Source organism: Asterias amurensis, chromosome 14 (assembly GCF_032118995.1).
Source record: "Asterias amurensis chromosome 14, ASM3211899v1".
In the NCBI taxonomy this organism is placed as follows: domain Eukaryota; kingdom Metazoa; phylum Echinodermata; class Asteroidea; order Forcipulatida; family Asteriidae; genus Asterias; species Asterias amurensis.
The window spans coordinates 4,674,698-4,818,876 of record NC_092661.1 but is presented as its reverse complement, the minus strand read 5'-3'; the positions used below and the strand labels follow the sequence as shown (position 1 = coordinate 4,818,876).

At 39.1% G+C, this 144,179-nt stretch overlaps 5 protein-coding genes, 1 long non-coding RNA gene and 1 pseudogene across 7 annotated transcripts; 2 read left to right on the top strand and 5 right to left on the bottom strand.

Annotated features, from left to right (window-relative positions):
• Positions 1-7,679: 7,679 nt before the first annotated feature.
• Positions 7,680-9,483, bottom strand: LOC139947275 (uncharacterized). The gene is made up of 3 exons (XR_011787341.1): positions 9,301-9,483; positions 8,488-8,708; positions 7,680-7,894 (listed from the first exon to the last, which is right to left on the bottom strand). It is a non-coding gene; the product is annotated as an uncharacterized lncRNA (long non-coding RNA).
• A 2,413-nt stretch (positions 9,484-11,896) lies between these two features.
• Positions 11,897-20,805, bottom strand: LOC139947261 (DNA-directed RNA polymerase I subunit RPA12-like; annotated as a pseudogene).
• Positions 20,806-22,951: 2,146 nt separating this feature from the next.
• On the bottom strand, positions 22,952-29,635 carry LOC139947524 (uncharacterized). The gene is made up of 5 exons (XM_071945459.1): positions 29,530-29,635; positions 25,147-25,266; positions 24,281-24,370; positions 23,674-23,934; positions 22,952-23,223 (listed from the first exon to the last, which is right to left on the bottom strand). The coding sequence occupies exons 1-5, from the start codon at positions 29,633-29,635 to the stop codon at positions 22,952-22,954; spliced, it is 849 nt and encodes a 282-aa protein (XP_071801560.1).
• Positions 29,636-34,961: 5,326 nt separating this feature from the next.
• On the bottom strand, positions 34,962-42,373 carry LOC139947445 (uncharacterized). The gene is made up of 5 exons (XM_071945353.1): positions 42,268-42,373; positions 40,467-40,589; positions 37,522-37,605; positions 35,668-35,922; positions 34,962-35,256 (listed from the first exon to the last, which is right to left on the bottom strand). The coding sequence occupies exons 1-5, from the start codon at positions 42,371-42,373 to the stop codon at positions 34,988-34,990; spliced, it is 837 nt and encodes a 278-aa protein (XP_071801454.1). The 3' UTR covers positions 34,962-34,987.
• A 7,951-nt stretch (positions 42,374-50,324) lies between these two features.
• Positions 50,325-93,009, top strand: LOC139947605 (uncharacterized). Of its 2 annotated transcripts, XM_071945552.1 has the most exons (24): positions 50,326-50,671; positions 54,696-54,888; positions 61,434-61,648; positions 62,033-62,192; positions 63,731-63,888; positions 65,887-66,010; positions 67,097-67,237; positions 68,131-68,237; positions 69,154-69,357; positions 70,517-70,667; positions 71,822-72,027; positions 72,504-72,649; positions 74,169-74,266; positions 75,603-75,719; positions 78,461-78,726; positions 79,543-79,701; positions 80,150-80,330; positions 81,457-81,956; positions 82,851-83,033; positions 83,682-83,755; positions 84,939-85,057; positions 86,080-86,325; positions 86,923-87,019; positions 87,155-93,009. In XM_071945552.1, the coding sequence occupies exons 1-24, from the start codon at positions 50,567-50,569 to the stop codon at positions 90,309-90,311; spliced, it is 7,107 nt and encodes a 2,368-aa protein (XP_071801653.1). In that variant the 5' UTR covers positions 50,326-50,566; the 3' UTR covers positions 90,312-93,009. The 2 variants fall into 2 exon arrangements, with proteins under 2 accessions (XP_071801654.1, XP_071801653.1); XM_071945553.1 differs by lacking the exon at positions 75,603-75,719 and having other exon boundaries at positions 50,325-50,671.
• Positions 91,028-99,189, bottom strand: LOC139947606 (SH3 domain-containing protein Dlish-like). Its single transcript, XM_071945554.1, has 3 exons — positions 99,012-99,189; positions 97,823-98,445; positions 91,028-97,371 (listed from the first exon to the last, which is right to left on the bottom strand). The coding sequence occupies exons 1-3, from the start codon at positions 99,058-99,060 to the stop codon at positions 97,213-97,215; spliced, it is 831 nt and encodes a 276-aa protein (XP_071801655.1). The 5' UTR covers positions 99,061-99,189; the 3' UTR covers positions 91,028-97,212.
• Positions 99,190-102,982: 3,793 nt separating this feature from the next.
• On the top strand, positions 102,983-142,948 carry LOC139947364 (neuromedin-B receptor-like). Its single transcript, XM_071945260.1, has 2 exons — positions 102,983-103,788; positions 142,630-142,948. The coding sequence occupies exons 1-2, from the start codon at positions 102,983-102,985 to the stop codon at positions 142,946-142,948; spliced, it is 1,125 nt and encodes a 374-aa protein (XP_071801361.1).
• Positions 142,949-144,179: the final 1,231 nt, after the last annotated feature.

The window sequence follows — 144,179 nt, the reverse complement described above, 5'->3', positions numbered from 1 at the left end:
TTTATTTATTGTTTAACTCAATACAGTTTTTACATCAAGTGGACATTTAGATGAATGTTTACTTGCATGCTTACCAAAATTGAAGGTAATGCATGTTCACTAAATTCCCGCATTAAACTTATAAGTTCAATTCACAATAGCTCAACTACCAATGTTGTATCTTCTGAAAAGGCCGCATCTTATAGCTTGTTCTGTGACTTTATAATCTCAATCTTGGAAAGTTTTTGAAGTCCACAAAGGGACACAGCGAGTCAAAAATTACTAAGTGTTTTTGTCAAAAAATGACTAAGTCCAAAAAAAGACTAAGTACAAACATTGACTATGAGTTTCTGCTCAAAAAATTACTAAGTACAAACAATGGCTAGTGTTTTGGTCAAAAAAATGACTAAGTCCACAATAGGACACAAAAAGTCAATAATTACTAAGTGTTTTTGTCAAAAAAATGACTAAGTACAAACATTGACTATGAGTTTCTGCTCAAAAAATTACTAAGTACAAACAATGTCCACAATAGGACTCCATTTTATTATTCTTTAAAGTCACAACAAGCTATAAGACGATACCTTTAATAAGGGGCTGTATTCCATTTTGATGTACCTAGCTATATAATCTAATGGTAGTTTGAATTTGACGCCTTGTATAAGAGTCATGTGCAAATTTCTAGTTGATTATATTGTTGGTGTACATTGCTTTGGGATACAGTCTCTTCTGCACCCCTATAGGGGGTGCACTTGGTTGATCAATATTTTAATAATAGGGGGGGTAGGGCCAAACTTTTTACGGAGTTAATTTCGAACCGTACAACGGCACGAGAAATTTTTTTGGCTGACTTAGTCTATATAAAAAAGGCATTTTTTTAGGGATTTTTTTGATTTTTTTAAGCACCACTGAACTGTAGAAGCAGCAGAGTTGCGCAAACGTGTGTGCCGGTCGGTGTGGCCAACTACTATTAAGAAAGTGAAGCGACTAAATGATCTAAGTATTAATGGAAGGAAAGCATTTTATTAAGTTAAATCAAGTTAATGTTTCATTGATAGTCTGTTTTACCAAAGTCCTGCTTTACATGATTGACAAACTAAAAAGATTTTTTTAAAAGTCCGAAGCCGAAAACAAACTAAAGATTTTTTTTTCAAAGTGTAAAACAAAAGTCGGAAAGGATTCTGTTGCCCGTTAAAATGTTTGATGAATCTGTATCAAGTGTACCATCGGACGTCTCCCCCTGTTCGGGCAAACACGTCGCTAAGTTCTTGGAGTAAAGTTTCAAGTTTGAATTTTGGTTGAAGTGTAAAAGGATGCTTCCACTCCGTCACCGATTGAGTCCTGTACCATCAGAATAACGAAAACTTCAACCCAGATGATGATGCGCTGATCAGAGAAACAAGATTCCAACATGGCGGCTGAACTTGAACAATTTTGTGAATTTTTGTGACAAGCACAAAAAAACAGAACTAAAATACGCATGTTCTTTTCAATATTAACAGCATACTCAGGAGTATATTGGTTTCACTTGCATTAGAAGTACTACACTTCTTCGTCAATTCGTTTCAAATCGATCATAAGTTTTGGATTTGTTAAAACATCGCAACATTTTAACAGTGTGTGTGATTACACGTTCAAACGAAGTCAAATTTCAAAGTCAAAAGTGAGGTGGTACACAAACATCAGATTTGCATCTTCATTGCATTGAGTATCATTACAGAAGATATTGTAGATGACATTGAGTTTATGGAGGATAACTAGACTGAGAAAAAAAACCCTTGAAAAAACCTAACCTATCTCTAAACAAATTCTAAACTCCTAAGTACAACAAAGTTTCAATTCCTACGGAACTACAAATTGCTAATGAAGTCCCAATAAAGTATTGAACATCTAGGATCAACAACTATTCCTACTGATTAACTACATGTAAATCTGCAAACCAACAGCTGCATGCTAATGATTTTCGCACCAATTTTAAATTTCAATGTTTTTGGTTAAAAATGAGTCCAACGTTGATGTCGGAAAATTAAGGTTTTATCAGTGACGATAAGATCCTAAGTACAACAAAGTTTCAAATCCTACTGAACTACAAATTGCTGATTAAATCCCAATAAAGTATTGAACATCAAGGATCAACAACTACTCCTACTGATTAACTTCTTGTAAATCTGCAAACCAACCACTGCATACTAATGATTTCGTACCAATTATAAACTACAATGTTTTTGCACAAAACTGAGTCTGACGTCGATGTCGGAAAATTAAGGTTTTATCAGTGACTATAAGACTGCTGATAACTTGGTGTATTTTCCATCTAGAAAGACACCTGTGATTCCGAGTACCTAATCCTGCTGTGTCTTTGTGGCATATTCATAACAAAATCAATCTAACAAGCGAATTGAGAATTAACTAATTTAGTTATTTATTTAATAATTCTACACTAATACTGGACTAGTGTTTATGCTTCCTATAACTACCTAGCCATGTGACAAATTGCTATGTTTGTTCTGAGGTTTAACTGAATAAGTCTACACTAATACTGCTAATACGCTAATAAACACCTAGTTTGATCCATTGTACACTTCGCTGTTGTAAATGTTGAGACATTCTCATGTTTACCATAAAATAATTTGTTTGTTTCAAAGAGATCTTAACAAAAAAAAACTAGTAGGTTGCATTTGTTCCCAAGAGCTCTACGGGTTTAATATCTTAAACTTGCCTACTCTTTTTAGAACCTGTCAAAATATTAATGACCGAGTGTCTTTGTCACTTTAACAGCCTAAATAACTAAGACTTCAACCCAGATGATGATGTGCTGATCAGAGAAACAAGATTCCAACATTGCGGCTGAACAAATTTTGTGAGTTTTTGTAAACCGCCCGAGTGTTGTCACCATGTTCAGCTGGAAAAAGGTTAACCAGTTGTAAAAACTGTTCACAATTATCAATAATTAATACCCTGAAGGATTGAAAACACTGCAGCTAAATTACTACGTTTATGAAAATGTATACAAATCATGCACACCACAGTGGCAGTATTTGTTAAAAAAGCAATGTCTATTGATCAACATCATTTGTAAATCATTTCCTCAACTGATTGTCGTTAATATACCTACTGTAGAATCTGTTAACGTGATAGACTGAATATTGTCGACCAGTTCAACAGGAGTTTACCTAAATCTAAAATCTAAACACTATTCTACCTGACGAAGAAGTGTACATACAACCTACTGTGGCTTAGAATTGAACCGGTCACAATTACCTAATGCACAACGGCATCTATCTAAGCGACGATGTTTCTTCTATAAAGAACCCTGTTAACTTCCTACACAATCCCAATGTCATCTTTGATATCTCCTTTTGATACAGTCAAAACTTCTTAACACAAGTGAAACCAATGTAAAAGCCTGAGTAGCTGATTGAAATGTGAATAGCCATGTTCAGAATCTCGTTTCTCCGACCCTCGCACCAACATCTGGGTAGAAGTCTCCGTCATCCGTCAAGTTCAGAGGCTCCCTCAGATCAGAAGAGGATGTCCAGTGTAGAGAAGTTGCTCAAAAAGTAGACCCATTTACACAGGAACAGTATAGAGAGACGGGTACCAACTTAGGATAACAAAATGATCAGGTAAAAAATGTGCAAAAAAGTGCAATGGTCCTCAGTCCTTGACACTTTTGATACAGGCCCCCAAAGACTTCAACAGGCAACCAAATCCTTTCTCTCTTAGGTTTCGTTTTTTTGTCAGAGATCGAGAAAGTTGAAATAGTTTGTCAATCATGTAAGGTAGGACACGGGTAAAACAGACTACCAGCGCCACATTAACAAGATTTCACTTAATAAAATGCTTACCCAACCATTAACTCTTGGATCATTAGGTCGTCACACTTTCCAGATAGTAGTTGGCCACACCGACCGGCACACACGTTTGCACGACTCTGCTGCTTCTACAGTTCAGTGGTGCTTTCTATAGCATTTAATGAATGTTAACCAATTAATTTAAGACATAATTTTTCAAATTATAAAAACAGCCAAGTACAACATTTACTATCCTTGAGTTGAAATAGAAGTTAATACCTCTGAAATTAGATTTTTTTTGTATCAGCTGATGCAAAAAAAAAATAAATAAAATTTAGAACTGTTAATTATTACTGTCGCAACAATGCAAAGAAGAAAAAAAAACATGTTCAAATGAAGTTTGTGACTGTTTCGTAAAAAATATTGTACTTTTTAATCAATTTTATTTTGAGTTTGGACAATTTTATTTTGAGTTTGCATCACACTTATCCAAACACGTCATGCCTAAAATGAATAAATTTTGTTAAATTGATGACGTACTCGTATTTCATTTTGAGTTTGGACAGGTGTGCAACTGTGCATCACACTTATCCAAACATGTTGTGCCAAAAAGGAATAAATTTAGTTAAAATGATGAGGTACTTGTATGTCATGAAGATTGATCCCAAGAATACAACTTTAGGATGTGTTCCGCTTGCATTAATTGTCTTGAGTGCATGTTGTACTTGGCTTCACAATCATCAAAGTATCAATATAGAACCAGAGGCACTCCCACAATTTGAGTCACAAGCAAATTTTACAGAAATTTTTGTTTTCCAAAACCGATTTAAGATATTCCAACTTGGGAAAATCTAGAAAAGAAGAGTTTTTAAAACGAGCAAAGTTTTAAAAGTAGTAGGGAAAAAAAAATTGGCAAGAGAGTTTTGTTAAAAAAAAGAAAAAATTAAAATTCCGTAGTTTGGAAAGTAAAGTCAAACGTTCTATATAAAAAATAAATGCATTTTGTACGAAGTATTGTGAACTCGTTTGTGGGAATGTCTTGATAAAATGTATTAAAGACACTGGCCACTATTGGTAATTGTCAAAGACTAGTCTTCACAGTTGATGTTTTTCAACATATGCATAAAATAACAAACCTGTGAAAATTTGAGCTCAATCGATCATCAAAATCCTTGTCGCACCATGGTCACACAAAGTTGTGTGCTCTCAGATGCTTGATTTCGAGACCTCAAATTCTAAATCTGAGGTCTCAAAATAAAATTTGTGTGAAATTACTTCTTTCTCGAAAACTAAGTCACTTCAGAGAGAGAGCCGCTCTCAAAATGTTTTATACTATCAACCTCTCCCCATAACTCGTTACCAAGAAAGGTTTTATGATAATAATTATTTTGAGTAATTACCAATAGTGTCCACTGCCTCTAAGACAATTTATGTAAAATACACAAATATTATGCCTCGTTCGCTCTTAAAATCAATTAACCCACCCCAGGGGTAAGGGGAGGATCGATCAATAACAATTCATGAAGGTAAAAAATGAAATTTTAGATACTCTTTTTTGAAACTAAATTTTAGATGCTCGTTTAATACAAATAATGAATGTTTATGAGTGCAATGGTGCGAATATGTTCATGAGTTGAAAAATGGAATGTTCTATTCAACGAAGCATAGCTGAGTTGAATGGAACATTCTATCTTTCAATGAATGAACATATTTGCACCCTTGCACGAATGAAAAAACACTAATTATTTGTTTTAAATAACATTCAAGTAGATCTTATTTTGATTGCAAGATACAATTTTCATAACAAACAAAGCGTAGGCCTACAATTTCTAGTTGTGAAATTACACCCAATTCTTTTGGGTCCGCCTGTTTGACAATGTGCGTTCTGTACAGACACGCAGAAGCCGAATGCTAGTAATGTGCCTTGCAGTAACACTGCTGCGTTACCAAAGACACATGCACGCGGAGATGTTTTTTGCTGAGCGTGCAATAGTACTATTTGGATGCAACGAAAAATGCACGCCGAGTGACTTTAGCATGCAATAGAAATTTTATTTGCCAACACACGACGGACAATCCTCAAATCAATGGCAAGGATCTGCTTGGGTGTTATATAACACAAACTAATGTAAGCAACACTGACAGTTTAAAAACACCTTTACCACAGTTCGGCCATTTTGTCTGGTTCCTGTGAACCGATCGAGACCCGCTCGAAACTCTCAAAGTTTGAAAAAAAGAACCAGACTAAATTTTGATGTCATTTTGTTTCTAGAGACAATCTTGATGGCACTGTCATTGATAAAGGATTCTTATCTTATTTAAGTACCCATACTGGGATGGTAAGACATCTCTCTGGCATCAGGTCGTCGTCGTTGTCGGTGGTGATTTCATCTCCTTGTTCCAGTGAGCTCTAGCCTTGAGTTCCTCTCAGTGTAGACAGATCCAAAGATGTTGATTCTCTTCAGGAGTACTCAATCTCTTGATGCCTGTAAATCAAAAAACAAAAAACAAAAAGAAATAATTTTACATAAAAAATGAACCTTTGAACCTAACCAACCTGGGGTCGATTTCACAAAGAGTTTGAAAGATGAAATAAAATGGTGAAAGTTTCAGCAAAGTAGGTTAATTGGTTCTACTTGCTGAGAAAACAGAAAGAAGCAAACCCTGTCACAGTAGCGATTAATCCATCAGAGGTAAAGATTTTGATACATCAACAAATTATGTTTGCTTTTTTTCCCAAACATGTATAAAAAAAATGGGCCAGGTGTTTCCTTACGGACGTGAACCCTTTGTCACTGATCCTTGCTCCTCTGTTTTTACAGGTAAAATATAAAACCTCTGAAATAAAACGAACCTATTTGTATATCAAAATATTTGGAGGGGTTTGTTATTTTTCAAAATTTACCAAATTTGAACTTTCAATTTTAAGTGGCGAGGTTTTCAATCAAACACGGTTAAAAAATTTGGCCACGGGTTTCCTTACGGGTGGCAAACCCTTTGTCACTGAATTTTTGCTCTTCTGTTTTCAGAGTTAAAAATATTACACCAAATATTTGGGGGCTTGTTTTTCAAAACTTATAAATCACCTTATATTTAGTGGCGCATTTTTCAATGAATAAACACAGTCAAAATATCGGCCTCCTCATCAGTTAGACATCTCTCTGGCATCGGGTTGTCGTCGTCGTTGTCGTCATCGTCGGTGGTGATTTCATCTCCTTGTTCCAGTGAGCTCTTGCCTTGAGTTCCTCTCAGTGTAGACAGATCCGAAGATGTTGATTCTCTTCAGGAGTACTCAATTTTTTGATGCCTGTAAATCCCAAAGAAAATAACAACAAAATTACTTTTACATAAAAAATGAACCTTTGAACCTTACCATCTTGGGGTCGATTTCACAAATGGTTAGAAAGATGAAATAAAACAGTGAAAGTTTCAGCAAAATAGGTCAACTTGTTCTACTTGCTTAGAAAACAGAAAGAAGCAAACCCTGTCACAGTAGCGATGAATCCATCCGAGATAAAGATTCCGATACATCAACAAACTATGTTTGCTTTTTCCCAAACAATTAAAAAAAAATTGACCAGGGGTTTCTCTACGGACCGAACCCTTGTCACTGATTTTTGCTCCTCCGTTTTCACAGGTAAATTATAAAACCTCTGAAATAAAACGAAACTTTTTGTATATCAAAATATTTGGAGGGGTTTGTTATTTTTCAAAATTTACCAAATGTCAAATTTCAATTTGAAGTGGAGCAACTTTCAATCAATCACGGTTAAAAAATCGGCCAGGGGTTTCCTTACGGGTGGCGAACCCTTTGTCACTGAATTTGTGCTCTTCTGTTTTCAGATTAAAAAATAAATAAAAAAATATTGGGGGGCTTGTTTTTCAAAACTTATAAATCACCTTATATTTAGTGGCGCATTTTTCAATGAATAAACACAGTCAAAATATCGGCCTCCTCATCAGTTAGACATCTCTCTGGCATCGGGTTGTCGTCGTCGTTGTCCTCTTCGTTGGTGGTGATTTCATCTCCTTGTTCCAGTGAGCTCTTGCCTTGAGTTCCTCTCAGTGTAGACAGATCCGAAGATGTTGATTCTCTTCAGGAGTACTCAATCTTTTGATGCCTGTAAATCCCAAAAAAAATAACAACAAAATTACTTTTACATAAAAAATGAACCTTTGAACCTTACCATCTTGGGGTCGATTTCACAAATGGTTAGAAAGATGAAATAAAACAGTGAAAGTTTCAGCAAAATAGGTCAACTTGTTCTACTTGCTTAGAAAACAGAAAGAAGCAAACCCTGTCACAGTAGCGATGAATCCATCCGAGATAAAGATTCCGATACATCAACAAACTATGTTTGCTTTTTCCCAAACAATTAAAAAAAAATTGACCAGGGGTTTCTCTACGGACCGAACCCTTGTCACTGATTTTTGCTCCTCCGTTTTCACAGGTAAATTATAAAACCTCTGAAATAAAACGAAACTTTTTGTATATCAAAATATTTGGAGGGGTTTGTTATTTTTCAAAATTTACCAAATGTCAAATTTCAATTTGAAGTGGAGCAACTTTCAATCAATCACGGTTAAAAAATCGGCCAGGGGTTTCCTTACGGGTGGCGAACCCTTTGTCACTGAATTTGTGCTCTTCTGTTTTCAGATTAAAAAATAAATAAAAAAATATTGGGGGGCTTGTTTTTCAAAACTTATAAATCACCTTATATTTAGTGGCGCATTTTTCAATGAATAAACACAGTCAAAATATCGGCCTCCTCATCAGTTAGACATCTCTCTGGCATCGGGTTGTCGTCGTCGTTGTCCTCTTCGTTGGTGGTGATTTCATCTCCTTGTTCCAGTGAGCTCTTGCCTTGAGTTCCTCTCAGTGTAGACAGATCCGAAGATGTTGATTCTCTTCAGGAGTACTCAATCTTTTGATGCCTGTAAACCCCCAAAAAAATAACAACAAAATTACTTTTACATAAAAAATGAACCTTTGAACCTCACCATCTTGGGGTCGATTTCACAAATGGTTAGAAAGATGAAATAAAACAGTGAAAGTTTCAGCAAAATAGGTCAACTTGTTCTACTTGCTTAGAAAACAGAAAGAAGCAAACCCTGTCACAGTAGCGATGAATCCATCCGAGATAAAGATTCCGATACATCAACAAACTATGTTTGCTTTTTCCCAAACAATTAAAAAAAAATTGACCAGGGGTTTCTCTCAGACCGAACCCTTGTCACTGATTTTTGCTCCTCTGTTTTCACAGGTAAAATATAAAACCTCTGAAATAAAACGAAACTTTTTGTATATCAAAATATTTGGAGGGGTTTGTTATTTTTCAAAATTTACCAAATGTCAAATTTCAATTTGAAGTGGAGCAACTTTCAATCAATCACGGTTAAAAAATCGGCCAGGGGTTTCCTTACGGGTGGCGAACCCTTTGTCACTGAATTTGTGCTCTTCTGTTTTCAGATTAAAAAATAAATAAAAAAATATTGGGGGGCTTGTTTTTCAAAACTTATAAATCACCTTATATTTAGTGGCGCATTTTTCAATGAATAAACACAGTCAAAATATCGGCCTCCTCATCAGTTAGACATCTCTCTGGCATCGGGTTGTCGTCGTCGTTGTCCTCTTCGTTGGTGGTGATTTCATCTCCTTGTTCCAGTGAGCTCTTGCCTTGAGTTCCTCTCAGTGTAGACAGATCCGAAGATGTTGATTCTCTTCAGGAGTACTCAATCTTTTGATGCCTGTAAATCCCCAAAAAAATAACAACAAAATTACTTTTACATAAAAAATGAACCTTTGAACCTTACCATCTTGGGGTCGATTTCACAAATGGTTAGAAAGATGAAATAAAACAGTGAAAGTTTCAGCAAAATAGGTCAACTTGTTCTACTTGCTTAGAAAACAGAAAGAAGCAAACCCTGTCACAGTAGCGATGAATCCATCCGAGATAAAGATTCCGATACATCAACAAACTATGTTTGCTTTTTCCCAAACAATTAAAAAAAAATTGACCAGGGGTTTCTCTACGGACCGAACCCTTGTCACTGATTTTTGCTCCTCTGTTTTCACAGGTAAAATATAAAACCTCTGAAATAAAACGAAACTTTTTGTATATCAAAATATTTGGAGGGGTTTGTTATTTTTCAAAATTTACCAAATGTCAAATTTCAATTTGAAGTGGAGCAACTTTCAATCAATCACGGTTAAAAAATCGGCCAGGGGTTTCCTTACGGGTGGCGAACCCTTTGTCACTGAATTTTTGCTCTTCTGTTTTCAGAGTTAAAAATATTACATCAAATATTTGGGGGCTTGTTTTTCAAAACTTATAAATCACCTTATATTTAGTGGCGCATTTTTCAATGAATAAACACAGTCAAAATATTGGCCTCCTCATCAGTTAGACATCTCTCTGGCATCGGGTTGTCGTCGTCGTTGTCCTCTTCGTTGGTGGTGATTTCATCTCCTTGTTCCAGTGAGCTCTTGCCTTGAGTTCCTCTCAGTGTAGACAGATCCGAAGATGTTGATTCTCTTCAGGAGTACTCAATCTTTTGATGCCTGTAAATCCCCCAAAAAAATAACAACAAAATTACTTTTACATAAAAAATGAACCTTTGAACCTTACCATCCTGGGGTCGATTTCACAAATGGTTAGAAAGATGAAATAAAACAGTGAAAGTTTCAGCAAAATAGGTCAACTTGTTCTACTTGCTTAGAAAACAGAAAGAAGCAAACCCTGTCACAGTAGCGATGAATCCATCCGAGATAAAGATTCCGATACATCAACAAACAATGTTTGCTTTTTCCCAAACAATTAAAAAAAAATTGACCAGGGGTTTCTCTACGGACCGAACCCTTGTCACTGATTTTTGCTCCTCCGTTTTTACAGGTAAAATATAAAACCTCTGAAATAAAACGAACCTATTTGTATATCAAAATATTTGGAGGGGTTTGTTATTTTTCAAAATTTACCAAATGTCAACTTTCAATTTGAAGTGGCGAAACTCTCAATCAAACACGGTTAAAAAATCGGCCAGGGGTTTCCTTACGGGTGGCGAACCCTTTGTCACTGAATTTTTGCTCTTCTGTTTTCAGAGTTAAAAATATTACACCAAATATTTGGGGGCTTGTTTTTCAAAACTTATAAATCACCTTATATTTAGTGGCGCATTTTTCAATGAATAAACACAGTCAAAAAATCGGCCTCCTAATCAGTAAGACATCTCTCTGGCATCAGGTCGTCGTCGTTGTCGTCGTCGTCGGTGGTGATTTCATCTCCTTGTTCCAGGGAGCTCTTGCCTTGAGTTCCTCTCAGTGAAGACCGATCTGAAGCTGTTGATTCTCCTCAGGAATACTCAATCTCTTGATGCCTGTAAATAAAAAAATAAATAAACCAAAAATTACTTTAACATATTAAATGAATCTTTGACCCTTACCGTCCTGGGGTCGATTTCACAAATGGTTAGAAAGATGAAATAAAACAGTGAAAGTTTCAGCAAAATAGGTCAACTTGTTCTACTTGCTGAGAAAACGGGAAGAAGCAAACCCTGTCACAGTAGCGATGAATCCATCCGAGATAAAGATTCCGATATAATAAACTATATTTGCTTTTTCCCAAACATTAAAAAAATAAATTGGCCAGGGGTTTCTCTACGGACCGAACCCTTGTCACTGATTTTTGCTCGTTTTCACAGGTAAAATAAATATAAAACCTCTGAAATAAAACGAACCTATCTGTATATCAAAATATTTGGAGGGGTTTATGTTATTTTTCAAAATTTACCAAATGTAAACTTCCAATTTGAAGTGGCGCAACTTTCAATCAATCACGGTAAAAAATCGGCCAGGGGTTTCCTTACGGGTGGCGAACCCTTTGTCACTGAATTTTTGCTCTTCGGTTTTCAGAGTTAAAAAAATAAAACCAAATATTTGGGGGCTTGTTTTTCAAAACTTATAAATCACCTTATATTAAATAGCGCATTTTTTTCAATGAATACACACAGTCAAAAAATCGGCCTCCTCATCAGTAAGACATCTCTCTGGCATCAGGTCGTCGTCGTCGTCGTCATCGTCGGTGGTGATTTCATCTCCTTGTTCCAGTGAGCTCTTGCCTTGAGTTCCTCTCAGTGTAGATCTACCAATCCAAAGATGTTGATTCTCTTTAGGAGTACTCAATCTCTTGATGCCTGTATACAAAAAATTACTTTTACATCAAAAAATGAACCTTTGACCCTAAAAATCATGGGGTCGATTTCACAAAGAGTTAGAAAGATTAAATAAAAAGTGAAAGTTTTAGCAAAATGTCTACTGGTTCTACTTGCTGAAAAAATAGAGAGAAGCAAAACCCTGTCACAGTAGCGATGAATCCATCCGAGGTAAAGATCTCGATACATCAACAAATAAGATTTGCTTTTTTCCCAAACCTTAAAAAAAAAAATTGGCCACGGGTTTCCTTACGGACGCGAACCCTTCGTCACTAATTTTTGCTCCTCTGTTATCACAGGTAAAATATAAAACCTCTGAAATAAAACGAACCTTTTTGTATATCAAAATATTTGGAGGGGTTTGTTATTTTTCAAAATTTACCAAATGTCAACTTTCAATTTGAAATGGCGCAACTTTCAATCAAACACGGTAAAAAATCGGCCAGGGGTTTCCTTACGGGTGGCAAACCCTTTGTCACTGAATTTGTGCTCGTTTTCAAACTAAAAAAAAAAACCCAAAAAACATTGGGGGGCTTGTTTTTCAAAACTTATAAATCACCTTATATTTAGTGGCGAATTTTTCAATGAATAAACACAGTCAAAAAATCGGCCTCCTCATCAGTAAGACATCTCTCTGGCATCAGGTCGTCGTCGTTGTCGTCGTCGTCGGTGGTGATTTCATCTCCTTGTTCCAGTGAGCTCTTGCCTGGAGTTTCTCTCAGTGTAGATCTACCAATCCAAAGATGTTGATTCTCTTTAGGAGTACTCAATCTCTTGATGCCTGTATACAAAAAATTACTTTTACATCAAAAAATGAACCTTTGACCCTAAAAATCATGGGGTTGATTTCACAAAGAGTTAGGACAGGTCCTATATTCGGAGATATTTAAAGGAGATATTTAAAACTTAAGGCTAATCCCAAGTTAGATGAGTAACTTGTCCTAACTAGAGATAAGACTAGTCTTAACTCTTTGTGAAATCCACCGCAGATCCTTAAAGATCCAATTGCATGTTTTGTTTGTTTCTGTTTTGCTGATTGCTGCACTTGTAACCATATTGTGCTTTACACACATGTCATGTAAAAACTGAATTTCTGCTTGTACTAATCCTCATATAGCACTGAAATCCGTAATTCAGTGACAGTCGTTGCTCTTCAACAATGTTACCCCTAGTCACTAGGCCATTTATTTCATTCATCAAACCAACTCAGCTCCCTTGGGAATAAACTGCCTGTGCAGCCAAATATGTAGTGACCAAGCTAAATAAATCACAAGAACCATCTCTGCCCTCACAGGTACCTACTAACCCCTGTGCAATCTATGGAAACTGTATGATAGACCTAAAAGGGTCTACAAGCCTAAAGCCAGGTTCATACTTCCAGCGTATGCGAAGCAAAGTTCGTTGTCATGAACTTGCAATGAATAACTTGCAACAGTTGAACTGTGTTCAACCCCTTCGAAACATTTGCTAACTAAACAGGACTGTGTCGCCAAAATTCACTTTGCATTTGCAGGAAGTATGAACCAGGCTTCAGTAGTGATTGACTTACTTGCATGATGGGCAGAAATAGAAGACGGTTTGTCCTTCATCAGCTGATCGTGTTTGTCTGGTGTGGAAATGAAGTCCATCGTGACCGCACTTGGCACATGCCCTGTCAATCTGCAACCAGACCAGATACAAAAATGAAATTAAGAAGTGATGAAAAATAACCAAGCATTGAAAAAACAAATTTGTGATTACACGCCTAAAAGGTAGGGCCTAAGTTTGTTTTTTTGTCAATGATTAATGTACAAAATATAGAAAGATGAAATAAAACTGTGAAAGTTTCAGCAAAATAGGTCTACCGGTTCTACTTGCTAAGAAAACAGAAAGAAACAAAACCCCGTCACAGTAGCGATGAATCCATCCGAGGTAAAGATTTCGATACATCAACAAATTACATTTGGTTTTTTCCCCAAACATTTGATTTCAAAAAAATTGGCCAGGGGTTTCCTTACGGGTGGCGAACCCCTTTGTCACTGATTTTTGCTCCTCTGTTTTCACATGTAAAATATAAAACCCCTGAAATGAAACAAACCTATTTGTATTTAACAAAATATTTGGGGGGGCTCAAGTTATTTTTCAAAATTTACCAAATGTCAACCTTCAATTTGAAGTGGCGTAATTTTCGATCAAACACAGTTAAAAAATTGGCCAGAGGTTTCCTTACGGGTGGCAAACCCTTTGTCACTGAATTTTTACTTTCCTGTTTTCGGAGTTAAAAATATAAAACCAATGATTTGGGGGCTTGTTTTTAAAAACTTACCAAAATGATAAATCACCCAATATGAAGTGGCAAGTTTTCCAATTAATAAACACAGTAAAAAAATTGGCCAGAGGTTTCCCTACGGGTGGCGAACCCATATCACTGAAGTTTGCTCTTTATAAGAGTTAAATATGAAACCTCTGAAATAAAACTATTTCTAACCAAATATTTTTTTGGGGAGGGTAATTTTCAAAAACTACCAACTACCAAATTATAAAAAAAAATCGCCTTTTAAAATGAAGTTGTACATTTTTCAATTAAACACAGTTAAAAAATTGGCCAGAGGTTTCCCTACGGTTGGCGAACCTTTATCACTGACTTTTGCTGTTTTCAGAGGGATAAAACCTCTGAAATAAAATTAACAAGTACAAACAAAGAACTTTGGGGTTGCTTTTTTTCAAAATTTACCAAAATGATGAACCACCTTTTAGTCAAAACAAAATTGTGAATTCATCTTTCAAACAATTTCATAATTGACCAGAGGTTCCCCTACAGGTGGCAAACCCTTTACACTGATTTGTTTTTGTTTCATTCCTAAAATAAAATAAAATGGTGAACCTAAATAATTTGGGGGTAATATTCTTCAAAAGAAACCATAGGAAATAAATCACCTAATAAATTTCATGTTTTGTGCATTTTGTTTCTTCATAAACAAATTTTTAAAATGGCTGGAGGTTTCCCTGTGAGTGGTGAACCCTTTTCACAGATTTTAATTGTACATCTGTTTTATTAATTCAGAGTTAAATATAAATGATGAAACCTCTGAAAAAATAAATAAAAACAAAATGTTTTGGAGGTGAGGCTGAGTAAAAAAAAAAAGAAACATGTTTAGTGTCCGGGAATCTCAAAAATAGGAAGGAGGATGGGCTTTATTTTATTTATTTTTCAAGATGGCTGCCACTCTTTTTCAAATGTCAAATATCCATTGTTTATACTGCTCAAACACACAATACATAAATGAAACATTTTGGTCAAGACATTCAGACAAGACATTCAGATTGTTTTAGCTGAGATCGTTTAAAATAACCCTTTAAAAAAAAAAAATAATAATAATAATAATAAAAATAAAAATGTGCATAATCTTTTTTTAATAAAAAATAAAATAAAAAAGGAGGCGGCCTGTAAAAAGGAAGCGGGCGAGGATGCTAATATGTTTATTTTTTTACTTGGTCTGAACAGCAAGATATAACCTAAACAATTTGGATATTTCCTAAGATAAAACTCCAGTGTTTCACTCACCAGTGGTCCTTGGTCTTTCTTGTCGACGACCTCGTGACGACCTTCAACAGTCTTGCGAGAGTTGAGATGCAGGTATGAATGATAGACCACACCATGTAATGCAGCTGTAATGAGAAGGAAGGCAATAAGTGACTTTTCATTCATTCAAAAATATGCTGTCTGTGCTAATGATAGTTGTTGTCTTTACAAAAAGTTTTGATTGATTTACCTTTAAAGTTGGTTCTAAGCTAGCCCAGGTTGGACTCCTCCGTGGCGTACCATTGCAAAAAAAATTCAAAAATCTGTTAAAAATATTTCTACCTAACTTGGGAATCTGAACTTTTTTACTCACATGTTCCTTGTAGTTGGAACTCAACGTTCGCATTATTTAAAATTGTTGAATTTTCTCCTTTGGTGTTAATATTTTGTGAAAAGAAAATTGAAATTAGCGTGTTCCGATCCCACGTCGTGCACTAACTTTCGTGTAAACACTTTCTTGCACTGATCACTGGCGGCCTACTATTTGCAGCCAAATCGCTGTCAACCTGCGTTAACCAAACACTAGACAGATGGATAATAGTCAGTGAGCAATTTACACAAAGCGCAGAACTATGCGATACCGAGAATGGACGTCTTGTGCCAAGACTCCATGAGCCGGAAGCGTATTTTTTCCCTAGGAAAAATGAGGCCACTTTTTACCATAAATTAGCGCATGCTAAAACGTCCCAAGAAAAAAAATATACGCACGCAGAAAAGCGCCCTTTGTTGTCCGCACATGTACAAGAAGCACTGTGAAAAAGCAAGACGGCGGCAGACCGCTTTGCTGCGCGCTTTTTTTTTTTTTACAAGAAAACAAACTTGATATTGTAACCGAAATTCAACCTGAAATTTATAAATATTCTATTTGAGCTGGAATATTTTATGCCTCCTGGATTTTAAAATGTATATTGGAGGAGTTAAAGGCGAGTTGACGGCACCTACCCTGTGTTGACGGCGAATAGAGGCAAAATAATGCACTGTACTCAAAGCCATGCGCACTTGGGCTCACACTATCAATTGGTACACGATGATCACATCGCCAGTGCAGAACTTTGACATATTTTCGGATATAATTTCTTCCATGGATATATTTGTTAGCTGTGAACTCGTTTAGAATACAGTGAGGGACACTATGAATATATGAACGGAATTTCAGCTTCTCAAATCAGGTAAAAAATAAAGAAAATTGTAGTCAAACTTGTGTTCACATTTTAAAGAACCTTTATACCCAGGACGTCAGTGCAGTGGCACTGACTGCATCCTACCAGGGCTAGTTCTCAGCCTAGTTTTCATTGTTTTGCACCCCAAAATGTTAGAGTATTGATAACATTTCCTTTGTTAGGGTAAAACAAGTAGTTTTATTGTGTTCTCTGATAAGTTTGTTTCGATTTGATTAAAAACCTAGCTTGCAGGAAAGGAAACATAAATTAATATAAACAAATATAACAAATCAATAAAAAAAAGTTTAAAAATTAAAAATAACAAATTTGCGGTCACCACTGATACAAAGAACAAAATTCACTGATAATAATAATATAAACACCACTTTACACAAGTGTTACAGTTTGTGGAAAATCTGTGAAACGAATGTAATTTCAAAAAACGTGTTGGTGATCAATTTTGTAGTCATGAGTGCCCGGCAACAGCGCAGCAGGTTGCAAAGCGCAGCACAAACAATGCCTCATCAAGATTGAAAATCTGAAACATTCATTTCCAAAAAAGACAAGTCAGACAGTCAATGGGGATAACTTTCCGTATGGCACCATCACTTTTTTACTCATTTTTACAAAGGGATATAGGGTCATTCCGTGTCAAATCACCCAATGGGTTAAACCCTACCCTCTTCAAATTTGCTCAAATTTTTTTTATGGGGTAATAATGGCTCAACAAGCTCAAATTTCAATTTTCAGCTCTATCCGATAAACGGTTTTCGCGCTACGACATGCTCTTTCTCGTTGATTTCGGTCAAAATGCGCCTGACCTCTGACATTCAAACAACCATAAATCGGAAACCATTGGGTCAAATTTGTTGAAATTTGTGTCTTTTGAAAGGAAATTGCATAAGCTTTCCAAATCTGCCATTACTTTTTTTGAAGGAACATGTTTAGGCTTAGTAACCTTTTGACCTTTACTTTGACCTTGGGTTTGACCTTGTGGATCACGTGATCTGGAGATGAACTTCGGTGAAAATTTACCCCCATATGTTTTCTCCACAATATCAAACAATTTGAGTTATAACATTTTTGGCTTGCCTTCAAGCTCCATTCAAAGTTGCCCTACTGGCCTATTTGAGCAAATTTAAAGAGGGTAGGGTTTAAAATTGTCTTTTTTTTGGGGTGATTTGACACGGAATGACCCTATATTCTCATTGAGGTAAATTAGATACTATATTATTTCATATCGAATCAAAAAGTGGTTGTGTCAAGGGGCTTGAGTCAAGGGTATTTCTTTTAGTTTATTTTACCACAACTAAAAAAAAAGATTTTGATTTTTTTTTATAAATCTTTTTTAAAATAAATTATATTAATAACATGACCGGATAACTTTCCGTATATGGCGCCACCACTTTTTCACCCTTTTTTGACAAAAAGGGATTAGATACGATATTATTCATATCAAATGAAAAAGTGGTGGCGCCATATTATGGAAACTTTTCCACATGACCAAACAGCGAATGATCCATCAATGCAATCATTACAAAGGATGATATAAAAGGCAATCATTAACCCTACAGACAGGCCTAGTAGTAGTAGCGAGTCCACCGATCCGCCCCTTTTGGGTATTTGTATCTGTCACACGTAAAAAAGGGCAAACTTCATCGATGAAAAAGTGCTACATATACGGCGCTTTAGTTGCTCCAAATTACCTTCTGTTGTTCAGGATCATGAGTTGTGATCATTTATTGTTTTGTTTTTCAACTTACGTGCACTTAAGATGAGAAAATTTGCGATTAACTTTCACCTTTCAGACAACCACCGCTAACGTGGGCGCATCCATTTTGTACTTTTTTCACGTGACGATGTGTTCTCGTTTTCGCCTTAATATCTCGTGAGAGGATGGTGACACAATATTTATATTTCACACAAATGTTGTAGAGAAATAAGCGTTCCCTATCGTGAGAAAGTTGTAAACATTTAGGCTTTCAAAAGGTAAGAAAATTTGCCTCAAACTTTGTATTGTTTGTAAAATTTGTTCCAGATTGGTGTCAGGTTCATTTCATTTCGTTGATTACTGAAAATCTAAAACCAAATAAAGTCCAATAGGGGTATCATCATATGTGTTAGGGTCACCGCTACAAAATGAATCCATAAGTTTTGTTGTAAACGCTGGCGCATTTTAGCGCATGCCCATCTTTTGGAGGCAGGTCCAGACTCCATTTTTATCATTTTGAGTTTTCCATATTCTGTTCTACTATTTGTCGTCAAGCCGCCGTCAACACAACCACTACGCAGATGGCAGTATTTGATTAGTCTTGGCAGAAGACGTCAGTGAGCAAATTACAGGAAGCGATGTACATAAGTGTCGGTTTATAGTCGGTCGCGCGATGGAAATCTTGACGCGCAATCATAACAAGACACAGTTTTTAGGCCTCAGTCTTAGGATCGCGCGCAAGATTTCCCTCGCGCGACCATCGCGCAACCGACTATATGATTAACACAACCTCGTCCCCGGGATGTGTCGAGCGGTTGCTAAAAGGGTGCTTGTCAAGATGGTTTAAAAAGTAAACTATGAGGACGAAGTTGATATTCACGGTAACGATCATTAACGTCTTGAGCTAAGACTATTCCATGTGCAGGAAAGCGCCCTCTGTTGTCCATCCTGTGCAAGTTAAGTGAAAAGCAAGATGTCGGTCGACGGCTTTGCTGATTGAGATTTTTCGCGAGGGAAAAACTCAATTATAGAACTGAAATGTAACAAATATTTTCAGTTCTCTGCCTCTTCTGTGGATTTTAAATTTATATTGGAGGAGTAAACGGCAAGTTGACAGTAAGAGCTTAGTTGACAGCACCAAGCGAATTGACGGCAGGTTGACGGCAAGTATTACAGCCCCTCCATTTTGAACTGCGTGTTAGCGATTACGCCATGGTTACGTGGTTAAACTTTAAAATTAAATTTGGTTGCTGGTCCCACAGAACATCCTCAATGGAGAAACAGTAATTAAACTTGAAGCACATCGTCAATTATTATTTTTTAATTTTTTTTATAGTGTTTTATCATGGTTTTATTATCAAGGGAACAACAAAGGACACAAAACAAACAAAATTACTCAAAAGTGACATCAGATTAACACTCATGACTCATGTTTAAAATTTATTTATTTATTTATTTTGAAACTTATCGTGCAGGAATGGATCGACCAATTTTGTTGTCAAGTGCTTTGTCCCTGGTTTTAACAAATGTTGAAATTAATAAATTTGAATTACATGAAGACCCCCCCCCCCCAAAAAAAAAAAAAAAAAACTTTAAACGAGCATTACTTTGTGAATAATGAACCTATGGCAGTATTTTTTTTTACTATCAACTTACAAATAGGACAAGCTTTCCTTTGATACCAATTGTGTGTATGTGCGCTAAAAAAAAATTGATTCAAATATATGACAGACACCCTCCCCCCAAAAAGCAATGTTTAAACGAGCATAACTTTGTGAATAATGAACCTATGGCAATAATTTTTTTACTATCACATTACTCATGGGACAAGCTTTCCATTGATATCAATAATTTTGTGTAGGTGCTCTGGAAAAACCTCAAAAGTGCCGGACTCCCTAGTAGTAGTAGGCCGATATAATGTAAATTACAAAATAAATAATATTGAAAACTTAGTCTAATCTAAACATTTTATTTATAAGTATTTTTTTATACTAAAAAAAAAACCATTTTTAATATATATTTTTTTACCTATAAAAGACTCAAGTCATTGAGCTGAATTTGCATGAATGTATTTAAAATTCGAAGTCTGAGAGTCGCGATCATGCATCAGCCTCCTCTCCCACCACCTCCTTGGCCACGTCCCGACCCCGCCTACCCCTTTTACAAATAACGCACACAAGTTCAAGTCAAGGGGCTATCAGTATCACACACAATTTTACAAGCTCCGGTTTCCACAAGAAATATATAATATTCAAAACTTACTTTTTGCATTTACTTTGTGTAGACATGTCTTGCATATCATAACTACCGTTCCTCTTTCAGGAAACGGTAAAATGGAGCCAAATGCGGGCAAAATTCTCTCGAAGAAGCAAATGACTCCTCTCCGTCCATGTTTTTGAGAAATTCTAATCCCGCATGCGTTTCTGAATGGGACACACGTGATTTATCAAGCTTGACTTCATCTATACGTTCAGCGTTGAATTTGGTTTAGGGTATCTGACTAGGTATTTAAATAGGAATCGCGCCCTCTGTCGGCAGATTGTAGAGTCTCCCGCGTAAAGTTAATGAGTTGTATTAATGAATGCACCTGGTGATTTGGATTACTTCTGGTTAAAAATACCAAGCGCAACAGGATAAACAATGAAATTCAACAAACATTATCCCCCATATTTTGCAGCTGATTGGCTTACGGTCCCATGGTTTCACGCGCGCGCCCAGCCACAGTGCGGTAATCTTCAAATTTTCTGAAGCAGCACTTTAAAGGATGAAGAAGAACCACACCACATCCCTCACCCCTACTAAATAAAAATCGCTTTAAATTTGTTTAAAATAATCCCTAGAACATTACAAAAGTTGTCACTCACAAAGATGCCAAAAAACAAAGAAATAATAATATTACATGATTTTGTTTAACCATGATAATGCTGGGAAAAAAATCCTACCCGTACCAGGTGGACATGACTTTTACTGCTTGCACCAGTAATGGATTGGGGATGGGGTCCGTCATGCTGGTCATATCTATCCCCAAATTAGGTGTGGATGATTTACTGTGTGGGAGAGTAAAGGAGGGACCGGGACGGCAAGTCCCTGAAGGGTTCTAAGGTTGATCACCACGCTGGTTTCGGCAAGACTTTGATTCCCCTGAAAGCCTGGTCGTCACTCTGACTAAATCTTTGCACAAATTTACTTAAACTTTGTTTAACTTTAATAAAAAATACCAAAATATTATAACCAATTTGAGCCACTAACTGAAAACAAAATTTGACAGGTAGGCCTACACCGAAGGCCTTGTAAACTTTTTCAAGCAAAATGATTTGACAAGTTCAAAAGGCAGTAGATTTTTTAAGCAAAATTCGACAAGTGTAGACTTTTTCAAGCAAAATTTGAAAGTTCATCAAGTTTAGCCTTGTAAAATTTTTTCAAGCAAAATTTTACAAGTTCACAAGGCTATTATTATTATAGCCTTATAGATTTTTTCAAGCAAAATTTGACAAGCTCACAAGTTGTAGACTTTTTAAAGCAAAATTTGATAAGTTCACAAGGCTATTATTATTATAGCCTTACAGATTTTTTCAAGCAAAATTTGACAAGTTCACAAGTTGTAGACTTTTTCAAGCAAAATTTGATAAGTTCACAAGTTGAAGATTTTTTTCAAGCAAAATTTGACAAGTTCACTTTTCAAGCAGAATTTGACAAGTTCACAAGGCTCCGTTCTGCCAATCTGGTTGGAGGATTAGTGCGTACTTGAAGATAATATTTCATATTAAATCAAAAAGTGGTTGTGCCAAGGGTATTTCTTTTAGTTTTTTTACCACAACTAAAAAAAAGATTTTGAATTTATTTATAAATCTTTTTTTTGTGTGTGTTAATTATATAACATGACCAAACAACAGCGGATGATCCACCAAGATGCAATCATAACAAAGGATGATATAAAAGGCAATCACAATCCTACAGACAGGCCTAGTAGTAGTAGGCCGATATAATGTAAATTACAAAACTAATATTGAAAACTTAGTTTACTCTTTTACTAAAAGTTTTATTAATAATTTTTTTTTTTAATATAATTGACTTCGCGCTTGATGCTGTATTACAAATTATATTCATTTAAAGGCAGTGGACACTATTGGTAATTACTCAAAATAATTATTGGCATAAAACCTTACTTGGTGATGAGTAATGGGGAGAGGTTGATGGTATAAAACATTGTGAGAAACGGCTCCCTCTGAAGTGCCATTAGTTTTAGAGAAAGAAGTATTCCACCAATTTGATTTCGAGACCTCAGATTTAGAACTTGAGGTCTCGAAATCAACCATCTAAACGCACACAACTTCGTGTGACAAGGGTAGGGTGTTTTTCTTTCATTATTATCTCGCAAGTTCGATGACCGATTGAGCTCAAATTTTCACAGGTTTGTTATTTTATGCTTATGTTGAGATACACCAACTGTGAAGGCTAGTCTTTGACAATTACCAATAGTGTCCACTGCCTTTAACAACAAATAACGCGTATAATGCAATATTATTGCATTACTGGCCTAGCCACGGACTACTGCATACACCAAGCAGCGAGGCTGATCATCTGCCTTCAAGTCTCCAGCCTTTACGTCGTAGAGCCTGCACTGACCAGAAGTCATGACGTAGTCGATAGACCAACACTCGTTTTCCATCCTCAAACACCGCTGGAAACAGCGCAACATCGACTTCATGTCAAGGACCGACAGAGGGCGTGCGTTGGTGATTTGTTTGTCCACAAACATCAATGTGAACATGCAGGAGATGGAGAACGACGGGTCCACGATCATTGCAGCTGTAGACATATCTGTTTCAGTTAGAGTAGCTGTCGAATAAAATTAGAAAACAAAGTAGTAGAAAGCGAGAACATGCTTTGGTTGTTCGCAAAAATAAAAGCCCTTCTCCGAGATCTTTGCATCTTTGACGGAAGTAGTAACAATAGACGCCAAATCCCTTAACAAATAAGACCGCCGAAAAATTAAGCAACCGACATACAGCACATAATAAAGCTGTAATTCAAACAAACAGCTGACAAATACCCTAACGCAATTACGCAATGTTACATTCCAAGAACCAATTCTGGCAAATAATGTCACAGAGTGAGTTTACCATTATTAAGACGATGTCACTGAATAAAGAAAAATATTTGTTGTAGATTTCCTCAATTTATGAGAATGGTTAACTACAAGAAGATCAGAAAACCGTGCTTTGTCATTATTCATTTTCTTGTTATAAATGTTCTTACTTGTTGATTGAGGGCAGTGTCCCGTGGGGTACTCTTCAACCATCACTTCGCAAAGTGTTAGGAAGTTGTTATCTGGTCCGCTCACATGAAAACCGTCGTCCACACTGACGAACCGGGAAATCACGGGCGGGTCACATACAAACTGTAAGTGTGCCCCAGGGATCGACGCTTGGTCTTGTGTCACTGGTAACCCACACGCGGCGTTGTTGAAAATGTCGCCCTGAATGCCTGCCCTAACCACGGCGGCATTCAGTCGTTCGTCTGCCAATGGAAATTTAACTCTTGATTAAATTTACTTCAACTGATGATTATTTATTGTTTAATATAAGCCTCGTTTTACATGATAATCTGTACAAATAATATTTGCCAACTAATTTTAATGGCTTCCGTTAACTACATTAATTTTGTGCATAACAGTAGTACCCTCGTTTATATTTTGTCATTGTTTACGATAAGATCTACTGGTCAGAGTTATCTTTAGTACCGTACAAAAATAATGCTAAAACACCGGCTCGAGTGATACGGTTATAATTATTCTAGCTGGTTACCACATATACTTCTTCCTTGATATCTTCAAATTCTAAAGTTTTAACGTTTTAGAACTTACAATCAGAATCTCCTCTGTTGACAAGGGTGATACGACCGAGGCAGTGGTTTGCTCCCAGGTCCACCTTCCACCACGGATGGGCATTGTAATCTGCAACATGAATAATTATAATAGGGGGATTAAGGCATGAATCACATAAACCGAGGACAATATTGTCTGAAACCCAAAGGTATCGATGGTGCAGAATCACATTTAAAAACACCGCGGGTGTGACTAGCTATAATAAGTGTTTCCACGAAGTTAGACCCTTTCAGGTACCGCCCTCTCGTGAATCTTCTTCCTCTTTACTATGTAATTTCCTATTAGGGGAACAGAATCTCTTAATACAGCCATACTGAAAATCATAAGTTTCACTTTAACTGCTATTTGCTCTAAACGGGGACTTTTTTGCTAGGCCCTCGTCAGTTCCTGGTGCAACCATGGAGGAAGGAAGAAAAGGAGTATGAACGGCCCGCCAAACCGCAGAGCAAAAGAAAACCCGGACAATGCCCCTGTCTGACCAGTGGAAAAAGATAGGAGACCTCCTGCATGACGGCCGATTAGTGACCACGATTAGATCTCTTTGTACATAAGGCGACGGTGGTACCGCTACTCAGCACTGTTGCCTTCGTGTAAAGTTTAATCATTGGAGACAAGAATTGTGAATAATTATACATTTTTTCATTCACCGTTTGTGGTGTTTACATGGAAATATCATAGCATTGTTACTAACTTTCACATTTTTTGCGACTTTCCGGTCAATAGCGGTGGCTCAAAATTTGGGTATTAGCACACAAGGGTGGTTGGTATTCAATTGTGTATTTCGTTTTGGTGGCCACGAGTGGACACAAATTTTATCAGGTCTCCAAAAACTTGTTTACACCTACCCGTAGAGGAGCAAGACCAATCAAAGAAGTTTGTGCTTTGGTTTCCGTCAATTGCTCGATCGGCTGAATTATTTTGGTAGGACGAGATCTGGCTGGCTTGCATCCCACTGAGGTCCAACGCTGAAATGAACATGACTAATTATTTATAAAATCCATTTGTTGGATGGAGACACAATCATTTTCAATTAAATTCAAGAATACATTTATTTCCTTACTCTCACAAAAGAATAACGACAGTTACATGTATTGCGGAGTAAAGCAAAACATAATCAGTAAACATAAATAAATGAATAGAGTACACTGTAAAAAAATTCCCGTAAAATTTACGGGAATCGGTTGTGCAGCGAGATGCCAACCGATTCCCGTAATTTTTACGTTGCAAACCGTACACGAAGTTACGGTGTGCCGTGATTTTCACGGTGAGAAAGCTGTCAGTTTACGGTGTAAACCGTACACGAAGTTACGGTGTGCCGTGATTTTCACGGTGAGAAAGCTGTCAATATACGGTGCGAAGCGTACATGAAGTTACGGTGTGGCGTGATTTTTACGGTGATAAGGCTGTCAATACGGTGTAAAACCGTACACGAGGTTACAGAGTGCCGTGATTTGTACGGTGTATTACACGAAAATAACCATTATGTTAAAGGTACGATACAGCTTTGCTAATTATCAAAATAATTTGGCAAGAAATATAATTCTAAATAATTTTCATCATAAAACTGCAAATGAGATAATAATCTCCCTTCAAAATAGTTCCATCTTAAATGCTGATATTCAAGAAAAGTTCTGAACACCATCAAAAGGCAACAACTGCTTTCGATTTGCACTGTTCGAATTCAGACGCTGCATTTAGTGGTCTTCATAACACAATATAAACTTCCACATAGAATAACTGATGAAATAGAAACCTTAACAGGTTACCAATGATGGGTGTTTTGAAAACTAGACGACTGGAATTGGAATGAACTCATTGTTTTCAGAACCAAAACCAATGATGTATCATACCTTTAAGTAATAACCCATGAGCACGGGATTGTACAATAGAGTACAAAAAAGTGGGTAAATCTAGTTATTCTAGTCGCCCCGCCTGAACTTCCTCATAAGCATTGCGCGTGCGCGATGATCCCTAAAGTTCTTTTGGTGTGCCCAGATACGGATTTTGGCCGTAAAAGGCTGGCGAGCAAAAGCGATAATGGTAATTCACCGTCAAAATATAGACATTTAGACAATCCCATGGTGCATGGCGAGCCGGTATTAACGGGGTTACACCGTACAGTCAAGGAAATGGTTTTATATATAAAATACACCGTAGATGTTTGCGTACTTTTCACCGTAAAAATTACGGTGATTTTGTTTAACAATCCCATGGTGCATTGCGAGCCATTATTTACGGGTTCCACCGTACTTTTCACCGTAAAAATTTCGGTAATAATTTTTTAAACAATCCCATGGTGCATTGCGAGCCGGTATTTACGGGGTTGCACCGTAAAGTCATTGAAAAATGTCGTTATCACCGTAAAAATTACGGTAATTTTTTTAAACAATCCCATGGTGCATTGCGAGCCGGTATTTACGGGGTTGCACCGTAAAGTCATGGAAAAATCTCGTTACGGTAAAACACTGTAGCTATTTACGTACTTTTCACCGTAAAATTACGGTAATTTTTTTACAGTGTACGGGGCCGTTTTGGTAAGCATGAAATTGAATGGCCGAATTCCGAATTTGAAACGCAGTGACAACTGGAGAGGCAAAACAGCTTTAATTCGAAAGCATGAAAATTAAATTGGCTGCTCATTTTCTGAATTTGACCGAGAAGACCTATAAAAGACAGACAGGAAAACAAGACAACCAGACAGACAAACGAACAGACAAAATTACAGATGAACATAATACTCGACACAACGAGTTTGAAATAAAAGCGACAAGATGGCAGAACAGTTTAAGCTGAAAACAAATAAGACAAGTATAATGATTGTCTTATTAGCCGTAGTGTGCTTTTTATGAGCTTGGTCTGGGCTGGGAGAGCACATCTTTTTGACTTTTGCACTTCCCTGGACGGTGCTTGTTCAATTGTTTAGTCCGAAAAAATAAAAATATAACTCAGCATTCAAGGGTCAAAAAGAGTTATTCAATTTCAAAAGTTAAAGTCACCTGGAAGTGGTATTTTTTCAAAATAAAGCTTTTGCCACTAATATATGTGTTTTGATGAGTGGAATTTGAATAAACAGTTAACTAAGGTTTTAAAAAATCAGTTCTTATGTTATTTACAAATTTAAGAGTAGACCCCGACCCGAGAGGGCGCTGTTCGTGACGTCAATCGAGGCAGACTTTGCCTGTAATGCGTAGAGTAAACACAATTGCAAAGCACATGTACGGACCAAGTCATAAGTTTGTACGTTTCAAAAAAAGATATTTTTTTGTTTTTTTCCGGCAATGCCGACCAGGTGTATTGCTGCTGAATGCAGAAAAACACTTTTTGAAATGTACCAACTCACGACTTGGACGTACATGTACTTTGCACGTATGTTTACTATACGCATTGCAGGCAAAGTCTGCCTCGATTGACGTCACAAAAGGGGTAGGCGGAGTCAGTCCCCCAAACAACTTTGTATATTTTTTAAACGTATAAATCGTGACAAACAATTACTGAAAAAAATTGTTTTATTGTTCGTAAGCATAAACTCTTATGTTTGAAAGAAAAAGAAATCTATTTCCAGGTGACTTTAAGCATTCACTGGTCAAATAAAATCATTCAATTTCATCAGGCCGCAAGACTCATTCAATTTCGGTAAAGCCAGCAGCAAGAGCTGGTCAACCATTCAATTTCATTAGTGGGCAACAGTTTTTCCAAATGTTTGCATTCAAATTCATATGTTATGTGCCTATAATAAAGGCAGATGTTTTCAGTGAAAACTCATTTCTACACTGGTTTGACTTTAAAGCCCAACGGTTTTGAATAAAAAATGACTGCCCGTGGTCGGTATACAGAGCAAGACAACATTGAGATTAATTTGTTTTTTAAATTTTTCAACGACCCCTTATAATTTTAAGCTTTTTGTTTCGTTAAAAAACTTGTTAACTTCTAATTTTACGTGTTCTGACATTAGCAGAAACAAAGACAACAACATAAATACCAGTGCAACAAAATCTCAAGGCTAAAGTAAAAGATTTAGTTTTCTTTTCAAAGTTATCTCGTACAGGCTTTAACTTTAAGGGTAACAAAGCAAAAGGAACAATTAAATCAATTAGAAAAACAAATGATATAAAATGTAAAGTACATGGAAACACCTCTTACAAAATGTATTTGTGAGCTCGTAAAGGAACTTTAATTTCTAGTTTACTCATTAAGCCATGCATAACTCATCTTTAATTTGGATGCAAAGAAGTTGAAATTCGTTGCACATAAATGAAAAAGAAAACTCAGCAAAATCATGTTCGCTTCGGTGAGTCCTTATTTGAATGCATCAATTGTAAATAGGTAGTAGAAATTCAACTTAAAGCCAGTGTACACTATTGGTAAATGTCAAGACCAGTCTTCTCACTTGTTGTACCCCAACATGTGCATAAAATAACAAACCTGTGAAAATTTGAGCTCGAGTGGTCATCGGAGTTGCGAGATAACTATGAAAGAAAAAACACCCTTGTCACACGAAGTTGTGTGCGTTTAGATGGTTGATTTCGAGACCTCAAATTCTAAACTTCAGGTCTCGAAATCAAATTCGTGGAAAATTACTTCTTTCTCGAAAACTACTCCACTTCAGAGGGAGCCGTTTCTCACAATGTTTTATATCATCAACCTCTCCCAATTACTCGCTACCAAGTAAGGTTTTATGCTAATAATTATTTTGAGTAATAACCAATAGTGTCCACTGCCTTTAAGAATGGTAGAAATTCAACTTAAGAATGGTCAAAGTGTAGTCTTGAATACCTATAAATGAAATAGAAAGACTGAAGCGAATCTGAACGAGAAAAATGCAATCGTGTGTGCACGAAAACGAAATTGAGTACATTAAGAGCTAAAAAGAAACCCTATAGTTTGAGAGTATTAGGGGAAAATGCGTGAATTTGAATGCATGGTAATGAAATTGAATGATTTATTGCTGAAATTGGCCGGGAAAACCTATCTTAAAAAGATAGAGGTTTTTATGTCACATAATTTGAATCAGAGATTAACGCTTCTAGTGTATCCTAAAGTTTACTCTTCGATCCTGCGTGGACATAAAATCTTTCCGAAGTTTCGGCGACATCTCAAAAACGCGACGTTTTAAATGATTTTTTTGCCTTATTACATTTTAAAACATTATGGGACGATTCCGAAAATTGAAGGCATACTTTGCCTTTGTTGCGTTCCCAAAACTATTTTCCCGTCAATTAAACACTCACCTGTGAGATCGAGGCACCAGCAGGATAGCGGGTAAAACCACACGAGGATTCCAAAGAGAAATATCAACAGGTTTTTCTCCTGCAACATTCCTTCGCAGTGAGCCATTATGGCACCTCACCACTCGTTCGCTGGTATCACATATACTTACAGAATAAGGCAGCTAAGTGTCACACGCAAACTGAGTTGTGCAGACTAATCGCAATATAATTGGACTAGCTGATGAGGGGTTAATTTGCGTCAGTCAACCGATAAACTCCCTTGCATATTATGACGTCAGAAGCCATAAACAGCGCCCTCAAAGAGGTCAATGAAGACATGTTATTGGCTGAGGGCCATGTGCAGCGCGTACACCCGTGCAGGTTTTCATTGCTTTGGCTCCCATACGCCTCTCTTAATATTTATGCATGACGTCATAATTCTTACCCAAAATGGGGCTATGGGCGCAAGTCCCCCATCACTTGCAGTGGCTGCGCTCATCGCCTCGTTTTGGGTTAGCATTGTGACGTATCTCATGCATAAATATTAAGAGAGGCGTATATAAATTGCTCCATAATAGATATATAATAGAATATTTTAATTCTCTATCTATGTTTGGCACATACGCCTCTCTTAATATTTATGCATGAGGTACGTCACAATGCTAACTCAAAACGAGGCAATGGGCGCAGCCACTGCAAGTGATGGGGGACGTGCGCACATAGCCTCATTTTGGGAACGAATTATGACGTCATGCATACATATTTAGAGAGGCGTATAGATATAATACTACTACTAATAATAATAATAATTACAACATTTATAGAGCACTAAAAACGGAAGTTTCTAAGCGCTATGAGCAGATTGACAAAACAGATGGGTTTTAAGTTGAGATTTAAAAGTGTCCAATGAAGGAGCTGCTTGAATGTGGGTGGGTAGCTTGCTCCGAAGTGTTGGAGCTATGACTAGACCTAAAATAAATATATCTATGCTTGGACTCAACGATGGCGGTCAAGGTTAGGATTCTGAACGCGATTATAAATTACCTGAGGTGGGCGTGACTCTTAAAAGGGCCACGTCGTTAAATGCGTTTCCTTTGTTGTGTACACATTTAACGATGTGGCCCTTTTAAAAGTCGCGCCCACCTCAGGTAATTTATCACACGTAGGCGAATTAAACACTTGGCCTATTTTCATCTAGCACGACTCCATTTTTCTCGAAAGCCTCTACATTATTTATCCGTAAGATTGAGGCACCAGCAGGAGAGCAGGCAAAAACACACTAGGATTCCAATGAGAAATATCATCAGGTTTTCCTTCTGCAACATTCCCTCGCAGTGAGCCATCATGATAGCAACTCACCACTCGTTCGCTGATATCAAAAATACCGTTGAGGAAAAAGTGTTACACGCGAACTGAGTTTTCCTTTGTAAGCGCTTGAGAAAAATAAAGTTTCACTTTATGGGTTTACAATTTACAAGTGCCAAATACCCTTATATGCCGTGTTTATGTTCGTAGGTCATGTCACTAACACATACAAAACAAGTATTGTTTCTCTGTAAGGGACAAAAATATAGACCGTATTGAATATGACGTCACCGTTCAAATCTCTGCCCTACAACATGGCGATTGTGCGCGTATGCGTGGGTGTGTGCGTGCATGTGCCGTACGCCATAGAAATCAAACCGGGAATGCTGCGTGATGCGTGCTTCGTTGAAGTACGCGTTTGGACGCGCATACCGTTTGATTTACAAGATGGCGACTTTCATAGCAAAAATGGGTTATTAAAGACGGTCTAAATACTAGTCCTTATACCCTCCGTGTGACCATCAGAATATACAAACAAACTTACATATTAATAAAATCATTCATTATTATTTACTAGTATTGTTTTACTTTATTTATTGATGGATTGAATGATTTATTTTATTGATACAATTTGTATTATTCCTTTCAAAGTAGGTCTCTGAAGCATCAAATAAGACTCTAAATAAAACCAACCCGTGTCGAATTAAGAATGTTTATTTTAGCCAGGGGATATTAACAAAAATGCAAAAAAAAATTTGTTCACAATCTCAGTAAGAATATTCTTAGTCGCCGTTCATTTACCTGGCATTTACCTTTATTTTGACATCTTCCATGCTATTTGGCTTTAGTTCTCAACAGGGAGGCAGGAATTTCTGAGACGTTTTAAAGTATCCCTTTTGGCGGTGACAATAAGATTGTTTGTACACACGGCCTGTTCACACTAGTTCAATTGATATTTTAGTAATTGAACTGGATTTAAAGCCATTGGAAACTTTCGGTAAACAGTATTGTCCAAAGGCCCACACTTCGTGTATCACAACTGATATAAAAAATAACAAACCTGTGAAAATTATAGGCTCAATCGGTCGTCGGATTCGGGAGAAAATAACGGGGAAAACCCACCTTTGTTTCCGCACGTTTCGCCGTGTCATGACATGTGTTTAAAATAAATCCGCAATTCTCGATAACGAGAATTGATAATTGTTGTAATGTTTTCTCGAAAAGTAAAGCGTTTCATGGAATAATATTTCAAGAGAAGTCTTTCACCATTACCTTCTGTAAACCCTGTAAGTTGTTTGTAAATCTGTGGACTTTTTTTTTCTGTGCCGAAAGTGTATAATGGCTTTAAGTGTTCATAATATTTTTGGTGGGCGATTTAGTCAAATCCCAGGAGTCTTCTTGTTGGTGTAGCTACACGAAGTGTTTATGCTGCCATGTATCCATGACAACGAAACTACAAATACGTGTTGTTAATACATTGTCGAAACAGAAGTCCTACTCTGCAATGCCCTTGGTGAGAAGCAGTCCGTTCTAAACAAAACAAAATCGTGTATATATGCAATGCGTTGCTAAAGATTCAACAGTTATAGCCGAATCTGTAGTCACCAATTCAGATAATAGTCAGGAAAACAATCAAGAAAATTAAAGGAACACGTTGCCTTGGATCGGTCGAGTTGGTCTTTGAAAAGCGTTTGTTAAAACATGCATATGGTAGAAAGATGCTGTAAAAGTAGAATACAATGATCCACACAAACATGCCTCGAATTTGCACGGTTTTCCTTTTACCTCGTCGACTAACACGGTCGGCCATTTATGGGAGTCAAATTTTTGACTCCCATAAATGGCCGACCGTGTTAGTTCGCACAGTAAAAGGAAAACCACGCAATTTCTAGGCAAACTTGTGTGGATCATTGTATTCTACTTTTATATTATCTTTCCAACCATATGCATTTTATAATAAACGGTTGCAAACGCTTTTTTATAGACCAACTCGTCCGATCCAAGGCAACGTGTTCCTTTAAAACCACAAACATAATGTTTAACGTTTTCATGAATAGGACTTGTGGGGTAAAAAAAATGTTCGTTTTGATGTCATGATATCATGGCATCCATAATCATAGGACTTATGACGTTATTATGACATCATAACATGATGTCCCAAGATATGATGCCATCCTAATAAAACCTAGAATCCCAGATGATGGGAGTAATATTCCATATAATATAGGCCTTTACTATCCAGCACCAAACAATTTGCGCTGCGTATATACATCATGTGAATATTTGTATTATGGTTAAAGGCAGTGGACACTATTGGTAATTGTCAAAGACTAGCCTTCACAGTTTGTGTATCTCAACATCTGCATAAAATAACTAACCTGTGAAAATTTGAGCTCAATTGGTCATCGAGTTGCGAGATAATAATGAAAGAAACAAAACACCCTTGTCACACAAAGTTGTGTGCGTTTAGATGGTTGATTTCGAGACCTCAAGTTCTAAATCTGAGGTCACGAAATCAAATTGGTGGAAAATTACTTCTTTCTCAAAAACTAAGGCACTTCAGGGGGAGCCGTTTCTCACAATGTTTTATACCATCAACCTCTCCCCATTACTCGTCACCAAGAAAGTATTTTATGCTAATAGTTGTTTTGAGTAATTACCAATAGTGTCCACTGCCTTTAAGCAATAAATTGTTTTTAATATTGATTCATTCAAATGGAATGTTACCAAATCAACCTCTCATTTTCTTACTTTGAACCCCCAAAAAAAAGAATTTTGAAAAAATAAAGATTTGAGGTTTTATATTTACAATGATATTGATTTCCGTTTAAGTTAAGACTGTGCCATAATGAAGTATTTAGAATTAACAACATCAATTTAACTTATTAACTAAATACACAATTACAAATCAACATTTTAAGTAGCCTAAAAGCATACATTTTCAACAACTGTCAGAGTTTAAAACGAACAAATCGTCATCACGACACCCTATTAATTTTGTTTTGCCGTCATGAAAGCAATGACATCATGATATGAAGGCCACGACGTCATGATATCTGTGACATTTATGACACTATGACATAATGATGTCCCATGAAATTATGAAATCCTTAGAAACATATGAATCTAGATAGTGGTATAACTAATCCATAAACTATCCAACATCAAACAATCTGCGTTGCTTACATCTTGTGAGCAATCATGACATAATTTTGTTTTAAATCGTGGCTCATTAAAATGTCTTATTATGCCACAATCAACACATCACTTTCTAGCTTTGAAGAATAAAAACTGGACCTGGTCCGGTACAAGTTAAGACATTTTGTACTGCTCAATTTTGAAATAACTATTTAAGAACTAGATTTCCATTTGATTTCCTCCATCCGTACATTTCAACAGTTTAAATATAAACACCCATTTTCAACAACAGCCATTCTTAAACCAGATCTGCATAAACAGTCACATGACATGAATCACCCAAACTAACCCAACGAACATGAAGGATCCCATAAATCTCTATCAACCATAAGCAATATGACACTCAAGCATACAGCACAACATTTCACTCCTAAAGTTCATAGCCTGTAAGTCCAACATCATAATGCCATATCGGCTTATCTAAAAACTTTTCTCTTTTATATTTATGTGTACATTAAATTTTCATATCAATGCCCAAAAGAACCCAGAACAATTCCACTTGTCTGGGAAATTTCGTTCGGTATGTTTGGCAGTTTCAAAGCTTCTCCAAATGCCTTTGTTAATTTTGTTTTTATATTGTGGAATGGTCCGTAAGAGGAACCAATACGATGACGATAAAAAAAAGCTGCCTCCGCAGATTGATTAATTTTGTTTAAAGTCTACAGCGTACCTTTAAATTTAGTAGACTTGGTTTGCACATCTGTGATCGTAGTATATTGTTTGCATGAGAGCCAAGAAAAATTGTTTGTTTTGGGTATGCATTAGCAAGAAACAAGTGTTGAATTGACTTGAAATCGACTATGTTACTTTGTGTTATGTGATTATCCTGAACAATTTTTTCTCAAGAGAGCACAACCCGGTATTAGATAGCACGAAATAAAGCATTCAAACTATTTCTAAATAACTTGAGTTATGAATTGTCATGTATCAGGTACATTGATTTGGTTTGAAACAAGACTTTGTTCGCAATACTGGTCTAGCCACGGACTACTTCATACACCAAGCAGCCTGGCTGATCATCTGCCTTCAAGTCTCCAGCCTTTACATCGTAGAGCCTGCACTGACCAGAAGTCATGACGTAGTCGAAAGACCAACACTCGTTATTTATCTTGCAATACATGAAGCATTGCATGGGTGACTTCTTGTTATCGACCGACAGAGGGCGTGCGTTGGTTATTTGTTTGTCCACAAACATCAATGTGGACATGCAGGTGATGGAGAACGACGGATCTATGTTCATTGCAGCTATAGAAAATAAAGTAGTAAAAACGATGAAACAAAAAGCGCTTTTCGAAATTTGTGCGTCTTTGTCGAATAGATTACAACATGATTAGTAGGCGGTAAGTAAGTTGATAAGAACACTGAAAAGTCAAGCATGCAAACTATGAGTGCCAATCAAAAGGACAGTGAGAAAACAACCTAATGGAGTTGAAGACTCCTAGATTTGACGCAATTACTCAATAACGCAACGATTTTAACATTCCAAGGACCAATATTTATGGCAAGTACAATGATATAGTTAGTTGACCATTCAAGATGATGTGTATTGATTGTTCCTTGTTTTCCCCATTCAACAAGAACGGTTCACGAAAAGAAAAATCAATCATTGTTTTCATTCCTTGTCAATGATTCCTTTCGCCCTAATAGTATTCTTACTTGTTGATTGAGGGCAGTCTGCCATGGGGTACTCTTCAACCATCACTTCACACAGTGTTAGTGCATTGGAGTTTGAAGCTGGAACATCGTCGTCCACACTGACGTACCGGGCAATCACGGGCGGGTCGCACACAATCGGTATGTGTCCCACAGTGTTCAATGATTGGTCTGATGTCACTGGTAGTCCACACGCGGCATTATTGAAAATGTTGCTCTGTGTACCCGCCCTCACGGTGGCGCCATTCATTCTTTTGACTGTCAATGAAAATTAAACTGGTCACTGACTCACATAAATTCAGTATAGGCTCACGTATTGTTGGGTTGAAGCAATTGTCTCGAAATAAATCAAGTGCTATGTCAGTTTTATTGTGATAATTAGGACAACCACTGTTACGGTTTTGGTAGTTAATTACATACGATGTTGCTTCAGTTACTTGCCGTTTTGATAGCGCCCTCGTTGGTCAAGTTTTAACAAGTGTCGTAGTTCAAAAATAAGAACCATCGTTAAAATGCTAAAACACAATACACTCGCTGCTGGTTATTAGGTGCCAGCTACCCTTGCAGTGTTCTGAAAGTATCAACGTTTTGAACTTACAACCGCAATCTTCTTTGTAAAAAAGTGTGGTAAACATTATTGTTGTGCCGTGTTCAAATTAAAGGCTTCGGCTTCAGATCTCTGAAAGCGCCCCTGATCCTCTGCTACGTTGTCGCTAGACTCGATTCGAGTCTTAGATCGCGGTTATTCTTCTGCATCTCAGCCACGAAAAAGCGCCTCCACATTAATTAGCTACCATTGGATACAATGATATTGGATAAACGTGCACCCAATATGCCCAAACAGTACACTGCTCTCAAATCCGCAATAGAATTTGACTGCGTATGTGAAATTAATGAGGTCAAATGTTAAACAACACGCCAGTTCTTGATGCCGGTCTCTGCTGGCGTTATTCACGAGCCTCGAAGTGTGACGTCAGATGTTCAGGCTATCACGCGCCCTCTTCTTCTTTCGTCCATTAGGGCGTCAGCTGGCCATGAAGATCCGAGAAGTGAATTCCTTCCACGCGTCCCTGTCCAGTGCGGTCTTCCTCAGGCCACAGTTTCCCCCCATTATAAGTGCACGAATGTTATCTGTCCACCACGCCGTTGGTCTTCCTCTGCTGGCGCGACCAGCAACACGTCCGTCCATACATTGCTTCTCCAGGTTATCCCCATCTCTTCTTGCAATGTGCCCGAAATACATAAGAATGTGCCCGAAAGACATAAATACACGCGCCCTCAAGTAAGCTGAATGAGGAAGGTTGATCACAAGAGGGCGCTGTTTGTAGCGGCTATCAGGACGACTAAAAAGCCACGATCAACGACTTGGGACCAAGTCTACGTTGTCGCTAACATCAGCCAACAGCCGTAGCAGTAGCCGAAATCGTTTGATTCGGATACGGCCTTAATAATTATCTTCCCGATTTGAGAATATCTGACGTCACACTTCGAGGCTCGTAAATAATGCCTGAGACCGGCTTCCCGCAAAACCGGCGTGTAGATTCACCTTTGACCTCAGTCATTTCACATTGAGATACACAGACAAATTTTATTGCGGACGTGACAGCAGTGTTCTGTTTGGGCAGCTAGCTCATGTCATTGCAGCACTTTATCATGATCATATTGTATCCAATGGAATCACTGGATCTAGCGGCGGGGACCTTAAAGGCAGGGACCCAGTCTAGATTTGATATAACATTACATAAACAGCGCCCTCGTTGGTCAAGTATGAATAATTACCGTAGGTCTAAAACAATTAACCAGCACAACTTTCCACTAATCCCATTTATTGTGAAATATTAACGTTTTAGAACTTACAACAACAATCTCCTCTGTGGACAAGGGTGACACGACCGATGCAGTGGTTTGCTCCCAGGTCCACCTTCCACCAGGGATGAGAATCTTCAGGGTCTACAAAAGGAATATAATTACGAGGGGCATGGACAACATAAAATGTGGACAATTATTGGTTGAGACCCAAAGGTATTGATGGTGTAGAATTACAGGTTAAAAAACCACGCGGGTGTTCTTTCTTTGTTTTCACGAAGTGACATAATAATATTATTGTGGCGAAAAGTGCCTTTTCCCCACGGATCTTTGCTAAAAATAGAGCTGTCAAATAAAATGGTGTCCGAGAGTTTATCGAATTATTATTGTGCTTGAAACTTGCACATTTTTAGTAGTATTCACGGTACAATCTTTGACAATATTTACTTGTAGTGCCAACGAACGTTTAATTACTTTAATCTTTAGGGTTTACAGGAACAGTTGTTAAGAATGTATGAGAGAATGTTCTAGAATTATCCAGCTGAGATTTCGTTGAGATAATTAAGTATTCACAAGTTTCCGATGTATGTTGTTTAACGTTAAATTGTCTTTACACACGTATATAAATTGCGTACGTAAAACAGCCTAAATAAATGTACATGTAAATAGTACACACAGAGAGTTCGTGAAATGAACATTATTTTGTATGTGCACTTTGACCTTGTCATAGGAAAACTACATGTAAACTTTATTACCCATGGTTTAGCGTTAAGTATAAGCCACGCCTGCAAAGCATGTTTAGCCAATCGCGTTAGGTCGCAGGTCGCAAGCGCTAATTAACATATCTGGTCGCAACCACTTACTTTTGGTCGCAAGCGCTAATTTGCATTACAGTAACCAATTACTTTAGGTCGCGAGCTCATGCGTACTTATTAATTGCGACCTACCTAAATCTATAAAAGGCGAGCGTTTTCGGCTGCCGTTTGTTGTTATTATGATTTGAAATGATTTGATATTATGATTTGAAATGTAAATGTTGTTTATTTGGACCTCAAGTCCCTACCATCCACAAAGTATAAGAAAAATATTCTTTTTTTTTTACCGTGGACACGTATGTCGATATTATGTGAAAAGACCCTTAAAAAGGCATTTTTCACGTTTTGGGGAAAAAAGTCTAGTTTTGAGGCAGTACTGTCACAACAGGATACAATTGCCCAAGTTTTTGACACCAGATATGAAAAGACCAATGTTGGCCCTAATCACAGCCGAAAGGAAAATTTTCTGAGACCCCTGCAAGTTGACATTTTGTGGTCCAAAAATAGGGTAAAAATGTCGATTTTGCAAGTTCTAAAAACATACTGTAAGTCATGATGCAAAAATAGCACAAGAATGATATTTAAAGCAATACATTTTTTTTCTCAAGGAAGGCCAGGGATGATACTTTGTAGTGATATAAAAGGTTTTTTGAAATAATGTTGCATTTTGGTGGGGTGGAGTTGTAAATATGAGCTAAAAACCAGTTTTTCAGACCACAAAATCGGCCTAAAATGGCCAAAAAACAAAATGAGCTGTAACCATGGCAACGGGCTATACATAGAATTGAAAATGCAAAAGGCCATTCCACCCACAAATTATTTAAAAAATTCATTTTTTGATCGTGAGCAACTATGTCAATTATTTACCTGAACTGACTCTTAACCTTTTTAGTTGTGCACTTTCACGAAGCGACGTGTGTTTTGGCGTGTACACATCGCTGCATCCACTTTTTTCGACGTAAATTAATAACTCGTATATGAACCACACACGGAAGTTACTTATTTTAAAGGCAGTGGACACATTACTCAAAATAATGATTCGCATGAAACCTCACTTGGTAACTATAGGGAGAGGTTGATAGTATAAAACATTGTGAGAAAAGGCTCCCTCTGGAGTAATGTAGTTTTCGAAAATGAAAACAAAATCAAGAATTTGATTTCGATACCTCAGAACTAGATTTTGAAGTCTCGAAGTCAAGCATCTGAAAGCACACAACTTCGTGTGACAAGGGTGTTTTTTCTTTCATTATTATCTCGCAACTTCGTCGACGTTTGTTCACATGTTTGTTAATTTATGCATCAGAGATACACCAAGCGAGAAGACTTGTTTTTGACAATAACCAATAGTGTCCAGTGTTTTTAACTAATCAAAACAGTTGCAAGATTGAAAATACATTGGCAGTTCTGCATTAAACGAGGAAGTCAGTTTTAATTTTGTACTCAAATGTTTTGCTAACAATTTGCAGCAGCTCCTAAACAGCAGGTTCAAAAATCATGAGTTAATAATAATAATAATAATACAAGGTATTTATAAAGCGCTCTAACTAACAGGGGAAAGTACCACAGCGCTGTACACACAAAATAAACAAAGAGCAAAGAATAAATAAAAGCTAGCAAATCAGGTTCAACTTCAACTGCGATTTTCTCTAGACACGAAATGTTACAAGGCCCTCGTCAGTTCTTGGTGCAAGCGACGATACGATACGTACGGAAATACACTTCCGTAGTTCCGTAGTAATGCGGATGTCTGTAACAGTTGGTATGTGTTAATATTCGTTTTGGTAATCCGCCCGGGCGCAAAAGTAATCCGCCCTGGCGGATTAAGCCCGTTCATACTTCCTGCGAATGCGAATGCGAAGCGAGTGTTGACGTCACAAAAATCGCAACGAATATTCGCAGCAGTTCAGCTCCGTTCAACTCACTTGCGAATATCGCTGCGAAAGGATAGTTGTGACGTCAAATTCACGTCAAATTCGCTTCGCATACGCATTCGCATTCGCATGAAGTATGAACCGGGCTTTAGTAGTCCGCCCGGGCGGTTCGTTATGTCTTAAAGTACACTTCCGTAGATACGAGTGTGTGAAGATTATAAAGTAAAAACAAAACTCTCTTTACACTCTCTTTTAATCACCAATGTAATTTGCATCTTGTAAAAAAAATGTATTTAAATTTCACACTAACCGGTGTGAGAGCAAGACCCACCACCACTGACGTTTGTGTTTGAGTTGCCGTCAATTGCAAGATCTGCTGAATAATTCCTCCAGTCCGAGATCTGGCTTGCTTGCATTCCCTGAAGATCCAACGCTGAAATGAATATTACAACACAGTCTTCTCACTTGGTGTATCTCAACATAAATTATGCATAAAATAACAAACCTGTAAAAATTTGAGCTAATAATTGGTCGTTGAAGTTGCGAGATAACCATGAAAGAAAAAACACCCTTGTCACACGAAGTTGCGGTGTGCTTGCAGAAGCTCGATTTCGAAACCTCAAAATCTAAGTCTGAGGTCTCGAGATCAAATTCGTGGAAAATTTACTTCTTCTCGAAAACTACGTCACTTCAGAGGGAGCCGTTAACAATGTTTTATATTATATTACTGACATACAGATCCTTGTCATTTGATTGGTGGAACTTACTTCTCGTGACATTCACTATTACTCCCATCCGCACCGGCGATCAAAAAGACATACCTTCGCCCATGGGAAATAGCATTTCCCATTCAACAGTTTACAGGATCATCCTTGTTCCCAATGTTTTTGAGCAGTACAGCGCCACTGCGCCGCTGCTAAAACAAAGGAGCACTGCCTGTGCAAATGGTTGTGATCCGATTTGTGCAATGTTGCCGCTACGCGGCGCTGTATGATTTTTGGTTTTCAGTAAAACAAATTGGTGATTTTTCATAATGTTATACTTTTAAAATAACACAAAATTAATGACAAGGATCTATATGATAGTTTTATAAAAAACTATTGAGTGGCTTTAATTCGTGGAATGGAAGGAATTATAATATCGCTCGGTAAAATTTGGATTTAACCATTTCACTCGGCTTCCCCCCGTGAAATGGAACAGTCCAAATATTCCTCCCTGCGATTATATTATTCCTCCCATACCACTCTAAGCCACTCAATATTTGTATACTATCAACCTCTCCCCATTACTCGTTACCAAGTAGGTTTGAATATAACCACTATTTTGAGTTATAACCAATAGTGCCCACTGTCAGTAAGATAATTGAAAATAAAAAGTTTCGAAAAACACTAATTCACTTCGAAGTAATATTTTATGTTTTTTTTTTTTCAGTAAAACTATTTTGCCCTAAAATTGGAATCTCGGATAACGCCGACATTTCTTTTACTCATGAGATTCCTACTGAGTGAACATCAATCTCTCCTGAATTACGACAATACCTTAAAATGCGACTTTTTAAATCAAATTTTCACAGTCATGTTAGTCTTATGTAAAGCAATTGAACGGTTACGAAAAACCGAACGATGCCATAAAGTCACCTGGAAATAGTATTAAATACGTTTATGAACAATAATACATTTTTGAGTATTTGTTTGTAACGATTTCTATGTCTAAACAAATTGATAAAGTTAGTTGGGGGATGACTCTGCTTACCCATTTTGTGACGTCAATCGAGGCAGACTTTGTCTCGATCGAATTTTGAACATACACACGTACGTGGTACGTGCAAGTCCTAGTCGTGAGTTTGATAAACGTTTCTAAAAAGTTGTTCATTGCATTTTCCGGCAATGTCTCTCGACCAGGTGTATTGCTGCTGGATGCAGCAATACATTATTGATTCTTCCTGGTATGTGATAACACCATGCTTGGTGGTATTTATTCCAATTACTCTATTTTGGGGGGAAATTAATACCGTGTTGGTGTTGTCACGTACAAAACGAATGAATTTAACACCCTAGTTTTGCAGTTTATAAGTGCTCCCCAACTAGTTTCACCGTTAATTCAATACTTACCAGTGAGATTGAGGCACCAGCAGGATAGCGGGTAAAACCACACGAGGATTCCAAAGAGAATTATCAACAGGTTTTTCTCCAGCAACATTCCCTCGCAATGAGCCATCATTGGCACCGCACTGCACTAATACTGGTGTCTGATCAAATCTATAATCCAGAAGATATTGAGAACGTCGTTACGTGTTTCACACAAGCTGCCAAAATGCCAGCCCAGATGTTTGCGCAGGTAGAATGCATATAGTAACGTGGAGTACGCACGCGCACAAGTCAAACATTCCCCGCTAAGCATAAATACTTTTCACACGTCAGCGCAAAAACCTCTGCTTCAGTAAGCGCCGATTCTTTGCTTACAGTAAGCCTAGCCATGAAACTGGGACCTGGGCCCTATTTCATCGCGCTGCTTAACAGTAAGCAAATTTTCGTGCTTACTGTCGCAGACAAATTTGCTATGGTGCAAGCGTATTTTAACAAGTTATACGAAAAATTGGGGGTCATATTGTGCGTTTGCAATGGATTTGCATTATGATGTCATTTATTTTCGTGCAGTAAGCACTAGAAGGTTAGCATGCCTTTTCGTGTGCTTACGGTTAGCAGCGATATGACATGGAACTCGCACAATAAGCACAAAATTGGCAGCTAAGCAGCGCTATGAAATTTGGCCCTGATGTTCAAAGATTGGTTAAATACATGCATAATTTGACAATAACCGAAGGTTTACTTTAATAAGGGTACGGGGTAACATAATTTGTTACTTATTGGGATTTACTTATGTTAAAGGAACACGTTGCCGTGGATCGGTCGAGTTTGTCTTTTGAAGCTGTTTGTTATGAAATGCAAATCGTTATTAGATAATTTAAAAGTAGAATATTATTCCGCACAAACATGCCTCGAAATTGCACGAGTTTCCTTACATAATTGACGAAACACGGTCGGCCATGTGCATGGGGTCAAAATGGCCGTCCGTGTATTAGTTCGTGACGTAAAAGAAAAACTTTGCAATTTCGAGTGATACTTTTGGATCATTGTATACTCTACTTTCAAATTATCTTCCTAACCATATGCATTTCATACCAAACGGTTACAAACGCTTTTCAAATACCAACTCGTCCGATCCAAGGCAACGCGGTCCTTTAAATTGTTCATTCTTGCTGGGTGTTATTAACCTGACGGTCGAGTATTTAACTTGAACCGGCATGGTAACTGACCTTACTCTCTGCTCTAATCGATCAAGTCGGTTTTGTTGATGACGGTAAGCATCTTCACGAGTGTTACCCTAGGCAACCTGGCTAACAAATTAAGTGTCTCCAACCGCCCATAGCAACAATTCTACGTGATGGTTTCGGTGACACTCAAGAATCTTGAACGTGCTCGGATGTGGCGCTTGATTATAAGCATGTTTTTAAAAACAAAATAATGTTCATGGAGGGTGCTTATACAAATAAACCTATTCTAATTTCAGGTGCATCCGTACGGGGTTTCCAATTGACCCCTTTTTCGCAAAATACCCTTTGCGCAATCGCTAACTGTTGAATGAGGGGGCATGCTGGTCTAGCTAGCGATCAAACTTTGTTGCTAGCTAGACCAGCAAGTACCTCAGTCCCACACCTATAACTCGCTTACCTAGTACCATTTCGCGATAGGGTCTATTTGGAACGTTCGGTTATAACTTTCCTTGTGTGACAGGAATTACACAATTAATATTATGTGGACGTAGTGTCACTGCGGTCTGGTCCCCTGACCAAAGATTCCTTGACGTCTCTTGTTAAAAATCTTAGGTAAGGTATCCTTTTTGGTCACGTGATTCTGGGTGATACCGGACCCTAAATTCGACAGAGCCTTAAGAGTCAGTTCAGGTAAATAGTTGACATACTTGCTCACGGTCAAAAAATGAATTTTTTTTATACTTTGTGGGTGGAAGGGCCTTGGGGTGCAAGTAAACAAAATTGCATTTTCAATTCTATTTATAGCCCGTTGCCATGGTTACAGCTCATTTTGTTTTTTGGCCATTTTAGGCCGATTTTGGGGTCTGAAAAACTGTTTTTTAGCTCATATTTACAACTCCACTCAACCAAAATGCAACATTATTTCAAAAAACCTTTTATATCACTACAAAGTATCATCCTTGGCCTTCCTTGAGATAAAAAATTATTGCTTTAAATAACACCCTTGTGCTATTTTTGCATTATGCATTACAGTATGTTTTTAGAACTTGCAAAATCAACATTTTTACCCTATTTTTGGACCCCAAAATGTCAACTTGCCAGGGGTCTCAGAAAATTTCCCTTTCGGCTGTGATTAGGGCCAACAGTGGTCTTTCCATATCTGGTGTCAAAAACTTGGGCAATTGTATCCTGTTGTGACAGTACTGCCTCAAAACTAGACTTTTTTTTTAGACATGAAAAATGCCTTTTTAAGGGTCTTTTCACATAATATCGAAATACGTGTCAACGGTAAAAAGAAAAGAATATTTTTCATTTTTTTGTGGATGGTAGGATGGTAGGGACTTGGGGTCCAAATAAACAACATTTACATTTCAAATCATAATATAACACGTTGCCATGGTAACAGTTCATGTGTGTTTAGGCCACTTTAGGCTGATCTTGGGGAATGAAAAACTGTTTTTTTGGTTAATATTTACAACTCCACCCCACCAAAAAACAAAATTATTTCATGAAACCTTTTACATCACTACAAATTATCATCCTTGGCTTTACTTGAGACAAAAAAATATTGCGATAAATTTCCCCCTTGTGCTATTTTTAGAACGTGCATTAGAGTATGTTTTTAGAACTTGCAAAATCAACATTTTTACCATATTTTTTACCCTCAAAATTTTTTTCAGGGGTCTCAGAATATTTTCCTTTCGGTTTTGATCAGGGCCAAAATTTGTCTTTTTTATTTCTGTTAAGTATAGTAATTTTTCCAAAAACAATGCATGCTCGTTAAAAATCTGGCACTGTTTCCATGCCCTTTGAGTAATGAATACAAAGTTTTTATTTAAACATAATGGTATCCAATCAAACCATAACCAATGCTTTGCCACTGAGAGTTCTTGATTTGGCTACTTTACCTATTGTACAGGTATGATTCCCATTGCAAGTAGAGTGCGATGAGCATTCTTTACAAGTTGTCTTTAATACAGGGCCTACTCTCCTTGGTCCCTGCCTGCTACCAAATGTAAAACTTTTCTTAGAGATAGAGATCATAAACAATGTAGTTTCTGTGCTTGCGGCAGATGGTTTGGAGCATTCAATCATATCCAACACAAACGTGGGAAATTAAAAAGCCCGCTTAAAAGTGTTGGAAAAGTTTGCCAAGATCTTATTAAAAACAATGATACTAACGATTTGCAAGATGAGCGTAAGAGATTATTTAAAAGGAACACGTTGCCTGGGATCGGTTAAGTTGGTCTTTGAAATGCGTTTGTAACGGTTTGTTTTAAAATGCATGGTTAGAAAGATGTTTGTGAGTGATACTTGTATGGATCATTATATTCTACTTTTAAAATATCTTTCTAATCATATGCATTTTTTAATAAACGTTTACAAACGCTTTTCAAATACCAACTCGACCGATCCAAGGCAACGTGTTCCTTTAATGAAACAACATTGAAAGAAGTTGTAAAAACTTGCACCTGCTGAACATAAATAAGTAAGATGCATTTGCAGTGACAAAAGTCTATTCTGGCTAGTTTGATTATTTTTTCCATTCACTATCTTACTAATTCATAATTATTATATATGTCTCTGAGAACGATCAACAAAAAACATTGAATTGTTCATCACGTTAAATAAACCAACTCTTTTATTGTTTGCAACAGTACAATGGGAAACTTTACACTATCTGCCATTCACCAAGAGAGGGCGCTCTTCACCAGGTAATGTCAACAACTTATGAATAGGAGAAGCATGAGTGACGGTCACTGACAGCAAATACCATGTGTTTTGCGTGTTTTTGATTTTGTATTTAGATTTAGCCAAACTGTATTTTGTTTTTCATAACACAATGCCAACATAAACCGCACTGTTCTAGAACAGGACGTACTGGACACGAGTTCCCCTATGATAACAAGTGGTGTGCATGAGGTTTTGGGAGTGTTTCTTCTAGGGTAGTTAGCAAAAATTCCAAAATGCTGACCTACAAAAAAATTGAGAAGAAATCTGAAGTTTAGTGTATGACAATGTATCTGATTTAGTTTTCAAGAGGTTGAGAGACTTCTAAATATTTTTTGAGTGTTTTTGAATTTGTAGCATTTACCTTTGTTTGGTATAGGAGTTGTGCACCCTTACCTGGTAGGTCTGCTGCCCTCTAGTGGCAGAGCTTTCGAAAAGTCTCCCATTGAAAGGAACCCCACCATAGATGGGGGAACTGCTTACAGAAGGCCAAAGCAGGTGAATGGCCATTTAGCCCTTTAGTCCCTGCACCGCCCGAGTTTGCTGAAATCCAATTTCTCAAGAGTCTTGCAGTAAATTACTGGAATCATATATCAAATTTTAAAAGATAGCCATGGCTTAATATGTATGCACAATTTTTTACCCTTTCGGTAATATTTGTATAAAAGTTCTCATGGGAACAATAAATGCCTCTCGTTAAACGGCTACGGTAATTTTTATGGCGAATATTTTTGTGCACGGATAAAATGAACACAATAGCTTTTCAAGGCTTTTTTCTGGCTCAATGCTCATACTGATTAAATGCGAAGGCGTTAATTTTTGACAATATCATAAATAATGAACAGTTTCCTGTTTACAAATGAGCGTTTTATTTTTCGTAAGAGCTAAATTATTTCAGATTCATCATTAGCTTCGACAAGTCAACTGTGAAGGGAGAATTAATAACGATCTATAACAACTAGATATATTAACAAATGCGTAGACCTACTAATGACTATCGAGTTTTCTTTTGATGTTCCTTTTTTTCTACAAACACAAGCTAGCGAGGTTTCCTCGTACCGCATACAGTGTATCGCTATAATGCGGCTGGGCGGTACGGCGGCTAAATGGTTAGATACTTTGGATACAGTACTTGCTCACTTTTAGAGCCTCTTTGTTCTGATTAGGATGATAATGTTTAGTTTGGTAGCGGGCAGGGGACCAAGAAGACTGTTATAAGGCCATGTAAAGACAAGAACAGTAAAGATTGCTCATCGCACTACTTCTCTTCTTGCAATGTGAATCATACCTGTACAACTAGGTAAAGTAGTTATGACAAAACAAGAACTCAGTGGCTTAAAGAGAATGGAAACAGTGCCATATTCTTTTAACAAGCATGCTCGTTTTTGTTTTTTATCAATTCAAACTAAGGGATAACTTCAAAATGCATTTTTACTGTTTTTGGAAAAATTACCATTTTTGAGGCAGAAGTGTCAAAACAGGATACAATAAACCAAAGTGTTTCTCCCCAGTAGACGTGCAAACCATAATGATAGCCCATCAAAACAAAAGGGGAAATATTCCGAGAACCAATAAAACATTAAAGACAGTACAAATTTTCTTGATGTGCAAGGGGAATTAAAAAATGTGACTTTCAAAAAAGAGGCGCTGTTCACAAAACTGTTATTTTATTTTATGCAATGTCAAGAAATATGATTGGGCCAGGGCCGGGGTGGGGCAAATTATAAGATCCTGATCAATGTTTGGTAATGCACTAAACCTACAAAGTGCTTATAAAAAGCTGCCAGATTGATGGAATTATAGCTAACTTCTTCATGTTATAAATTCAAAATGAAGCAAATATTTCAAAATGCATTTCTCTATGTTTTCGGGGAAAAGGGTCTATTTTTGAGACAGTTCTGTTACATCAAGATACAATTGCCCGAGTTTTTCTTACCAGAAATAAAAAGACAAATTTTGGCCCTGATCAAAACCGAAAGGAAAATATTCTGAGACCCCTGAAAAAATGGAATTTTGAGGGCAAAAAATATGGTAAAAATGTTGATTTTGCAAGTTCTAAAAACATACTGTAATGCACGTTCTTAAAATAGCACAAGGGTGAAATTTATAGCAATATTTTTTTGTCTCAAGTAAAGCCAAGGATGATACTTTGTAGTTATGTAAAAGGTTTTATGAAATAATTTTGTTTTTGGGTGGGGAGGAGTTGTAAATATTAACTTAAAAAAACAGTTTTTCATTCCCCCAATATCAGCCCAAAGTGGCCTAAACACAAATGAACTGTTACCATGGCAACGTGTTATATTATGATTTGAAATGTTAATGTTGTTTATTTGCACCCCAAGTCCCTACCATCCACAAAGTATAGGAAATATATTCCTTTTCTTTTACCATGGACACGTATGTCGATACTATGTGAAAAGACCCTTAAAAAGGCATTTTTCATGTTGTTGGGAAAAAAGTCTAGTTTTGAGGCAGTACTGTCACAACAGGATACAATTGCCCAAGTTTTTGACACCAGATATGGAAAGACCACTGTTAAACCCTACTCACAGCCGAAAGGGAAATTTTCTGAGACCCCTGGCAAGTTGACATTTTGGGGTCCAAAAATAGGGTAAAAATGTTGATTTTGCAAGTTCTAAAAACATACTGTAATGCATAATGCAAAAATAGCACAAGGGTGTTATTTAAAGCAATAATTTTTTATCTCAAGGAAGGCCAAGGATGATACTTTGTAGTGATATAAAAGGTTTTTTGAAATAATGTTGCATTTTGGTTGGGTGGAGTTGTAAATATGAGCTAAAAACCAGTTTTTCAGACCCCAAAATCGGCCTAAAATGGCCAAAAAACAAAATGAGCTGTAACCATGGCAACGGGCTATATATAGAATGGAAAATGCAATTTTGTTTACTTGCACCCCAAGGCCCTTCCACCCACAAAGTATAAAAAAAATTCATTTTTTGACCGTGAGCAACTATGTCAACTATTTACCTGAACTGACTCTTAAGGCCCGGTCACACAGGCCCCGATAACGACAACGAAAACGATAACGATACAAATGCACGCTCGCGATTGGTTTAATTGCTCCACGCAGAATACGCCCACGCTCATTCAACCAATCGAGGGAGTGCATTTTTATCGTTATCGTTTTCGTTATCGGGGCCTGTGTGACCGGGCCTGCAGTCGGAGATTTTTGGGTCCGGGAACCAGACTAAGTGTCACTGAAACGAAAAAAGACTGTACAAGTCGCACGCGAATCGAAAGAGTTTAACACTTCTAACTCTAAGCTTTTTATTCATGTTGCCATGGGAATTATTTTACATTTCTAAAGTGGGTCTAAAGGGCCTTTATGATCGAGCAAATAATTAAAAAAAAAAAAAACATGGCGCGGCGAGCTAGAAAAACACCGCTGGGAACGATGTCGTTTGTTAACGTATGCCACTTTGAATTTGCGCGAGATACGCAGCTCTAAAATTAATAGTTCCCAATGTATACTCCCACGATTTAATTAGGTCTACCCAGAAGTCGCTCCTATTCTTTTTGGTTCGTTGCAACTCTGGACCGCCTTTGAACCGGGTGGTACATAATTGGTTACAGCGCCCTCTCTTGACTTGAACCGTGAGCAGCAACTACAACATTATCGGTCTTGGGTCTAAATTCTGGAATATTACACTAGATCCTTCACCGCCCGCCCCCTGAACGTTTTTTGTATCTTTCTAAATGCTCATCCTCATTCAAATCAGGTAAATTAGGCTACATCTCGGAGGAATTGTATAACTTTATTATGTGGAACAATTTAACAAGTAACGGTGGCTGGGGGGACACGCCCTCCCCGGTCCTTGAAGGTTTCAGTCCGAGCTGAGAAGGGTTGGGCTGTTTCTTTGGTTGTAATTGTAAGTTGATATTAAAAAAAGAAGATTTCAATACTATAGATACGACGACAAGTGTGAAGTTCACCCGTGAACACTCATCATCGTGTATGTTTCTCAACGCCACGGCCGGTGACATGGGTGACCATGAGATTCGTCACCCACTGCGGAATGTTTGTGATTCAGTCACAAGTGTTTAGTGATGCTTGGCGTACCCCCATAACACAACCCTCACACCTATTGTCAAACACCCAACCGCCATCGTGTGGGAAAGCAACATCCCCACAACGGCACAATCCGGGTTTACGGTACGGTACCAGACTACAAAACAATGCATTCCATTCAAATGATTGTTCAACGCATGCGTAGTTGACACAGGTTAGAACTCTGTCTATTCCGTATGTTTTCGACACTACGCATTTCACACACAAGTGCTACGTAGAATTTGACTAATTTAAAACATTTGAGTCACTGACATCTACCCTTATGGACATTTAGTACCCTTGTTGGAAAACATAGAAGCTCTCCGACAACAAGAAGATGTTTCAACGGGGTCGACAAGACGAAAGGCTCCGTTTAAAACGAGTAATTGAATTATGGAATGCCAGTCGATTGGATCTGTTTGAGATCACCGAACCAGATGAGGTATGTTTAGCATCAAACCACTGCTGGCTGGCTAGGCTCGGCGGTTACAATTTACAAACAAACTTTTTTAGCCGAGCCAGAATTTCACGCATGACTCTTTTTACGAAACGTTTTCAGTGAGGCACATTTACTTGTATGAGATTGTATGACATGTTTATGAAGGCCTGTCTTCAAAAACATGAATGAATTTTTGAAAATATGTTGATGGATACTGTTGGTCAGTCATGGCATATTAATTATTATAATCACTAACTTGTGATTGTATTTTAATTTTTATGAACGTCATGTCACTTGACATGTTGACTTGCCCAATTCAAGTCAATCAGGGGCTTTTAAATTGACAAATTCCTGCCTTTTGTTTGTACAGTAACTCAATATGATTTCAGGAAAGATTTCCATGTTCTGCCTCAAACTTTTCACTCATTTTAAAGAAGCTCATAGTTGAACGCACCACTTTTTGTGTTTAAAAAAAAACAATTTCTTTTTAATTTCATTGCTTTGGATTGGGCTGTCACAGTGTCAGTCATTTGTTGACCTAGACCCAGTTACATGGCTGGTGCGCTGTACTCCCTTTTTTGGTAAATTTGTCTTTATTGATTGGTCTCTTTCTCTAACTCTATGATCGATCGTACTTAATTTGACAAATTTTGTGAAAAATGACAAATTTTGAAGAAAAGAAAGGAGTACAGCGCCCCGTAACTGGGTCTAGTTGACGGCCTATTTTATTAGTAAGAAAAATGAAAGAAAAATAAATAAGATTGTTGATGATGGATGCAATTGGTTGATCCGCGCCATACATGTAGTGCATTTGTTGCTTGACTTATTTTATTTACCTTTTTAAAAAACACCATCCAGACTTGTGAATAAAGAAAGGATACATTCAATTAACTGGTGGCAGTGTTATCCTATTGATTGTCCAAATTTCAATTTAACAAGAGACATGGCCAGCAATGACCAACGAACGGCATGTATCTATTGACTTCAAGTCGTCATCTTATTCTTACTTAAAAATAAAAACCATGATGAATTATGGAAAATGCGTAGACTTGAACGAAGCACAGGGTTGGCCAATGTAAAACCTTGGGTTTTTTTTTTAAACGTGGGCACCCGACTCATGTGCGTTAAAGGTTTCGTTGCCAAGCCGTGAAGTATTCTTAAAAAGCAATGTCTAAGGCTTTCTTTTCTGCTCTGGGGATATAAATAAAGTAGGTCGAAGAAAGACAAATTTACAGACCAGATCCAACACTGACCTGAGCTAACTACATCACATGTAGTCATATGGACAATACAACATACTGTACAGTACCAGCATCGTAAACAACTGAGATACATGTATCTGGCCTTCTAGATAAATTAACTTGCCCCACAAAAGTACTGTGATTATATAAAAACCTCATGCTTAGAAAAAAAACCCACAGATTTACTTAAAAACATTACAGTACATTTTAAATGCAGGCCATCAATCGTTGTTATGTACATGTACTTGTTACTGCCGTTGCATGATCGCTATACAGGAAATAATTAACAATCATAAAGGAAGTACTCAGTTCTTGAACAATTTCCTGAATAACAGCCTATTCTTGAAACGTCAAACCAGCCCTGACATCCAGGATTTACCCTTTTTATTTAGTGACTGGCCAGTGAGCGGGAACAGTTTAATTTCAAATAAAATAGGAAATAACTTTCTACCATTAGTAGGACCATAGAATTAGTGCTGGGCGAATAGTGAAATTTTGTTATTCGGATACCGCTGGCCAACTATCCGAAATTAACCGGATATTCGAATGTTTTTTTTCGCCGCTAGAGGGCGCTATTTAAATAAAAAAATTATTTTTTTTGCCGCTAGAGGGCGCTGTTCGTTTGTGAATGGGATGTTATGGGTGGATTGATATTAGTTTTAGACCAGTGTCACTCGGTTCGTTCATAAAAATGACCGGATCTAATTTTAAGATGGCAACTTGCTTTTTCTTTTGATCGTGATTGACTCTACGTGAAGGAAAACTTTTGTAATCTTTGAACAAATTACGTCAGAAATGTCATCGTTTTAACTCTTCAAGGAGGTGAGCATAGTTAAATACTTAATATATGCTTTTTTATGCTGGTTTAATAGAAGTTTCATACGGATTCCGACAAAACAATTCATGTCAGTTGTCGACCGACGTCCGCGGATATTCGGATATTAAAGAATATCCGGTTTCTCGGTTGTAATTACAGAATTATCCGGTTTGTAAATAGGTATTCGCGCCCTATGCGGATATCCGGTTAAGAAAAAAAAGGCATTCGCGGTTACGGATAGGAAAACCTATTCGCCATTAACCGGATATTCGAATTATTCGCCCAGGCCTACATAGAATGTTATTCTTGTCCTATGTTGTTTTAAATGGCATTTGGCCAGCGGACCGTAAAGAGAATTCTGCGTTTATGTACTGAGCACTACATGTAAAGTGTGTGATGCATGTTTACTGACAACTAACTACTACAAGTACACAGTTTAGTGTAGACATTTTAAGCAGTATTGTGCAGTCAGTGAAATACCTCTGCTCAGGCAATGATCTCATCCAGGGATTTTGCAAAATAAAATCACAATAGTATTACTAGATATTGCCATTTGCACTGCACAGGATGTAAAATGAGTACAGAACAGTTTGTAGTTGTAATGTTAGGTTGTACTTGTTTTTCAAATACATGTTACATGCAGTGAGTTACAAATTTTGTTTATGTAAACATGTGGTATGTGCCAAATGTAGTGTACTCGTACAATTGGAAGTAAACTCAACATAATTCAAACTGTACTTACAGCCTTTATGTGCATAAGTGATAATTATAATACAAAACTGTATTATGAATACACACACGTTTTTACAATGGAGGCCCTACAGTTATGTGCATCATTATTAGTACATGTTGCAGGCATTGCACTGTTGGCTTCAAACGGTTTAGATTATTACATCCCCACACCAATTTTGTGTATTGCATGCAGGCATTTCACTAATTGTTGATGAATAGGGAAACCCACCAGTTATGAGTAATTACTTTGTGGTATTTGTAGAATGCATGATATGGGGGCGTGGACAAATTTTCTCACAGGAAGTAGGTGGAACCAGTGATGCAATGACAGTAATAACCAGTCCATACAATTGTGTGCATGATGAGTTCGTACATGTACAGTACATTGTGGATTTGGAAGCTTACTGTCCAGTATTGTCCCATTACACCAACCTTTAAATTTGTGTTCAATATACAAAGGTTGACCTTGTGTAACAGTTTATTAAATTTAGTTGGTGTAGATGATTTACTACATGTTACAAAGGTTACGAAACTTGAGTGCATTGTTGAGGTTAGGCAACCTTCACCATACACACAGTCTGCTGCTTGCCAACTTGTAGTTTAAAAAACAAACCGCAAGTTAAGAACAATTTACCAGTACGTGTAATGCGTATACTGTAAAGTCACTTTTGTAATGTAGATTTTTGAAATCTGTGAGTGACAATTTCATTGCCTTGCATTATGTACGTTTGTCTATGCTTTAAAATTCCTATTCAGAAGGCCCAGCTGAACTTAAAATAAACATCCACATGTTTATAAATATTCCAGGGGGAGTTTGATAAAACTAATAAGTGTCAAGTACATTTTGATGTCGATGTAGACTAATGTACATGTAGATGAATTACCATTATCTGTGGTTGGTATGGCATGTTTATCTTATCAGGTTCTTCGGATTCCCTGGACGTATAAATACAAAATTGTTTGGATTATTGGACCCAAGAGACCTACATGTACTGTACAATGAATATGTATGCACAATGACACAGAGTCCTGCATGGGGTCAATGATGGCACTATTTTGCCTGCCATCATTGACCCCATGGCATTATTTGAATACTTTGTATTTTTTAGAATTTAAGCTTATTTTAAAGGATAAAATTACCTCACAAACCAAATTTGAGCAAATTTTAAAAATCCATTTGTTTTGTTTTGATTATTTGACCTGGAATGACCCAATTATTTGTCTTGTTGTATTTCAGCATCTGGAATTCTTCGGTGTGATGCGCTTTTTCTTCCAGGAGGAAGGCGATAAAGTGACGTCCAAATGCATCCGTGTTTCTAGCTCAGCCAACACCCTGGATGTCACCAACATACTGATTGAGAAGTTTCATCCAGATTTGCGTATGCTCTCCATCCCGGACTATGTATTGGTGGAAGTACACGCAAACGGCGGTAAGAAATCCAGCGTGTTGAAAATTTTATGCTCTGCACTAGGCCTGTAATTTCATGTTGTGAAAGGGGGCAAGGCCATATCATTTTGCAAAGGGCACTTTCATTGGAAATGCGAAAGTCTATGGGACACTTTGAAGGGACACTAAGGCGGCAACTGCATGTAAGGCAAAAAAAGTACATTTGTGATTCCATGTAGGGGCCTTACATTGTTTAAAGGCATTGGACACTATTGTTTTGGTAATTACTCAAAATAATTATTATCAAAATAATTATTAGTACAAAACCTTACTTGGTAACAAGTATTGGGGAGCTGTTGATAGTATTAAACATTGTGATAAACGGCTCCTTCTGGAGTAACAAAGTTTTCTAGAATGGAGTCATTTTCCACGAATTTGATTTTGATACCTCAGATTTAGAAGTTGAGCTTTGCAAAGGACATAAATCCATGGAATTTAAAGCGCAGAGGGCAATGGTACATGTAGGCAGAGCCGTCTCAAGTTGGGCCAAAGTGAATGGGGATAAGATGTCAAACCAGACATTTATAATCAATCAATCAGTTAATCAATCACTCATTCACAAGTCATGTACAATTCATTGTAAACATCAGCAAAATCAATAGTTTGCTCTCAGGTGCAATGCACAATATGAATGGTAGTCAATCCTGCTTGAACAGTGTAAGGTCTGAGGATTTTCTTGGATGTGTTCCAAGATGAACTTAGCATCTCTGATTGCACAATATCAATGACAATCACGAGTAATGGTACCAACTTCCATCGGATAAGAATATTGTAAATTTTGTTATTGCAACAATCTCAATGCCGCGATAACATTAGTATCATGCCCGATGGCTAGATCTACATTTATTTATAAAACAAATTGCTGTGAATTTGTCTACATGTTGTAGGAGAAATATTTGAAAAGACTCTTTATAGACGATGTGACCTCTGACGTCACTCGTAAACCATAACATGATTCGCGCGCATACCGCCGGGCAAAACCTTTGTGTTTTGGCAGCCAGCTGGAAAGTGTTTGCAATCTTACCATGACTACGTGTCTTTTTGCCCGGCGAAACATGACGTATACAGTGTTTTGTCATCAGAGGGCGGTTTGAATGTAAACATAGGTCACATCGTCTATTGTGATCAGAGAATTAAAAGATCGTACTTCCTCTGGTTTACAGTTTATAGCCATACGGTACATCAAGGGTTAATTTTTATGACATTTTAAAATAGTTTCTTTGGAAAAATGCTTGCACCAGTTTTAAGTCTAGCTGCCTAGTGTCTTTTCGAAAGTATGATCAAAATGAGGTGCTGTTCAGTAACTTTGTGGTCCTGGCTTGAAGACATTTACCAGTCTCATCTGTCTTTGTTCCTGGCTTGTTGTCAGAATGCATCACCTTTTAAAAACAGTCAACAAACAAAATAGAATTGTTGTTAAAGTAATTGTGGTATGCAGTAGCCTACGTGTACACCAGATTAACCAAAAGTGAACTTCACAAAGAACTTCTTTTTGAAATAAGCAAAATTTACAGTTTATCAGATTTTCAAAGTCCGGCTATGAGTTTCATCTTTGCCAGAACTTGGAAACCACAGTAAGGAGGAGAAGACCACAGTCATGACAGACAGAAGAATGCTGTTATAAATAAATTAATATTATAATTTTAAATCAACATTTATTAAGCCCCACTGAAGACCTTGATGTTTGCAATTTACTGCTGGTATTTATTTGCATGACATTATGTACAGTACAACCTGTACATGTATACTTTAACTGAACAGCCTTCAAATGATTTGAGCATTTTGACAAAATGTTCTTCATTCAAGGTTTACGTCCCTTTAAAGGCACTGGACTCCTTTGGTAATTGTCAAAGACCAGTCTTCTCAATTGATGTACAGCACCAGCTACAAGTAATTCCAAGCCCCTGAGGGTAACCCGCGAGGGGCAACGAGTACGTGGCAGGGACCCCCGCAAAATACCCGCGGGGGTGAGGGGGCCCACGAGAAAATTAACGGGGACCACGCAAGAGATTTGTGGGGCCTCGCAAATGGCAACGGGGGCCTTTGTTTGGCAATCACTGATGCAATAATACTGCGATATTCGCAAGTGAGTTGAGCAGAGTTGAACTGCTGCGAATTATTCAATGCGAAATTGTGACGTCAACATTCACTTCGCATTCGTATTCGCAAGAAGTATGAACCAGGCTTAACTACCAAAAGTTTCCTGTGCCTTTAAGGTGACCTAATTTGATTATTAGTTGACCCTTCAAGGCGTGCAATCCAATACACAACCAGTTACCTCAGGACTGTCCGCCTCAAAAAGTAACACCAGGTGCAAAGGACAAAGAAGAGGTCTGCACTGTTTGGACATGCTCCTTTCGTGCGCTGTCATAGCAATTTATACTTGTGTCAGGTGGTTTATTATTCTTCGGGTACACACTTTACTTTTGGGAAACCATCGGCCTTGCTAAAGGCGGCTGCGTTGCCATGGCAATGGCTTCAAACACTTGTAACCTTTAACCTTTACATGGCAAAGTTTATGTCGTTACACAAATTGAACAAGGCGTTGGGATTTTGTTTGAAGAGAGAAGATGTCGGTTGAAAAAATATTATGTCAATGTGATGATGATTTTTCTTTCAATCAGAGAAATAGTTTGGGTGCATGCTTTTTAAAACCACACAACTGTACACAACTTGTATATGGTAGGGCCTACTGTCCCAACTTCTGCTACCTTAAAATCAAATTGCCAAAATGAAGGATGTAGTGTCAGGTCTGTACAGTATGATTCGTTATTGAAAGGGCAAGGTCACCAAAGCATTTTGTTCAGATTGGTAAAGGGCACACTATGAGGAAATTACAAATTTCTACCTGGATAGCATTTTAAGGGCACCAAGGGAGATCAGGGGGCATGGAGGCAATCACCTGCAAATGTACAGTACATGTACATACTACATAACAGTAGGCCTACGTACATGTACAATGTACATGTTGCCTCTGTGAAAGACATTGTCCATGGTTCTAACGACTGTGCTGGTAGTGTTAAAGACAGTGGACACTATTGGTAATTGTCAAAGACCAGTCTTCTCACTTGGTGTATCTAAACAAACTGACAAACCTGTGGAAATTTGAGCTCAATTAGTCGTCGAAGTTGTGAGACAATAATGAAAGAACAAACACCCTTGTCCCATGAAGTTGTGTGCGTTTAGATAGTTGATTTCGAGACCTCAAGTTCTAAATCTGAGGTCTCAAAATCAAATTCATGGAAATCTACAGACTTTCTCGAAAACTAGTAGTTCCACTTCAGAGGGAGCCTTTTCTCACAATGTTTTATACCATCAACCTCGCCCCATTACTTGTTACAAAGTAAGGTTTTATGCTAATAATTATTTTGAGTAATTACCAATAGTGTCAACTGCCTTTAAGGTCAAACAGGGCTCAGCGTTCTCCCTTACTCAGCACAACAGTGGTTTCTTGCCAATGCCAGTTACATGCAAAACACCTGAGGACCATTCAAAATTCTCTTCATTGAAGTGGTTTAGTAGGCTACTCAGTGTTGAATAGCATCGCTGTGTAATAAATGCATTCCCAAGAACAGGTGCCAGAAGCTGACAGACCAGTGAAATGAAAAGCTAATATTAACTGGTACTGCTGGCTACGTAGGCACTAAACGAGTCTGAAGGGCAGGGCAAATCCTGAACAGTGAATCTCAGTAAGTGCTAATCACATGTGTCACAAGTGAAATGAAAAGCTGCATGTAATATTAACTTGTTCTGCTGGCTGTAATTTTATGTAAAAAGGCACTGAAAAGGTCTAAAGATAAACCCTGATCCAAGTGCTATCACAAGGTCAAGCATTCCAAATCTTAATACAGCCTACATTGTATTATTTATTTCCTTGTTTATTGAAACAATTTGGCATTACAATTATTATAATGCAGGATCGACTGGGATGGGAGAACTTTGGCACATTTTCACCATACATGTACAGTAGATTGTGTTACTGCTTACAATACAATACGTACATGATGTGCACAACATTGTACAAAAGTGTTTTGTGTTATGTGCAATTACAGTATTCAGAAAACGTAATGTTTTGCGTATTGAAACTGTCATATCTGTCAACATTTATTCAAAGAAAAATCCGGCCATGCAATTCTAAAGTGCAGAATTTTTGGGGACCTTGACATTGGTAATCCCCAGTCCCAGCAAGTCCTGGCCCCAGTGCTCCTTTGATTTGATCAAGCGTTGAGGTTCAATTGGACCGGTGGTGTTTCTTAATTACCGACGCCACAAGTGTGGAGCGCTCATGCTGTGGCAGAAAAATTAAAGACGAACTGTACACTGCATGCACTGTTAGAATTTTCACCAACTGTAAAGCATTTTGAATTTACACCTACACTGTAACACCACTGTGGTTTTTCACAGCTTGGTACTACACATGCATAGAGCTCTGTCCATGGAGGAAGCCTCCATGCTCTGTCCTACTAGCTCTATGCATCATGGTATTACTGATGTACTACAAATGTATAATACAGGCCTGGGGTGGATTTCACAAAGGTAGTCCTAACTTAGGACTAGTCCTAGGCAATGCTAAGAGATATGACGAGGAGTGGATTTCACAAAGAGTTAGGACTAGTCTTATCTCGAGTTAGGACCAGTTACTCGTCCTAACTTAGGACTATCCATGCAATTTGTATATCTCCTTGTGAAATTGACATTGTCAAAGAAAAGACCAGTCTTTTCACTTGGTGTACATGTATCTCAACATATTCATACATAAAATAACCAACCTGTGAAAATTTGAGCTCAATCGGTCGTCGAAGTTGTGAGATAATAATGAAAGAAAAAAACACCCTTGTCACTCGAAGTTGTGTGCTTTCAGATGCTTGATTTCGAGACCTCAAATTCTAAACCTGAGGTCCCGAAATCAAATTCGTAGCAAATTATCTCTTTCTCGAAAACAATCTTTAGAGGGAGCCGTTTCTCACAATGTTTTATACCATCAACCTCTCCCCGTTATTCGTTACCAAGTAAGGTTTTATGCTAATTAATTATTTTGAGTAATTACCAATCATGTCAACTGCCTTATGGGGGGGGGGGGGGGTGGGGGAAGTAAAAATTGAAGGCCCTCAGTGTTGTCAAAATCATGGCTACATGTATGCCATCAATAGTAGTCAATATTTCCATATATTACAGTCTTCAAATACTGTGTATGATACAGTAGTACAGTAAACATTATAATTGGGAGTGACACTGACTTTTGTAAGCGATTGGGTTGATCTGGTCCAATTCCCAGTGGCAATGCAGGCATGTCTGTCAGTGTATGCTTGGAATGCACAGACTTCATAAAGTATCATTAAAATCAGCCACTGCTGGGTTCAGACTGGAGCTCCTTCAAGGTCAAACTCACTGACACAGAAAATACTCCACTTTGAATGATAAAGGAGCTGGCAAATGGACATAATTCAGTGTCATGCAAGCACAATATATGTAGTGATTGTCTGTTAGCTGTGCTACTGAAGCTGGTGTTTTTCCATATCATGCAGTATCAATTCCCTTTGGGTTTTAGTAAGGCTGTGGGCCAAATCCAACATTGTACGAGAATGTGCCTAGGTACATGTAATACTCACAACCTGTGTGCAGTCTGAGACAAGTGGTTGATTGTAACATGAATAATAAATGTTTATAAACAAAATGTGGGGTGTGTAGGCCTAGTACATTTACATGTACTGTATTACATGTAGGCCTACTACCACCATGCTGTAATGGATAGTTGGGCTCTCTGTATGTAATTTATTTATTTATTTATTTATTTATTTTTTTTTGGGGGGGGGATTGGAGGCTGGTGCAGTTTACCACCGAGTGAAACATTTCCCCTAAAGCAGTCGTCTAAAATTATTATAGTAAACAAATATCGCGTTTGCAAAGATCTCGGCACACAGGCAAGTACACATGCACTGTAGCTGCCAACCTTCAGCAGAAATGCCAACTTGTGAAACATCAAAGACTACAATATGACCACACTGCTTTGTAAACCAGTAACCAATTTCAAAATCGGGATCGTCAAAAGAGGACCAAAAACTTTTGCCTTTTTGTCCATGATGCATGATGCGCTTGTAATAGGTCTCTTCTGGACTGATAGAACAGACAATGTACATGTACAACAACATGTACATGATGTACAGTGGTTTCAAATTTCAATTGGGACTCTGATTTCAATTTTCAAGACAAAGTAACATACGTACACTGTGCATTGTAAGTGTCATGTACACCGACAATGTTGATTTTGACTTGACAACTCAGTATGCCTACATGTATGCACGTACATGTAGGTCTACTTAAGGCTGGATTCGCCTCTTTCTTGGCCTCGGATGCCCCTTTAAAGAATTTCCATTAAGACATAAGGATTTGATTATAGTTGTGCTCTTTGCAAAATCATAATAACCTTGACCATGTTTCAGTAAAAGATGAAAACAAATCCCGTAGCTGATCGCTGTCACCCTGAATTATAGATAGCATAATCAATGGATTCTTGTTTTTATTTCACAGAGGAGCGTTTCTTGAAGAAAGATGAACATCCTCTCAAAGTACAGCTCAACTGGAGCGAGGATCTCAGGGAAGGTCGGTTTCTTCTCAAGATGGCCACCGACAACACCAAGGTGAACCTGTACATCAACGAGCCGGAACCGCCGGCGATGAAAAGAAAGTTATCTCGTAGAGAGAAGAAAGAGCAGAAGAAGAAGGATAAAGAAGCCAAACTCAAGGTGGGAATAAGGTTATCACTAAAACTAGGTCCCCCCCTCCCCCACCTCGAGAAAAAGCACAAAACAAATCACCCCCCCCCCCAAAAAAAAAGAAAAAAAAAAAAAAACAACAACAACAAACAAACAAAAACAAGAAATGCCAAGTGCCTAATATTTCTACATTGAGAGAATGAGGCCATCTTCATTTTGAAAAAGGGTTTATGGGGGATAAAGACCCTTTGAAAATGCGTTTAAAGGGGCACCAAGGCCAAGACGAGGGGGAGAGGCAATGCCTCCAAGTTAGTCAGGGAAAGCCACTAAACATAGCGTTGTTTTGGTTTGTTGAAATAATTTATTGTGATTTTTAGTTTTACTGGTGTTTTCTTATTTCATCTTCTAATTCAGAGTAAGACAGAGAAAGAAGAAAACAAGACGGACAAACTCTATCAGGACCTGTCCAAGTCGCGCTTCACTCGTACCATCTCTAACCCCGAGATGGTGATGAAACGACAACGTCAGAAGAAGCTAGAGCAGATGGAACGCTTCAAGAACCGCCCGCATTCAGGTAAATGGAATCTGCTTAGCACAGTTAAATCTTGCTTAGCAAGAGCCAGTCACCAGATTGACTGCTGAGTAATGCCAATTATTTGTGACGATGTTCCTTGTTTACTTAAGTTGCACAAAAAAGAACTTACCAACAGCAAGGGTTTAGAGAAAAATTATGGGTGTGATGTCAGTTTCTTGTTCATTAAGTTGCACAACAAAGAACTTATCAGCAGCAAGGGTTTAGAGAAAAATTATGGGTCTGATGTCAGTTTCTTATTCACCTAAGTTGCACATAGTATACAAACTTATCAGCAGTAAGGGTTTAGAGAAAAACTATGGGTCTGATGTCAATTTCTTGTTCGTCACTTAAAGGGTCTATGTAACTTTTGTCGGACAAAAAACACAATGTCCACAGATTTACACTAAACTTACACAGTTTGAAGCTAATGATAGTAGAAAGCTCCCCTGAAAATACTACGTGCTGAGGTGCTGTACAGTGTAGTTTTTGGGGAATGAGTAAAACAATGTCATGAAAACAATTTTCGTCTCATGAGACGAAAATTATTTGTGGGATGCGTTGCCTTGGATTGAGCGGGTTGGTCTTGGGAGGGCGTGTGAGACCCTTTTTTTATGGACTGCTTTGCGGTTTGCAGTTGAATGGATGGTTTGGGAGTGGGTTATGGTGGTCCGTGCAGGCATGCTTCGGGGTTGTATGGTTTTTCTTTATGTGTCGTGAGCTGGCATGGTCTGCCATTTTGTGGAGTCAAAATTTTGACTTAACGGAGTGGCCGACCGTGTTTGTTCGCGACGTGGGGGAAGACCGTGCAGTTTCGGGGGTGTTTGTGTGGATTATTCTGCTCTACTCTCGAATTGTCTATCCGGCCGCATGCAGTTTAAAGTGGGGGACGATCTCGCGCGTTTTTTGGTGATCAACTCGACCGATTTGGGGCAACATGTCTCTTTAATGTGTTTCTGTCACAAATTTGTTGCCTGTATGTTTATACATTAATATTTATTTTTTTTTATTATTATTTTTTTTACTATATAATAGTTATGTTTTTCAATGTTCTTTTTGTAAACTGTGCATTTCGGCTTTTTAGCCGCTGTATTGCAGTGTTTTAATAAATAAACCATGAATAATATAATAAAGACAGGTAGCAGTTTATAGTCAGGACAGTTCTTTTCAGAGCTGAGAAGTCTCCCAAATTAAGCTGTTGTTTTTATAACTCTTGTACTTTTTAATTTTCAAAACAAAATACTGCAAGTTAGCAACTGTATCTTGCCTGCCTGGAAATGCCCTGGAATGTAGTGTGCAAGGTCAATCTTTTTGTTAACAAAGGTTAAATGTTTAATGTTCTCTCTATGACAGCTTATATTTCAGTTTTAAATAGGGGTACAAATTCAAAGACAGCTGTACTGTGATAAGGTTCGATCAAGTGCAGTGTGCACTTACATATCAAATGTACAAAAAGGCTTTAGAATGTCTGGTGTGTTTTTATCGGTGGAGTTAATCAAGTTGACTGAACTTCCATTACAATGACATCTGACACTTTGCAGGGGGCGCATTGAAGATCTACGCCCACACACTGTTCCCAGAGGTCCCATATAAGACTCTACTCGTTGATGTCAGCAGAACCTCGGACAGCATCGTCAAGGAAGCCTTGGAGAAGTTTGGCAAGCCCAAAGAAGACCCTGTGGAGTTCTGTCTTGTCAAGGTGCGTTACCATCAATCAAAACGCCCTACCCTAGTCGTAGCAGTTTCCATTTAGGATGCTAAGCATAGGGGCAAAAGAACAGGGCCCAGTTTGATAAAGCTGCTAAGCAAGAGATGACCAGGGTACCAGTCGCAGCAATGGTAACTGTACGGTATTCTGGCCTGTGAAATCTCCGCTGTAAAGATGTTCTACAGATAGTAAAACAATTCCAAAATACCACGCCTGCCTGCAGAGTATCCAACATGGGTCTGTGTTCTAAGGCGTAATAGTCCCACAAAGACATTGTCAAGATGCAAATCAACAGGGAAATCCCCATAGACCTTGGACCAGTGTCAGATGAATTGGATGTAGGGGTGAACCAGATAAGCTAGGCCACTCAAATTCTCCATTCTCCGAAGGAAGTGAAGAAAAAATGGCTTTCTACTTTATTCATAAGAGGAGTAATTAACAAAAAATGCTAATTGTGCCATGGAAACCATGGCTTTCTTACTAAATTAGGCAGCTACAGACAAATTGCGGGCCCTAATGTTCCCCCAAAAATATTTATAAAAAAAAACATCCTGTAAAAAATTGATCTGCCTAGTACATGTTTTTTATTGTCTCAACTTGATTTTATGAACAACCAAAAATGTACATTTTGTGATGGAGACTGGTATAAGGTCCTGACATCCATTCATGCCTTCTCCCACGGGGACATTGATCTACAGTATGAAGTTGAAATGGCCATGTGTTGGCTGGTACTAGCTTTGTTTATTGTCAAATAGTTCTGTGTAGTAGTAGCGCACCAAAATGAATCATGACTTGATTGTACAGTTGACTGTTAACGAGATCGCTGGAACGGGCCAGAGAAACTCCCTAGACAGGAAGGTCGCTACTTTACAAGAGTAAAGGCTGAGTTACACTGCAGCGATAACGGAAACCATAACGATTATGACGCAAAGAGAACACATTCTATTGGTTGACTTGTTCCACGCAGAATATACACACGCCTATTCAACCAATGGAATGCGTTCGCTTCGCGTCACAAAACAAAGAAACACAAAGCAGAAATGAGATTTGCTTGTTCATAATCAGAGTTTGTAATACTCTCTTTACTGCATGTTTACAATGTAAGGTCTATAATAATTAATTAATAGATTGAATCAATCAATCAGTCAATCAATCAATGAAGGAATCAATAAACAAATAAATCAATAATTGACACTAATGAAACAAAATAATTCAATCAAAACTAAATGAACAAATTAGATAAATAACTAAACACAAATATAGTATAACAAAAAAAAAACATCTCTCCCAAAGGCCATTTCCAGACAGCACTGTTAGAGACGCTGGACACGGTAGTTGTCAAAGACCAGTCTTCTCACTTGGTGTACAGTATCTCAAAATATGCATACAAAAAAAAACTTGTGAAAATTTGAGCTCAGTTGGTCGTTGAAGTTGCGAGATAACAGTGAAAGGAAAAACACCCTTATCACTTGAAGTTGTGTGCTTTCAGTTGATTTCGAGACCTCAAAATCTAATTCTGAGGACTCCAATTCAAATTCGGTCGAAAATTACATGTTTCTTGAAAAGTCTTGTTACTTCAGATGGAGCCGTTTCTCACAATGTTTTATACTATCAACAGCTCCCCATTACTCTTTACCAAGTAAGGTTTTATGCTAATAATTATTTTGAGTAGTTACCAATAGACCTTATGCACATGACGTCATTTCAGTAGGGCGCCCTCACCTAGAGGTCAAAAGGAGGTTGTTCATTGGCCAATCCTGTGCGCCATGCGTACAAATCTGTGCGTTTCGATTGTTTCGTCACCGTTTTTCCACTAAGATGGCCGCTGGATGACGTCAATGCATTGGTCTATATAGTGTCCACTGCCTTTAATGCACCAAATCCAAACATCAAGTTTCAACATCACTTGCAACATGATGTGTTTATACATGTAGGGCCTATTACTTGTATGTAATTTCTCATCTTTTCCTCTGCGTTGTTCCTTTGTAGGTGGTGGTTCCACCCAATGAGGATCCTGCTGCGTATATTGAGAAGGGTGGCTGGGGTAAAGAACACATTATGGATGACGATGAGTCTCCGCTAGAAGCTGTCATGAGATGGCCAGATGCTAGAGGTAAACCACTCACCCAGGGATTTATATAAACATCAGCACTTTGCAAAGGGCACCACAGCAAAAGCTCAGCACCACAACAGTTGTCTGACGATGACTAGAGCAAGCTAGTTGAAACGTTGAGACCAATTCAAGAACTGACTCCGCGGTAGTGCAGTTAATTACAATCCTATAAGCTAAAGTAGTAGTCCCAGCCAATTTTCTATACCGTCCGCCCGGGTAGTAGTTAAAAAGCAGGACAGTTCTTTTCAGAACTGAGAAGTCCCCCGACTATCCGATAAATCTACTCCGTGCTCGTAGAAAAAACAAAGACAGTTCTCTAAAAACAAACACTACGTTGCAAGTAGATGTAGTGGCAAGTAGATACACACATGGTGTTGCCGCAAACCAAATTATATCGATGCCTCACCATGCAATGCCTCAAATCCTATATACCACAGCAGTTGTCTTTGGTGAGGTGGGTAAGTTTAAGGCATGGCAGTGCAGCCTCGAAAAATGACATTCCGAGAAAAGCAAGTACATGGATGAGCTCTTGCTTTAAAAATGTGATGAAAGTGTATAAAGAGACTGAGGTAAAACATGAGCATACAGTAAGCATCCATGCATAATATGCCTTGAAATTGTAAATTTGAAAAGTGGAACAAAGACCCTTTAGGGGCACAGCAGTTTTCCTCTGGGTAGGGGCAGCACTTCTATGCGAACAAAATAAAAATTTATATTATAACTTTGCAAAGGGCACCACAGCGAAAGCACAGAGCACCAGGGCAGTATAACCCTTCCTCTGAAGAATGCTAATTCACGCATGCTTACAGACCCTATTGATGGTCAAACGCAAAAGAGAAGTTGACAAAGCAGCTGAGCAATCGCATCTGCGTCATGTAGCCGTTAGCCGTGTGCAAAACAGCGCAATGTTCCCTCATTTTGCCAACCAAAATTGTAGTGTGCAATTATCATGTTTCATGGGTAGAGTCTATTGCTGTCGGTGCTTTGAGTTGGATCGAGGCCTACTATTGATCCTTTTTTTCCCATTATGGAACAGGAAACAAAACCATTTTGTTCTCACTCTTATCTTTATTTGTTTCTCTGCAGGTGAGTTGATCTTTGAGTTGAAACTGCGGCCGACTGACTACAAGCCTCGACTGCAGAAACAGAGACAGGACAAAGAGAATGACATGCATCCACAAAGAATCCCTTTAGAGAGACTGCCGTACTTCCTGGAACTAAACGAAGGTATCGTTGTTTTGGAGTATTTGTCTTTTGTTTTGGTTGAAAGTAAGTGGATGGTGAAACAATGGAAATGAACATCAATAGATTGTGCAAGTCTCGCGGAAATTCAAACATTAGAGTACTTAGTAGTCCACCAGTTTGTTTCCTTCACGCTTTATGGTAAAGTTCAAATAGGCATCAGACTTGCATAGCACGTTTTAAACCCTTAAAAGGTGCTACATAATTGGGTCTCAGAATTCATAACTTCAATAACCTACCTTTCTGTAAAAATGTGTATACTAAGCGCCTTGAGTACCTTGTTGGTGATACTTGCGCTATATCAGACTGCAATATTATGCTCTATATTTGTGTGGCATTAAAAGAGCAATCTTCTTTTTTAGAATTTGGGAAGTTAAAGGCAGTGGACACTATTGGTAATACTTAAAATAATTATTAGCATAAAACCTTACTTGGTAATGAGTAATGGGGAGCTGTTGATAGTATAAAACATTGCGAGAAACGGCTCCCTCTGAAGTAACATATTCTCTGAGAAAGAAGTAATTTTCCACCAATTTAATTTCGAGACTTCAGAATTAGATTTTGAGGTCTCGAAATCAAGCATCTAAAAGCGCACAACTTTGTTTATTATCTCTTTCACTTTCATTATTATCTCGCAACTTGGACGACCACTTTAGCCCAAACTTTCACAAGCTTGTTATTTTATGCATATGTTGAGAAACACTAAGTGAGAAGACTGGTCTTTGACAATTACCAATAGTGTCCAGTGTCTTTAACCAGTTAAGTAAACATAGATGCACTACTTCTTTGTAGAGGTCTCCTTACTTAAATGACGTCATAAACAGAAGGTTTTTTGTTTGCTTATTTTGTTTTCCTTCTCGTTATACTTTGTGTTTTAGATGGGACAGACATTATTGACTACAAACCTAAGAGGTATCGTCTGCAGGAGAACGTGACTGAAGTCGGCAGTGAACATGAAGTATCAAACACTGGTCAATACCTACAGGTAAATCTCATCACAATATAGTTATCAAGATGCCCCTGATTGTTGCCTTGATGCCTCCTTGAAAGTGTTCCAATAGACCCTTCCCATGAAATATGTAAATTGCACATAGCGCGTGCGTACTAATGTTTTGGTTGGCAAAACGAGGGAACATTGCGCTGTTTTGGTACACAGCTAATGGGTGCATGTCGCGTCTGCTTAGTGCACAACTCTATGGCGTTTGCCAACCAACAGGGTCTGTACGCATGCGTGAATGTAATTAGCATATTTCAAGGGAAGGGTCCATTTTCTTGTGGCGGTGCACTTCTCCACATTGTTCAAAGGAGAAGCGCCTTGGTGCTCTTGCCCTTCAAGAATCCTGCCTGTGTTTTCTTCCCAGAGTTTGGCCTTGTAGGACAAAGAAAAGTTGATGGGGAATCGATTGCAGGCCTGTATGCTTTGTTTTTGAAAGGGCAAGGGGCACCAAGGCATTTTCTCTTGGTAACGGGCACCAAATGCAGGAATTGTAATTTTCTACTGTGGAGCATTTCAAGGGCACCAAGTAAATGACCAGGGGGCATCGAGGCAATTGCCCTCGTTGCCTCCGTGAAATATCATACCACTGCTAGGCAACAGGTTTCTTGTGGCTTCTCTTCTCTGAACTTCAAGTTGACCCCCCTTCTTTGGCTAAAGATGTCCAACAAAACTTTTTTTCTGCCTTTCATTTTTTTGGGGGTTTAGGAAGAAACTAAAAAATAAATAGTATATATGCGGGTGCAACATCTGTAAATCTTTTTTGTTGTGGTTGTTTTGGCTCTGAAAAGAGTTGGTGTGCTTTTTGGGGGGTTTGCTCGCCACCATTCCAATGTGCTAATGTTCATGTACATACATCCTATGCAGTAAACTAATCAAAACTTTATTGTGTTCGTTTTGTTTGCAGCTGTTTTCTCCCGGTATCCAGCCCCGTCACTGCGTAGTAGCCAACATGGAGGGCGTAGTTACCGTCACGCCCACTAGCCCCGAGTCAGAGACCTACGTGAATGGTCAGCGCATATATGAGACCACTATGCTCCAGCATGGTGCGGTGGTCAGGTTCGGTAGGCATCACTGCTTCAGATTCTGCGACCCGGAGGTTGAAGATCCGGTAAGTAAAATCTCAATTTATTTTCCTCTTCAAAACTACAGCTTGGGTTCCAGCTAAAGCTCTGTGGTTTATTGTAAAAACATTACTTTGATTTGGGAATTCAAACAGGCAGACAAATCCAACAAGTCCAAGCCCAATGGGTTTGACAAAAACCCTTTATATCAAAATAATAACAAAGTGCATTGCCCCATCTTCACCAATTTAAGGGTGTTATCCAAAGCCCCCCAAAAGAGAGAGTGCTCACAAAGACAGAAACCAATAACACAAAAGCCATATCGAACAAGTAACTTTTCAAACTGAGCTTTAAAGTTCCAACACAATAACAATACCAATTTTGTAGTAATAATTCATTCCAGAGAGTTAGTGTAGCCATTGACAGTGGTAGCAATTTTGTTTTCCATCCATACAAGCTTATGTAACTCCTTGTTCCCATGGTTGTGTTTATCTTGCTATGCCACTTTTCTAAGTAAGCTCTTAGTATGTAATTGCATTGTGCATCCAAGCCGTTCACAGTGTAACTGGGCTTGTGGTCAATCCACTTACAGCCATTGGACACTTACGGTAAACAGTATTGTTCAAAAGCCCACAATTTGTGTATCACGTCTTATATTATAAAACAACAAACCTGTGAAAATTTAGGCTCAATCAGTCATCAGAGTCAGGAAAAAATAACAGGAAAACCCACCATTGTTTCTGCAAGTTTCGCCATGTCATGACATGTGTTTAACATGAATCTGTAATTCTCGTTATCGGGAACTGAAAATTGTGTTAATGTTTTCTAAAAAAGTTAAGCATTTCATGGAATAATATTTTAAGAGAAGTCTTTCACCATTACATTCTGTAAGTTATTTGTAAATCTGTGAACTTTTTTTTTTCTGTTCCGAAAGTGTATTATGTCTTTAATGGGTTATCAAAAGAGGCATCGAGCATGTCAAGTCAAAGAGCAATTGGTCCCCTCTCATTGTTCGTTTTCATCTTGTGAAGTGTTTAACTGTATGCACAGTCTAAACTTGACTGTGGCTTTTCCTCTTTGTGCTTTTCCCACATCAAGAACTGAATAGTTCATTTGTATGTTATTATTTGCCCTGTTATTGGCGGGGATTGTGCTGTTGGGTGTTTGTACAATGGTGTAGTTAAATAAATATATTTATCGGAACAGGATTGGGCGAGGAGAGAGCAGAAGAAACCAAACAATTTTGAGACAACGTTTGAGGTGGATGGTAAGGTACAGACCAATAACGGACAACTTGAGAAGAAGAAGACCAGACCACCGGAGGTTCTGCCGGCTACTCTAGAGTTCAAAGAAGCTGGTAAGTACAAATACACGAGATACTTAATAATGATAATAATAATTACCAGTTTTTAGCATAGAGTGCTTTTCACACCCGAAGGGCGTCTCAAAGCGCTTCCAATATTATTACCCCTGGTTACTGGGCCTTAAATCATTCCTTAAACCATCTCAGCTCCCTGGGGAGTATAAAGCCTGTGCAACATCAATATGCCTTACTCGCCAAAATCAATCACAAGAACCGTCTTTGCCCTGATAGGTTACCATTTACCCCTGGGTGGAGAGAAGCAATTATGGTTAAGTGTCTTGCTCAGGGACACAAGTGTCACGACCGGTATTCAAACCAACACTCCGCTGAGCAGAAGCACTAGAGCTTGAGTTTGGTGCTCCTATCCGATCGGCGACGACACCCTATGTTTATATTTGTATCTGAAATAAGAAAGTTACTTGCCCCAAAGGTGATCTTATTGCTACGACTTGCCCATTTGTATCGTAAATTTGGGCATGCAGCTAATGGTCGAATGGCTTCTGCCTGGCACCCCGAGCAAAGATTTTGACAAAATAGGAGACGGCCAACATAGACAGGTCAGCCCTTGTAGTCGATAACAATAAACCACAAGGGTAACTGACCGAGGAGATTTCAAACAATGGACTTGAACCAACAACTTTCTGATTACAGACCGTATTGAATATGACGTCACCGTTCAAATATCTGCCCTACAAGATGGCGTCTGCGAGCGTTTGCATGTGTTTGTGCGTGTTGTGCCGTAGAAATCGAATCGGGAAAGCTGCATGCTGTGTGTTTCTTTGATGTACGCGTTTAGACGCGCATACGGGTTGACCTACAAGATGGTGACTTTCATAACAGCAAAGGGGTTGTTCAATACGGTCTATTGTACATGTACCTTTGCTCTACTTGGAAATAATGCAAAATATCAGGCCTGGTCCGGGCCTGTATGCCTCGTTTTTGAAAGGTCAAGGGCACCAAGGCATTTTCTCTTTGGCAAAGGGCACCCTATTTACTGGAGCATTTCAAGGGCACCAAGGCAATGGCAAGGGGCAACGGAGGCAATGCCTCCATGAAGTATCAGGCCTGCTGGTTCCAATAAATATCAATGCTCTATCTTCATGGAATTAACTTTCTTTTTTTTCTCTTTTTTTTCTTTTTTTTTACAGTGGAGGACAAATTCCTGAGCGCCTTCATCCAGGAAGTAAATGGTGCTAACATTTACTTCAAGCTTGCCCCGACCTACACCCTGTACCTCGGGTGCCGCTTCAGGCTGTCCAAGCTGTATCGTCCAGAAATGGGACCCACTGAGCGTGCTCAGAGACTCACAGCATTCCTCAATAAAACGGCAGATCTGATCGATCGCACAGTGGAGGTAATTTGCGAGTATTGGGTTGTTGGTTTTTATGTACATGTAATAGAGGTTTCAATTGAAGGCACTGGACCTGTTTGATAACTGTCAAAGACCAGTCTTCTCGCTTGGTGTACATGTATTTTATCACATATGCATAAAATAACAAACCTGTGAGAATTTGGACTAATTTTGTTGTCGAAGTTGCAAGAGAATAATCAAAGAAAAAGTACCCTTGTCGCACAAGTTGTGTGCTTTCAGATGTCTTGAATCCGATACCTCAGCTAAGATCTCAAATTCAATTCAAATATTTGCCCAGGTTGTATACTCCCAAGGGAGCTGAGAAACATTAAAAAAGGATGTTATTGGCCCTATGACCAGGGCACTAATGTAAAGCGCATTGATACGGTTATTGTGAAATGCGCTATATAAGAATTTGTTATCATCATTATCAACAGAGATTTTGATTAAAAAAAGTCTGTCTGTTCTCGTCACTACAGAAAAACAATCAGATTGCCGGCGTGTTAGCGTTCTGGTTGGCCAACGCGTCTGAGTTCCTTCACTTCATCAAAGAGGATCAAGCACTGAGTAGCATCTCCCAAGACGCCCAGGACATCCTACAGCATTGCATCCAACAGATATTCAGGTAGGTTCCGTTGAGACTGAAAAGTTGGGTGGCGCGCAGGGATTGAATTGGGGGGGGGGGGTTCCATTCATTCAGTCAATGCGGAGCATCGGATGATGGCCCTCCAAACACGTTGGTCCTCCATTGCTGTACGCAGCTCTTCCCATTGCAGGCCAGAGTCCCGGCACAATTGATGTTCACATGGTGGTTTGTGGTCTGCCATGGGAACAGCGACCCTGAGTAAGGGCCCATTGCACCATCCTGCTCACTGCCAGCTCAGTATGTCTGAGACAGTGACCTGCTAATCTCAGCCTTCTTGCCCTACTCTTGATGCTACAACTCTCGGTAGTCCACCATAGAGCTCCAGGTTTCTGGCATGCCTCTCCCAATGAATCTGTTTTATACAACGAAGCATTCTTGTATAGCAGCCGTCCAGTGTTGTGGGGGTCCCACAAGAGGAGTATTTCTTTGGTAATTATCAGACAATGATGTTGTAAACTGAAACACATTTTTAAAGATCTACTGGCTACTACATGTATTGTATTACAACATTTCACCATTAATACCAGACCCCAATTTTCATAGAGCTGCTCAAAGTCGAAACAGTTGGCAAAGAACTAGACCTTGAATTTGTGCTGCTACTTCTGGGCGCGATTTCAAAGCTCTGCTTACCGCCGAATTCTGCGCCTACAATCACCATTCTCTGCTCTGGTGGAAGCGCCAAATTTCTGCGCTAGCTGTGTAAGCGTAACACACACAAGCCAAAATTCCCTGCCAACCCAGGAAATACGCTTGCCGTAACCACAAAATTCCCTGCTTCCGACTCTTTGCGTACGGTAAGCAGAACTATTAAATTGGGCTGATCCAGCCAGACTATAAACCATATCTATGATGACCACTGAAATGAACCGATGGCATAACAACTATAACATGTGCAATAAAAACTGCAACATTATAAGCCATTTCCGAATTGGCGACTACAGCTAGGACAACAGCTAGATTTGCGCGTCATCATGCAATGAAATATAGGATGTCCTTAGCGACACCCTTAGCAACAGGCGTAACCGTAGCTGTAGTCGCCAATTCGGATGCTGCATTGGTAACTCGCCAAACCTTTTGAAGACACTGGACACTATTGGTAATTGTCAAAGACCAGTCTTCTCACTTGGTGTATCTCAACATATTACAAAATAACAAACCTGTGAAAATTTGAGCTCAATCGGTTGTAGAGGTTGCAAGATAGAAATGAAAGAAAAAACACCCTGTCACACAAAATTGTGTGCCTTTAGATGCTTGATATCAAGACCTCAAAATCTAATTCTGAGATCTTGAAATCGAATTCGTGTCAAATTACTTTTTCTCAAAAACTTGTACTTCAGAGGGAGCAGTTTCTCACAAAGTTTATACTATCAACCTTCTCCCCATTACTCGTTACCAAGTAAGTTTTTATGCTAATAATGATTTTGAGTAGTTATCAATAGTGTCCACTGCCTTTAAAGGGCAGACCTTTTCATTGATGATGTGTGATTTGATCTTGCAGGCATCTTGTGCACAGTATCCAGCGAGAGATGAACATGATGTTGTCTGCCTATTTGGATCCAAGTGAAGAGGCCGACGCAGAAAGAGATATGTCAACAGGTTAGTCTCCGCTCAATACACTCACTCTTTCTTAAAAACCCTTTTCGGGACTTGGCGTACCACAACTGGGACTCAAACCCAGACTCTGCTGATCAGAAACCCAGACTCTGCTGATGCATAAAGCACAAGAAGTAGCTAAGCACTACAAAATTATGCTTACCAGATTGAGGTAACCAGCCAAAGTACCAAGTTTTTGACTTCACAAAATAACGGACTGTGTTGGTTCACATAGTAATAGTAAAAACTGTACACTTTAAAGGGATGTTTGTTAGGCATGTTAGGGTCAGAAAACATGCCTGGCTTAGTGCACGGAGCATTTTGGTGTGAGATACAATGTTTTTCTGTTAATGCGCGGCAGTGTTTGTCATGTTACTTTTTCTTTGAGTATTTTTTCCTGCTGTGCTGTGAACACTGAAATACGTACTTTCATTTGACATGCTTGTTGCAAATTCAAGCCTATCTTGCTAAAACAAAATTCTGTTGTAATTTCTGAAAGGTGGCATGTGTGTAAACTTTCTATTCCTACCTCATCTGTGGAAGTTACCTGACTTGATGAAATAATGCTGGTGTTCTTGAGTGAGCTTATCTTGGGTTCTTTTCCCTGGGAAATTTTTTGAAAAATTCAGAAATTCTTTGAAAACTCCCACTAGAGTTGCTGACACTGGCAATTCCCTGAGAAATGGCTACCCCTTGGGAGTTGAGTTACATGTGTTAAGCCTGGTTCATACTTCCAGGGAATGTGAATGCGAGGTGAATTTTGGTGCCACAATAATCCGTAACAGCTCCCCTGCCAATATTGATCCAAGAAAATTTGCGTCGCACGAACCATTCCCAGTAAGTTTGAATTGGGCTATATTCATGTAAGAATCCTGGGCTTTAGCTTACTGACTGGTCACTTTCCCCAGGAATACTGCATCAAGTGTGAAACGAACATAGGTTGGTGGTGGTAATAAACAATTCCTCGGGAGCTCCCTGGGGTTTTATTTCTTGGGACTTTGCTCTGTCAATCATTATTGAAGTATCACACCATGCTCACAACACCTCGCACATTGCCACTGTCAAGCCTAGTTCATATTTCACCTTTTTTCCCCTCCATTAAAAATCCTTTTGTCTTTCCATACATAACGACATACTTCGTCAAAATTATCAATAAAAAAAAGAAGAATGTTTTACTGTTCGCTTTTTTCTTTTCTTCTTTCCTACTCTGTTATTATTGTTCTCACTTACCCCTGTGAACATTGCTTCTGACATGCTGTTTGTTTCCTGCCGCATGCTTTTTTATTTGATTATCATTGCTCTGTTGATGTGGGGTATTTCATGTCGCATGCCGATTCAGATGATGATAAGAGTAACGACGGATGGAGAGGAGGTTCCAAGGATAACCCATTACGCATCAGCGCTCGCTGGCTCAATCCACCCAACCATGGCCCTCCGCAGACCAGGCCAACCGTGGGTAAGAATCACCTCCAAGCCCCCATGGGTCCATAGAGCTGATAAGCATTACAAAATGTCACTCGTTAAAGAAGCTCGCGGCTTAAACTCTTTCTGTGCCTGCTTTTTAATTTGTTTGCGTTTTGAACCTTAAGTGCTCAGCTTTTTGACGTTTCTCGAAACTCTGTATTAGAAGTAAATAAGTATGTCTATCTCACCGAACAAAATGTATCTTGCTGAATTGTGTTGCCTTGGTACATGTACATCCCAAAGTCAATAGTATTTCTTGAGTGATAAGGCCAAATAAAAAAAATACCAGTTGATCGTCCCCGCCCCTTTTTGGGGGCTGCATCCTTTTTGTTTACTATTAATTATTTTTCGATTTTTTTTTTTTTTTTTGTATCTTTCTATATTTTCAAAAGGACTGGCCTAGGAGTTTTCCCAAATCTAACGTGATGCTCTCGAACACTTGTAACCGTCTGTTTCATAATACAATATTAGTGAATGCCTTCCAACAAATCAGTTAGTGATATCCGACCCTGTTTAAGTATTAGTGTTAACACAGGTCCTCATGCAGCTAATAAAGGTATTAAATAAGTTTTCCGTTGATTCAAACTGAAGAATTTGTGGCCTGTTTGATTTGAAATACTAAGTCGCCGTCTTTAAAAAAAATAGTAAATAGTAAATAATAAGGCCCTCATCCTCCTCTTTTTTGAAAAATCCGGACGATCAACTGGTATGTATTTTTATTTTATTTGGCCTAATGCCCTCTCATTATAACATATTATGGGTTGTACAGGTACAACTGATTTTTGCATCCACGGCGAGTATGATCTTTGGCTAGACAGCTAGACGGGCTAAGCTCACATAGTATGTTAAGCACAGACATTCCTTGCAGAAACTGATAACCAGCCAACATTACAAAGACTTAACATCACTTGTTGCTGGTGGTTTGCATAATTTCTGCTAAGCGGATCAATCTTTTCAGTGACATTTACCAGCTTAACAGCTTTATGGATTAAGTCATTTAGGAGTTTGATTTGAATAATGTCGTCTGGTACAATGACTTGCTTCAGTCACTACTTACTGCTTTAAAGGCAGTGGACACTATTGGTAATTGTCAAAGACTAGCCTTCACAGTTGGTGTATCTCAACATATATGCAAAAAATAACAAACCTGTGAAAACTTGAGCTCAATTAGTCATCAAAGTTACGAGATAATAATGAAAGAATAAACACCCTTGTCACACAAGGTTGTGTGCTTTTCAGATGCTTGATTTCGAGACCTCAAATTGTAAACTTGAGGTCTCAAAATCAAATTCGTGGAAAATTACTTCTATCTCGAAAACTACTCCACTTCAGAGGGAGCCGTTTCTCACAATGTTTTATACTGCCAACCTATCCCCATTACTCTTTACCAAGTGAGGTTTAATGCTAATAATTATTTTGAGTAATTACCAATAGTGTCCACTGCTTTAATTGTAACTGTTCAAACTACAGACAGTTGCTACATGTATTTCAAATGGTTTGTGGCAAGCTTTTGTAAAGCAACCCCCAGATGAGCAAATCCTGTGCCAGTGTGCCTGACACAGAATTGTGTATGGGTGTTTGCTTTACATGTATGTTTATGTTTACTACGTAAACGCTTACCATGAATCATGTGACATTTTGTACAATGTAGCAACTGTCTCACTAGTCTGAGGAATTCAAATTTAAGCGGTAAATTGGCGCTAAGTAAATCATTGTTCGAGACGTAATTCAAATCTCACTCGCAAATGGCTCTCTGAACTGTGGCCTTCATGCACCCGGGCACCTTTTAAGCTACATTGAATTTGTGTACATGTCTTGCATTGCTGTGATTTATTTTGACTTGCCATTGTATTCAGTTCAGCTGTACATTTCAAGCGTTGTTGTGGTCCTGCGTTTTGCTGTCAAAATTATTATGAGTTTTTTGTGTTTTCTTTTCAAACTGTTCAAACTGCCAACATCCATGCCCATGTACTCTTTTTGCACTTTTGTTACAGAGTTGTGTGAAGGTAGGTATTATTAATTTTTTAGCTTGTTGATTTCTTTTGTGTACATCAAGTTGAAAGTGAAACTTTGCATTCGCGGCACTAAGAAAGTTTGTGCCCACACCAGGCTTGAAATTAAATGGAGGCCACGCCCTAGTCTTGCACTTGTGATCCTTCTAAAGTTTCCCATAGACTTGAATGTTTTTCTTGTGGAAGTGCGCCTTGCAATCTGAAAGTGACCTTGTCCTCAAAGATGAAATCTTCAGGCTTGTGAGGCCATGTGTTAAAATACCTCATGAGCTTTGGTTCTATATTGTTGAAGCATTACATACGAAGTGTTGTTGACTTGAGAACAAAAGATGTCAATGTAATGTAAGGCAGGGTTTTAAACACTATGTGGACTTACACACATCCACACACACAGTCGTGTTTGACCATTACATTAGAGGACACCTATTGTGCTTTCTGTTGTTCCTGTATTGAAGCAATCCCTGTTGGTTTTGTACACAAATGACTAGTGAGGACCCATGAAAACAAAGAACTGACTAGTGAGGACATGCTGTGCCTGTTGAAAAATGTCAAGGATTTTCCTTTACAGAACAAAGGAATGTCCGCAGAGGGTATGTAAAACAGCTGGGTGTGTTTGCCATTATGAAGCGCTAGGCCTATTAGTATTATATAAATGTTATTATTGTTATTATTATTATTATTATCATTATTATGATTATTAATGTATGTTGAATCTTAACAGGTGACGTGGTCCATGTCTTCCATTCTGTCATGACGCTCCTCCGTCGATGTCGAGTCAACGCTGGTCTCACCATTCAGCTCTTCTCACAGCTCTTCCACTTTGTCGGTGCTTGGTTATTCAACAAGCTCATCGCTAACCAGCAGCTTCGGCTTTGCCATCGGGACGGTGCAGCCATGTTGATGAGGAGACTGCATCGGATCATAGTGTGGGCCGAGAAACAAGGACTCGAGCTGGCTGCTGAGGCGCACACCAGCAAGATCACACAGGTGAGCTTCACACATCCAAACAAGGCTTACAAATAACGTACATGTAGCAAATCATGGATGACTAAAACAAATCCAGGAGAGGTAGACGGATAACATTCTCTGATGTAAATATATTGTTGGATATCTGCGACTGTGTTTCTATGACAGACACGGTTTTACTTGCTGAAAAGGCACAGAGTATTCTGATGCACTTAGGACATGCCCCATGCCAATGCACCCCGCTGAGCGCTCTTTAGTAGGACTGGCTTTTTGATTGTAGTATATCCAAAATTTGGGTTTTGGATCGATCTGGAAGGTTTGGAGGTCATTGTATTTAACCAAGATGTGTTGAGAAAATTATTATAGTGAGCCAGACCTCCCTGCGTGTTTTCCAGTAAATAGCAGTCTAAATCTCTGCTGTTTGTAAACAAATGTAACCTAGGCACTGTAAACTTCTTCCATGGTTTCTCCGACACCCAACTTCTGACGAGGTAAATTGATGGGAGGTAAAAGATCCTTGTCCTGTACAAGGTATGATATCCGTTGTTTTTCATGGAGAAAATGTTGACAAGATTCTGAGAAAACAACTGATGATGAAAATAATAAGACTTGTCCCTTTAGTACACGTGTCCTAACTTAAGAAATTTCACTAATAGGGGTTTTGAAATGAACCAGTGGACTCAATGTTTCAGACAGTATACTGTCGAAGTCTCCTGGTGACAGACAGAGTATACGGTCCAAATTGTTGAGTCCGCCAGTTCTTTTCGGAACCCCATAGTTAGGCAGATATAGTGAATAAATAAATCAGTAAACTACATTACTGTGTTTTGTAAACAGGCACTGAAGTTGTTGATGGCACCTAAAGATTCCAGGGAGGCCCTAAGTACAGCGTGCTCACAATGCTTCAAACTCAACTCAAGACAACTCCGAGCTCTCCTTGAGAACTACATCCCATCCCACAACGAGAGTCAAATCCCAAATGAGATCATTATGAAGGTAAATAGTTACACTAGTTTTATAGTAAGGAAATATTGACTGCTATGAGGGGCACAGTTAAAATTACAGACCCTCAGTGATGTCAAAACCATGACTATGGCCGAAGCGAGGCTGAGTTCATAGTCATGGTATTTACATGACCAAGGGCCTACAATTTTAACTGCCTCGGTTGTTAAGCAGTCAATATTTCTTTTATATACCTAGTAATCAACAACCCTGAATACGGTAAAATGTCGTCTGCGAAGATGACACGGAAGGCTAGTTGTACATCATTCAGTACACACGACCGACCTATTTGCGACCGTTATTTTCAGGGCGGGCATAGTCGACGTTATACACTCAGTACTTTTTTCTGAGTTCTACGAAAGGGTAATAACAAATTCAGTTCTTATTCCCTGATGCAAAGTTTACATACAATAAATATTGTTATTATTTGATTTAATTACAGCTGGTAGCAGTGGCTCAGACCACTAACGATGAACCCTCACCGGATGGTCGCCCTGTACCCTTAGAAGAAGACACTGAGCTCCGTCTCGCGTTGATAGTTCCTGAGGACGGATACTCCTGTGAGATAGTGAAAGGTGTACCCACAGGGCTACAGGAATTCCTGGAGCCATTACTACGGGCAGGTAAGGAAGCACAGTACATGAATCACCAATTTATTTATTTATTTCAACATAACCTCCAAAAATGGAGAAGATAAAAAGGCGATCATATTTACAATGACAGGTACATCAACACGTGTTTAAAGGTAGTGGAAACTATTGGTAATTATTCAAAATAAATATTAGCATAAACCTTACTTGGTAATGGGTAATGGGGAGAGGTTCATAGTATAAAACATTGTGAGAAACGGCTCCCTCTGAAGTGACGTAGTTTTCGAGAAAGAAGTAGTATTATACGAATTCGATTTTGAGTCCTCAGAATTAGATTTTGAGGTGTCAAAATCAAGCATCTGAAACCACACAACTTCGTGTAACATGGGTGTTATGCTCTCGCAACTTCCACAACCGATTGAGCTAAAATTTTCACAGGTTTGTTATTTTATGCATATGTTGAGATAGACCAAGTGAGAAGGCTGGGCTTTGCCAATTACCAAAGGTGTCCAGTGTCTTTAAGGAAACAAGATATTATCCTGACACTCATGGACGTCCATGGACAGACCATTTTTACAAAGTATAAAACAAATGGATTGTCCTCGGTTCTGTCCTCCAGGCCTGGAATTTCAAGCGAGCCATGGAGGCTATTACCTCTGTTGCCCTACCCTCGCCTAGTTTCCCATTGACTTAAAGATTTTCCAATGGAAGTGCCCTTTGCAAAATGAAAGCGGCCTTGCCCTCCTAAAGATGAAATTTCAGTCCTGGTATTGACCAGTTTGGAATGGAGCAATTTTTAAAACGATCATCTCTTACATGTATTTGGTTGGATTCAATGACCTGAAAATGGGCAGTATATTGTGCCATTGCCTGCAAGTTTATTAACAACAAAATACATCAAAAGAAACTCTGCAGGTACTGGTTCTTGTTTATACTCTAAAGTATTGGGAAAAGGGTTTGAAGTTGTTATGCAAGCAACTTTTAATCGTAGACATTGACCAAATACCTCCAAACAAATTGAACAAAATCTTGAGTTGTTGGCAAGACACTTACAGTTAATGTCTCTTAGCAGAGTTTCAATAATATATTCTCAGTGATGCTATTCCTTGGAGGCTGTAACAGTATTGTTGATTTTGGTTTTGATTCTTTCGTCGTTCAGGTCTGGCAAGATTAACCGTCAACCCAACCTCCTCAGGTGATTGGACGGTTTATCTGTATGGAAGCCAAAACGCTTTAGACCTTGGACCCCCGCCACACATGCAGCAACCGGGACCACCACCCCACATTCAGCAACAAGGGCCCCCACCCCACATGCGGGAACAAGGACCCCCACCCCACATGCGAGAACAGGGACCCCCACCCCACATGCAACCAGGACCCCCACCCCACATGCGGGAACAAGGACCCCCACCCCACATGCAACCAGGGCCCCCACCCCACATGCGGGAACAAGGACCCCCACCCCACATGCAACCAGGACCCCAACCCCACATGCGGGAACAAGGCCCCCCACCCCACATTCAGCAACAAGGGCCTCCACCCCACTTGCGGGAACAGGGACCCTCTCCCCACGGTCCGCCACACCAGCCCTCTACACTGCAGAGACAACAGCAGCAAGAGCAGCAGAGCGCACCCCCGATGTCACCAGTCATGATGAAGGTAAGAGTGTTTGCGCTTTATTACACTGTGCCGTGTCGTGGCTGAGTGGAGAAGAACACCGGTCTCAGGCTCTAGGGGTTCTTGCACAGTGATCGCTGAACCCTGACTGTCTCATTTTTCTGTCGATATTGTGCAGTTGTAACCATAAACAGGGGCCAATTTCATAGCGCTGCTAAGCACAAAAATTTGCTTAGCATGAAATTTTGGCCTCGATAAAAACAGAATTACCAACCAAATTACCACGTGGTTTTGAGGATAAACAAACAATAGTTGAATACAAGTAACAAGCAATATGCAATAAATGGAAATATGGTTGGTATTCCTGTTTTTATCAAGGAAGAAATTTCATGCTAAGCAAATTTGTGTGCTTAGCAGCGCTATGAAATTGGGCCCTGATTGGGTGTGAGTGGCGATTGGTTAATCACTGGCCAATGCCTGAAACACGTACATGTATTACTAATAGCCGCCAAAACGCACCCCTTTTTGCAGAAGTTTAACAACATCAGTAGAAAAAATGGCTTTGTGATCTTCGTCCTTTTTTAAACTGGTAGAAGCCAGTTTAGCAACTTTAGTCTTGAAGTAGGGTTTTATCTATGCTTTAGGCAGATTTAGAATTTAGGTCGACGTTGTGTTCACAATTCACAACCCTCCTACAGTATTCCTAATCATACAAATGCATCATTAATATTTTTAACTCATTATAGAGGTTTTGGGTAAAACCATGTGCGTTTTTCTTATTAGAGTAGTGTTGGTTCTGAAAAGAGTGGGTGGTTAACGCCTCTCTGAGTTACTTCCACCATGCAAAGTTTCAAATCCTACTAATATTAACACGATTAATAGGTTTAGAAAATTTTGATTTTAATTTCACCTTTTAAAAATTTCAAATGATTTCAGCCTGCTCCTCAAGTCCGTGCCGATGCCAAAGCGCCACCAGGCAAGGAACCAGAAGTCTTCAGTATTCAGCTGAATAAGGGGGGCAGTCGTATGGGTCTTAGTATCGTTGCAGCCAAGGGTCAAGGTCAAGAGAAGATGGGTGTCTACGTCAAGGCGGTAGTACCGGGCGCCGCTGCTCATAAGGTGGGTACTCTCGGGAGAGATATACACCAACAATCCTGAATCCACATCAGGGCTTGGGCTTAAAGTAGCCAACGGGCTAGTAAACTGTGCATTTGATTTGCTGCTAAGTTGCAGCATTAATTACCCAGACTTTAAATGTATTTTTTTCTGATATGTAATGTATTAATGGTAATCACAACCAGTTTTATTGTCAAATGAAGTTTACAGAAGTTTACTGTGTAGATGCATTCGTCAAGTGATAAATCTACAGACATGATGTTCTTTCTACTTTGCCTGATTCCATATTTCTTTTCCAGAAAAACTGGAAAGCCTGAGAGGTCTATTGTGCTCAATCAAGCATTCCTCCTTTTTTCCAAAGGACCAAATACAGTACAGCCACTCATGTTGCCATCGAGGCACGAATGGACCGGGACGAGCGAGACCAGCAACGTGTACACAAACTCGCAACTCGCGGGGGGCGCTCGCGAGTTTGTAAATCAAACGAGGGTGACACTCGAGACAACAGGTCCCGAGTTCAGTTGGGAAGCAGCCATACAAGACAAATGATCAAGGACCCGCGTTCTATGCCTGTATCTAACTTACATGCATAATTGATGTTTGTGCTGGACATTTTTCATATTATTACTTGTTTTTGTTCTGGTTCCATAGGATGGTCGCATAATGGCCGGTGATCAGATTCTCGAGGTGGATGGAAACAGTCTGGTTGGCTGTACCCAAGAACAGTGAGTTGATGTTTAAGTTTTAGGGCCATGTCACTCCAGGCAGGAGGTTCTGGTCACCACTCCCCCCGTAGATTCTGGTGTCGGGTATTCTGTCCCCCCAGAGATTTTGTCCCCCATACGGCAAACTTCTTCTGATATGCTCTCTTCTGAATCTTCCACCTTCGCCCAACATTAATTTCCCATATTGGGGACAAAATCTTCAGGGGACAGATTTCCCTAGGACACCGGCAACCAATTCCAAGCAATTTCTAAAAGGAACAGCCACTCACATTTCAATGTTCGCATATTTTTTCTTAAGGAATGGAAGACATTGTTTGAAGCTTACTCATGTTCTACCAAAGTGTGCCTTTTGCTTGTACTGTAGTTGATTTGGTTGCCCCCAAGCTGCCAGTAAAAGTTGCCTCATGTGGCAAGCCCCTTACACAGCAAAGATTCTAAATGACCAAGATAAATCAAGAGTTGAATGGCCTTTTGTTTCATTGGTTTCTATTAGTTTGACTGTTGGGAGCTTTGAACAGTGAATATCCGGGCTAATTGAAATTTTTTTCTTGAATATAACTTCATGAACCTAGCGACCAAGAGAAAACACAGTTGAATGCTTTTTTTCTTCTTTGGTTTCTATTGGTTTTGACTGCATGAAGGCGCTTTCAGCAGCGAATCCTTTTTCAGCAGTGTTGCTATTTATTGCATTAATAATGTTATGTTTGTTTTTTTGATGATTTTAAATGTGTAACAGGTTTTTTTTCTGAGACTGTGTTTTTAAAAACTAATTATTTATTTGATTTTTGTTTTTACTGATCTAGTGGTTTTTATTTTTGTATGTGCTTTTTAGTGTTTAGTTAACATGTTAATTATGTTGTCTATTGATTTACTGCTTTAGTAAACGAATCAATTAATTAAGAAAGCCTTTAACTAATAAGTTATAAATAAGATTAAGTATTATAGTTTTTTTCCTATAGACAGGCTTAATATTCTTCCTACTTTAAGTCAGATTTTAGTTTTTTTTTATTTTGCCCTAAGAAATTTTGGCAATATAGTTATTTTAGTCTGAAAAGTATGTGTGCATTGTGGCTACCCCTTGTACTAAAGAAATACATCTTCCCACATGTTCCCCGTGGCCACACATGCCTGTGTAAAGCATTATCATTATTGACTAATTACTGTTTTTGTTCCGATTGTTTAGAGCTGCGATGTTCCTGATGAAAACTGGTCAGGTAGTGCGATTGAAGATCGCTAAGCAGGGAGCCATCTATCATGGCTTAGCAGCTATTCTTAGCCAGGCCTCACCTCCAATGCAAAGAGGTACAGTAACCCCTTTATATAACAAACCGATGCCAGAGTTGAATCGAGGATAGCAGATTTGCTTACAATTCTGGCTTAAATTGACTGCATGACAATAACCATACCGTACCCCTATTCCCCATTCCTCTGCTCAATGTTGTCTACCCTGCTGGCGCGCAACATGGGCTATGACAGCAAACAATGAACTGGCGCCAGGGTGCAGGGTCCCATTGTGATTTGGCCGGATCAGAGCCACCATCATTAACAGGGCTCAAAGTTAACAGTAGACTGAAGGCCGATCGCCAGCGACTCTGGTCTTAGGCCAGTAAACACAGTACGTTCAAGTTTAGGGGGTCTCATGTTTTTTTGATAGGGGACTTTCAGGACGCTTAGTGGCAGCAGACTTTTTAGGTAAAATCCATTGTTCCTGGTAATGTGCGCATGCTCAAACAATATATTTACCTGGTAAGTCTGCTGCCACCTAGTGTTCAAAAGTCTCCTATTGAATATAAGTACCTAACATTGTAATGAAAATGAAGTTCGAATGTTGAGTCTCTTTCAATTGTGTCAAGTGTCAAAGGATGCTTACCAAAGCATAGTAATAATAATAACAAATTCTTATATAGTGCATTTCACCATAACCGTATCAATGCTCTTTTTACATTAGTGCCCTGGTCATGGGGCCAATAACATCCCTGTAATGCTTCTCAGCTCCCGTGGGAGTATACAGCCCTGAGCTGCCTGTAAGGCGCTTGTGGCTTTTTCATACACAATATCAACCTCTACCCTCGCAGGCATCAAATGTTCTCTCAGTGCTTGTTAAAATAAGAATCAGCACAGATGTTAAAGTTTCGGGCATGTTATTGATCCCACTAATATCTGTTTTCTGATTTGTTTACCCTCGGATAAATCAGAAAAGTCTACCAAAGCCTACACCTCGTGTACATGTAGGTCAGCCCTGGTACTGAATGAAATATTTATTTTTTTCTAATGACCAACTTTCGTTCCTGATGTTTGTATACAACCTTTTGTTTTGCCAACAGCTAACAAAGGAGCCCAACCATCACCATCTCAGTCAGGGCCGCCTACCCCAACTCAACCCGGCCCACAGATGCGCCCTAAGAGTGAAGATATCTCTCGTGTCTTAGCCCCAGGGCAGATGTCAGCGCCCCAGGGTCGATACCCTGGTGAGAGCCGAGAGTGGCCCACACAGCGTGATGGTCCAACAGCGGCACCAAGGCGCTATGACATGACACAAGCAGACTACGCCAAGTCCTCTCCAAATCTAGGTGAGTAGTTTTACAGAGGTGTGAGTTTTCAGGGTCTTTCCTGATTTCAGGATTTCCTCAAAACCTTCAAACAGACACAGGAGCTTATACATGTACATGTACATTTCGTAGAAAAAGGGATACTGTTTTGCAGTCTTTTAGTTGTCTTTTTGTCCCAGATCAAAAACATTTCCCATGAAAGTACTTTCACTGGTATCGCGCTATATATACTGTTAGTCAGTTGCAAGCAAAATGATGAGAAAATGTAGTTTATGAAACACAGGGTCTCTATAGGTCATCCTTGTCGGGGAAAACACTCATGATGGATGCGATTGCCCTTAAGTAACACATACCAATATTGCGAAACAAAATCTAACACGAGACTGCTGTGAACGGATCGGTTATCATATCCATATCTGTATCTGTATTTGCACGCTTGCGAAACCTCTTTAAATGTCTAACTGGGTTCTATATTGGGCCCAGATATACATGTTTAGTGAGGTGGGTGTGTTTCACTCTATTAAATAATATGAAGAACAGAATCAAATTAATAAGTAGATGTCTTTCCTTTTTTATAACAATATACCATTTTGTATTCTTGAACCTATATTTCTATAGTGGAAGAACCACGGCAGCGTATACAGTCTGAGAGAGATTTGTATGCAACAGTCAACAAAGACCCTTATGCTAGACACCGAGGCCATCCACAACACAAGTAAGTACACAATTATTCTTGCACACACATTGTTAAATATTGCAATGTCCTATTACAAAAAAAAACATGTTCTTGGATCCGATTCTGTTCCTCCTTAAACTAACAGCGACATCTTTTTTATGTTTCATTTAACAGTCAGCAGATGTATCAGCGCTCAAAGTCTACCTCTCACTTGGATCCAGAGCTCGATATGGACAATCGTGAACTCCCTCGACAGGCCATGTCCCAAGCTAATGTAAGAGCTCCACCACCTGGAGCCGTACAGGTCATGGGTGCTCCAATTCCCGCACCACGCCTCAAGGAAGTCCTGTATGCCGAACCTCTCACAAAGGAAGAGATCGCGAGGGAAGAACAGGCAGAAAGGGCTAAGGAAGCCAGAGAAAGACAGGAGAAGCTCAAGGAGGAAAGACTGAAGGAAGAGAAGGAGAAAGAGGAAAGGGATAGAGTGGAGCGGGAACGAAGAGAGCGGGAGGAGAAGGTCAGGCAAGAGAGACTGCAAGAGGAGCGCTTAAGAGAGGAAAAAATGCGTGAGGAAAGAATGAAAGAAGAAAGAGCAAAAGCTGAGCAAGCTAGGATACAGCGACTCAGAGAAGAAAGGGCCAAAGAAGAGCGTGCTAGAGAGGAAAGGGCCAGGGAGGAACAGGTCCGAGAAGCACGGGCCAGGGAAGAGCAAGCAAGAGAAGCACGGGCCAGGGAAGAAAGAGCCAAAGAAGAGCGGGCCAAGGAGGAGCGACTTCGGGAGGAACAGGTCCAACAGGCTCGAGAGCAAAGAGAGCGGGAAGAGAGGATGAAAGAGGAACGGGCAAGGGAAGAGATGGTGAGAATCCAGAGGTTGAGAGAAGAGCGAGCCAGAGAGGAAAGGGTCCGTGAAGAACGGGAGAAAGAGCAACGGCTCAAAGAAGAGAAAGCACGCGAGGAAAGAGAGCGTGAAATGAGAGCCAAGGAAGAACAAGAGCGATACTATCGCCAAAGTGATCCTCGCCAACAACCCCCAGATGGGCAGTACCAGCAGGGTCAGCGTGATCGGTATAGCTCACAGGCCAGCATGCCTGTAAGTTCAGCCCCTCAAAGTAACTACCAATACAGTGACCCGGGAGATTCACAGTACGGCTGGGAGGCGAACAGGTCGTCGACAGTTCCTAGATCTTCAGCTTCTCAGATGGACAGCAGGTACGGTCCACAGCAAGACTACCTCCCTGTCAATGTCCTACAACGCCAGATGTATCAGAGTGCACCTTACTACAGTACAGCTGATAGTCAGAGGGTTGAAACACCTCCACCACCACCTCCGCCCGTGTCTGACGGTTACGATGAGTTCCCACCGCCCCCGATGGATCTCCCTCCACCCCCTCCGGATATGGACTACCAGCAGGACCTTCCTCCACCTCCCCCACCGAGTGGTCAAGCAAGTCAGTCCCTACCTCCTGGGGCAATGCAGAAATACCAGGTATGGCATGATCAAGAGAAGAGGCGTCTGCAAGAAGAGCGTGAGAGGAGGATGAGGGAGAAACAGGCCTTGGTTGAGAATCAGCGTCAGGCTTATCAGGATTCTAAGCGCCCAAATAATCAACGTCAAGAACCACCACATCCTCAGCAACAAGAGCGGCCTGCCTATGCGTCACTGCCAAGGCAAGGGCGCATACAGAGACACGGATCCGTTGGTAACGATCAACGGCCGGAACTACAGAGACAGAACTCTGGTCCTAAACCTGTACCAATCCCACGGGCGCCGGGCAGAAAGCCCTCAAACAGTGATGACGGGCCCAGCAGACCCCACAGTGAGCATTTCCCAGGGGATGGTGTGCCTCAGTCACCTGTACGACCACTCAGTCAGAATTACGAATCCCCATTACAGGCTAATCCAGACCCAAGGGGAAGATACACCTCAAACAATGAAGGGCCAAGCCCCGCTCAAAATAATCGCCCTCCGGTTGCCCCAGGGAACTGGAGTGCAACAAGAGACCTTCACACCTCGCATGAAGATCTTAAAGGCCCGTCTCCATGGAAACGGGAAGAAAGAGAGAAGTGGGAACTAAGGCAGGAGGAGCAAAAGAAGATGATCCGAGAACAGGCTATCGAAGAGTTAATAAGACATGATTCTCTGACTCCACAGCAACAGGAGAGACTGAGAAAGCTTCGAATGGAGCAAGAATTCCAACGGCGTCTGGACGAGTCGCGGGCAGAAAATGAAGAAGAGGACGTTGATGAAGAGGAGTCAAATAAGAGACGGGAGCAGTTTGAGATGGCTCAGGCTCAAGCTGAGAGACTCTTGATTCAACAGCAAGTGGCACAGACAGCGTCTCGAGAACAGCAAGAGCAGCAGTTAGAGAGACTGTCAGGAGCGTTGGCCGAGGAGAGAGCTCGACAGCAGCAGATCATGCAGCAGCAGGAAGAAGAGTACTTCCAGCGTAAGCGAGAACACCGGGAGCTCCATCAGGCCGAGCAAGACCAGTTCATGAGACAAATCAACCAGGAGCAAGGGACCAACAGACAGGAGGAGGAGATGCAGAGACGCCACGCCATGCAGAGACAGGAGTACCAGAGACGAGTCGCTGAAATCGAGCAAGAGCGTCGGCGCATCGAAGAGCAGTTATCATTCAAACCGAAAAGTGGCCCCGCCCCTGCGCACTACAACCACAATGCCGCACACAATGAAAGCAATGTTGTACATACCAAAGTGAATGTAAGTTTCGTACCTGGACCCGAGAAAACGTACATTTCTGCAAACCCAGAGAGGGTCCCGTCTGCGATCAGTAATCAACGCATCCCAAGTCAGCGTCCTCAGATTCAGCCCAAACCAACCAAAGTACCTCCCCCGGTGGCACCCAAGAAAGCAGCATTCCCGAGCGTGAAGGCTAATGGCCGTGCCCCGTCGTCCAACTATTCTTCCATGGGTCCGGTGCCGTACCATGCAAACACCTCCACAATCAGTCAAATACCAATGCAGGAGAACAGCGCCTACGAGCCTGCCACTGACTACAACCACTCCCCGATAACCAACAGCAAACCGAACACCCACCAGTACGCCACGCCGGAAAACTCACAAAATATGAATACTTTCAAAGTCGGGGATACTCCGTCGGTGATCGGTGCTCAGGAAGTCTACCGTGACCCTCGCGATCGTCTCCTCGCCAGTAAACAACAGCCAATCAGGGAAGGCATGACAACGGACAAACTGAGTTTCCGAGACAAGATGAAGATGTTCACTGAAGACAGCCCTATTAAGAAGACCAGAGCCTCGAAATGGGAAAGGGACTTTGTGGCACAAAATCCACATCTCAACACAACTTAAAGTTATTCAGCGAGTGCTAATTTCATAGAGCTGCTAATCACCATAAATAATGATTACCACACAAACTTCCTGCATAGCAAAAATGGATTAAGAACTAAGCTAGGATGGGCTACTCGTTGTTCGTTAGAGTATGCTCTGGGGCTTTTTCCAAATCTCTGCTAGCTCCGTAACATCATACAAAAATGTACATTGCTCCGAAGTTGACGAGCCAGAGCTCAGCCCAACCAGCAAGTCAACCAGCCAAAATGCATGGTAATGTGCACTGCTTAGACTGGTTCCCTGCAAAACATTCTTTGATTTTACTCTTGCATCACTGCTCCAGCAGTGCAAAGGCCAAAGATTCTAATCCCACCCAAGTGATTTTTTTTCTGGACAGAACTCTGAAAAGTAGTGAGTAAACATGGCGTAATACAGTGTTTAATTTAAACACATGGACTAAGGGTAAAAACAAGTTATATTCTACAAATAGTTTTGCGTAAAAAAGCTAAATAATTTTTTTTCTTGAAAATGAAGGCACCTTGACCACACATCTAGATCTCTTATTATTTTTTATATCACTGCCACTGTAAATAGTCTTAAGAAAAAATAACAGAAATGGTCTATCAAAATCTCTTTAGTTTAATTTTAGCAGCCAGGTAGAAAAACTACAGTAATATATTTTTGATAATCTTAATACAAATTTGGTACACATGTATGGGATTTTTTTAAGTTATGTGATTTATGGTGTTCAGTTGAAGAATTTTTTTTTTAACCAGATGTTATTTTCCTTTTAAATCCCACTTGTAGAAAAAGCAAAGATGCCCAATATATAATTGCACACAGATTTAAAGCCACCCTACTAATGGATTATTTTTGTTTGTTTTATTGTTTTAATTGGTAGAGGCTGCACAATTTGTTTTAGACAATACGTTGAGCTTACTATGAAGCTGTTTGAAATCGCACTGGATGCCAGCATTGAACATATTTCATAAAGTAAAGTTAAATTCAGCTCGTGCCTACATGTATATTGCGCAGTTGATGAATTCGCCCAAGCTGTGAAATATATTTGTGAGTGATTGAAAGTAAAGCATTAGGCTTTTCCCGCCTTGCTATAGGAGTGCTTAGCGTTGGTAGTACGGCATTGTGCATGGTGATAGATATATTTAATCTGTACTCATGTGTGGTTTTCAGTCGATGTATATTGTTTTAACTTGTTGCATTATCGGTAGTACGATAACAGTTCTGTTGTACATAAGTTTTAATGTTATTGATTTTACCAATTTTTAAAAATATGTTTTTTTTTATGATGAACTACTTGTTGTTTTGCCGGTTTGTGGCGATTCTGGAAATGTTTGCAAAATAAGTCGGCCTGTTGTGTCTGTGTGTAATGGTGGGGCCAGAATGTAAAGAGAGATACCCAGTGTACACTGAACGGGAAGATGTGAAATAATTATTTCACTGTAAGTACTAAAGTGTGTAAACCATTGAGTGCATCTTTTTAATGGAGTTTTATAAAATTAAAATAAAATCCCCCAGATATTTGAGAATTTAATGGGACCATTTGCATGAAGTAGTTTGTAAATATACACGCCAGTATTGAAGCTGTTTTGAAAGTACTTTTTTTTACTCTCAGAAACTTCATCCTTTGTACAAGCATTTATCCATTTCTGAAACCATGTCATGATTTCCACTTACTCGTTAATTATTTCATTGTTTTAACCCCTAATTATTACACATCATTTTATCCAGCCAGTTTCCCTGGTCCCAGTTTCATAAAGCTGTTAAGCAGACAATACTGCTCAATACTGTCACGATTTCCACTTACTCGTTAATTATTTCATTGTTTTAACCCGTAATTTTTACACATCATTTTATCCAGCCAGTTTCCCTGGTCCCAGTTTCATCAAGCTGTTAAGCAGACAATACTGCTTAGCAAACTTCATTGCTAAACAAAAATAAGTGGGCACCAGTTGTAATGATGTAGACTTCATAGAATTCTGGCCGGTGACCAGGGCCCAATTTCATAGAGCTGCTATGAAGATGGGCCCAGTTCTGTTAAGCAAGATTTGTCAAAGCTTTGCAAGTTTTCTATGTTTACAGACTTTATGAAATTGGACCTTGGTGATTGATGACTTTAATTTAGAAATTGGGTACAATGAAGATTTGTTTATTGTTCAACTCCTGTCTTAATATTTTGTGTATATAGTAATGAGAAATCCTGAGCATTTTAAAATAAAAGTGTATCATAGTTTTTTAACAAAAGTTGATTTATTGGGGATAATGTAACCAAATATTAAAAAATAATGCATTAGAATTGTTACATGTTTCAGTACATAAAAGGTAAAAAGGGCACTGTCGGCGTGTCTGTGGCCAGACATTGAGTAGTTAACTCTCACCCCAAGTCTTTTACAAGCAGACTATGATCATGACGACAGTGCCCCTTTAAAGGGACATGTTGCCTTGGATCAGGCGAGTGGGTCTATGAAAAGCGTTTGTTATGAAATGCATGGTAGAAAGATGTTTAAAAAGTAGAATAGAACAATCCACTCAAATATACCTCGAAATTGTGTGGTTTTCCTTTTACTTAAGACTAATGCGGCCGGCCATTTTGTGGAGTCAAAAACTTGACCGCACAAACTGGGGTGCCATGTATAGTTCATGACGTAAAAGGAAAACCACGCGAATTTAATGCACTTTGTGTAAATCATTATATTTTTTTTTTTTAACATCTTTCTAACCAACTTAAAAACGCTTTTCATAGACCAACATGCCCTATCCAACCAAGGCAACCTGTCCATATAAATTTGTTTTCCCTTTTTTCATTCATTCTTTCATGTAATGGCAGTACTACAAAAAACATAAAATATTACGAGTTTATGTCGGTCTACTAATACTAACATTTCACCATTGCATGCATTACTGTTATTAGTTTTAAAGGAACACGTTGCCTTGGATCGGTCGAGTTGGTCTTTGAAGAGCGTTTGTAACCGTTTTTTATAAAATGCATATGGGTAGAAAGATGTAAAAGTAGAATACAATGATCCACACAAACATGCCTCGAAATTGCAGGGTTTTCCTTTTACCTCATTGACTAACACGATCGGCCATTTATGGGAGTTAAATTTTTTACTCCCATAAATGGCCGACCGTGTTAGTTCGCACAGTAAAAGGAAAACCACGCAATTTTGAGGCATGTTTGTGTGGATCATTGTATTCTATGATTGAAACATCTTTCCAACCATATGCATTTTATAACAAACGGTTACAAACGCTTTTTATAGACCAACTCGACTGATCCAAGGCAACGTGTTCCTTTAAAACAACTGTCTTTTACTACACCAGTGACCAAACAATGTAAAAAGTATTTTAAACAATTTGTTTGAATATCCTGTTAAAATCTGTTCACGTTAGAACACAAATTTAAAGGTTTTACTAGTAATGGAATTTTTATTACTTTAATAAGAATCGTCAACAAAAATAATCAGTACATGTTTGTTTTATTACACACACTGTATTCGTACATAGTTGACCACTAGTTATGCAAATTAGAGTGGGTTTATACATAGTTAATGCTGATTTTTAGTCAGTTTTGCATACTGAGTTAATGCCACCAATTGACTGTTTTTGCCAGTTATATCATAAAACCGTTAGTTTCTTGAAATATTTTGCTCTTCTATGGTCTGTTTATTTACCCTTTTGTCCATTGCAATGTTCTCACACATTTTGGTATGTCTCGGCTGGGAAACAGATTCGAGTTCTGGTGTTTCCAATCAGCAGAGTGTTGGGACGAGTCCAGATCATGGTACTTATGTTCTTAAAGCCATTGGACACTTTCGGAACAGAAAAAACATACAGGGTTTACAGAACTCACAGAAGGTAATGGTGAAAGACTTGTCTTGGAAATATTATTCCATGGTCATTTCTCGATATCGAGAATTACTGATTTATTTTAAACACATGTAATGACACGGTGAAACGTGTGGAAACAAGGGTGGGTTTTCCTGTTATTTTCTCCCGACTCCGATGACCTATTGAGCCTAAATTTTCACAGGTTTGTTATTTTATATATAAGTTGCGATACACGAAGTGTGGGCCTTTGGACAATGCTGTTTACCAAAAGTGTCGAATGGCTTTAATCCTTTTTTTGTTAATAGTGGGTGCACCTGACATAGCATCTTTAAAGGCAGTGGACACTATTGGTAATTACTCAAAATAATTGTTAGCACAAAACCATACTTGGAAACGAGTAATGGGGAGCTGTTGATAGTATACAAATATTGACTGCTTCGAGTGCTATGGTTAAAACTATGACTCCCGAGGTGATCCCTGTAGCGTTCTATTTTCCCGAGGCGAAGCCGAGGGAAAATAGAACGCTCCGGGGATCACCGAGGGAGTCTTAGTTTTTAACCATTGCACGAGTAAAAGCAGTCAATATTTGTTTTATAACACCCCAAACATTTCTAAATACTGTACTATTATTATTAAGTTACAGACCTAAATGCTACAATTCACGGACGACGCGAATACAGATTGCAAACACTTTTACTGAATGTGTTGCATGTAGTGTCGTGCAATCGGAAATGGTTACAGACTATTAATTTGTCATACTCGTACACGCAACGGACGTCTGGGTACTGCACGCCGTGTGCTAGTCTGTCGGACTAGCGCACGGCGCCATGTGCTAGTCTTCGGACTAGCGCATGGCAAACCGACGGCCGTCGTCTAGCAAAACTAAGACATGTCATGTGACGCGCTCTAAACCAATGAGCAGGCAGAATACTTGCAAGGGGTGTTATAATATACAACATTGTGAGAAACGGCTCTCTGAAGTAATGTAGTTTTCGAGAATGAAGTAATTTTCAACTCATACCCAAGTCAACTCATACCCAAGTCAACTCGTACCCAAGTCAACTCGTACCCAAGTCAACTCATACCCAAAATATTGTACCCAAGTCAACTCGTACCTAAGTCAACTTGTACCCAGGTCAACTCGTACCCAGGTCAACTCATACCCAAGTCAACTCGTACCGTACAACGTACATTGTATTTGTATGCCGAAACGGAGCATTTCCCTGCAGCGTGATTTTGTTATTGCGATAGGAAATAAAAATGATGTTCTACCATCATATGGAGCTCACTTTTATTAATAATAATCTCACGAATTTCGTTTTGTTTGTTCATCTCATTTCTGCTTTTTTTTCGCAAGGATATTCATTCAGATCCATTGTGGTTTCTTTTAATTTCCCATGTTGACGGGTCGCCGTCAACTCGTACCCAAAATATTGTACCAAAGTCAACTCGTACCTAAGTCAACTCGTACCCACCCAGGTCAACTCGTACCCAAGTCAACTTGTACCGTACAATGTAAAAATTCATTCAATTCATTCATTTGTGTTATGTTCTGATTATCGTTTTCCGATTCAAACAAGTAAATTTGAACAAATATATTGTTCCACTTTTTCCAACCAAAACACTTTGCGTAAGTTCTGATTATCTTTTTCAGAATAAAAAACCCCAAAAATTCATTGAAACAAGCCTATATTAAAAAAAGAATACTAATTTTCCCCACCGTAGGGCCTAAGTAAAAAAAAAATGCTAGACTATGCTAGACTATGCTACCCATCTTGGGTAGGAAGATGTCATAAAAGTAGAATACAATGATCCACACAAACATGCCTCGAAATTGGACGGTTTTCCTTTTACCTCGTTGAACACGGTCGGCCAGTTACGAGTCAAATTTATATGCATTTTTTTAAAAAACCCAGTGACAAACGTTTTTATAGAACAACTCGTCCGATCCAAGGCAACGTGTTCCTTTAAGTTCACTTTACAATTTGTCCTTGGTTCCATTACCAGAGATATAAAATAATAATAGTAATACAAAGGCATTTCAGATTGAAATCTTATTATTTATTAAATCAATATACAAGAAAGTTTGTACTGTAAATGATTACACTACTAGTTAGAAAATAATAATACAGTTTACCAAGTACCCTTCAAACATTCATACATAACACCACATTAATTTTTGTTATAAACAGCAGTTATAAAGATGTTCTGCGAACAAAGAGCAACTTCTTCAGTCTCAAATACAAGTTCTACTTTTTGTTCTTTGTTCTGCTGTCCGCTTTATAACAATGTTCCTGCATAAAGAGATAACTTGGCAGGTCCCAGCGAACTTGTTAAAAGTAATAAAGGTTCAACTGTACAATGAATTTTATGTAACGGGGTCGTCCAAAATTTGGAATTATTCTCTTAATGGCAAGGCTCCCCACTATATTTCTGATCTGCTTCAAGTTTACACTCCATCAAGGAATCTTCGATCAAGTTCCATGCTTCTCCTCATTGAACCCAAGTCTCGACACTCATGGGGTGACAGGTCTTTTTCTTCAGCTGCGCCATGCATCTGGAACTCTCCACCACTTAATCTTCGATCTTGTCTTTGTACCACAAAATTCAAATCTCTTCTCAAAACTTTAATTATGTCACAGGTTTTCAAGTACTAATTTTGTTGTGTCTGTTTTTCTTTGTTTTGGTTTTACTGCGCCTTGAACACCCATTACAAGTCTTATAATTATTATTATTATTGTACTAAGAACTAAGACCCCCATTCCCCGATTTCTCCCTTAACAGTGGTCCGCTGGCCAAATGCGAGTTAAAACACATGAAGATCAGTCAAAATCCATTTCATTTGCTATATTGACCCAGTTCACCTGACGTCATCATCAGAAGAATCTTGGATGCGCCACTTTGGTGGGCAATGTCTCTGTGCGTTATCCAGTTAAGTGCGCATTTTAGGCAAAGCGGCGTTTACACATAAACCTATTGCTCACCAGAATGGTGAGCGTGGCACAGTCGCCGCATGTGACGTGCGTGCAAGGGGTCAATAGCTTTAGATGAATCTGGTTTTTAGTTGACGCGTTTACTCTAGGGCTGGTGGTCTAGCATAGTCCTTGGGTATAAACCCACAAGACTGTGTTCTTGGGCAGTACGCCCACAGCCATTCATCATGGGTCTGGTTGGTCATGTCTGCATACAATAGATCGCCCCTTAGTACACTCAAGTCTTCCGCTAAACGTCCCTGTGGGAAAAAAACGCAGACAAATAAAAAGATGTCAATGAGAAAAACATATTTGGCAACTGCTCAGTCATAGATTTTGCATGTGACGTCACTGACGTAGTGTTTTGGCTGGTATAAGTGACCTTGTTCTGGTTAGTATTTTTGTTGTGCTCAGCTGCATTGTGTGGCATTTCAGGATTGAGTGGATAAGAACACCATACTTAAGCTCTTGTGTTTCTAATTAGCGGAGTGTGGGTTTTGAATCCTTGTTGTGACACTTGTGTCCTTTAAAAAGCAAGACAATTCACCATTATTGATGCACCCTTCCAATGGGTCATAAAGCCATTTGTGTGTTGTGTAAATCCACACGTAAAAGAACCCAGTACACTTATCGTAAAAAGAAGCGGGTTCACCCTGGTGCTCCTGGTTTGATTGGCTGCACAGTGCAACACAGCACCTTGTAAACTATTACCTGATAATCATAGAGTGACATTAACTCTGTCCCACATAGCTGTAGCTTGTGAAGGTCAGAATCAGATGACATCATCATTCCATCAGCCGATATTGACACATCATTCGTTGAGGAGACATTGTCCGAGTATAAGTACGATCTAGGTACAAATCCCTCGTCCCCGTTACTCTTCTGCACCCATGCCCAGTCTGGGTCCTCCTCATTCAAGGAAATCACGCACTCCCCGCAAACCACGCTCAGATCGTCTTCATCCTGTGCCATGAAATCGTACAATGCGACATAACGTCCGCACGGGTCCTTCTTAAACACACTCACACTGCCTGCATTGTCTTCATTCTGTGACTGCTGAGTTGAACTCGCGATCACAGTTGATCGAGCTCTCACCGGGTGTGGCCCAAGACATGACAACGGCACAAAGCCACGTCCGGAGCCCGCTGATACAAAAGCCCACTTACGGTCGACGTCTAAGATGTCGACAGTTTCTCCCTTGCGGACAGTGAGTTCATCTTTGAGACTTGCGATGAAGTCATTGAGTACTGTCATCTTGGAGGCAGGATCATTTGGAATCCTGATGGGCGCGGACATCGGAGCCGAGTCATAGGGTAACAAGGATTCATCTCCGTCTGAAAATCAAAATCAAAAGAGTCAACATCTTAAGACCCAGTAACTGGATTTCTGTACTCCTTTTTTTCACAATTTGTCATTAACGACTAACGTCAGTGGTCAGACAACAGAGGCGGGTTAATCATCAATTCAGTGGCAGTGCCACTAAAATAAAAAAAACCTGTAGCGATTTAAAAATTGATTAGATTTGGGCATCTTGACCACAATATCAATAGTGTCGATATTTTTGGAAAAGTTTCCGTATGGCGCCACCACTTTTTCATTCGAAATAAAATACTGTAGTATCTAATTTACCTGATTGATATATCCCTTTTTGTAAAAATAAGTGAACAAGTGGTGGCGCCATACGGAAAATTATCCATATTTTTTATGAATACAATAATATAAAAACAAATAAACAAACAACTTTTCCAATTGGTCTGGTGTGGTGTGACAGGCAGTAATACCTGTCCGGAATCTGGGCAAACATTTATATGTAACGGTTTTTACTTGTAAGATTGTCTGAAAATCAATTACTACAGTGGCAAAAGAAAATTTGACAACAGATTTCGAAGGGCAATCCTACCTCGTTTCTTTTTCGTTCTTAATCTCATCGGGCCACAGAAAAACGACATTTCTCTGCCGAACAACAACCGTTGCCAGTTTGACAGCAGTGCTTTTGTTTCCTACCTGGGCTTAATTCTTAATCCGGAGATTATTTCAATAATGTCAGAAGGAATTTCATAGCCTCATCAGAGTTATTCTCAACAAATTCTCCGGGATTCGCCAGTGCGTTGATTAAATTATTCAAAAAATATTTCACTTATTGTGTTTTTAAGCTTTTTTAATAAAAGATTTTAACGTGTATTCGCAATCAGGCAGCCTCAATTTGTCTGCCCTTCGAGACCGCATTATTTTTTGAAATAGCGCCATCTATTGACATTTTAAAATCGTTACAAGCCGCTCTTCACAATACTCGCCATGCAAGCAGCTTGAGTTCTTCGAATTTTATTTTGAAAACAAAAGTTAATTGAACAATAAATAATAGACCAGCGCAAATGGCTCGAAGTTGTTATTATGCGGTATATGTACCTTTTCCTAACAAAAAACACGATGTCCACAGATTTACATTAAACTTACACAGTTTGAAGATTATGATAGTAGAAAGCTTCCCTTGAAATTTTACCTACCGAGGTGCTGTAGTTTTTGAGAAATGAGCAAAAGTAATAATTTTCGTCTCAGTTTTAGCATGTAAAAACGTATTAACCAGTTATGCTATGGTTTTGGTATAACATCATAACTGGTTAAGGGGATTTTACATGCTAAAATAATTTTGGTCTCATGAGACCAAAATTATTTTGTGACTTGTTTTACTCATTTCTAAAAACTACACAACCTTAGTTAGTAATTTGAAGGGAAGCTTTCCACTATCATCACCTTCAAACCCTGTAAGTTTAACGTAAATCTGTGGACATTTTGAAAAAGTACCCGACAAATCAAACTCCTCCGCTAACGCGCCGATGCATAGCCCTACATTTTCTTTCACAGTCTCCCCATCCCATTTTGGGGGGTCCACAGAATTGAACAGCATTGTACGTTTTGTGTGTTTCTCTGTGTGTGATAACGTTGTCACCTTTCAACAATGTTTTCGTTTCACGGGCAAGACAGAATATAATTTTCTTCACATTAAGTTGCTGAAAGCACTCACGATTGTTTATAATTTGGATCGTCAAGACCCGCTTTCATCTTAACTCCCTGCCTCAGAAATTGGTTAGAGGGTGAAGTTTTTCTACATAAGATATTATGCATTCAGTCGTTGAATAATAAAGCATCGACACAATGACTTCTGATATTTACCACAGTCTGAGACTCGATTTATTTCGAAGGCTTTTTAGGTCAGGATTTTGAAGTCTCATCTTTGTATTTTCGTTTTTTGCAGTATCAAATTGAAGAGAGATTTTTTTGTGACGTACATGTACATTCATTGTTAAAGAGAACCCGCTTAAAAGATATCAAAACGCGGGAATCATGAGAACTGGTCAGATCCACGGCCTTTGTCGTTTATTTCTCGAGATCGTTGTGCCGAGTCACGTTGTCTCGAGAAAAAATGAACAATGTGAACCCAGGCCAGTTTCCAGGTATTATGGATGTCTCGTTTTGTTTCTCTGATGGGGGGGGGGGGGGGGGTAGACCGGGCAGACGAAAAATTAAATAAAATGTTCATCGGCAAAGTATAAGCATCCCATCATCACGCATTGACCCATAGGGAGTCTTGGAGGTAATATTTTTTATTTTCTTTATAAATGCACTGGATACTATAACTACCCAAAGTAATTGTTAGCATAAAACGTACTTGGTAACGTGCAATGGAGAGCTGTTGATAGTATAAACATTGTGAGAAATGGCTTCCTCAGAAGTAACGTAGTTTTTGAGAAAGGAGTAATTTCTCACTTGAGTTTGAGACCCGGCTGAGATCTCGAATATCTGACAGCACACAACTTGTGTGACCAGAGGGTGTTTTTCTTCCATTTTCTCTCGCAACGTCGACGACCAATTGAGTTCAAAATTTCGAAAACAGTAAGCAAAGAGAATGGCTCGTACTCGTTATGTTATGCATGTTAAGATACACCAAGTCAGAATAGGGGTCCTTGACTATAATTATTACGTTTTAATTTTACCAAAGGTGTCCAGTGCTGTTGATGAATAATACCAATGCGACTATTACTGTGAAGTAGTCAATAATGACGTGTTTGAAAATTGAACAGCTCTATACTGTATACTAAATAAAAAATTGTGCATTCCACGATGGTCTAGTTACAAAACAATGTGTACAATTATGTGATTATGAGCAATGAATTTCACCTCCCCGACATTTCTACGGATAACTATTAGCATACAACTCAAAGGGGCATTATAGTTGTGTGCATAATTATTTGTTTTGAGTAACATTACCAATAGTGTACACAATGCCTCTAACATGCCACATATACAATCATACATAGCTTTACGCTCTTAAAGGGAAGGTACACGTTTGGTAATTACTCAAAACAAATATTAACTTAAAAACTGACTTGTAACAAGCATTGGGGAGCTGTTGATAGTATAAAACATTGTGGGAAACAACTCCCTCTGAAGCATCTCTGAAGTAATAGTTTTTGAGAAAGAGGTAATTTCTCACTAACATAATAAAATACTTCTAGCTAGAAGTCTTTTATTCTTATCTGAAAGCACACAAATTCGTCCAACAAGGATGCTTTTTCTTTCATCATTTTCATGCAACTTCGATGACCAATTGAGCCCAACTTTTCACAGGCTTGTTATTTAATGTTTATGATGGGATACACCAAGTGAGAAGACTGGTCTTTGACAATTACCAAACGTGTACCTTCCCTTTAAGAGAAAAGTGAAGCATACTTGTTCCTATATTAACATACAATGAAAGACTTGGACATGACAAAGACTTCACAATATTAGTTAGAGTTGTTGACGTACATTAATTCATTTGAGAAGATGACTCTCAAAACAAATTTTTGCAAGAATAATTATTTCAAGTGGAATATCATTATTATTTCATAATACATACAGTATGTAATGTTGATGTTATATGGTGAGGGACTTTGTAAGTGCTGTGAAACCGTTAGTTAGGAAAAAAAACGTAAACAAACAAGTTTGCTTCTGGGGATTGCAAAAGCAGCGTATGAACGTGCCATTATTATTCGTCACGTCTGTGCTTCTAATAATTCTCTACTCTGCAGCCGTCGTGAACAGTCACACCGCCCTCTCTTGACATTATGAAGCAGTGAAACGTCCGTGCACGGATGACAGAGCGTGTCTCTCGACCGTCAATGCCAACAATCCAACATCATCAGTCACGGCCAATCAGAGTAGTTGAAACGTCTAGGCGTCTGAGCATGCGCCAAATAAACAACCAACCGGGAGTTTGTATTGAGTGTGGTTGCAGTTCATTGCATTTATACATACACCGAGACAGTTGCTCACCAGCCACATCTCTGTTTTCATTGGCAAAAAGCTTTTGGGCATCAAACCACGTGATGTGTGTTCGTGGGTTGATTATTGGAGGCGAGAGTTTGGGACGTGAGATAGCGACAAGGATTCATAATAACATACAACAGCACACAACACACGTGAACATCGCACAACACACGTGAACGGCTCAACCAAAAGCGTTTTCTAAGCTTTTTTAGGAACCATGCAGTTTGGAACACACGGCTTATGTCAGGATTTTCTATCCGCTGGATTCATGTATCAACCGTCCAGTTGTTGCCAGTGACTGAGGGCGTCGTGTGTAGGCGGCTACTCGTTGAAAGCTCGCACGTAAAGAGAAGTTCTATCAGCGAAATGATTTTATTTCCAAGACTGACTCCACCATCACAAGGGTGACTTGTTTATTTAGCGGATGAATTGCAACTTTATCCAGCGCCGGATTGATAGTTTTTAAAGACACGGATTCGGTGTTTTTTGCTTTAGAACCTTCGACTAGTCCGTCAAGATTACACTGTGGATTTCGGTTGAACTCCGGAATTAACAACAGTCAAGATGAGTTCCCAGACAACGCTAGCTTCTTACTACAGCAACTATTCTTATAATGAGACTTATTTTGAAGAGCCCGTAGACGCTTATGAAGCAGTAGCTATGGGGTTCCTGGTCCTGTTCGGCATCGTCGGAGTAGTGGGCAACGGAACCCTGGTCTGTATCGTCCTCTTCAATCCGGACATGAGGTCAGTGCCGAACATTTTGATAGCGAGCCTCGGACTTGGGGATTTCTTTGTGGTCATAACCTCAGTTCCAGTCACCTTCGTGTCGTACCTTTATACCGAGTACCCGTTCGGTGTCGCTATGTGTAAGTTCGGCAACGTGGTGCCGATAATCTCACACGGGGTGTCTGTCTTCACCCTCGCTGCCCTGAGCTACGACCGCTACACGGCCATCGTCCGCCCCATGCAGAGGCGACAGTCCAACGCCGTTGCCCGGACATACATCGTCTCAGTTGTCATCTGGTGCATGTCGATTCTTCTCGGTATCCCAACAGCAATTTACGCCCGGTTGGAAATTTACGAATACGAAGGTATCAGCGTGGCTATATGTCTACCCTACCCGGTCGGCTCGGTGGAAGCTAAGGTCCACGAAGTCTTAAGGTGTTTCATTATGTTCGTTGGACCTCTTGCCATTATTAGTTGTTACTACCTGTTGATTGCGGCGCAGCTGTACCAAAGCTCCAGGGCGATTCCTTGCGAGGGTCACGGGGACTCGAGGCAGCTCAGAGCCCGTCGCAGACTCGCCAGGACTGTTCTTGTACTCGTGGTTATATTTGCTATCTGTTGGATACCTCATTTTATATACAGGTGAGTTTTCAAACATTTTCAATTTGCGTGTTTTGTACACTTTATAAAGACCCCTTTAAGGTGCTCAGATTGTAACGCGAGTCATTGGTGTAACGTAACATGTTGTCAGATATCCTGCACACCGCGAACCAAGATACTGACAAATTAGGGAAACCACCATCATAGGTCCACAAACACCTAATGGGTAAAGCGCCTGCGCATTAATCCGGAGGTCTTTGGTTCAGATTCCGTTCGAGTCATTACTACCATAGAAAACCCATTGTTAATAGAATAATTTGTACTGGACTTTAAAACAAATCTCAATGTCTTATTACACGCGGGTGGGCCACACAAAATCGGAATGTGTGCCCCAGGGATCGATTCTTGGTCTGATGTCACTGGTAACCCACATGCGGCATTGCTGAAAATGTCGCTATCTAATGCCCGCTCTTACGACGGCACCAATCAATCGATCGTCTGTCAATGAAAATTAAATGCTATATTCTAATCACTGCAAATCAAGACACATTGCCTACTGCCATTACGATGGCAGTGTATTATAACATAAACAGGACATTTTGATTAAACCCTCTTTGTATACAAAACGCCTGAAAATAATGCACATCGGAAACAAGACAAACGAAAACCCAACCAGTCCCGGATTCGAACCGCAGTCATTGAGGTGAAAGGCAGGGAGAGAAACCATATATACCTGAAGGTTTCAAGAAAAACTCTAAAAGTCACAAACACACATCAATGAAACCCCATCAACATCCTCTCCCCATCATTTTTTAGGAAAGAAATCTGTAGTGCAAATAAAATCTCAGCTTGTGATGCCATTAAATTAAATGAAATTAAGCGAAAGCGTTGTGTTGAGCAGTTAGGAAATCAAAGTGGCAAGTGTTCATTTAATAAAAGGTTGCACTAGGGTTCGCCTCGCACTGACGTTTTTACAACTTAGCAACACGTCATCTGTTTATAAGACGAGATGGTTAAATGATAGATGTTCGATCGGGTGAAAATAGAAACCCTTGTGCGTCTTCGGAACCTCGGGTGGGAACGAATTACGCACTTAAAGGCAGTGGACACTATTGGTAATTGTCAAAGACTAGTCTTCACAGTTGGTGTATCTCAACATAATATGCATAAAATAACAAACATGTGAAAATTTGAGCTCAATCGGTCGTCGAAGTTGCGAGATAATAATGAAAGCAAAAACAACCCCACCCCTGTCACATCAAGTTGTGTGCTTTCAGATGCTTGATTTCGAGACCACGATCAAATTCTTAGTCTGAGGCCTCGTAATCAAATTCGTGGAAAATTACTTCTTTCTCGAAAACTACATTACTTCACTGGGAGCCGTTTCTCACAATATTTTATACTATCATCCTCTCCCCATTACTCGTTACCAAGAAAGGTTTTATGCTAATAATTATTATGAGTAATTCCCTGTAGTGTCCATCTGCCTATAAAAACACAGGTCACCTTATAATTATTGTCAAATATAAGTGTTCTAATTTTGTGTAAGCCTATCCCAACATGTTGCATAAAATAAAACATCTGCGCAAATTTTGACTAATTTGATTATCGAAGTTGCAAGAACATAATGAAAGAAAAACAGCCTTGTTGCTCCAAAATGTGTGTGCTTTCAGGTGCCCAATAAAATGCTTCAGACCTAAGTATTTTAATATTTTAGTTAGAAGTTACCGTTTGCCCAAAATGGCCACTGCCAACAAAGAGTTATGTCCAAAGATTTCTTATAAATATAAAATATACATGTCATGTATAACTTTACTGTCTGCGTGCTTTGACGATTGCCCTTTTCTGTCTATTGAAATAGTTGTTATTCAGACATCAATTGTACATGATTAGTAGACGAGACCGCATTGAACATGTTTGGTATAGGTTTGTTTAATTGGTGGCCCGGTTACTCGATCACGCTGACCTGTTTTATAAAGTTCCATTCAATTCAAATCAAATAAACATTTGAATTCCTTATTGTAAATGTAATTACCGAGAAGGTCATTTGAACAAAGATTTATAAAGAACTACAAGAATTACAATTAAATGAGGTAGAGGCAACATGAAGTAGAGCCAACTACTGAGCACTTTCAAAAGATCAAGTCTTGTTGATTAAAAAACTGGATTAACCAAACTTACAACAGAACGTAAAGGGCAGACAGAGCAAGGAACGAGACAAACACAATGTTTAGTAGAGCGGCATTTTGGTCTTCCCCATGATCCCCTTTCTTAAATTGTCATGATTCCCTTTCTCAGTGGAAGTGTCGTGGCCGAGCGGTTAAGAGCACCCATCGAACTCTGGTGTTTATGATCAGCAGAGTGTGGGTTTGAATCCTAAGCCGTGACACTTGTGTTTCTTAAGCAAGACACTTACCATTGCTTCGTCCTTCGGATGGGACGTAAAGCCGTTGGTCCCATGTGTTGTGCAACGCATGTAAAAGAACCCAGTGCACTTATCGAAAAGATAAGGGTTTGACCCGGTGTTCCTGGCTGTGGCTGCTGTATGCGCCGTAGCAACTTGTAAACGCGTATAAGGGCTAGATAATTGGGTCTCAGAATTCATCAGTGCAATAACATATCTTTCTGAAAGTTTGTATATACTCAGGGACTTGAGTACCTTGTTTGGTAGATACGTGCGCTATAAGACTTCGGTATTATTCATCTTTCCCGCAAAAACGGTGCACACTCAATGTCAAAGCACATTGTAGTAGCCTAGTGCCTACTTAAAGAATACCCCATTATGTGTCACAAACAAACTAGCCTTCGAGAAGAAGTCTGCTAGGGTCGAAACGTCAGGCCATGAACTAATTTTTGCACAAACAAACAGTAACAATTTAAGGGTTAATCATAACCAGAAACTCATTGAGGTAAATAATAAAAAGAGATTAAAGAAGCAACCCAAGATAATTAGAGATAATATGTCTTTGTTTTTAACCCTTAAAGCAATTTATAGTAAGGGCCACCTTTATTTGAATCGTAAAGCTCAAAAGTTTTCAGGGCCCAATTTCATAGAGCTGCTAAGCACACAAATTTGCTCAGCATGAAATTTCTTCCTTGATACAACATGCAAATTGCTTCTACTGGTATCCAGCTGTTGTTTGCTTAACCTGAAAATCACGTGGATATTTAGTTGGTAATCTTGTTTTTATCTTAGCAAAAAAATTCATGCTAAGCAAATTTTTGTGCTTAGCAGCTATATGAAATTGAGCCCAGGTAGTAGGAAAAAAGTCAGGCCCAATGTGTACACGTGTATTACTTTCTTTGCTGACCAAAATTTCTTGTACAGCAGATGCGCTTTAATGGATTCTGGGTTTGATATTGAAACCAGTACAGGATCATTGAGTAGACATGAATTGGTATAGAATGGTAATGAGAATAACAGTATGAGGGTTTACCGAGGTAGCTTATACAACCCATAATCTCAGTGTCTTAGGCTTTGCCCGTCAACTTTAATCCACTTGCTATAAGAGAACAGTTTCGAAGTAGCTGGCGGGGGTTCAGAGCGGAGCTGGGACGAGGTTGTGTTCCTGGGGAACGAGCCCTCGGACTTTATTGCATTAACGCAATAGCTAGGCGGCTATTGTTAATGGGCTGAGTGGATTTTCCCGGTCAAAACCCGTCATTATTTAGCCGTAAAAACTGGATCATCGCGCTGTTGAAATCTGGATTTATTCAGTTCCCCAGAGCTAGGTTTATAATGTCGCCCGTAGCCGCTAATTGACCGTCTTTGTCCGCATTATAGATAGCATCTAACTAACTAGATTGTCGATATTGAGTCGTTGTGAGCTTATGGTGTAATCGGATAAACCGTCTTAGTATTTAGACTCAAAAAGCCTCAAGCTGCGACCTACTTTTAGCCCATCTTCTTTCCAACCCCCAACCCCCATCTTCTTCAAACAACGCAAAGTGCTCCCCTTTCCCCTAGAGTCTTACCCTTAACAAAAAATCATATCAAAGATAACACTATAAAATTCATTTAACTACTAACCCGAGCAAAGGAGAAAGGACAGTCCGTTGCTTTTAAAAAACCTGTAACAACAATGAGCATCATTTCATTGATTTTTCTCGTAGTTTCATGTACTTTTCAATACATTGACATGGGCTCTTGTGTTGCCATGGCTTGTGTAGAGAAATAAAAAGGCTGATAGTGCAATTTATTTACACAGTTGATCGAGTAAGTAAGGTTTGCGGTGACACCGTTTTAAACATCTCTTTATAGTGAGTAGTGATGGCTCTGAGAAAGTACGGTTTTGTACTACTCGACGTTTCAGTCAGGGTGCTCTGACCGTCTTCACTGAGCAGTAGGCCTCAAACCGGCTCTTCTTAGAACTACCTCGCAATGTACCAATCTTGTGGAACAAAAAATACCCATCACTGACACCAGAAACATGTTACTCTCTCAGAACATTTCAAACTAAAATTAATAAGTAAAAATGTGTTTCAGTGCAAATTATCTTAAACTTCATTTTATAAGTCTTTATAAGTGGCAAATTTAAAGGCAGTGGACACTATTGGTAATTAATACTCAACATAATTATTAGCATAAAACCTTAGTTGGTGACGAGTGATGGGGAGAAGTTGATAGTATAAAACATTGTGAGAAACGGCTTCCTCTGAAGTGGAGTAGTTTTCGAGAAAGAAGTAATTTTCCACGAATTTGATTTCGAGACCTCAAGTTTAGAATTTGAGGTCTCGAAATCAAGCATCTAAAAGCTCACAACTTCGTGTGACAAGGGTAGTTATCTCGCAACTTCGACGACCAATCGAGCTCAAATATTCACAGGTTTGTTATTTTATGTATATGTTGAGATACAGCAAGTGAGAAGACTGGTCTTTGATGGCTTTAAACGTTGCATTATTCTTCTTCTTCTTCGTATTCGCCATGTTCGAATGTTTCGCCTTTAACGCGACGATCATTATGGGACTCTTGTTTACCGAACGATTTGAGAAACCTAGTTATTACAACTGTCTTCACCCAAACCCGGCATCCAAATTGACGCACATGTAGATAATAAATCACAATCACAAATCTCTACCCTCAAATCCTCCTGGGTGTAGAGAAGCAACTACAAATTGTTTCAGCGAAGAACGCATGGGTCACACCCGGAATTCGAACACAAGTTTGTATCTTATGCATGGAGTAAATCAGTATTGCAGTATGGCACCATCACGAACAATCTGTTTAAAGGCAGTGGACACTATTGGTAATTACTCAAAATAACTGTGAGCATAAAACCTTACTTGGTAACGAGTAATGGGGAGAGGTTGATAGTATACAAAATTGTGAGAAACCGCTCCCTCTGAAGTTTCGAGAAAGAAGTAATTGTCCACGAATTTGATTTCGCGACCTCAGATTTAGAATTTGAGGTCTCGAAATCAAGCATCTGAAAGCACACATCTGTGTGTGACAAGGGTGTCTTTTCTTTCATTATTATCTCGTAACTTCGACGACCGATTGAGCTCAGATTTTCACAGGTTTGTTATTGTTGAGATACAGCAAGTGAGAAGACTAGTTTTTGACAATTACCAATATCGTTCAGTGTCTTTAAAATAGCTCAGACAGAGTCACGATTCTGTCAATGACCAATACCTTTTCAGATCAATAATTTTAGAACAAGGCAAATCATATTAATATTGCCTATAGTCACTGTACATTTCTTTCTTTCGATCTTATCATGGTGTTTGTTAATATCTAGAGCCTCAATCTGATCTAAAACTTACCTTCATGGACTAAAGCTTGTCCCGTTGGTATCAAAAGTGCAAACATCTTAAAAATCAACCATTTTGACCAACAATTAAAGTTTATACCAAAATGACCTTAAATCGTGTTTCTCAAATGTTTAGCTCCACGTCAAGCATTATGTGAAAGTAGCTCTCTAGTGATGTTTGATGTAGGTTTGTAAACTCCTTAAATAAGCCTAATTCAGAGTTAATTTATATTTTTACGCATTCGGGTTTTAAAAACCATACAGTAAAACAAACAGAATACTTGGAAAACAACAACACTCTGACAATAATTATGAAAGAAGAGGAACATTTTTAACAAACAAACAGCAGCAAATAGATTGTCCAAAAGCGAACTAAATAACTAAAAAATCAAGAACAAGCGTTGTTACGGTTCTGAAAGTAAGGATCAATGCTTATTAAAGACACTGGACACTATTGGTAATTGTCAAAGAAGACCAGTCTTCTCACTTGGTGTATCTCAACATATAACAAACCTGTGAAAATTTGAGCTCGATTGGTCATCGGAGTTGCGAGATAACTTTGAAAGAAAAAACACCCTTGTCACACGAAGTTGTGTGCTTTTATATGCTTGATTTCGAGACCTCAAATTCTAAACTTGAGGTCTCGAAATCAAAATCGTGGAAAATTACTTCTTTCTCGAAAACTATGTCACTTCAGAGTGAGCCGTTTCTCAGTGTTTTATACTATCAACCTCTCCCCATTACCCATTACCAAGTAAGGTTTTATGCTAATAATTATTTTAAGTAATTACTAATAGTGTCCACTGCCTTTAACTTGACGTATCTGATAAATCTATGTCCGAAAAAAAATTGCAACCGAAATATTTCTTGCCTATAAGCAAGATTTTCGATTAGTATTTTCCCTCACACCTGAAACCAAACCCTCGTCCTGTTTACGGAGACCGGACTTCCGTTTTGGAATAATTAAGAAATCTGCCGGTGCATACAATACTGTCATCCTTTTAGTTTGTTTCCACTGAAACGCAATCTGGCCAACAGGCAGAGTATTGTGATATTTCCTATACGGAACACCCCCGGGATGACCGGCTCATTCCTACCCCTTATCCTTCCCATTTTTCGTCTCATCTATTTTCCACATTTTCCCCAAACCGTATCCTTCCGTCCCACTCCACTATATGTCAGTCGTAAAATGACTGTTCTATTTCTGTCTTGTTTACCCATGCGCGCCGTATTTTATTTCCTGAGCGAATGTTACGAGTTTGCGAGACACGACTAGCGGTTCGGAAAGCCCATGGGGACTCACGCAGCCGGACCCGCTGCCGTATCGTTGGCGATAGTTCCCCGTCAACTTTATAATTATAACGAGTCGTGAGAAACGAGGTAAGGTTTCCTTAAAGGTGGTTTGAAGGCAGTGGACACTATTGGTAACTAGTCAAAATAATTGTTAACATAAAACCTTACTTGGCAACGAGTAATGGGGAGGGGTTGATGGTATAAAACATTGTGAGAAACGGGTCCCTCTGAAGTGACATTTTGAGAAAGAAGTAATTTTCCACGAATTTGATTTCGAGACCTCAAACGCACTTTGTGTGACAAGGGTGTTTTTTCTTTCATTATTATCTCGCAACTTCGACAACCAATTGAGCTCAAATTTCACAGGTTTGTTCTTATATGCATATGTTGAGATACTTCAAGTGAGAACACTGGTCTTTGACAATTACCAATAGTGTCCACTGTCTTTAAAGGTGGTTTAAACCTTGGTTTTACAAACCTATGGGAAACACTCTTTAATATGATCAGAATTGATACCCCGATGTCGAGCGTTGCAAGACCCCGAGATTTGTGGATTTCGGGAGACTTTTCAGTTCATAAAAGAAACTGTTCTGCTTGTTATTAACTACTACCTGGGTAGAAAGTCGAAAATCGGCCGGGACTAGGCCCCTACTACTTAATAGCTTTAGTTGATCGAGGGGACTTCTCGTTCATATAAACATTCACTACCACGGAGTGTGTTTTCAATTATTGGTATCAACGTTTCGACTTGCTCGTTCTAGTAATCGTCAGGAGACTGACCGAGTTGTTGTCGAGTAACTCAGATTGGGTTCGAGTTTGAGGTTCGAGTCACAATTCACTTGTGTTTACAAAAAAATGAGGCACACTAGATAACCACAGAGAGACTGTTCGTCCGAGTAGGGTGGATGCGCCCACTGAGTCACTCTGGTTGAGTATGAGTCCAACTCTTGAGTCATTTGAGGTTGAAATCGTGTCTCAGGTTTATGAGTCCCTATTAGTTGTTTTCAAAAATGTTAACTTGAGACACTAGATAATTCCACTGAGAGACTGTTTGTCAGAGTAGGGAGAAACTGTGGATAAGGCGCCCTCTGAGTCACTCTGATTGAGTTTGAGTCCAACTCTTGAGTAATTTGAGTTGAGTTTGTGTCTGTGAAGAAAGACTAGACCACCGAGCTAACGATATAGATTGTTTGCACAAACTTTCTGTCCATGTTTACCTGCATAAGAAATAAAAGGTTCTTACATTTGGACAAATTGCTCAACCGTCTAGTTTTCAAGGCATGGGGTTTTGAAACATTACGTGACTTGCAAATGTCTCAGTAAATTATATGCATGTATTTTGAAGAACTGCATTTAACAGTCGCATGTTTTTGTCCTATTATTCTTAATGCATATTGCGGTTGCCTTAAGCACTGTCTGGTTACGAATGGACGACAAAAGATGAAGAAAACAACCCATTGACACGGTTCTTAGGGATGCTATCCTCTGGAATTGAAAAGCAGTTTTCTTGAAGACAGTGGGCAGAAAAAATAAGACCGTATCATCCGATGAATCCACAAAGGTTCTCACGGCGCCGTAACAAAGACAAAATGTGGAAAGGGGAAACGCACCAACAAAATTTCAACTAAGGGTTTGGGTATTTTTTTAGGTTTACATTAAATTTGCACGGTTTTGAGATAATGATAGTAGAAAGCTTTCCTTTAATACATGCTGAGGTGCTGTAGTTTTTGAGAAAATGAGTAAAACAAGTCATGGAAATAGTTGTCCTCTCAGTGAAACGAAAGTTATTTTAGCACGTTAAACGTGTTTACCAGTTATGTTTTTTCTACCATAACTGGTAAATACATTTTGCATGCAAAAACTGAGACAACAATTAATTCGTGACATTGCTTTACTCATTAAAAAAAAACTAGGTCTACAGCACCTCAGCAAGATAATAAATTTAAAGGGAAGCTTTCTACTACCATAATATTCAAACTAAGTTTAAAGCCATTGGACACTCTCGATAAACAGGCCCACACTTTGTGGATCACAACTTATGTAAAATAACAAACCTGTGAAAATTTAGGCTCAATCGGTCATCGGAGTCGGGAGAAAATAACGGGAAAACACACCCTTGTTTCCGCACGTTTCGCCGTGTATAATGACATGTGTTCAAAATAAATCCGAAATTCTCGACAACGAGAATTGATAATTGTTTTAATGTTTTCTCAAAAAGTAAAGCATTTTATGGAATAGTATTTCAAGAGAAGTCTTTCACCATTACCTTCTGTAAACCTTGTAAGTTATTTGTATAATGGCTTTAATGTATATCTGTGGACGTGTTAAAAAAGTCACCCGAACCATTTAAAGGGAAGATATACGTTTGGTAATCACTCATAAAGTGTAAAGCTTTTGTTTTAAAAGCCTACAGCAGTTTGCGATAGTATAACGCATGAAACGCTCTATAGACGGTTTAAAGGAACACGTTGCCTTGGATCGGACGAGTTGGTCAAAGCAAAAGCGTTTGTAACCGTTTTTTATAAAATGCATATGGTTGGAAAGATGTTTTAAAAGTAGAATACAATGATCCACACAAGTTTGCCTCGAAATTGCGTGGTTTTCCTTCTACTGTGCGAACTAACATGGTCGGCCATTTATGGGTGTCAAAATTTTGACCCCCATAAATGGCCGACGTGTTAGTCGACGAGGTAAGAGGAAAACCACGCAATTTCGAGGCATGTTTGTGTGGATCATTGTATTCTACTTTTACATCTTTCTACCCATATGCATTTTATAAAAAACGGTTACAAACGCTTTTCAAAGACCAACTCGACCGATCCAAGGCAACGTGTTCCTTTAAGCAGCCGTTGTTTGAATATGGTACTCTATGCTTACTTGGCCTAATTAATTAGAAAAATAATTACTCGAATGTCATCAGTAACGTCGCCAAATGTGTACTAATGGCCTTCCATTGCCGCCATGGCGGCTTACAGATGTAGGTTAGTCAAATACTGTTACTGGTAAAGCTATGATTACTTTATTATTATTATTGGTTTATTAAAAATTCAAACATCGCAGCCCGAGGGCTGAATTGAATTTAAAAGATGCATAACAAGAAAAAAAAAACATTATATAAATATTAAAAAGGGAACTAAGTGTTTACAGAAAAATTCTTTAAAAAGATTATGTACAATAATTATTGACAAAAAAATACAACTTGGGTTCCAGCTCCACAAAAAACAAGAAGTTTAAAATTCAACTGTTGAGAAGGGTGGTTAGGGAAGGAATTGGGCTGTTTTTGTACCGGTTAGTTCTACACCTGATTGGGCAAGGTTTGTTAGTATTTCTAAGATTATTGTTTCTGTTGGGTGGGAGCAAATGTGTATAGACTATAACATAGCCTGAACATCTGACGTCACACTTCAAGGCTCGTGAATAACGCCGGAGACCGGCCTCCAGCCGGCGTGTACATTCACCTTTGACCTACATGCATTTCACATAGAGATACGCAGCCAAATACTATGGCGGACGTGATACTGTTTGGGCGTCTGTGGAAATCTCATGTCACTGTGCACGTTTATCCACTGATTTCATTGGATGCGTTCGTTTAGCTTCCCTGGGTCGACCCCGGTCTTCCCCCCCCCCCCCCGTGCGTTCGAATAGCTTTGACGTCATTCCAGGGGCTCACCCGGGTCAGCCCTCAGTGCCCTGCTTGTGGAGTGGGTCACTTGGGGCTGGCCCCAGGTACATGACGTCACTACGAGAGCGGTGAGTGATCGTTCGTTTAGCTCTAGTCAGGGGCTCACCCGAGCGAGCACCGCGGGGTAGACCCAGGGAAGCTAAACGAACGCACCCATTGTATCCAATGGAACTACTGGATCTGAGTAGCAGGCACCTGTCTTTCCTTGCGGATAAAGGCAGGGGCCCAGTCGATGATACCATAGCACCATCAGTTGGATAACCACACATTCTCTTCTCGTTGGGGGGGGGGGGGCGGGGTTGGCGGCTAATAATTGTGTTCATCGTTACTCAAAAACCATAGCGTTCCAGGCAAAAGCATTTCAGGGTTAAGTTATACAACCTAGACCATCTTTATATCATTATCTAGGTTATGTTCAAAATTCTGTAATTTGTTTCTTCAGTATTCTTCAGTATCATGACCAATCTAATTTAGATTAAACTTCGACAAGTTTGTCATTCCAAGTGTACGTTGCATGGCTCACGTAATGTGTGAGGTTTTTGACAACCAATATTGTCTTCATGCTGTAAGGACATTGCCTTCTATATCACTGCTCGTTCCAAATAACTTTCAATGTACAACTTGTCAACCCACTTCCATGGCAGTATTCTGTCCCGTTTTTGCTCATGGTTGCCTGTCCCTTGTTTGTAGATCCAGTGTGGGCGTGAAACATTCAGGTTCTGGTGAATCTACAATCACAACCTATAAGGTTAATACTGGGCATTCCCAGACAGAGGTAAATATTCCTGTGTATACATAAACTCGCTGCGACATTCTGTCTAAAGCTGGCCTAACTCCTCTCTGACTGAGCTAGTCAAGAAGCGTCTTGACTGGCAGTGGGAGTCGCGTTGATCGACGTTTCATGGCTGGCCAATAATCACAAATTTTATCCTTGGTATAGGTTTTTTGGTTATATACAAAACGGAAGCTAGTTTTCTGTTGGCAATCTGAACTGTCATGCCTTTTGTTTATGTTGTTTTACCTCAGCCGTAGGCCTATGCTTCCGGTAAAATCATAGCAAACCAAACAATGGCTGGAAGGAGAAATGCCGTTGTGACAGGATGGGCCTTTATTGTATATTTTTGCGCAGGGAACTTATTTTTATCATCGCTGAATACCCCTTTGTTTGATTGGCGCGGAGCCAAACTTAGTAAAAAATAATTGTAGCCATTCCATTGTAGATCATTGTATTTCAGTACAGTGTTTTACATTGTACAGTTTATCAACAACGAATATTAAGTTATGTCAAATTAATAAGAAAAAAATTGCAGTTTCAGACCTGGCGTCGTATCCATTATTAAATTAGAATTTATAGAAATTCATTACTTAACTGTATACCATTTCCTTCCAACAAAGGTTAAGTTTTTTTATTACCGCGCGCATTATATAATTTGACTCAATGTTTCAAACCCCATGCCTTGTATCGTACCTTGTCGTGATTCAGAGACGGTATTATACCAATACAATTACTTTAACACAACGATTTCCTACACGATACCTTATGTTAATTCACTAGAGAGCAAACTGCGTACATATATCTTACTTCACAAAGGGTTTTCAAAACTGACATGAGATCGCTAAATAAGGGTGTTTTTCTTTCATTATTCTCTTGCAAACTCGATGACCAATTGAATCAAGTTTTTGGCAGACGATTAATTTCATGCATGTTGGGATACAATACGTGAGAATATTGGTCTTTGTCAATTACCATTAATGTGTCCAATGCCATTGATCTACAATGATGTACTTTTTTTATTCTTTCAAGTTATGGTATTATAGGCACCATCGTTAAACGTAGGTTCAAGCACATCAAATTTACCTTTAAAGGCAGTGGGCACTATTGATAATTACTACTCAAAATAATTTTTAGCATAAAAACATACGAACAAGCAATAGAGAGCTGTTGATAGTATAAAACATTGTGAGAAACGGCTCCCTCTGAAGTAATTGAGAAAGAAGTAATTCTCACCATGCCCACTGTAATGAATTGATTTCGATACCCCTGCTGAGGTCTTGAAATCAAGGCATCTGAAATCACACAAATATGTGCTTATAATAAAGTGTGTTTTTTCTTCATTATTCTCTTGCCACTCCGATGGCTATTATTTATATTGAGGCCAGGTATTGTATGCATTTTTGGGGGATACACCAAGTGAGAATATACTGGTCTTTGACAATTTACCGATAGTGTCCACTGCCTTTAATATATATGTCTTTAGCGCCATCCAGAAGACACAAACCACTAGAGACAATCCGGAATTCGGCAATTTACAAGACGTTGTGAACAACATTCCATCATACATTATACCAAAAAAATTATTTTAATAAATCACAAAAATTATTCTATACAATAACAAATAACACATGCTACAAGAGCCTTGATCATTATCGGCAGGGGAAGTATTTATATTTATAAATAAAAGCACCAATCAGCCTAGAAGAATGAGGTCTGTTCCCAATATGTCAATTTTGAAACTTGCAATCCCCTTTCATGCTATTTACAGTCTTATTTATTCTGGTTGTGAAGCCAATGAATCTCACGAATGCGAACTTCTGCTCTTGCGAAGAACCTAATGGAAAGAACGGGGGAGGAAGTTTCAGTTTCAGATGTGGGAGGAAAACCCAAGATGAAATATTAAAGGGAAACACGACGCAGTCATGGCCAAATTTAATAAAGCTAAAACATCCTTTTCAAGCAAAAAAAATTGTGGAGCACCAGTTGCAATATTGTCAAACTTTACGGAATTTTGACTGGTAACCAGCCGTCGATTTCACAAAACTCTTCCTAGCTTAGGATTAATCTTAGGACTTAGGACGAGTCCCAACCCTGCACTGTAGCATGCAGACCTTAAGATTAATCCTAAGTTAGGACGAGTTACTCGTCCTAACTCGAGATAAGACGAGTCCTAACTATGTGTGAAATCGACGGCTGGTTTTGTGAAACAAGATTTGTCTGTGCTTAGCAGGTTTTTATGTAAACCGGGGTCGATTTCACAAAGAGTTAGGACTAGTCCTAACTTAGGACTAGTCCTAGGAGATATACAAATTGCATGGGTAGTCCTAACTCTTTGTAAAATCCACTGCAGGTTTAATGAAATTTTGCACATGGCGGGGACTGAACCCAAATCCACATAGTGCCCATAGCGTGATTCGAACCGGGGTCCTAGGCGCGGAAGACGTTAGGAAAGATACCACTACGCCAACCCGACTACACACAGTCGACTGGAGCACACTCTAGTCGAAACGTCGAGAAACCAGGCAGATATTTCGATAGGCAGCTCCTCCCACAAAAAGAGGCTATAACTAAATTGACGTATGCAAGAATTGATCTACACTATAGCAAGCTCGACATGATTTTTTTCATGCAACAATTGGCGAGGACGTATTGATTTCCTAGCAGTGGTTGGCGGTTCACTCTGCTGAAATTGATTAAAACACTGCAAGTGCATTTGAAGTCTAGACTATTTTGCTAATTACTCCAGATCAAACCAAAGATCAGATAGAGCCCTGGGCCCAGTTTCAAAAAGGTGCTAAGCACAGAATCGAATCGCTTAGCAAGAACAGGCTACCAGTCAAAATTACATTAAATTTGCATTGTTGTGGCTGGTGCCCCACTAAATTTTTGCTTAACAATGTAATTTTGTCAAGCAGTAGTTTTTGCTTAAAGACACTGAACACTACCGGTAATTACTCAAAATAATTGCTAGCAAAAAAAAAAAATAATTGGTACCTTTAACAGCATTATGGAATTGGGCCTATCACTCAACGTTGTGAAATGGACTCATCCACAACTACCAGTATTCGAGGAAACCATTATTTGATAACTGCCGTGTGATCTATCGATTATTCGTGCACTGTCATGAGTCAGTCAATGAAGACTACAAATTGTGCAGAGGAGACCAACTTGGGTCGAATCCTGCCATCACTGAGACTGACTCTCGATTAACCGTTATTCGTTTATAGATGTCATTGTCGGTTATTCGTTTAGAGGACACGTCGGTTGGTTTGGAAACTGTCAAAGACCAGTTTTCTCACTTGGTGTATCCAAACGTTTACACATGATAGCATAAAATAAAAAATCTGGGAAATTTTTTGCTTACTCGGTTATCGAAGTTGCAAGAAAATAATGAATGACAAAACACTCTTGTGGCACAAATTTGTGTGCCTCCAGATGCCTAAAAAAGACCTCAAGTCTTTAATATTCAAATGTTTGAGTGAGGAAATATCATCTTTCTCAAAACATGTGTTACCTCAGAGGGAGCCGTTTCTCACAATGTGTTATACTATCAACGTCTCTTCTAAATTGTTCGTTACCAAGTGAGTTTAAAGGAACACGTTTCCTTGGATCGGTCGAGTTGGTCTTTGAAAAGCGTTTGTTATAAAATGTATATAGGTAGAAAGATGCTGTAAAAGTAGAATAGTATGATCCACACAAACATGCCTCGAAATTGCACGGTTTTTCTTTTACCTCGTCGACTAACACGATCGGCCATTTATGGGAGTCAAATTTTTTGGCTCCCATAAATGGCCGACCGTGTTTGTTCGCACAGTTAAAGGAAAACCACGCAATTTCGAGGCAAACTTGTGTGGATCATTGTATTCTACTTTTAAATTATCTTTCTATCCATATGCATTTCATAACAAACGGTTACAAACGCTTTTGTATAGACCAACTCGTCCGATCCAATGCCACGTGTTCTTTTAATGCCAACAATTATTTTGAGTAATTACCAACAGTGTCCGGTGTCGTAGTGCTCTAATTTGCATGGAGGACCATTTGGCTCCGTTGCATAGTATACACCACGCAATGGTTGTTTGTTCATGTTCTTTCGGTCAGTTATTCGTTAACAGGAACACGAGTTCATGCATTAGCTTTCCACCTCATCAACAACTAATTTAACCCATCCTTGTCGTCAACAACACCACAACGATGCCGCGTCCATTCCCCGTCATCGGGTGAAAACGACCCCACTCTCGGCGTCTCGATGGAGTGTACTCGGGCTTGAAACTAAGATTTTCAAGCTTGATTTGTTTAGAAAATGAGCCGTAAAGGAGTAAAGTAGGCTGATAACAAGAATCAATGCGCCGAAGACCGCTCGGGACCTCAGCCACAATTTAAATAATGGATTCCTTTGATGTCGAGAAGAGAGTCTCTGTGTTAAGTTGATGGTAAAAGTTCACGTGTCTTCGTTCTTTCATTGCAACCGTATAAGGGGGATGTTATAAATACCACCAGTCATAAAAAACAGTCACACACGGGTATCTCTGTATTTCAATCCACTCTTTGAAACCGCCGACAGACAACCGATTTTCATAGTGTTTTAAAGGAACACATTGCCTTGGAACGGACGAGTTGGTCTACAAAAAGCGTTTAAAACCGTTTGTTATGAAATGCATATGGTTAGAAAGATGTTTTAAAAGTAGAATATAATGATCCACACAAGTATCACTCAACATCGCACGGTTTTCCTTTTACGTCGCGAACTAACACGGTCGGCCATTTATGGGAGTCAAAATGACTCCCATAAATGTTTTAATGGCCGACCGTGTTAGTCGACGAAGTAAAAAGAAAACCACGCAATTTCGAGGCATATTTGTGTGGATCATTAGTATTCTACTTTTACAACATCTTTCTACCCATATGCATTTTATAACAAACGGTTACAGAACGCTTTTCATAGACCAACTCGACCGATCCAAGGCAACGTGTTCCTTTAACACTATACAGTACAACGTGTGGATCTGAGAACAAAAGAGGTCCACATCATGTAGGGACTTGCAACACTATGTGGACTTACACATAACCACACAGTGTTATTATAGTGATGCAGAATAAGATTGTCCTGAAGTACAAAACAAACAAATGCCCACACAGCGATTGCAGTGGCGTAGCCAAGGTTCGGGGTGGGGGCGTGACACAAATTCAGGCGCCTGTCATCCAGGTGCACTAACTGTAAACAAAAAAATATTTAAACACAAACATCAATGTAGTGAACGATGGCAATCGGGATCACACTGAGTATTTCCCCTCAACAAGCGTTAGCAATCCGTCGCATTTCAATCGCTTCCGCTTCACAAACACTAATTCCCCGAATCACAAAACGTCCCCACCATACAATCTTCAAAACCACACAACAATCTACGTATATCTAAATGCAGTAATACTATTTCACCACACTACTACAAGAGAAGTTTTTACTGTCAACCTAACTCTAACATGATTGGTTACTTCACTGCCAGTTTCCTCAGCTGAACACCCGAATTAACTTTAGATGCCTTTTCATATGCACCAAAAGCGGTAACCTGCAATTAGTATCCTACTTGATTTTTTAACCATCAGCTAGTGCTACCAATCCATCAAACGGTTAGTGACTCTCACAACCTCTTCCGCTTTCCAAAACCCCTTCCCCGAATCAAAACGTCCCACACTTACCCCGAAACCGCATAATAACTGCTATCTATTGAATGAACTTAAAGGAACACGTTGCCTTGGATCGGACGAGTTGGTCTTTGAAAAGCGTTTGAAACCGTTTGTTATGAAGTGCCATGGTTAGAAAGATAAGTAGAATATAATAGTCCCCACAAAGCATTCGAAATTACACAGTTTTCCTTTTACGTCGCGAACTAAAACGGTCAGCCATTTTATGGCGTCAAAAATTTGACTCTATAAAAAAAAATGGCCGACCGGGTTTCTTCGCGACGTATTAAAGAGGAAAACCGTGCAATTTCAAAGCATATCTGTGTGGATCATTATATTCTACTTTTAAATTATCTATATCTATAACCATTTGCATTTCATAACAAACGGTTTCAAACGCATTGCAAAGACCAACTCGACCGATCCTAGGCAACGTGTGCCTTTAACTATTTCACCACACTGAAGGAGAAGTTTTGACTGTCAACCTAACCCTAACCGCCCCACCCCAATCTATCACAAGAAGTGCCTCTTCCTCGCTCGCTATTCCATGGTCTTGTTTGACTTTCCCCCCGTTTCATGTCATCGCTATCCTCGTCCCCACATCCGTTTGTTTGTTCTCTCCCGTTCTAGATTTAATTGCTTGTTACCCGTCAGAAACTCTACGCATCGCTCATGACATCTTTGTTATACTGTAAATAAAGGTTGTGGACTGTAAATAAAGGTTGCGGACCTACATCTAGTGTCCATTTTGAGATGCAGGCCTATGTACATCATTTGGTTTTAATAATTTATCCAGTCACTTCCCCGCGTGTTTAACTTCAAAATTTTCTTTGGTTATGCAAAGAATCAACCCAAAAGTAATTTGTACATAATTATCTCATACCAATTTTGCAAGGTCTAAACAGGGAGTTTATAATTGCTTAAACACAAATCACATTTTGTATTTCGTAATCATTTATTTTATCTTTAACTTGATAGGAATGGCTTTATTAAAGGCACTGAACACGTTTGGTAATTGTCAAAGATCAGTCTTCTCACGTGGTGGGTCCCATATTAAAGTCACCTGGAAAAAAAAAAAAAAAATTCTTTCAAACATAAGAGTATATGCTTACGAACAATAAAACAATTTTTTTAGTAATTGTTTGTCACGATTTATATGTTTAAAAAATATATAAAGTTGTTTGGGGGCTGACTCCGCCTACCCCTTTTGTGACGTCATTCAAGGCAGACTTTGCCTGCAATGCGTATAGTAAACACACGTGCAAAGTACATAAAACACGTCCAAGTCGTGAGTTGGTACATTTCAAAAAGTGTTTTTCTGCATTCAGCAGCAATACACCTGGTCGGCATTGCCGGAAAAAACATGTTTGTTTTTTTTGAAACGTACAAACTCACGACTTGGTCCGTACATGTACTGTGCAATTGTGTTTACTCTACGCATTACAGGCAAAGTCTGCCTCGATTGACGTCACGAACAGCGCCCTCTCGGGTCGGGGTCTACTCTTAAATTTGTAAATAACATAAGAACTGATTTTTTTAAACCTTAGTTAACTGTTTATTCACATTCAACTCATCAAAACACATATATTAGTGATAAAAGCTTTATTTTGAAAAAAAAAACACTTCCAGGTGACTTTAAGCATAAAATGAGCTCAATTTGAGCTCACCGAAGTTGCGAGAAAATGATGATAGAAAAAACACCCTTGTTGGACGAATTTGTGTGCTTTCAGATAGGAACAAAAGCCTTCTGGCTAGAATCCTTTTATTATCTTAGTGTCTTAGTGAGAAATTACCTCTTTCTAAAAATCTATGCTACTTCAGAGGAAGCCGTTTCTCACAATGTTTTATACTATCAACAGCTCTCCAATGTTTTTTTTTTTTTATTTTTTATGTCAACAAAACAAGTACAAAATGCACATTGGTAAACAAAATTAAAAGAAACAACAACAGCATTTAAAACACAGAGAAAGAAAAGAAAGCCATCTATGGAGCCCGAAGGATTGCCCTAAAGGAAACTAAGTTCCTGTTATTCGAGGATCCCCTCCGGTCCATGTTTGCATCGAGACAACAATGGCATTGCATCGTATACAATATTCTGATTAACAGAAAATGAGACTGATTTTATTTTTCAGTCTAATCCTGAGTCTTAATGCGACATAACACTTTTTCTTCCCAATGAACATATCAGAAGAAAAAAATGTGATAACATAAAATGGGATTCAACTTATTTTTTTATTCTTGAGGACGACATAACACTTCGGAACTGAATTCTTGTCTCATGGAACGTGATATAATTGTTTTGGTATAAAATAAAATGGGACTAAAGTTTTCAGTCTATTCCTTAATCTTGAGGACGACATTATACTCTTCGGAACTGACCTTCTTGTCGTAACGTATCAGAAAAAAATTGTGATCGAAAGAAAAAAAAAGGATTGCATTTTTTGTTCTTTAGTCTATTCCTTCATTTTGAGGACGGCAAAAATAGGAACCGACTCTCTCGTCTCATGGAACATGTCGCTCAATACCGTATGCATAAGCATGCTCCGTTGCAATGCATATGCGTACCTATCCATTCACACACACACACACACACACACACACACACACACACTCTACAATCGATATATCGCCTCGCTCGAATAGTGGTATCGTTGAGCCAGTATCGATTCCAAAGCACCCTTCAAAAAAAAAGGGTCAGAATGTGGAAGCGCGTGAATGGCACGCAGTGGAAATCGACAGTGCTCCTCACCCGGTTGTATTGTGGATCGCACAGCTAGCACGAACAAAATCACAGAAATGAAAAGAGTACAATACTCCACGGCCAGATGTACTCCGTGGAGACCGGGGTGTCAAAGTAAATTAGACTGGCCCCCAATCGAAGGCATTGTACGGAGCTTTGGAAATACCATCCGACATCTTGAAAGTAGGATGTGGTCTTCCCAAGATATCTTGGATTCTCCGAACATGTTCCGGATGTATCTCGGGAACTCACCTCGGATGGCACTTCCAAAGCTCCGTAGCATTGGCACTATTCAGCACGACTGTCGTTTCGGGAACCAAACCGAACGTGGCCACAGCGTGAAAAACGGCATATTTTCCGCGACTAGCATATTGCACTACAATTACAGGCCTCACCGCTCACAAAAGGGCCACACTATTCTTTTCCTTCCAGTCTAGGTTGAGTGTCATTGATTTTAAATTCAAGACACACACTGGAGCTATTATTAGACTGGAATCTAGTGCAGTGTTGTAACTCAAGTCACACGTCACATCGTAATGGTAAAGTTCGGTTTAAAGGATTTTGTAACTTTTGTAGAACACTAAGCACTATGTCAACAGATTTACATTAATACACTTACACGGGTTGAAGATGATGATGGTAGAAAGCTTCCCTTAAAATATTATTAACTGAGGTGCTGTAGTTTTTTTTTTTTATAATGAGTAAACTGCAACACAATGTTTGAATGTGCAACATTGCAGTATTGATGGCTTTCCATTTTCCAATCTCGGTCGGCATAACTTCGGCCTGTGACGTTACAATAGAAAGGTTCTTCGTTATTTTATTGAATTGATTATACTTTTATGTGTGTTGTTAATCAGTATTTCATTTCCAAAAGCATTTATGTTAATGTCATTAAGTTAACTACTTTAAACTAAAATAACAGACGAGAACAAAATTCGAATACTTCCACAGTCTTCTACTACCGAAACCGCGTGCTCAACCATGCCATTTGAATTTCCCATAAAAGGTCAAACCTACTAGATGGGCGAGTCTGCCTTGAATTGGTTGATTCAGCTTTTTGGAGAGTGGGGTTCTAAAATGAGACATGCCTCACTCGCTGGATGAAACTTCATGAGTTTGGCCTTAACCTCACGTTCATGTCGGGGGCAAGGGTGTGTTTTCTCTGCTGCTGCAATCTCTTCAAACATGTGAAGCAGTTGAGAATCGATGAGGTGAAGGAAAAGCTGGCAAGTTAAGGGTCTTTTCTTCATCATGTGACGGTACAAATGCCAACGAATTTATTCGGTTTTCAGTTTCACGCATAAACTTTTATAACGCAACCTTTTTCAAGAAACCTCAAAAACGAGTTTCGTCTTCTCATCACGTTCGTGTTTTGGCAAGGGTGTGTTTTCTCTGCTGCAAATTTGGTAAAACTTTGGAATCAGTTGAGAATTGGTTTTGTAGTGGAACACTGGCAAGCTAAAGTGGTTTTCTTCTTCATGTGCTCTGTGCCAATGTCACACCCACACACATGGGTATACTTTTGGCAAAAAGCAGTTCAATAGCCTGACGTTTGGACCCTAGCAGAGTCTTTCTCAAACAAAAGGCTAACTGACAACAGAACAAACATGAACAGGTACCTTTGGGGTATAACATAAGCAGTGAAGTGAAAATTCATGAATATTTAAGAGAAAGAGAGGTTATATAGTTGGTTTGCGGTAACACCATGTGTGTATCTACTTGCCAGGTAGAGTTGGTTCTTAGAGAACTGTCTTGCTTTATTCTACTACTGCGGAGTAGATGTTTGGGGGTTCGGAAGACTTCTCGAATTGATGGTAATAGAAAATGGGCTGGGACTACCACTTTAGCTTATAGGAGAGAGAGAGAGTTAGGAAGCACACACAAAATCAAGGGGTAAACAAAGAATAAAGGGACAGGGGTGAGGGAAGGGGTTCGTATATATTTTTGTTACACAAATATTAAATGAACAACGTATACATCTTGAGTAACTCTTCGCAGGTCTTGTATTTAACAAACTCAATCACTTGTTATTCACCATCGACACAGCGTTTTTTAGTTGATGTAATAAATAGCATTGAGATTACTGATGCATCAGTGGTTTTCAAGAACTGTTTTTCATAAAATGGACAACTAGGCCTGCGATTGTGTCTGTGAACCAATGAATTGATTGGGTTTTCACTTAATGCACAAGCTTTATCACTCGACCTTTCGCAAGACAAAAAAAATAATCTTCAAATTCAGGCTTCAATGAAGAAATAGGTTGGTCTCATCTGTGAGTTATAATCCAATTGTATGTTGGTGAACAGGGATACAGACGAGGATGCACGTAATTATTCAACTGACAGATAATGCACTCTTTACCAATTTGTAAAGCTTTGTCTGGCCATTGTCCCCATGGGTTTAAAGAGTTGATGGGAGACGAAGCAATGAACGAAGAGAATTTATGAAAATAACCTCTTCGTATTCTATCCACTTAAAGGAACACGTTGCCTTGGATCGGTCGAGTTGGTCTTTGAAAAGCGTTCTGTAATCGTTTGTTGTAAAATGTATATGGTTAGAAAGATATTGTAAAAGTAGAATACAATGATCTACACATATATGCCTCGAAATTGCGTGGTTTTCTTTTTACCCTGTCGACTAACACGGTCGGCCATTTATGAGAGTCAAAATTTTGACTCCCATAAATGGCCGACCGTGATAGTTCGCGACGTAAAAGGAAAACCGTGCAATTTCGAGTGATACTTGTGTGGATCATTATATTCTACTTTTAAAACATCTTTCTAACCATATGCATTTCATAACAAACGGTTTCAAACGCTTTTAATAGACCAACTCGTCCGATCCAAGGCAACGTGTTCCTTTAATAGACAGCACAAAAGCCTCCCGTTTTGTGACTTGTAGGAAATCACATTGAACCGAAGTTCATATCATGCGATTAAGTCTATTTGCGCTTCGAGTCAAGTGACGTCACTAGAGAACCAAGTCAATATCTGTTGGCGGGAAAAATTCAATTTAAAGTTGATAAATGTTGCAGACATGTAACGCCTGCGTTGTAGATCGGTAACCAATGATGAAAGTAAATCCGCTATTCACGTTAAAGTCCCCTCAAGGAACAAACCTGTAATTCGTTTTTCTTAAAATGTCACTGGAGTAGTTTGTCTTGTTCTGCTCGTTTGGTTCTTGGTTTTTAACTTTACCACTGGGGGCGCTTTTCACTGAAGCTGATGTGATTGGATCACGTGCGACATCTGCCAGTCATTATATCCAGTCAACATCTATTATATATCCAGTCAGTCAAGGGGACAAAATGCCCTACGGTTGGTTGCGGATCAATTGGTCTGCTGACGTCACGATGACGTTGTGGTACCACTTTATAGCCCGACTAGACTATTCACTGATTCTTTAAATTCGATGAAACAAACAAAAAAGTACACATTCACAAACTCTATATCAAGGTTGTTATACAGAAAGACTCGCAATGCAGACGAATAAACGTTAACAATTTTGGCGCCCTCCCCCCCCCCCCCAAGGGTGGTATTACCGATTGGTCAGTGGCTCAAGAATAACGTGTGATAATTGAGCGAATACAAATTCCGGGCACGTCGATTCTCCCCCAGGGGGGTAGAAAGCTGTCATGCTAGCTAGTCAGTCGGGGACATAATGTAGCGTTGGTGGGGAGCCAAAATCAATCATAGATGAGGTTCAACGTTAAACAGGATGTTGTTTTTCAGTAAAATTGAAAAACACTTCAAGGCATTTTATAGATGACCAAGTTTGAGATCGATCTTTGGGGACGAGTTCACGGATGAGACGTGGTTCGTATCTTAATTGGCAGCTAACAACCACGGCTACGGCTGTTGCTAAGGGTGTTGGTTGTTACGGGCGTCAGTGCATGGTGACGCGACTTTCCAGACATAGCCGTATCTGTAGGGACGTCGTACATAAGATTACCAGACGCACACAAGTTTAGCATTACATCTGAAAACTAACTTTGAACCGGGTTGAAGTTTTCACGTCTACGGCTGTTGCTAATTATGGTACTGTTATGAGCGCCAGTGTATGATGACGCGGCTATCCAGACGTAGCCGTAGCCATACGTGTCCATTTGAACAAGTGTCTTCGTATAAGATACCACCAGACGAACAAAACTTGTTAATATTGGATCTGAAAACTTTGGGGTACAGTTTGTACTCACACTAACTGTTATGAAATGATTGGTTGGTATTGACAGTTACCAACCAGTGCCAAAAGTCATTGAGCTGCTTAAGCAGAAAACGTTGCTTAACAAATGTCTGCTTAGCAGAAATGAGCAGGATAGTAGTCACACATAATACATAGTTTTTGGACTGGTAACCTTAATCTGGTAAGCATGGTGTTGCTGTGCTTAGCATTTTATTTTTGTGTTAATAAGCAATGTGTATTGTCTCAATCAGCTATAAAATCATTAACTTTTACAGATAACTCAACTAAACACATCAAAGAGCAGCCACCCAACATTTACAATATAGATAATTAATTCTGACTGTAAGACTCCCGTCATCAGAGTATTCAAACTTGCAGACGATCAGAGCATGCTGATTGAAACGTTGCGTTGTCAACCAACGGTTCTTTTCAGAACCGACACTACTATAAAAATGTGTTACGGCAAACCTCGCCTAATTATTTCAGACTTCACGTGCAGGGCCCAATTTCATGGCTCTGCTTACCGCCGAATTCTGCACTTACGACCGCGATTCCCCCCTTACGTGCAAGCGCCGAATTTCTGTGCTAGCCGTGTAAGCGTAGAAGGCCTATAACGTGAAGCACGCACGCGCAGAAGCCCAAATTCACCGGTAACCAGTGAAATACGCTTGCCGTAAGCACAGAATTCCCTGCTTCTGTAAGCGCCGATTCTGTGCTTACGGTAAGCAGAGCCATGATATTGGGCCCGGTTCATTCAGTGCGCGTCCGTTTCTGTCGAAGGTTCAAACCTGTAGATTCAACGCGTGGAGAACGTAAATTCACAAGCCTTTCGGTTGATGTCATGATTCGTATTAATATTATTATTTTTTTAATTATAAATCATTGATAAATGAATTAAAAAAACTTGGACAAAATACTCGAAAGCATACGGACAGGCACATAACATCAAGTGTCTGACACTGTAATAAAAACAACATTTCCTTGGCAATGTTTTTTTCTAAGTCCACTCGGGAAAAGATACTGTCGTCATAATGTATCTTTCGTTGCGTACACTCTCGCTCTTCCCCAATCATGGGTCATTTGATGCATCTGATACAGTGGAATATTTAGAACGAGTCATCACTGAGCCGTGTGAGCTTGCTCGAGCTAACCGTGCAGCGACGCGCGTAGGCGACTGTGCACTCTCCTCAATTAATTTCACGGCAAATTTGGGGTCGATGTGGGAATTTATTTTAAAGGGGTGATCTATATGGTTTATTTTTTACTGGAATCTGTTCATTAATTCGGGTTCTCTGAAGAACAACCGAAAATAAACCTTCTTTTTTCGTGGCTTTTGACTTTGTTTCGAGTACAAAAAAGTCGGTGTCGAAGTATAACCGTTTTATGTTTGCAGAACAGTTTTATTTTCCCCAAACAATCGTCACAAACTTTATTTTTGTGAAAAAAAAAACAAAAAAAACTGCAGCACCTCAATAGTAAATCATGTTAAGGGAAGCTTTCTATCATTATTTTAAAGGCAGTGGACACTATTGGTAATTACTCAAAATAATTATTTGCATAAAACCTTACTTGGTGACGAGTAATGGGGAGAGGTAGATAGTATAAAACATTGTGAGAAACGGCTTCCTCTGAAGTGTCATAGTTTTCGAGAAAGAAGTAATTTTCCACGAATTTGACCTCAAATTTAGAATTTGAGGTCTCGAAATCAACCATCTGAACGCACACAACTTCGTGTGACAAGGGTGTTTATTCTTTCATTATTATCTCGCAACTTCGACGACCAATTGAGCTCAAATTTTCACAGGTTTGTTATTTTATGCATACGTTGAGATACACCAAGAGAGAAGACTGGTCTTTGACAATTACCAATAGTGTCCACTGTCTTTAAAACCGTGTAAGTTTAAAGTAAATAAGTGGACCTTTGTAATTTGTGTCAAAAAGTCACACAAGCCCTTTTATAATCATCTATTATCATTTTTAATCACAAGTGGTACTTGTAGCAAAACAAATTCCATTAAATTAATTGTCAGATAATTTGATACTTGAAACTCCACCTCACTTTAACAGCAGGCACATTTAATTACTTCACGCGAATTTATTGACTCTATCCTCTCGGCTTCCTTGTGTAGTTTATTTCTGCTCCCTTTTTTTCAGAGGAGGCGTTAAAAATAGGTGCTGCTGAAGCGTATATCCCTAAAATCCACAGACAGATGGTCACTTTATTGACCATGCACTTTTTTCTTTGGTGCAAAACCATGCATGCAAAAATAAAAAAAAAGACCCCCCCCCCCAAAACAAAAAAAACAAAAAAAAAAATAGATTGGTCACCTCGATTGACCATGCACTTTTTTCTTTGATTCAAAACAATGCAAAAATAAAAAGAAGATACGGTCACAAAAACCCACAAGCAGCTGGTCATTACAATAGACCACACACTCTTTTATCTATGGTGCAGAACAAAAACCAAAAGCTATAACAAATTCAAAGACCAGTCTTCCCACTTGGTGTATCACAACATATGCACAAAATAACAAACTGTGAAAATTTGAGCTCAATTGGTCGCCGAAGGTGCATGAAAATAATGAAAGAAAAAACACCCTGGTCACACGAAGTTGTATGCTTTCAGACGCTTGATTTCAAGACACCTCAAATTGTAAATCTGAAGTCTCGAAATCAAATTCGTGATATACCACCAGCCTCTCTCCATTACTCGTTACCAAGAAAGGTTTTATGATAATAATTATTTTGAGTAATTACCAATAGTGTCCACTGAATTTAACCATTGTTGTAATGTTCGTGCTTTGCTAAGCAATGCAGAATGCAGGGGAGTTTTGCGACAAAGATGTGAAGGTATTTGTTGGTGCATGAGTTATTTTTATCAAGAAAGGAGAAGCGTTTCTACTGAAAAGTCCAAAACGAAAGCTGATTTTTTCCATCTTAGTTATAGGCAAATCTGTTTATTGTCTTGCGTGGAGTGAGGGTTGACGATTTGGAATGGATTCAAAAAAGTGTCTGGATGGGTATTCAAATCAAATCATTTCGATTGATAAGAAACTGCTCTATACAATTGCAAATGTCGCGGGTTCGAATCCCAGCCGAGATATATGCTTGTGATTTTGTTTACAGGGCTAGGGAAAGTACTGAGTATACAGTGCTAACACACATGGGTACAAACAATCTTTATCCCGACGCAGATTTGCATCTATTAATTTCCATCAAGATATTATATATCCAAATACATTTAATTGAAATGATCGCATACATCGAAGCCATTTAAAGAAAAACGCTTTAAGATCTCTAATATAATAAAAAAGAAGGGGAAAACAACACTAAAATTGATACAAATCAATAATTTCAAAAGGTCAGCAGTAAAATTGTTTTCCCGCATTGTATTTGAGCCACGGTAAGGCTAACCTTCTACTCAAGGCCTTTGCGGCTTAAACAGATTCATAAAGCCGCTATCTCAAGCCAAGAAGCCCTTGACAAAAGGCTACGGTAAGGTTTGCCACACATGTTTTTCCCATTGAATCATTGAACCCTATACATTAACTGAAGACAATCCGCGCGAAACATGACAACCCAATGAATAAAAAATGAAAATCACTGCCATCGGTATTCAGCAAAGGCGACTTCAAGTAACCCGTTTCCGATCGTCATCAGTAATCGACCTTAACATCTCCACACGACTTTGGAAGCCTCAAGGCTTTCCATGTTATACCTTGCCAATAATTGAGGTCGCCCTCAGATCTATTGTCTGCCAGAGTCATTACCTTTTTACGCGCCAAGGAGATTTAATTAAAACGACCCGTCGGTTGCTCATCTTTGGGCGTTTAGTTCGGGGATGAACAGTTACAACCTTAAACCCGTCATTAAGCGTCATCCCACCACCCCCCGTGGGCGGTCATGAAAGACTGGTTCCCCTTCAGCGGTAACACTTGGAAAGGCTATTTCTGAGTGCAGAAACACGATTTTCGTTTCTGTTAATGGATTTCCCAGACAGGTATAGATAAGTCCAGCTTTGAGAAACTTTCCTTTTCTCTTTCGCTACTTGTCCTCTTTCCCTGATTGATGTGATCAACGCGTTTCACTGCAGGCAGATCGTGGGGGCAGAGTGTGTGCAACGTGCTGTATCACATTCAAGCATTCGAACATTTCGTGTCTTCATTTTATACTATCAAGTAGCGATCGTTATGCACGGTGGAGCCATCTCTGACATTATTCGTATAAAACACTAAAGACTTGATCATCATCGACTACAGATGTCTGATAACTTATCAAGACGTCAATACCTTTTTGGGTATTGTTTGTGTTTTGTGAGAGCTTAATTCCAAATCCCAAGTTTAAAGGGAGGGTAGGCCTATACCTTTAGGAATTACCCCTCAAAATCACCTACAAAATTAAGCTGGTAAAAGAGCTCTTGAATGCTCTTGATGCTGTTAAACATTGTCTGCTTGTTCTATGTTCAATGGTGCTTAACATGTCAACTATTATTCAGCAATATTTTCTGCTTAAAGCCACTGGAAACTGGTAATTACTCAAAATATCTTTTAGCATAAAAAATACCTTGTAAGAAACGTGCCCCCCCCCTTTGAAGTAACATTTGTTGGGAAAGAGGTTACTAATTCTCACTAAAAAATGAAAACAATTCAGGCCTGAAGCCCTTTTTAAGCACACACAATATTATTGTGCAACTAGGGTGTTTTGTCTCTCATTAATTTCTTGCAACTTCGATGACAAATTAAGTTAACATCTGCACAGATGTGTTATTTTATTCATTATGTTTTGATACACCAAGCGAGAATAATGATCTTTTGACATTTACCAAAGGTGTCCAGGGCCATCAATATATTCTGCTTAACGTTTTTATGAATGTGATTTATGTTGATGGTAAGCCTGAAACAGTGTGTGGGGGTTCGAAAGAGCAGCGCCTTAAGGGAGGGCGTGGTCACGACCTTTAGGTTAGTCTTGGTGGCCCTCAGAATGCAGCAGCGATGCAACCCGAATAAAGCTGCACTTAAATGTCACGGTGATCGATCTTAACACAATCGTCCCTCTACCGTCCACAAGCTCCCCCAATCAACCCCCGGATCATGAAATCACTGGTAACCCAATAAAGAGTCTACCTCGACCATCAGTTTATACCAATCAACCATTACCTTATAGCTACCAGTGGAATGGACGCACTCCACACCACGCTACGGTGAACCTTTCGCACGCTTAACTTATTCCAATTGCGTGAATTACCCAATAAGGGGATTTTTAATGTGCACATTTCGTTTCTTCCTCGTTCAGTTATTTTCCGCGCGTTTTTCCCCTTCTCGTTCTAGCTATCTGCATTTGTATAACAGGTTTAAGGCTTCTATTTTCCATGGTGGATTACAATTTGTAAGGGAAATGGACTTTCTAACCCTTTTACAGTTGTAAATGTTGAACTTTGTTGGGGCACATTTTAGAAAGGTGACTATAACACATCCCTGCAGTGAGAGTAGTTGTCAACACTTTCTGGCATATTTTGACCTTTCTATTGCCTTTAACAATTATTATTTATAAGGCGCTATTGTATCAAGATCATAGAGGTCTTTAAAGCAATTTACCACGTCGTACACACTGGTCTGCTCATCTGCATTGATATCCTAAATTGGACTATTCCACGCGTCACAGGGTTGTCAAAAAACATGTGAAAGTGGTCTGAAACATAGGACAAAACAAAACTCTGCCAGCATCATTGTATAAAATCTGTTTGTCAATGGATAGATCAAATCAAAGGATGCAACTTCATTAGTTAAAGCAAACAGACACACTTTTAAAGGGATGCTGCAGTGAATTAAAATAAAACAGTTAATTTTGCTGTCATTTATTTCTGATATATGTATTGAACCTCAATAAAATGTGTTTTGTTTTTTCCTCGACATATCTCACTTGCGTAATTAGCGAATAAGTCAGGCCCCCCTTTTGTGGATTGTTACCGCCCCCCTACCATCGACGTCACGTCGGGAATTCAAACATCGTCGGCAAAAAGAGTCTGGTCCCTAACTACACGCGCCTAGGTACCAGGCCACACAGTGCACACGTCTCTATATGCACACAGCCAGGGGGCCCGACGGCTCGGGTTCCCGACATGACGTCACGTTCATGCCCCTTTTAGGGGCGGGGTGGGTTCCCCCATTCTCTTGAAAACCATTTTTAAAATACTTGCGCATTTAATAAAAAATAATAAAAAATATTTCAGGTTTAAAAAGTCATGTTTAATCGTTTAAATAAAAAATATAAAAAATGCAGCCACCCTTTAATTAATCAATCAATCAATCAATCAATCAATCAATCAATCCCAGCTACTGATCTTTTTTTTGTTACAGTTATTCTTTGTCTATTTAATGTAACTTTTTAGTTTCTATGTTTTTGTAAATTCTGTATATTTTGTGTATGAATAAAGTGTTTGCTTTGAAAAGTCAAAAAAAAAGTCAATCAATCAATCAATCAATCAATCAATCATTCAATCATTCAAAAACTTTAGACTGTTGCATGTGTCAAACCTTTAAACAAAATTATTAATGGAGATGATTGTTAAAACTACCTTTAAAAACGAAGAACTAGTCTATAGTTATTATAAGCGGCTATGCTGTTGAAGTTTGAGACTAATGAAAGGCAGTGGACACTATTGGTAATTGTCAAAGACTAGCCTTCACAGTTGGTGTATCTCAACATATGCATAAAATAACAAACCTGTGAAAATTTGAGCTCAATCGGTCATCAAAGTTGCGAGATAATAATGAAAGAAGAAAACACCCTTGTCACACGAAGTTGTGTGCGTTAAGATGGTTGATTTCGAGACCTCAAGTTTAAATCTGAGGTCTCGAAATCAAATTCGTGGAAAATTACTTCTTTCTCGAAAACTATGGCACTTTAGAGGGAGCGGTTTCTCACAATGTTTTATACCACCAACCTCTCCCCATTACTTGTCACCAAGAAAGGTTTTATGCGAATAATTATTTTGAGTAATTACCAATAGTGTCCACTGCCTTTAAAAAAAACGATTCAAGCCTTGATTACTCAAAACTGCACAATAGAAATAACAATTCTAGAAGTATGGGATATAAAAGAAAAAAACGTCAGTGAGGGTTTTTCACAAGGGAAGAGCACAATATTATTCAGCCTGACTTGATGTAATTTATATAAACATTGAGCGCAGCAAGGCAGTCTTCCGGTGTGTTCTATAACACAACAGCTATTCTATTGTTGTTTTGTGTACCCACCCCCCCCTTGTCAATGTCAAGGTTTCTAGCTATAGACTGCATTTTTTCTCTAGTCCATTTACCCTTTATAATCTATTGTCTTTTTCTTCATTGTGTTATATTGCATTGTGTATTGAACCAAAATCAAATTAGACCAGAGGAGTAAATAACAAAGAGAACGGTATACGTGCTGAACGGTCAGATTGTTTGGGGGTAATTGGAATTTCTGAACTGCTCAACAGCCGTGTATGGTCGGCGGTTAATTTGAAGGTTTATACGGCAAGGCATTAATCACTGAAAACATAAACCGAAGTAGCGTTGTGATTTTCTGTCCACACATTTCATCAGTTTTATTTGGCCACAAACTTCAGACTGAGCCCCCCCCCCCCTTTACTCATGAATATTGGCTTAGTTCTCATATGTTTTTTTTTTTTTAACTTATACGATTCATGTAATTTCAGCCTTCTGGCTTTGAAAATGTCTGGGTTTTTTTTTAATAACATTTTAAAATCAGATCCAATCATAATATAGCGCTCATATCCATCACTCAGTGACGCTCAATGACGCTTTAAAGGCAGTGGACACTATTGGTAATTACTCAAAATAATTATCAGCATAAAACCTCACTTGGTAACGAGTAATGGGGAGAGGTTGATAGTATAAAACATTGTGAGAAACGGCTCCCTCTGAAGTGACGTAGTTTTCGAGAAAGATGTAATTTTCCACGAATTTGATTTCGAGACCTCAAGTTTAGAACTTGAGGTCTCGAAATCAACCATCTAAACGCACGCAACTTCGTGTGACAAGGGTGTTTTTTCTTTCATTATTATCTCGAAACTTCCGAAGACCAATTCCAATTGAGCTCAAATTTTCACAGATTGTTATTTCATGCATATGTTGAGATACACCAAGTGAGAAGACTGGTCTTTGACAATTACCAGTAGTGTCCCCTGTCTCTAAACATGTTTTCATACAAGGTATATTATTTTCTCAGCAAGGACTACGTTTTTGAATTATGATACCTACTCCTTTAAGCACCATGTAATGGTATACAAGGTGCTGTGGCGCAATATGCAGCCAATCAAACTACGGGCACTTCCTAACACAGCAACGCTACAGCCTGCCTGCAAATCCGTCTACCACGCCACATGGAACACAGTGGTTCAAACACATTTTCCCCTCGCAAAATGATATTAGAATTCCTCCAAGCTTTCAAAAAAGGTGTCATCGGGTAAGAATCACCACACCATCGAAGAACCCTCGGCCACCTGGGCAACTATCATATATGCTCGAGATATAATTACCCCCTTACCCACGTGAAATCCAAAGGGATTAGGCTATACCGTGTGAACGCAACTACGCACCAAGTGGCAATCACCACAAGCATCGTGTACTTAAGCGAGTGCTTGAGTCTGTTATTTGGATGTTTATTTTCGATTTGATGTCTGGGTCGCAGTCGTAGTTTCCAGCCGTTTATAGATCTCTTCAAGGTAGAGTCGTTCTGTTCATTATCAATCTACCATCATTTCACCTCATTTTGAAACATTGAATGGTATGGGGACTGATGAAGGCCATTCGGCCCTAATGTGCTGCCACGTTGGCTTTTAAGCTTTAATCAGAGCAATTTTGAGTTGCATTTTTTCTTGTTTTCTGATTGCTTTAAAAAATATAGGCTACTCAGTTTCTCTCTCAGTCTGTGACATTTAAGTGGCATAAATCCTTGACATTTCGTTCATGTGAACAATCGCTTTAAGGTTGTGGTTAGGTTTTACAGCCGCTATATGCGAGGGGGGATTGTGTCAAACATGGACCGTGGTCGCGTTCTTGGTTTTCTCTCATTACAAATCAGTGTTTAGAGGCAATGGACACTATTGGTAATTACTCAAAGTGATAATGAGCATAAAACCTTACTTGGTAACGAGTAACGGGGATAGGTTGATTGAAAATAATATTTGGAAAAACTGCCTATGAAGTAACGTAGTTTTCGAGAAAGATGTAATTTTCCACGAATTTGATTTCGAGACCTCAAGTTTAGAACTTGAGGTCTCGAAATCAACCATCTAAACGCACACAACTTCGTGTGACAAGGGTGTTTTTTCTTTCATTATTATCTCGCAACTTCCGACGACCAATTCCAATGAGCTCAAATTTTCACAGGTCTGTTATTTCATGCATATGTTGAGATACACCAAGTGAGAAGACTGGTCTTTGACAATTACCAATAGTGTCCCCTGTCTCTAAACATGTTTTCATACAAGGTATGTTATTTTCTCTGCATGGACTACGTTTTTGAATTATGATACCTACTCCTTTAAGCACCATGTAATGGTTTACAAGGTGCTGTGGCGCAATATGCAGCCAATCAAACTACGGGCACTTCCTAACACAGCAACGCTGCAGCCTGCCTGCAAATCCGTCTACCACGCCACATGGAACACAGTGGTTCAAACACATTTTCCCCTCGCAAAATGATATTAGAATTCCTCCAAGCTTTCAAAAAAGGTGTCATCGGGTAAGAATCACCACACCATCGAAGAACCCTCGGCCACCTGGGCAACTATCATATATGCTCGAGATATAATTACCCCCTTACCTACGTGAAATCCAAAGGGATTAGGCTATACCGTCTGAACGCAACTACGCACCAAGTGGCAATCACCACAAGCATCGTGTACTTAAGCGAGTGCTTGAGTCTGTTATTTGGATGTTTGTTTTCGATTTGATATCTGGGTCGTAGTCGTAGTTTCCAGCCGTTTTTAATATAGATCTCTTCAAGGTAGAGTCATTTTGTTCATTACCAATCTACCATAATTTCAACTCATTGTGAAACATTGAATGGTATGGGGACTGATGAAGGCCATTTGGCCCTAATGTGCTGCCACGTCGGCTTTTCAGCTTTGATCAGAGCAATTTGGAATTGTTATTTTCGTGTTTTCTGATTGCTTTAAAAAATATAGGCTACTCAGTTTCTCTCTCAGTCTGTGACATTTAAGTGGCATAAATCATTGACATTTTGTATGTGAACAATCGCTTTAAGGTTGTGGTTAGGTTTTACAGCCGCTATAGGAGGATGCGAGGGGGGACGTGTCAAACATGGACCGTGGTCGCGTTCTTGGTTTTCTCTCATTACAAATCAGTGTTTAGAGGCAATGGACACTATTGGTAATTACTCAAAGTGATAATGAGCATAAAACCTTACTTGGTAACGAGTAACGGGGATAGGTTGATTGAAAATAATATTTGGAAAAACTGCCTATGAAGTAACGTAGTTTTCGAGAAAGAAGTAGTTTTCCACGAAGTTGATTTCGAAACCTAAGAATGAGATTATGAGGTCTCGAAATCAAGCATCTGACCGCACACGACTTCGTGTGACAAGGGTGTTTTTACTTCCATTATTATCTCGCAACTTCGACGACCAACTGAGCTCAAACTTACAGGTTTGTTGTTTGATGCATTTGTTGAGATACGCAACAATTGACAATTAGCAATAGTGTCCAGTGTCTTTAAAGGCAGTGGACACTATTGGTAGTTGTCAAAGACACACCTTCACAGTTGGTGTATCTCAACATATGCATAAAATAACAAACCTGTGAAAATTTGAGCTCAATCATACAGTCATCGAAGTTGCGAGATAACAATGAAAGAAAAATAGCCCTTGTCACACGAAGTTGTGTGCGTTTAGATGGTTCTAAATCTGAGGTCTCGAAATCAAATTCGTGGAAAATTACTTCTTTCTCGAAAACTATGGCACTTCAGAGGGAGCCGTTTATCACAATGTATTATATCATCAACCCCTCCCCATTACTCGTCACCAAGAAGGTTTTATGTCAATAATTATTTTGAGTAATTAATAATAGGGTCCACTGCCTTTAATGGCGATCGATTGTGCGTAGTGGTATCTTGCCTGACCTTCCACCTCTAGGACCCTAGTTCAAATCCAACCGTGGGCACTGTGGAGGGTGGGGTGGGGTCAATCCACACCTGAGTGTGTGGGTTTTTTCCTGTAATAATTTTCTGGGGTTTCCCTGCCACACCTTAAACTAAAATTTCCTCCATTGTCTTCTTTCCATTGGACTCTTAGCTACACTCTTAAAACTAAAGAGTTGAATCCAACACTTGCATGAGTTCGGTGAGTGACTACACTTTGAATGTGTTGAATCCAGCATTTTATATGTTAAATCCAGCATTTTAAGGTATTCGATTAGTGCCAGTTTAACTTTTAAAAAGCTGGTCCAATAATTCAAAGGATTTTATTTTAGAAATGTTGAAATAACACTTAAATTGTTGAAATAACCCTTTTTGCGTTGGATCAACAATTTTAAATGCTAGTTTTAACAAACAAAACGCTTTCATAGTGTAGTCACTCACCGAACTCATGCAAGTTTTGGATTCAACTCTTTAGTTTTTAGAGTGTAGTACTGTGATTAAGTTCACTTTTCTGAAAGTTCTTAGCTTCACAACCAGAATTGATCAATGGAAAATAACGAAACCAAAGCCGAGGCTTGAAGGTAAAAATAGTCTGGTATATTTTCCGTACAAAGGACAATCAGCGTTCATTACTGCTTTTAAAGACATAAATTGGATCGTGTCTTGTACACTCAACGACAAATCCGGGTCGGAGTTGATCTGGATCCTGGTCCCGTGGGGCCTGACTCTTTTTAGGGTCAGTATTATACCCGGAATATGTGTCAAGTTAACCCAGAATTTTTTTTGTTAAACTGAAACACATTCGTAGCAAGTTAAAAACCCAATGTTTTGACCACTTTTTATAAATAATTCCGGGTCAGCTTAACACAGGAATTGGGTCAGAGCCTTTTGACTCTCGGAATCCGAGTCAACTCTGACCCGGTTCAGTGGAGACTTCAAACACGGTCTTAAAATAGTGACGAGTGATATCCCCAGCCGTGACACTTGTGTCCTTAAACAAGACACTTATCCATTGCTTCGTCCTTCGGATGGGACGTAAACCCGTTGGTCCCATGTGTTGTTTATTTTAAAGAACCCAGTCAATTATCGAAAAGAGGAGGGGTTTGCCCCGGTGTTCCTGGCTGTGGCTGCTGTATGCGCCGTAGCACCTTGTAAACCCTTATAAGGTGCAAAATAATTGGGTCTCAAAATTCATCACTGCAATAACCTATCTTTCTGAAAGTTTGTATATACTCAGCGCCTTGAGTACCTAGTTGCGCTGTGTAAGAGTTCGATATTATTATATTCCGAGTTGGGCAAACGGTTAAATTTGAAGCAGATTACACATTCGGTGCTCTATACTGACCTCGATATGAAATAATCTGACGCGTCCATGCAATGAGAAACTATTTAGTTGACCTATAAAATAATGCAAAATTGTTTATTAATAACAGCTCGTTGTTAAAAACACCAAACTGGGCCAAGCTCATAATATATTAAAAAAAAAAAAAAAAAATGTCAGGCATATAGGCTTAAGAGACTGTGTAAACAATTAAAATGTGTAGCCCAGTTTCAATTTTCGATCGTGAACGGTATTAAGCGCTCTGGCCGAGTTTTTTCTTTGACCGTTATTATCTACCAATTGACCGCAATGGCAGGACATATTTTCCATTTGAACTACTTTCTTGAGCCTTACAATTTGGCCGACCCCAATTGCTAAATCTCAAATATAATTAACTTTCTTTTGGTTTGTAGCGTACAATCCGTCCACATTATTGTCTAGCACAAGGACTACCGCCTTGGAACATTTCCCCAACGGGGAAATTTTCTGACTCTCTCGAGAGGAGTTCGGTCTTGTTATTTTTAGTCATAGGATAGCGTCAGTAATGTCTTTATATCGTGTATTCTGTATTATTGTAGGTGTTGTAGTCCGTGACAATTTCTGGCTTAAAAAACTGCTCTTGATTCGGGATCAGAATGCAGTAAAAGTTTAGGTTTGAAGGCAAAAAAAGGGACCGTCAAAGGTCAACCGTTTTCTTTCTTGAAATCAAATACCAGTATTTTCACTTGGTGTATCCCAACAAAATTATGCACGAAAAGTCAATTGGTCATTGAAGTTGTAAGAAAAGGATGAAAGGATTACCTTTGTTGTGCAACACAGTGTGCTTTCAGATGTTAGATGCCAGAAGTCTTTTATCATTTTGGTGAGAAATTACCTCTTTCTCGAAAACTATGTTACTTGAGCAGGAGTTGGATCTCAAAATGTTATATACTATCAACAGCTCTCCGTTGCTCGTTACCAAGTAAAGGTTTTATGCTAATATATATTTGGAGTAATTACCAAACGTATATATACAGTGCCTTGAATCGAAGCAAAACAGCACGGAACACCTTTGTGTCTAGTTATTTTTAGTCATTGGATTGCGTCACTAATAATTATGCCCTTTAACGTGTATTATCTTTATTATGGGCGTGGTGGTCTGTAACAATTACTTGCTGTCGAGTGCTTGTATGACCGGCTTGTTTTTGTGAGCCATCAGAACGTAAACACATGAGATATTATTACGGGGGTTACCGAGGCAACGGAATGTTGAATTGAGGTTTCGTTGAATTGATAATCGAACCATTGTGAACAAAATCAATGCATTGAAAGGAACGTGGTTAAAGACAGTGGACACTATTGGTAATTGTCAAAGACTAGTCTTCACAGTTGGTGTCTCTCAACATATGCATAAAACAACAAACCTGTGAAAATTTGAGCTCAATCGGTCGTCGAATTTGCGAGATAACAACGAAAGAAAAAAACACCCTTGTCACACAAAGTTGTGTGCTTTCTGATGCTTGATTTCGAGACCTCAAATTCTAAACTTGAGGTCTCGAAATCAAATTCGTGAAAAATGACTACTTTCTCAAAAACTACATCACTTCAGAGGGAACTGTTTCTCACAATGTTTTATACCATCAACCTCTCCCCATTACTTGTAATCAAGAAAGGTTTTATGATGATAATTATTTTGAGTAATTACCAATAATGTCCACTGCCTTTAAAAAGTAATAAGTAGTTATACAATGGCCCTGAAGATACCCACCCATGACGTGTTTTTACTGCTAATATTGTTGGGTTTCCGTGTGTGACCTTGTGGGGTCTTTTACACAATATTACCATGGACCACTCAAGGGAATTCTTGACAAGAGGGAGTAATATAATTTAAAAGATATCAGGACCCCATAAACCGGGTCCGGAGGGTTATACGCTGTTGCTGCTGCTGCTGCTGTTGCTGTTACATTTAAATTGATGTCGTTTGTGTTGTTATTGGTGTTGTTGTCGCTGTCGTTGTCGCTGCCGCTGTCGCTGCCGCTGTCGCTTTGTACACCTTAATGTTCAAACATTACATTTGTTTTATCCAAGAACGCTGGACGAAGCTTTTCATTTCTCTTCTTCTTTCGTTTGATCTTTCGGGACCATTCAGTACGAAATTTCGGGACGAAATTTAGTGAGTGGTAACTTCAAGCCACTTGACGGTGTCCACCTCGAGGTGTACGTGGTCTATATAATCAACTTTTGATTAATGCACAACCACAAACAACAATTCCAATAATTAAACCCATTTCTGCCTCATTTTGCTTTAATCTTGCAGGTTGTGGTTTCAGTTTAGCTTCAGCATGGAAGTGTTCCAATCCACTGGAATGTTCATCTTTTCCACGGTGTGTTTCCTCTTGTCATACACGAACTCCTGCATCAACCCCTTGGCCCTTTGCTTTCTTAGTAAGACGTACAGGCGATATTTCGCGAGGTATCTCTGCTGCAGGAGGAAGAAGCTGTCACATGTACGGGCAACCCGGATGAACATGTATCAAATGAACCCTGGATCACCCATGAGCACGTACGTCAACAAAAGGTCACGGGATGGGTCACTGCGTGGATCCTCTGTGGAGACTAAAACATGCACTGTTTGAATTCACAATGTTTGATGTGGAGTTACGTCACGATTTGCCAGCTTTTATCGCAAAAAAGAAAGAAAACTAGGCGGATCTTCTGTGTGGATATTCAAACATGCACGGTTTGAATTCACATTGTCTGATGAGGAATGACGTAACGATTTGGGAGGTTTTTATCGCAATCAAAGAAAAAAAACATGCACGGTTTAAATTCACATTGTTTGATGATGAGTGACGTCACGATTTTGGAAGCCTTTAATCGCAAACAAAGTAAGAAAACATGCACGGACTGAATTCACCTTGATCTGATTTGGAGTGACGTCATGATTTGCATGCTTTCAAATTTGAACAAAGACCGAAAACTAGGCGGATCTTCTGTGTGGAGATTCACTGTTTGATGTGCAGTGATTCGCCACTGTTCTTGGCAGGTTTTATTCGCAAAAAAGTCAACTTAACACGACAAGATGGCCGACACCATGTGTCATTTTGGCGGTCCAGTGTGTACTAGCACTGCGCGCCATAAACGTATTGGACCTAGACGTCTGTTAGGAATTTTAAGTGCATTCGTCGAAATATTAACCCGGAAACGGCTTAAAGTGTTTGCCCTGTGAATAGACTAGCAAGTGGTCTGTGTAGCTTTTTTTGACTGGACGGGTTTTAAGGGAGTATTACAACACATGAAGCTGGACAAAATGCGACTTGTGAGCTGACAGTAAAGGTGTACTGGTAGGGAAACTTGTATTAATGCAAAGACTTGACTCGAGATGGGTCTGGTGCCCGACCCCAGCCCATATGCATTCGCATTCACAAAAGACCGATTTGCCCGGGAGCTAATGTCAATTCGCAACGCAAAATGTGACGTCAGGATGTGTGGTACTTCAAAAAGACTAGGTGACTTTTTTTTGGCTAATCAGAGAAAAGTTGTTGCTAGTCAGTGAAAAGCTTTCGCAATTTAATGAAAAGATGTGTGGTAATTTGGTGGTCGAGTGACAGAAAGACAGAATTCCCAAAGTGAAGTGGGGCCTAAACTTCAGGCAATTCAAAGTAAGAATGAGTTCGAAGGAAGATTTATCTTTGCCCACAGAAGAAAGTACTTTTCAAGAGAGGTTTAGTTCATCAGATTGTATGTTCATTCTGAGGTTAGGTTCGTGTTTTTCCGGGAAGCCCCCACCGTCTGAGCGCCAGGCACAAAGTGCCCCGCGTTCAGCAGCTCGAACAAATGGTGAAACCATTTCCATAATTCTATAAC

What these genes read in the sequence shown, in the direction of transcription:
- LOC139947524 (XM_071945459.1), bottom strand. Translation starts at nt 29,635, where the DNA reads ATGGCTCACTGCGAAGGAATGTTGCAGGAGAAAAACCTGTTGATATTT. An exon ending in CTGGTGCCTCGATCTCACAG is followed by an intron (nt 25,267 to 29,529) that starts GTGAGTGTTTAA and finishes TGTTCATTTCAG; the next exon opens with CGTTGGACCTCAGTGGGATG. An exon ending in CAACAGAGGAGATTCTGATT is followed by an intron (nt 23,935 to 24,280) that starts GTAAGTTCTAAA and finishes TTCCATTGGCAG; the next exon opens with ACGAACGACTGAATGCCGCC.
- LOC139947445 (XM_071945353.1), bottom strand. Translation starts at nt 42,373, where the DNA reads ATGGCTCATTGCGAGGGAATGTTGCTGGAGAAAAACCTGTTGATAATT. An exon ending in TGGGTCTTGCTCTCACACCG is followed by an intron (nt 37,606 to 40,466) that starts GTTAGTGTGAAA and finishes TAGACCCTGAAG; the next exon opens with ATTCTCATCCCTGGTGGAAG. An exon ending in AGACTGCCCTCAATCAACAA is followed by an intron (nt 35,257 to 35,667) that starts GTAAGAATACTA and finishes TATTTTCTATAG; the next exon opens with CTGCAATGAACATAGATCCG.
- LOC139947605 (XM_071945552.1), top strand. Translation starts at nt 50,567, where the DNA reads ATGTTTCAACGGGGTCGACAAGACGAAAGGCTCCGTTTAAAACGAGTA. An exon ending in TGGAGTTCTGTCTTGTCAAG is followed by an intron (nt 63,889 to 65,886) that starts GTGCGTTACCAT and finishes GTTCCTTTGTAG; the next exon opens with GTGGTGGTTCCACCCAATGA. An exon ending in TGCATCCAACAGATATTCAG is followed by an intron (nt 72,650 to 74,168) that starts GTAGGTTCCGTT and finishes TTGATCTTGCAG; the next exon opens with GCATCTTGTGCACAGTATCC.
- LOC139947606 (XM_071945554.1), bottom strand. Translation starts at nt 99,060, where the DNA reads ATGTCGTTTTTCTGTGGCCCGATGAGATTAAGAACGAAAAAGAAACGA. An exon ending in AAGAACGAAAAAGAAACGAG is followed by an intron (nt 98,446 to 99,011) that starts GTAGGATTGCCC and finishes TTTGATTTTCAG; the next exon opens with ACGGAGATGAATCCTTGTTA. An exon ending in TGTCACTCTATGATTATCAG is followed by an intron (nt 97,372 to 97,822) that starts GTAATAGTTTAC and finishes TTTTTCCCACAG; the next exon opens with GGACGTTTAGCGGAAGACTT.
- LOC139947364 (XM_071945260.1), top strand. Translation starts at nt 102,983, where the DNA reads ATGAGTTCCCAGACAACGCTAGCTTCTTACTACAGCAACTATTCTTAT. An exon ending in ATACCTCATTTTATATACAG is followed by an intron (nt 103,789 to 142,629) that starts GTGAGTTTTCAA and finishes TTAATCTTGCAG; the next exon opens with GTTGTGGTTTCAGTTTAGCT.